The sequence below is a fragment of the Uranotaenia lowii genome, chromosome 2, assembly GCF_029784155.1.
Source record: "Uranotaenia lowii strain MFRU-FL chromosome 2, ASM2978415v1, whole genome shotgun sequence".
NCBI lineage: Eukaryota > Metazoa > Arthropoda > Insecta > Diptera > Culicidae > Uranotaenia > Uranotaenia lowii.
Window position 1 is genome coordinate 268,395,970 of NC_073692.1, and position 144,179 is coordinate 268,540,148.

The following is a 144,179-nucleotide window of genomic DNA, read 5'->3' on the forward strand; positions in this document are numbered from 1 at the left end:
ATATTTATTCTCAATTCATTCCCTACACCACCCACCCTGTAAGAAAAGTTAGATTTCTCACAAACCCCCTCTCGCCCTCTAGTAAGATCTCATGCTTTAATTTTTTTCAGAAATTTACATTATACAGGTAAAAATTAGAAATCAAAACAACACTTATTATTTCGAAAGCATAACATGAAATTTCAAATGTTAAATCAATAAATTGTATAAAAATCATCAACCCAATAAAATTGCACAGAAATCATGAACAAAATCGCAGTCCCATAACAGAAGGAGAATTTGTTTAGAATATTTTTGAATACAATGATGTTAACAACCGAAATTTGCAGGACACATTTTTTAATCAATCATGTATGTAATTGGACCTACACAATCAATAATAAATTTTTGGAATCGAATAACTTTGGACTTTGATTTTAAACAAATTCTTTGATTCAAAAGAAATTTGTTGAATTGCACATTTCTTTTAAAACAAAGTGAATTTTCTTTCAACCAAAGAAAAAGATTTTCAATGCAAAGGAATAATTTCTTTAAATAAAAATTTCAAGCTTATAAGGTTTTTTGTATTGATCACGAAAAATTTAAAACAGATAATTCGAATAAAGTTTCAAATAAATTTAACTAAAGGGCCGTTCAGATACCACGTGGACAGAAAATTCGATTTATGACCCCCATCCCCCTCGGGGATAAGCGTGGACATTTGGAAAACCTCTACCTCTTACCCTGATTGCCCACGTTGATGCTTATAAAAAAAGGATTTCGAAAAAAATGACAAACCTTACATGTGCTTACATGGTTTTTGATTCTTTTTTTTTTGCTATTTTTATAGAATGTTAATAATCCCCGGATACAACTCTAAAACAGTATGATAAATTTCGCTAAATTATTTGCGCGTTGATATAACAAAAGAAAATCTTTTTGGCTATTATTTTGAATTATAAATCTTAAACGAGTACCTATAGGTTTCTCTTTTCCACTTATTGGACAAATATCTCTCATGAATCGATATATGCCATGATCATTCAATGAGTAACCGAGAATATCAATCAACACCCCTTTTTGAATTTAAACATTTAAAGCAGGTTTATTTGTATAATGTTTCCTGTAATGGTTTAAATACAGATGCAGTTTAAGATAATTCCAACAATTCTTGTATACTCACGTTGAATAAATATTTCAAAAATAATGCAAAATTCGAAAACATCAAAGAATTTCAAGAATTAAAGAAATATTGTTATACAAAATAATACATATAAAATGTCCACGTGAACATTGAAAAAATCCATCCTCTCTCTATATGGACAAGCGTGGATAGTTTAAAAAAAAATCCACCTGGTATGTGAACGGCCCCTAAAAACTGATCATTTGATGAAAAGCGCTGCTTTTCTGGGCGAAATTGTAACGTATATCAGGAAATCTAGAACACTACAACAGCATCCAATAATTTTCGATATAAATGTCGGTATAAAATCGATATTTTCTCTCTGTTTATGTTTTGATTCGCTCTTTAAAATGACATGACCGCGAGAGAACCGAGCACTAGAGAGTGAATTTCAGCCAATCAGTGCGAGAAAAACATTTGCAGCAGCAGTGATGGAACTAAACTGTCAAAATCTCCTCACAAATCGTTCGTCGTTGCGAAAAAATGGTGGACGTGGCCGAAGTTGACTAAGAAAAGTGTAGAATTTAATTGAGTTTTCTTGCCTTGCTGCGGAAGAAATTGTTCGCGTTACGTGATTTTCCCTATTCCTAAGCGATTTCCGGATGATAAGTTCCGTTTAAGCGTTGCGGGAGTGAAATATTTACAAATTATTTTGGTTTTGTTTTCTCCCAAAAATTTTCTGGTGACTGGTAGTGATTGATGAAAAATATTTTCTCGGTGAAAGTGATTCAATTTGTAAACGTTAACGAACGGGGGGGACCCGTAAGCAAGATTTCGTTTTCCAAAGTGGATTAAATCATTGGATAAGGGATAATGTCCGAGGGAAAAGGAACCCTTCCGCCGTCTTCGGCCAACTCTACGGCCGCAGGAGGGGCTGGGGGCGCAGCAACTGTGTCCTCCCAATCTGAACCTGACATGAAAGGGTGGTTACTCAAGTGGACAAATTACCTCAAGGGCTACCAAAAACGGTGGTTCGTCTTGTCCAAAGGTGTTCTTTCCTATTACAGGTAAGACAGATTTCTTTTTTTCCCCTAGTCAATCGATAAAATACTGCATTTTCTCATTCCAATCGTTATCTTTACCAACATCATACCATCCCATACGAGGAAAAAAAGATCGAAATTTGTCTGTTTAGTCATTCCGATACAGTTCAATACAGCAATGGCTCTATTTTACCAACGACCTTTCTAAAACGCGTAACATTGGACTTCTTATCATCAAGATAGATTTAGAGACGATACCTTAATATAGTAAAATTGAAGAAAAAATACACAAATACGATAAAATCGAGCCGTTGCTGTGTTTTTCTTTATCGTCGATTATCTTTGAGCATTCTTTCATTCATGACCTGTATTTCATTATTTTCGTATCACGAGACATTTCCATCATCCAGCCAAAATCTATATCTCCTTATCCTGGTTTCAATTCTTAGTCAAACTGATATCAGAAACGCCAGCACACGAACACGCGTTGTTGTTTTCTTAAAAAAAAACTATATAGAGTTGGAAATGTGTTTAGACGTGTTTAATTTCAAAATTTGCTCCTATTAGCGCTATTAGCTCGTTAGCAACCAAGTTGCCCTCGTGGATTCACATTACGGTCCAACAGTATTTGTGTTTTCCTCTACAAAGTGCAACAAGGTTGTTAAATGCTTAATACAATCAACGTTTTTTTAATATTTGTTAATATGTTATCTAAAATAAACATAAAAACTAAAGACGACTGTTTGAAATCATTAAATTTCACTGATAAAAATTCTCAAATTTGTAAAATCTTTCATCGATTTGAAATGTCCTTAAAAAGCATTCAACACCAAAACATTAAAACTTGCTGCTGCATTTGCTTGTTTGGATAGCTAAAATGTCACAAAGTACCAATCTCATGACGAAATCGATCGTCTTCTCAATGTCGCAATCGGAATTAAATGACTGTCGTCTTTGAAGCCAGTACGTATTTCTCATTTGCGTACATACCTATGTCCCTGTGGAAAAGCTATAATCATCGCCACCGGACTGGGTTCATTTTTCTATCAAGTATGTACTTAGCTTGAGCCTTGAACGTTAACTGTTGAACCGAAATTTCGTAGCTGTGCATTACTTGTACTTTTTACATTTTTTAACATGGATGCTGTTAGGGTGGTCAAAGGCATTTTGGGAGCTCAACCTTTGAATAATAGCTGATGATGTGAAAAAAACAATCTTCTATAGCTGCAACTATGGAAAATGGCTGTTAAGTTTTAATGTTCTATGCTGCCGTATGATATTTGGGTCATTTTCTTTTTTTTTTTTTTCAAAAAACTGCATTTTTGTAAACTTTGGAATAAAAACATTATACTTGTTTTGTTCTGAACTGCAAACTGTTGATATTTCTACGCAAGAAGGTCATAACAAACAACGTTTTGTGAAAAAAAATTTTTTTTTAACATTCGCTCCTGAAACTCCGTTTATTTAACCTGTTAAATAAAATTTTATTCAATGTTAATGACTCGGAAAATTAGATGCGGTAAAAGGGAGGAGCCTTTAATGCGTCATTAGACAAAAATACGTTTAAAGAAACTATGAAGCTCTTATTTGGTTAAATAACTCAAGGGAGTGTTTGGGAAACTTCACTAAAATCTTCAAAGCAGACATTTTAAAGAAAGAAAAAGCATAGCCATGTGAAAGTTTTGTGTGGAAACTCGTATTCATACGCGTTCAGATTCTACGCAAAAAAGTCTCACTAAGCATTTTTCGAATGCCAGCTTGTTGTAAAAAAAATTCTTTTTTTGGCAGATTACAATGTAAATTTATCAATTATAACTATTTACTAGGATTAAACTGTCGGTGGGATATAAATTTATGCGAAAAACTGAAAGTAGGGGAGATAAGGGCATGACGAGCATCCTGGGCATAATAAGCACTCCTCTTTTCTTCAAAAGTACTTATTTTCTTAAATAAATTTTCATGAGGATTTATTTCGTACTAAAGCATGGATCATCTAAAATCTAGAAGCATTTAAAAGGGTCTATTCCGAAGCTTTGTAAACGTAATAAAAATATTTTGTACTCAAAATGTAAAGTTTTTATTGCACTTTAAAGGAAAAATAATAATAAATTATTCCGATGTTGTTTTGATGAAATTTCGAACTTTTGTCGAGTTCCGCTCATCATAGTTTGGACACCCTATTCGCTGACCTTAGCGGCCATTTTGTTCCACAATCTCTTTATCTCTGTTGCATCCCGAGTCGTGCTACCATTCTTCTTCATCTTCTGTTTGAGAATTGCCCAAAATTTTTCGATAGGGCGGAATTGAAGGCAGTTGGGTAGGTTGATGTCCTTTTCGACAAAATCCAATCGTTGTCCCGATACCACTGTACTACCTCTTTGTTGTAGTAGCAGCTTGCCAAATCTAGCGAAAACTTTACTGGTCATTTGTGAGATCTAATGAAAGGAAAAAAACGTTTTTCAGGCACTCCTCCTTATACATTTCGAAGTCTATGGTCTTGTTTTTCACAAAAACTGGGGTTTTCGTCCGCAGCTGCAAATACCTTGCCAGATCAAACACTTTCTTGCATACTTATCGGCAAAAACTAATTTAAACTTGGCGGGGACATCACCCCGACCAGTGGCTTTGTAAAATTTTTGGCCAGGAAGCTGCCCATCTATCTTCACGTACGTTTCGTCATCCATGAGGATGCATTCGTCGTACTTCGTTAGAACCTTGTTGTTTAACTTCCAGGCACGTCCTTTGGCTACTACATTCTGCTTCAATGTTCGTATTGGTTGCTTGCTGGCCCGATAAGATCGTTTTCCTTCGTGCAGACGAATCCTTCTGACGGTGCACCGGTCGGCATTGAATTTCCTGGCGATGTGATAGTCCGACTGCCCTGGGTTTACCTTGATCGTTCTCAACACCTTCGAATGCAGTTTCCGATCCTTAATTCCATAATATGACGCTTGGTATCAACCTGCCGATCGAGAGTATGCATCTCACGGAAACGTTTAAGAACGCTGCACACGGTCGATTTGACCATTTTTAACGATTTCGCGATTTTTTAACCCGATCATGTCGGATTTTTGTCGTGGGTGTCCAAAATTAATTTTCGTCTCACGGCTTCTATAACTTTTTTGAAACAAAACGAATCGTAATGAAATTATCAGCACTGATAGACGAAACATCCCAAAACAAAGTACTGTCAAAACATTCCAGATCCGACAACTATTTAGGAGCGTCCAGATTTTGGATGATCCATGCTTTACCTACAGTATTAATTTTTCACCAAAATAGAAATATCCTTATCATCTTTAAAGAAATATTACAAAAAACCAGCTAGGTTCTCAAGTGACGAAAATATTATAATTTTTGAGCACCACCAAGTAAGCTTTTATGACCTTTAAATCATCTTGATCTAAAATGTACGCACTGCAACATGATTTTCACATTGTTTCTCAATTTTCACCATCATATTTTTTTTTTATTTTTCACTTTGATCAATTTGAAAACACGTTTTCACTTAAATTTGTTGAATCGGAGTGAACAGAGCACTATCAATCAGGGCACGATGAGCGTTTTCTGCCGTATAATCTAGCAGCGAAATCAACTCGATGAAGTCAACTGAATAATAGAGCCACATCTTGACCTTTTCATCTGATGATTTGGCCTATTGGTAAGATGTCGGAGAGGTAATCAAAAGACTCGAGTTCGATTCCTGTTCTTGGTGATTATGTGTTTATTTTCAAACACCATTCATGATTGATTTTTTTTATTGTTACATTATACGACTAGTAGCATCATCCGCCAAACAAAACACCAGAACATAATGTATGAGCGTGTGAGGATTGTTTAAATTCTACAAACAGACCTACAGTACCGTTCATAATTGTATAGAAATTGAAAACACGCGAACTGTCACATCGACTTTGAACTTCCATAACTTTTCACTCTGATTATATTTTTCGATCAAATTTTTTGCGTTACATAGATCAACTATCACACTATTTTACATCAAAATTTGAGCTCTCTGGAGTTTATGTGGTCTGAGATACAGTAATTCTACGAAAACTTTTTATCCCATCGATAGAACCTTTCAAAAACTTCAGACAGTTAATATTTCAACAGTGACTCTGCAAAATTTCAGTAAAAAATGCAGCGTAGTTTCTGAGATATTGCAGTTTGAATGGTTAAAGTCCAAAAAGACCGATTTTCGTAGAATTACTGAAGCGCAGGCCACACAAACTCAAGAGAGCTCAAATTTTGTGGTAAAATAGTATGATAGTTGATCTATGTAACGCAGAAAGTTTGATCGAAAAACATAATCAGAGCAAAAAGTTATGGAAGTTCAAATTCGAAGTGACAGTGCGCGTGTTTTCAATTTCTATACAATTATGAACGGTACTGTAGATTATTATGTTATTGCTTTATTTGATGGATCTACGCCTCACCGTTTAGTGCAAAATGCTTCGATCATGAATGATAAATGAAAAAAAATTCACCTCGACCAGGAATCGAACTTAAGTCTACTGATTATCTCTCTTACCAATAGTCCAAATAGTCAGATGAAACAAGTCAAGTTGAAGCTCTATAATTCAGTTGACTCCATCGAGTTGAATTCGCTGCTCGATTCCCCGGCTGAAAACGCTTATCGTGTCCCGATTAATGGAGCTTATACTGCCCCCTGGGGGGGTTCTTATTATTCCCCTACAGTGATTGGTTTTCAGCTATCGGCAAAAAATTTTGAAATGCATTTTTAAACGTTTCTATCTACTTTTTCAAGTATCAGCCAGTTAGGAAAAAGTCTCTTTTAAAGTCTGCTTCATTTAATATTGGAACAAATTCTTTTGCTCATTGTGGCGCTCCTAGTGGACGGATTTGGAAACTTTTTTCCCCCACATGTCGGGAAATTCATTACCTTTCACCATGTATTTATGTCATAACACCAAACGATAGCATTTTGTAAACAACCGCCATGGAAGCCGAACAGAGAGATCAAATTGTGCACAGTTTTCTTGAAAATCCATTGTTGTCGGCATCAAAGCTAGCTAAACAGCTTAAAATGCCCAGAAATACCATATGGCGTGTTATCAAGCAGTACAAGGAAACATTGACGACGGCTCGGAAGCCGCATTTGAAGCGTCGGAGTGGAACTGTCGACCGGAAACTGCGTGGGAAAGTCATCAAGGCCGTCAAGAGGAATCCCAATCTTTCAGACCGCGATTTGGCCAATAAGTTCAGGGTTGCTAGCGAACCGGGAAAACAGGGAAAAACTTTGGAATTTCATCACGTCACCGGGAAACCGGGAAAAAACCGGGAATTTCGGCACCTCACCGGGAAAATTGACATGTTTGAAATTTTTCCACGGGGTTTCAAAAATATTTTTAAAATTATTTCAAAATTCGGGAGTATTTTTTTAAGAGTCTCGATATAGAATTATCTCATAAATGCTTATTTTCGTTCATTAGTAATCAATCGAAGTTTGAATCGCTTTTTTAACAAATTGCGGAGAAATATGAGTTATCTCTTTTTTTCGGACTCCGCAAGTGTGCTACACTTACAAGCATAACTCAAATGTTATAAATTCAACAATGAAACTATTATAGACAAAACTTAACACAAAACTTACTACAGTCGATCCTAGATAAGTTAGAGCTCAAAGGACTGAACTTTTTTCCTCGCTTAAAGAGGTTTCTTACTTAACCAGGGGCGGGATTATGGAACTCGAAACAATCGAGTTTCGTTCGATTCGACCAACTTTGGCATTACCGATCTCGATTCGAATGGAATGTTTCGCGATGATCTACTACCCGATTTACTCGAAATCTAGTACATTAAAATTTAGAACTCGAACGAGATTCGTAATACTGATTTTAATTCGATTCGAGTTCAACTCGAAACGGGTAACTCGAATCGAATAGGATTCATAATTTCACCCCAGGTTCTATTTTATAGAGGGTCAGCAACATACAAATGCTTTAAAGTGATCTAGAAATGCAACTATTCAATGTGTATTTTATAAAAATGCACCTGACACCAGTTGATGCATCAGTTCGAAGGTTTCTGAGTAAGTTTCAATATGGTACAAAAGTGTTATTTTCTCTAATTTCCTTGGTCTAGTCGGGAAAACGACTCTAGCTTATAGAGGTTTTACACTCTCATTTGAAGAGGTTTTGTGTTTTGCAAAGCTTGAGACTTGATGTTTTCTCTCACTATAGAGGTTTCTCGCACATCCACAGTGTTCGATATACAAATTTCATAAAATTATTTTATGCAAAAGGCAAATAATTTGGCAGCGTAAGACGTTTTTGAGCAGAGTTATACCTCTTTTTCACCAGAAAAAGATATTGGTTTTCCAATGTTATTGTTGTTGTGTATTTCTTTGAATTGGCCTGAGGAACGAAGCATTACATCGCCAAGTGTTAAATTTTGAATTCATTCTACGTTAAGCTGTTGCTTAAAGTTTCCGAAATCTAAGGTCTTAATCCTGATAAAAAAAATAATATCCTACACTCAAACAATTTAAGCTCAGCCCTGTCTTATACACGAATTTTCGCATGAGCTTTCATTACGTCGTATGAAAAAAATGTAAACAAAGAGTAGTCGCAACTTCTTCCATTTAGAATATTTGTAGCCTGGACAACATATTCTATTTGTAAAATACAAATTTTAAAGTTGTTTTGATAACTTTTTCAGCAGTGAATTCTTAAGATGTTTCAAACGACGTAATGAAAGCTCAGGCGAGATTTCTATATTTTCACGAACCTTTAGTTCAAATGACTATTACTAAAGATATTCATTGTTCATTTCAGTTAAACATTTTGTTCAAAAACATGTCTTCGAGTTTGTACAAAAAAAACTGTATTTGGAAAATAATGATTTTATAGTTTTATAGATTCTTGAAAAACTATATTGCCTGTAAGTACTACATTATAGTTTCAAGATCAATTAATCGGACTTATTTTTGCAAAATTAATGAAATTGCGGAGCAAAACAACTAATTGATGCCCCGTTCGTAAGATTTGTAAAAAAAATCATGAAAACCTGTCAATTCATACGAAAAGACTACGTGTTAGAAGACGCCGAAGTATTTGTCATGATTTCTAACCGGTTTACATGTTTTGGGATACATTTATTAGCAATTTGAAGCTTTGTATATTGATTTTTTTATTCACCATGATTTTATATGAAAAACTAGTTGACCCGGTAAACTTGTTTTACCTGTTACTTGATAAATCGTTAGAAAATGTTTCATCAACACATCTTTAATTTCTTCGTGCTCGTGAATCAGTTTTCATGAAAATCGTCTTCAAGTTGTTCGAGTTGTGGCCCAATTCTAGTTGGTTTTGTATGGGAGCCCCCCTTCCATAAAATGTGACATTCTCAAAACTAAAATACAAACCATCTCTGGCCCGAAAAACCCTCGGATACCAAATTTCACTTAATTCCGACCGACCTTTCATACGTGATGGTGTTACAAAGAAAACGCGTCCATTTTTATATATATAAAACGAGTATAATAACTATCGAGAAGATCATCATTTATAACCGGGAAAAAACCTGGGAAAAACCGGGAAAAACTTTGGAATTTCAAAACGGAAAATCGCTAGCAACCCTGTAAGTTCCAGGCCGCTCACAGTACGGTGCGACGAATTCGTCTCCGGGAAGGAATAAGGTCATTCCGAGCCAGCAAACAGCCAAATCGGACGCTGAAGCAGAACAATGTGGCCAGAATCCGTGCTCGAAAGCTGTACGACCAAGTGCTGACCAAGTTCGACGGATGTATTCTGATGGACGATGAGACCTACGTGAAGGCGGACTTTGGGCAAATCCCAGGTCAAAAATTTTATTTGGCGACGGCTCGGGGGGATGTACCTGCAAAATTTAAGTTCGTGTTTGCGGATAAATTCGCCCGCAAGTACATGATTTGGCAGGGGATATGCAGTTGTGGACAGAAAACCAAAGTCGTTCTCACTGACAAGACAATGACATCAGAAGTCTACAAAAAAGGGTGCCTACAGAAACGGATTCTGCCGTTTATTCGTGCACACGACCGTCCAGTAATGTTTTGGCCGGACCTCGCAAGCTGCCATTACAGCAAAACGGTTATGGAATGGTACGTAACGAACGGGGTCAGCGTAATACCGAAGGACCTCAACCCCCCAAACTGCCCCCAGTTCCGGGCGATAGAGAAATACTGGGCAATCACGAAGCGGAGGCTTAAGGCAAAGGGGAAACTTGTTAGGAACATGACTCAAATGAAGAACTGGTGGAATCAAATCGCCAAAACGGTGGACGAAAAGGGTGTGCGCCGCCTAATGTGCCGTATTACGGGAAAAGTACGAGAATTTCTTCGAAACAGCAATGAATAATTTTTTTAATTTTTTTTTATGAAAGAGTAAAGAAAATGCTACATTTGTATGAAAAACAAATTATGAATTCGTTAATAAATGACTGAACTACACGCAATTGTTTGTGTTCCAATATTAAATGAAGCAGACTTTAGTGTCTGACATGAAATAATGATATAAGTCACATATCATGGCTGTTTTCTATAGTTAAATAAGCGTCTTCTTTGAGGTGGCCATTATGCCCTTAATTATCTTCCCTACGAATTATTTTATTAAACTTTTTTACTGCTTAAGTAAAACTAACTAGAATTGTAAATTGTGAATGTCTGTGTATCATACAGACGTATTCGTTTAGTAATCAGAAAAAGTTCTATTCATTCGTCAGTTGTAAATATTCAAATTCGTATAACTAAGCTGAGGTTCGCAAAATCATTTTCCCGCAGCTCAGAAGTCAGGCACCGAAACAATTTTAAGTTTAGAATCATTAACGAATCTTAAGGTCGGGTTAGCAACATGAACCAGAGACAAGATAAGACTGATTGGACATCACTTGGAAAAAAAACCCGGTAGAGCTAATATCAGTGCCATTCACACTTTTGACATGCACCTAGAAAGTGCAAATTTTGTCATTGAATCTCAACTAGCTGCATAGAGCTGCTTGCTCATCATAATCTAACTCTGTGCAATAGTTTTAGATCTACAAGGGGAAGTGTGAAACTGAGGTGATTTACGCTTGAACTTTCCTTCCGCTTAGTTGTTACGTTAAGCCGATAATGGGGGTGCGAAAAAATGGGGTTTAGACTCATTCTTCAGAATCTTACGTTTGTTATTTAAATGAAAAGCAAAATGCTTTGTTTATTTGCTGATGAGAAAGGAACAAACACAAACATATGACACTGAAGTATTTTTTGTGGTTGAAACCTTATTTCGAATTAAAGCTATTACCGTCTAAATCACATTTCCGACTCTGTATAAGAATTATTATAAATATAAATATTTTATAAACCCAAAAATATTGTTAATAACATGTTTCTTTTACGTGCTTGAAAGCTGTAGAAATGCATGCGTTCAGAACACTCAGCTCACTAACTGTGTAAATAAACATTAAAAAAAAACCACAATAAATTGTACATTATTGTAAGTAATTCTAAGTTTTTTGAATAAATTAGGAGGGCATTGTGTAACCAAGAAATGTTTAAGCGATTCGTTTAAAAAATTGTTATAATTTACCATTCCAATTTGCATGTATTCTTAACAGATTCCCGAACCATCTTCGTTTATCCAAATTCAAACCCTTTGTAACTTTTTTTTTAACGAATTATTGATGTTGAAAAAAAAAATCAAACGAATCAATACAATTTCACGCATATCTATACAAACGGCGCGTTCGTAAATAGATTTTTTTTTTGGGTGATGCATCAGTCGATCGATTTGTTTGGTAGATATCAAATCACTTTCCAATGCCTTGCATACGGTTTTTAATAATTTACGAACGCCAGCATCGATAAAAAAACCCTTCGCTAGAAAAAATTAATTAACGAATACGCTGTAAAAAATTTCTATTTTTTTCGAATAAAAAACGTTTTTGGAATATACTTTGTGACCAACTTTAATCAGTTTGTTTTTCAAAAGATCAATGAAACTTCCAGTAATAGAATTTAAGTCCGAAAAACATTTAATAAAACCCTCGCCTACATTTTGCCAATTTTGTTAAACCTTGTTAGAGCCAAGTTGGTCGAGCCTTATGATAATATTTATTAAAACCATTCTGCTACAGGAAGGTATTGACCAAAATAACCAATGGTTACCAAATATATGAAAAAGTATGTGATTTAAGTCATATTCACTGAAAAAGGCTTCTTTTTATTCGAAAAATTACTACAATTTGGATTTTTTTCGATTTTGGAAGACAAAATGTCATTGGTGATATTGGTGTTTTTTTGAAATATTCACTCATTTAACTGTTTAACTATTATGTTCAGTTTTTTTTTCAACATTTCTCCTCTCTTAAAAATGTACAATTAAGTTTATTTTAAAAGTTTTTTTTAAGTTCAAATTTCCCATCACAAAACTATTATTTCAACAAATATTTTAAACGAATTTTTACTAGGCACTAATTGATCTGTTAATGGAAAATATTTAAGTCAAATATGAGCAACAAACTACGTGTCCATCCAAGTTATTGTTTGCTAGCCTGAGTCTATTTTGGATTATTTTTGAATTTCTCAAACCCTGGCCATAAAGCTTCGTTTTCTTTCAAAACTTACCCATGATTTTTGCAGAATTTTTTAATAACGTTTACATGATTATATTCTAATGTTTGGGTTTCTATGAGAAAATTCAATATTTTTTTAAATGAAAAATCAATAACATTTTTTTTTGTGGCTTGTGATATTGCTCAGTTGGCAAGTCAGTTGCCTCCTGAACCGATGTCCGCGAGGTCGAGCCCAAGAGTAAACATTGAACACAGTTGTACCGGATAAGTTTTTCAATAACAGCCCGCCAACTACAACGTTGATAATAAAACAACTATAATCGAAACAAAAACGATTTTTTATTTGTTATTGTGCCTATTCATAAATAAGTCGAAGGAAATTTTACGCGAAGCAACTTTGTCGAAGACCGTATCTTCGTATCTTATTAGCTTTTGAAAAAAGGTTTGTCTTTTGGTATTGAAAAACGATCAATTCAACTGACAATTGTACAGGGTTAGGCTTAATTGAGGCACGTTTCAATTCAACTGACATCACTGTTGTTGCCTAACGAGGTATTGATTGCAAAGTAGTAAAAAAATCGTGGATGAATCAAAACGATGCTGTTTAGACCCCATAGTTTGAAAAATTCCAAAATGTCCCCAAGTCGACTCTGTCTATTGTTTACATATGAGCCCAGCAAACATTTTTAAAACTATATTCCAACGCTGTTTTGATATACGTTCCATTTACATTATACATAGAATGATCGTATGAAAGTTGAAAAACAGCTTTTACCTACCAATGTAAACATACATAAATTTCATTCCTTTCTAAATCGCCGAAAACTACACCAATTGGGCGTTATCCGATATTTTATTGGTACCTATCGAAAAAATGCAAGAGAGCGTAAGATTTTGCTCTCGTAGCCTTAAAATCGTTGCCAGCAGAGATGCCAATGTGCCTGATTTTTTAGGATTTGCCTGATTTTGAAGGTCTATCCTGATAACCTGATAATCTTCGTTTTTTCCCTGATTTTTGGAAATAATGATTTTGCCGATTTTTTTATTGTTCATAGAAAATTTGTACAAATCCGTTCAAAACTCAATAGAAATTCAATGCTTTCTCGTCGTTATTCCAACATTGAACTCAATAACTTCACACTTTGTTGGATTCAAATTCTATTAATCAATGTTTTATAACTGGTTTTAAAATATTTTGTCTATCGCATCCAGTTTTACTGATACGGCGTTTAAAAAAAACAGTTCTATGATAAATCAACCATTGATATGTTTTTATTATTTTTTACTTCTTTGTTGAAGACTGCAAAGCGTTTTAACTTATGCTTTGAAAAATATCTATATTTCATTTTGGATTGAAATTTTATCCGAATTTCGTTACAATAGAAAGAAATAAAAATACAATTTCTTTAATTTCAAAGTCAAAATTACTTGCAGTCTTTAGGAAAGCTGATTATTGCGTAAAACTTTAATTTTTAAAATCATGTTTTATTCTATAGTTACTATTTTCCTTAGATATTGCGAATTTTCTTATAAAAAGCTAGACGCTTTACGGTTAAACGTTTCATGTTTTCGCCCAACAATCAGCCAATTGCATAATGTTCAAAATAATAAGTATGGAAACTAAATGAATGATTGATTTATGTTTCAAAGTCTTAGACAAATGTACTTTTTATCAAAATTAATTGCCTAGAGGATTAAAATGAACAACATGAACATTTCTATAGAAATCAGAATTTTTGTTTCAAGTTTCAAAAAATTGTTCTTGCGTATCTTTCGCTACGAAAACTTTTGAAATTTGCATTTTGCATTTTGTAAAAGGCTTTGATAAGTGTCTCATATATCAAAGTTTGAATAAAACAAATCCAAAAAGGTAGATTTTCAAACAGCTGCCGAATCACATATTAAAAAAAAACGCTATATTCCGTCAGTTCAACGTGTGAAAGCTGGTCAATCTTTGATTAAAAATATGAATAAAAGGCATGAAATCAAAAAACATCGCGTTTTAAGGTTTAAGTGACAGGGAGCATGTAGCTAATTTGAAAGAATTATGAACGGTATATCATCTCCATAACATTTTACAACGTTGAGCAGAAAAGGCACGGAAAACGGCCTCTTTAGCGGGTACCTGGCAGGTTTCCACCCAGAAACTTTTCGTTGACAAGTCTCGCCTGGATGTTCCGGAAATAAACAAAGAAAGTGTTCTTGATCATGAATGGTAAATTAAAAAAAAATTCCTCGACCAGGAATCGAACTCGAGTCTAATGATTATCTCCCCGACACCTAACCAATAGGCTAAATTGTCAGATGTAAACTAGTCAAGCTGTAGCTCTATAATTCAGTTGACTTCATCGAGTTGAATTCGCTGCTAGATTCTAAGCACACAATGCTCATCGTGCCCCGATCAAATGAGCTCTATACGCCCCGAGTCAAAATAAAAAAGTCGAGTCGAAATAAAAAATTTAATGATGGTGAAAATTGGGGAACAATGTATACATCATGTTGCAGTGCGTATCTTATAGATCAAGATGACTTACTGCTTATTTACTGGTGCTCAAAAATTATAATATTTTCGTCACTTGGTTTTTTTTAATATTTCTGTAAAGATGATAAAAAGATTTCTCTTTTGCTGAAAAATTGATACTATAGGAACTACAAAACTGTTCCCTAAAGAAATTTATTAGAAAAAACTCGTACTTTCGTGAAAATGAGGAGTGCTTACTATGCCCCGGGTACTCGTTATGCCCTTATCTCCCCTATTTAAAAGTAATTCGCAATACAAAGTGATGCAGTTTTTTTCGAATACACTCCCTATTTAATTTCAGTGAAATTTCGCAAAAAGGTCCATGGTTTTCAAGAGCTAGCACATTTTTTTAAATGTCACATTTTATGTGACACTGTTTAGTATGATCTTGTCTACTAGTTTTTATATTTCCTCTTTAGTTTTGACCTCCGCACATTCCTATGGTCTTTTCTAATTCATATTTTTCAATGATTTATGTTGTTTATGAAATTTGGATAATATTTCATGCTCAACCAAAACCAACTTAAAAATCCAGGAATTAACATAGGCGTATGTTTTTTTTATAAACTTGGTGGTGTAAAACCGTACTTTTCAATCGTTGAACCGTTAAAGTCTCACCAGTTAAATTTGGAAAAAAAAACACTGAAAAGTTGACGTAATTGTGCACATTTTTGCATTTTTAGATTTTCAAAATACGGAACACAGATTTTTGACGAATTTTTAAAGGTAGTTGTTAAAGTTACAAGCCGTCAAACTTCCAATAGTGTCATATTGACACTCAAGATCGGATTATGGTTAAGGTGATTTCTAAAAAGCAGACAACCATAAAAAAAAACTTTTATTTTTTTTAAAAACATAGATATTCAAATCTTTGAATAATCTATGGAATTGAAAAAGGTATAGGTATGTACTTACAACCGTTTTGTCGGATACTTCTTTTTTTTCGATTTACCATCACATTCGAAAGACCATTTCATGGCAAGGCCATGGATACCTTTATTGTCGTTTAATATTCTAAAACCTTTACACCCAAAATAATCTGCACGTAGCGGCTACGTGAAAAACTACATAATTTTTATCCAAATGATTTCCACGTAAATGCTACGAAAAAAATGCCTAAACGCGTCCCTATAAGAATTCGTGCTTCATGGAATTCACCCACAATTTACGTGAATTTTTAGTACGTTCTACGCCGAGTATTTGTAAAAGCTACTGAGAATATTTTTAGTATAGGAATGAAATTAATATTGTTTTTACTTTGTATTTTCATTTTGTTTATTATGATTAAAAATAAAACCAAATTTAATTGAGAATAAACTTTATTTTTACACCAATTTTATCACTTTTCCTTCAATTCTTACAGCTCGCTTGGTTTTTGGAATCCTGCAAAAATTTAAAAGTATGATTTAATTAAAAAAAACTATTATTGAAATAAAAAATAAATCACCTTTGTTGCGTTCATATGTTCTATTGAACATCTTTTCCGTACAGTCCAACTAAAAACGAGCGATCGTCACCAGGTTCAACGAAAGATGAGTTGTGTCAATTGCTAAAAGGGGATGAAAAACGAAAATAAATTCGTGATTATCATATAAGCATCATTAATGATCATATCACTTACCAAAAAGACAAAGCTGAATCCACAGTTCCATTAGACACAAAAATTTTACAACAGCTAACGAAATCAGTTGGCTGACAATAATTCCCTTTTCTAATAAGAATTTACAACCACACGCTTAAGACAAACGCACAAAACGGATTTAAATCATTCACTTAGATTTTACGTAAAATTCATGCAACAATTATGTAGAAGTAAAGTCGTTACTACCAGGGCTTCCGTTTCACACTGTGTTTACAAAAACACACGTAGAATCGATATTATGCACCAAAATCATAGTTTACGTGAAAAATCCCGTAGAAAAAATTTCTTTATTCTTTTGGGTGTATGATTTCCAAGAAGACCTTCGGAATTCACCCGTAGGATCAAAGTTCAGATTGATAACAGAGAGATTAGGCCTTTTTCGAATAACTATGTATGTACGAATCAACAATTCAAATCGAAATATATGGATAAGATTTTTGCACCTGGCTATTTGATTGAGATTGCTCGAGCGATTTAATGTGTCATAATCGCGCCATCAATCGTGCGATACCTACTTGACTCTCGCTGTTGTTGGTCGATGGCTTAGAAACTAAAACTGCAAACACGTGTGTAGAGAAGGTTGTCATTGATATTGATGAGGATGATGACTTTACAAAAAGTAAACGAATGTTATCAAATTCCTTAGTAAATAGGGAGGGGGGACATTGAACTATGGAAAACCGTGGGAGACTTGGGTAAAAAAATTGGTTGAGTATTTTTAAGGCATTTACGTTATGTCTAGCTTATTTGGAGAAAATCCGTTATCGAACCTGTGAAGTTCTAGGAAGTTCGATAAACGGTATGCGTGAATTTGGCTGAATCCTATGATAATCCTATACGATTGCATCACTATCCCAAGGCTTTGTTTTATATTCATACTCGTATATTCAATACCTAATTCAAATATAGGTGAGAACAATCCTATTAAACGTGCCATTTCCATCGGCTGTTAACCGATAGGTACGCGATAAATCAAAAGACTGGCGGCTTGTCGCGAACTAAGCCCCATGCCAAGGTGTAGGACACAAAGAAAAAGATTTTTGTCCCTTGCAGCGAGGAAATGTTCGTCACTCTTAACCTTGTGCACTACACGTCCATTTTACGTCCTGATATTGTAGCGTGATTTGGATAAATGGATTCCTTCTACGACGGACTCGGTGGTCTCGAAATTTCGCCGGCTCGCATTAACCTCTCATTCTTTTTTTCTTTCGCGTTCTTTCCCTCGCGTTCGGTTGCAGAATGTAATTGGCGTTTTTTAAGTGCTGTTTATATCGTTGACATTAAAATTGTGCTACCCCTCTAGTTACAGTACAGCACACATCAGAAGCAAAACAGCAAACTCATTTTTGTTTCATCCAATCATGATTCTTAGGTTCACGAGCTTGCCCGTTATATTATCGTGTAGGGTACCTGTATATGATTGGTTTTGCGGTTGTGATCTCGGCGTTCAAGAGTTCAGCCCATCGGATGGACGATCAATATTTGAACCTGTTTCATGTTCACTGAGTGTCAACAACTGCATACTCATGCACATAAGAGGTTTCCGTTTCACACCGGCTTTTGGTTTTGTTTTTTTTTGTGTGCGCTTGGTAGTATATCGATATGTATTTATCCAATTTGCCACAAACCCGTGATGTGATTTATTCTACACGTTTGATATAGTTTCACTGTGCATCTCTTGAGTACTGATATAAAAATGATTTTGAGTGAGAATCTAACTGAACAGTGAAATCCATTTTAACTCCTCAATACTCTACGCGTTGTGAAAAAACTTATCTGATTTCTCAGAACAGATTAAAGTGCTAATCACTTCACTGAGAAAAATGAACATTTCAATTATTTTTCATGGATTCATTCATTTCGAGCGCTATCTAATGGATCATTAGCTCTAATAACATTGTTAATATTAGTGATGTAGAGTTATTACCCTTCAGTTGACCCATAATCACCGGAGGAATTTGCAAACCATACGGTAGAAAAATATTCGGCTCTAGTCATCTGCATGTTCAAACCTATTTCGGTATCATTACTCGTTATAGTTACAGCGCCGATAGCTATTATTCGTTTTCTTATCGAAACTCGATCAAAATATAAGAGGGCTCATTATCATAGTCTAAATTTTCAAAAGAAACAGCATCGAATGTTTATGTTTTTGTTAATAAATCTTACCATTTTGTTAAAAAAAACATTTTTATCTTAAATAGCTACTGCGTTCATCTTCCCGGGTAACTCAGTCTGCTCTTCTATATTTTCAGTACAAAAAAAAATCACAAACGATAAATAAATACACACGTATGTATGTGCAATAGGGTGGCAGCCAAATGAGTTATGTCTAATTTCGCAAACCGATCATAACTATACATTTTGTAGATTGACCTTAAAAACTGACCTGTGCAACTCAATCGGACTTGATAAGGGGGTGCCTCAAAGCCCTTTAAATTTGGTTTTTTTTTCGAAAAAATCAAAATTTTAATTCTTCTGTTGTTATCTCTAAAAAAATGGTCAAAATGGACTTTAAAATTTTAAAAATCACGTACGAAGGATCAAAGGAAAACGACGGAATCAAAATTATAATTTTGATACCAAATAACTTGAAAATGCATGAAATGTCGAGATCTGGTGTTAACTCGAAAATAATTTTTTTTTTCCAAAATACGACTTTCTGGGACTTAAAAAACGGCCGGCTTTCATAAAAACGACTAAGTTACAAAACTTATATTTTTGGCAAAACAAAATGTTCGACCAGATCTCAACGTTTCTTGACTTCTAAGTGATTTGACATCAGAATAAATATTTCGATTTTTTCCGATTTCCTTTGGTCCTTTGATGATTTTTGAGGGTAGAAAACCCCAAACTTCGAGCGCTTTGAGGAACCCATGAATCAAGTCCGTTTGAGCTGAAATTTTGCATAGGTAATTTTTTAGGGTCGATCTACAGAGTGTACATTAGCGTTTTTTTTTAGTTCGACCAATAATTTTGTTTTCTCATGCATCCATTGCCACCCCAATGTGCAACCCCTCTATAGGTACAACTCTAGGTTTTAAATAAGCAAACAATCATTGTGAATCGAATCTCTGAACAAGCGTTGTTTCCTGTTGTTACACAGTAATTAACCTAATCGATTATACCGTTTTTTAATTTCATTCAGCGCAATGCATGGCACTTTTTTCATCAGTGATGCCGTAATACACACTCGAAAAAACATACCAGGCGACCTACTAATGAACACGAGTTATCACTAACAGACTGTACAGTATGACACATAAAAATACGAAAATCTGTCATCAAGGTTAAAAATACTTTTCTTGACGTTAACATGATTTTTTATTCATTCAGGCATGTATGTAGATAAACAATTTAAAAAAAAATCAATCGATGTGTCCACTTTCGTTCTCAACTAAAGCTTACTTAACATACTTAACAATTGCCTGTATTTCAGATATTGGATTCCGAAACTTTTTTCATACAAATGTAGCATTTTCTTCATATTTTTAAGAAAAGAAATGAGGATAAAATTATTTTTCATAGTTTTGGAGAAACTCTCGATTTTTTTCCTGTAACACGGCTCATTAGGCGGTGCACACCTTCTTAGTCCATCGTTTTAGCTATCGTATTTTTTTTTCCTTGTTGGGTTCCTACCACTGCGACCAGATGTTAAATCTTTTGTAGTTTGTCTCGTGTTTAAGGTGGCTAATCAAGATAGATCACTCTGATTAATTTTAACAGTGTCACTTTCTTGTTGTTTAGCATTTTCCCAATCTGAAAGAACTACACGAATGAAGTTGACAACCTTCTTGGGACTTATAGAATATATTTCGGAAGGATCCAATATACCTTTTCCGAGTACATAGTTTTGTTCTTTTTGATGTAAGACAAGGGCAGTCACATAGAAGATGCTCAGATGATTCCTTCTCAACCCTGCGAAATCGGCATACGTCAGATTGACTCTTGCCTATTAATTTTAAATGATGAAGACATTCACAGTGTCCTGTTATTAGTCCTGTAAATGTTTTTATGTCTTTTTTAGATAATGCTAGAAATTTTTTCGATTTGTAAACATTTGAAACAATCAAACGTTTTGATTGTCTTGCTCCTAAAATGTTCTTCCAGTTTGTTTCAACCATTCATTTTCAATGTTTTTGAATTTCTATTTTTAGACAGCAGCGAGAGACGCCGCAAAAGGGTTCAGGACCTAAAAGCGGTGTTGAAGAGCCCTGTCTAGATAGCATGTCAGCTTTTTCATTACCCTCAACTCCACAGTGTCCTGGTACCCAATATAAAGTAACTGAATTATTTTGAGCAAGTTTTTCAAGTGCCTCAATACATTCCCAAACTAATATTTATGAACATTTCATTGACTTTAAAGATTTAAGTGCTGCTTAACTATCTGAAAAAAATGCTATATTTGCATACCTGTAGTTTCTTTCCAAACATAGGTTTGAACATATGAGAATGGCGAAAATTTCGGCTTAAAAAACTTTCACCCACTTTCCCATTGGTATAGCAATGTTTGCACCTAGACCTGTTATTCCTGCGCCAGCTGCATTATCCATTTTTGATCCATCAGTATAGAATAAAAGGGATCCAGCTCGCAATTCGGGACCACCTGAGTGCCATGTACTACGATTAGGTTCTAAAACACTAAATGAATGATTGAAGATTGGTTTAACTAATGTCCAATCCTGATTACGGCAAATGATTGGATTTTGTTGGTGTACTACGCATAGCACCTGTTATGCATAAGAGTATACTGCCGTTCTAAGCAAGATTGTCCCATGTGGAAAAACGTGCAAACGAGAAAAACGCGATTGAAATATCAGCTATATTTCCAATTTTTCTCTCAAACTAAAAATTCACCGACAGTTTTTTCGTAGTGAACAGTTCAAGTTAATCATTTTACAATGTTTTCTGCCGAAAAAATTACATTTCATACAAAAAAAAACAACAAATTAGAGCCAAAAATGCTCCGTGTGATACTTTTGCGTAGAATCAGAACGCATGCTGATGCTAGTTCTACGAAAAACTGTCACACGGCTACAATTTTTCTATCATTTTAAAAGCTTGCGTAGTTTATTTTCTTCCCAAAAACTAATGCTAAACCGTAATTTGAGAAATACGTTCCTCTTTGTTTATAAAAATGTATAGTTGAGTATGGATCCTGTAAGTAGTGCCTACTGAAAAGTGTTTAGTGAAAATTTCTCTGAATAAAACACTCAAGGCTTCTCGTTCCTCCTCTGCCCTCTATTTTAGTGTTTTTTTCAGTGAATAACATTAAATTCAACAGTTTGAACTCATCTTAAGACAATTTTTTGATAAAATTTGCATTTTTCATAGAATTTTCTCTAGTGTGACATTCTTGCGTAGAACTATCAACATAGAGACAACCACCTTGATGAAAATTTCGTATAAGTTCAGAAAAAAGTATACTTGTTTGTGTTTTTATTCAAAAGTTAACACTAAAAGAAACCGTTTCCAGCAAAAAAGTGAAAATGACCCAAAAGTCACATGGGACATTCTTGCTTAGAACGGCAGTATAGTTCTGTGAAGTTTGTCAAAAAGTTTTTGTGTGGTTTTTTCTTCTGTTTTAGGGCACCACACCAGAGCTGCATAAGTAATTTTTGGTTTCGCAATAGCCGAGTATATCCAATGTATCATCCTCGGTTTTAATCCCCAATTTTTACCAAAAGTTGGTTTGCTGATCCGTAAGGCCTTAAAGGATTTTTTTTATTAAGCACAATAGCTTTTTTCAAGCACAATAGCTATCGTATTCCACCAGGTCTTCATCTGATAAATGCCTTTGACAACCTTTCCCTTTGCCTTGAGTCTCCTCTTCATGAGTGCCCAGTATTTCTCAATAAGGCGGAGCTGGAGGCATTCCCCCGAGCCGTTGCCAAGTGAATTTTTTGACCTGGGATTTTCCCGAAGTCAGCCTTGACATAGGTTTCATCGTCTATCAGAAGACACCCGTCGAACTTAATCAGCACCTGGTAGTATAGCATCCGAGCACGGATTTTTGCCATACTATTCTGTTTTGGTTGTTTGCCAGCTCGATACGACTTGATTCCTTCCCGGAGTCGAATTCTCCTTACGGTACTATGGGCAGCACCGGATTTTCTGGCCAAATCTCGGTCTGACAGATTGGAATGCCTCTTAATCGTCTTCAAAATCTTACCACGCAGTTTTTGGTCGATAGTTTCACTCCGACGATTGGCTTGAGGCTTCCGAATCGTCGTCAATGTTTCCTTATACCGTTTGATAACGCGCCATACGATATTTCTAGGCAATTTCCAGAATTTTCTAGGATTGCAGGATTCTCCAAAAAACTGTGCAGATTCGGCTTCCATGTTGATTGTTTGTCGGTTTGCGGAATGTCGAAAATACATACGTGAAACTGACAAAATTCCCGACACGTGGGTGCCAAGAACTTCCAAATCCGTTCACAGGGAGCGCCACAATATGAGCAAAAGTTTGTTCCAATTTTAAATTGAGCAAGCTTTACAGTCTCCAGGCTAGATCTGAATCGGGAGCATACTTTCGCAATATTTATAAGCCTCTGGCATTGAAGCCCACTCTTCAGAGATGGAAACTTACAGAGAAATGACACTTAGTAGGAAGGATCAACAGGCCTTCGCTTGAAACACTAGCCCATATCAAATAGTCGAGGGGGGGCTCAAATCCGGACTGCTCGGAGGCCAAAGATCCTCTGGTCAAAATTTCATATTCTTCTCCAGCCAGGTATGGATCCGTTTCGAGGTATGGCATGCTTACCATATTATGGGAAAATAACGTTCCTGAGTTCACCAAAGTTGTTTTCTCAGATTTAAGCTTTCATTTCCAATGCTCTCAAGGCCAATAAGCTTGAATCTGAGGAAAAAAAAGCTTAGAACCCGAGATTCACTAACATTTAGCAAATATGTATATGTTGGTCACGGACGACAGTATTGGCGAAAAATTGGCCTCAGCCATAACCTCAAATATTGATTCGCTGGTGGCCTCACCAGTAATGCTAGGTGCGTTTCTAGAATCAGTATCTGCTTGTTTTAAACTCATAATATTTCTGAATTGAATAAAGTGTTTAACTAGAAACAGCTAAACGTTGGAATTCATTACGGGTCGTCCCTAAATGGATGAAGATAAGCCATCTTTTGCAAATGTATTTTCAAAGTTAATTCAAAACATCTGAAACACATATGGCCTGCCTTCGACCAGACCGAACTGAACGCCATGAGAAAATTTTTAGACTGCATATTTTGAAACTCATGTTATTTTTATGCGAAGCCGAAAAATCTGAAATAATTCACTGGAATGCATTCCTTGGATTATAAATTATTGATTCTGGTTTTACGTTCTACTGACTATGTCTATAGTTGAAAATATTTGTACATTAAACTTGAGTGACTCGGAAAAATGCTGATGGCGTTCAGTTCGGTCTGGTCGAATCCCGACCATATATTTTCATGTACTGCTTGGTAGATTCAAAAAGAGTTGTTTCCAACTTCTAAACGAATGCAAAATCATACACAGTTACAAACAAGTAAATTTATGAAAGCCCCGTCTATGTTGACTTTGGAAATAATCGCCTACTTGCTCTTATTATTTTGAACATATCCACATTATTGGCTACATCATTTATGTGTGCGACACATACAGTTGTTATTTCGTTCAGATAAAGGATGCGTTGAATTTCACATTTGAATAGAAATCTACGGGAAAGTTGCAAATTCTCAGTACTCATGAGAAGATTTTCAAATAACAATGCAATTAAAAAAATAAAATCATTTTCCAAATATCAATGCACTTGGCACCCCTGAACACCCAAAAAAATCAAAACACGAATACAGGGGCGGGATTTTGGAACTCGAAACAATCGAGTTTCGTTCGATTCGACCAACTTTGGCATTACCGATCTTGAACGAGCTCGATTCGAATGGAAAGTTTCGAGATGATCTACTACCCGGTTTACTCGAAATCTAGTATGTTAAAATTTAGATCTCGAACGAGATACGTAATACCGATTCTAATTCGATTAGAGTTAAACTCGAAACGAGTATCTCGAATCGAATAGGATTCATAATTTTACCCCAGATGTTCGCTTTTCCACAGGGCGAATTTGTTGATATTAGTACCGGAAAATCGCGTTTATTATGCCCCCTTCTCAGAAACCGATTCTGTTCTCCCATGGTTTGAGGTTAGGGCTGAGGCCTCCTGCTAAGGTTGTGTTCGTGTAGAACTGTCAATATATCCTTATACCTGGCTAGGCACCCAGCAGTGATGTCAATTTAATTTATTGTTTTTCAATGCCACAATGCCCCATTCATCACCAGTAACTCATTTATCTAATAAGACCAATTAGCAGGCTGGGTTCCACAGAAGAAACGAAAAAGGTGTTGATTTTCCAATACAAAATATTCAATTTTCCGAACAAACCTATAAGTTAAAATTTACTCGTGTAAACTTTACTTAAAAATTCTGCAAAAAATCATGGATGAGCTTTGAACCAAAACGAACCTTTCTAGACCTCAGGGTTTAAGAAATTCTAAAATAACCCCAAATCGACACAGTCTTATACTGCATATCGTATTGGAGCAACGAAGAAAGTATGCTATAATTAATTGAGTTTTAATTCTGTCAAAGACAAAGTATACGAGAATCGGTAAATAGAATGTATTTCTGATGCGGGAAAAAAAAACTTAACTAAATAATAGTATACATGGAGAATGATACAATAGATGCTTAGTTTTTATTTTCATATGCACTGTAAATTTATTTCAGAAGTTAAAGAATTTTTTATCAAATATTTAATTTGAGCACTAATATCTTTGCACATCATAAAAACAACGCACTTTTGTGTTTATGTTTACAATAGAAAAAACATTAGTCCTTGGAGTGTTCATAAAAATAATTAAATTAATGTGGGTGCGTGTGTTAGTGTCTCTGGCAACTCTAAACATTCATAGTTTGAAATAGTGAATCTTTCGCTTTCCACCTATAATTCCGCTTCTTATGTCAAACTGTTCCCTCATTGTTCATCAAATTCAACCTTATCATTTTCATCTTATTTTCTAGTTTTTATTTAACCACGTCCTTTTTTTTTGTTATGTCAAAAATTTTGATTCCTCACGCGATGCGTTCTCAACCCTTGATGAGAAATTAACCAAAACCAACAAAATTGATTTGACTCTGGGGTTTGCTATTGATTGAACAGGGCTGAGCATGGAACCGGACCGATTGCAGGGGGTCGCAGTGCCGGGGGCAAATTATCGATACGACGTCGCAGGAAAGGCCCCCGAGCGGAGTGAGTAGAGTCCCGATATTTTGTTGCCGAAAAGCATCGGAACCGAACCGTTTAACCTGGCAGTGTTTCTTTTCCAAAATTATCAGTTATAATATTCACAGTTTATTTTATTTCGTTCCATCGATCAGTTATCGCAAGTATCGCTAAAAATCCGCCATCATTCGAAGTATAGGAACTTAAAATTGCTCAATGCCAAGTTGTTGCTCCATTGCTCCATTACTTATCGTAACTGTCGTAACGCTATCGAAATCTATGTCGCTCAAGTCTAGAAAAAGATTCCATTTATCGTACATTCTAATAAAAAGTTCGAAAAATCTAAACGAATCGTGAGCTTTTTTCACAATCGAACCGATTCTCTATGCAACCCCAGACTTACATCATTTTCCGCATCCTTAATTCTTATGTTTATTTCTTACCGAAACGTTCTGTTTTGTCCACGCTGTTCTCCATATCCTATGATTTACTTATGATAGTTTTTAATTAAATACAAAATCTAGTATCACATTTTTGTTCAACTTTTTTCAACACCCTATTACTACTCGATCACTGATTTTGTTTCTAATATTTACTAATAGACGCAGCAATTTTCTGTGTAGCCTTTCTGTATTTCTGCATGTTTCAATCTACCTTATTTTAAATTGTTTCTCTGCCTGGCTGGACACTAACCAATAATTCCGATATTCGGAATCAATCGCTTTCAGAGGTTTCGCCAGCATCTAAAGATAGCACCTTGTGCATATGTATACAAAACAGTCTAGCTAAATTAATGTTCGTACGTCAGCAGACCGTGCATTCGGCTGCTTAGGAGGAAAACTGAAATCAAACTCTTGATGCTCATTTAGACTAAATAAAGCCCCATTAACGCGGTGAAAATTCTCGATATTCAAGTACGGGCACAGCGGAACAATTTTAGTTTAAACATTTATCGACTGGAAGTTGAAGGTCCCCGTAAGAGAAAAAAAACTGACAGTAGCAGTATACTATAGTTACCTTGTACAATGAGCGTGCTGATGAAAGATAATCATTTTGTTTTGCTTGAACACAAGTCTAGGTACTGCATCTGGGGAAAGTGAAATGGCTCCATGTTTCAGGGTGTCAAATTTGACGGTCATGTCGGGGAAAAAGTGGTGTAAAACCGTACTTTTCAATCAATGAACCGACAAAATTATTTAACCTTCCTTTGCGGTTAAAAAAAGGACAATTAGTCGGTTAGGGTCATATAGACCCGGAGTACTTTCTTGGCTGTATCTTCAAAACTACTGAACCAATTTTCAAAACTATACCATTTTTTAATTGTCCACATGTTCAGTATCTATTTATGAGGAAAAAAATTACTATAATTTTTTTGGTGTCTGCAAATTGAGCCGAAAGACAAAATGGTCAAGAAAGATGGCGCTTTGAACAAAGGTCATGACCACCCCAGTTGAAATAATGAAATTCTACTTTGTCAGCTAAACTTTGGCTGATTTAAAGATTCATTTAAAGTTAAGAAAGTTTTTAGTTCCCGATGTCATATGTAATGAACGGAAATATAAAGAAAACGAAAAATCTTTGATTTTCTTCTTGAAAACCATTATTTTTTCTACTGAATAATAAGCTTATATTTATAAAACTGGGCTGGTAAATCATTTTATCTACATGAAAAAACATGAAAACTAATGGACTAATTAAACTTTGTTTGTGATATTTCTATCTCATTAAGAACTGCGAAAAACATACAACGAGAAATTTCAGAAATTCGCTGAGCCGTTTTTCAACATAAAATGGACTGAATGTGGAGATTTCAAATTCTTGAATTTATTGAAGTGTATTATTTGATTTCTTATATAATATTATTCAAAGTTCAAACTTAACATTTCAGATTAGTTGTGCTCAGGGTAACAAAAAGCGTAAAGTAAAAGTCGATATACCTCAGATTTGGTCCTCAATATGTTGAAAATCTTCGATTTAATAATGAAATTGGTCACCACTTACGGTTGTCGTCTGTAAATCCAAGAACTTTTTTTATTTCTATATGAGCTTTCAATCTTTCTGAGTTCATATCAATCAAGAGTTTTTCATTACGACTTCAATAAAATCAGTTATCTTTGATGCAAAACACTTGTTTTTTAAGGACTTTTTGGCTTTGAGGTCGTTTTATGAAGACCATAAAAATCAAGACTCAAATTTTTAAGAAGCATCTGATAGCTGACATTTGGACGATTTCAAAATGGTATTATGAAAATCGGTTCAGAAGTTTTGATTTTATAACGAAACAATAATCCGGGTCTATACGACCCTAACCGGCTAATTGTCCTTTTTTTTTTTGCTGGGTTACTCTGAAAACCCTATTCAAAAATCTAAAAGTGAGAAATTCTCATTTCACGAAAAGTCAGAAGAAAGTACAGTTCGGGCCATATAGACCCTAAGGAAGGTTAAGTAACAGTAGATAATTTTTGAAGAGTGGATTGGAATGTTGACGTAATTTGACAAGTATCGCAGCACTTATGTAATAACTTCACTTCACTAGAACCGGTGAATTCAGGTGAATTTAATTTTATTACGAAATCCTTGCGTTAGTATACTCGAAATCCAGTGCAAAGTTGATTTTAAGTGTTAAAAAATCTAGGAAATTTCAAATGAACAAAAAGTTTGTAATAAAGCTGCCTTTGAAAATTCATCAAAATTTCTTGATTTCGTATTTTGAGAATCAAAATCTGTCAAATTAAGTAAACTTTCCAATCCACCTTTCAAAATTTATATATGTACTCAAATGTACTGTGACTAAAACAATTTTGAGGGTGCATTGATTAAATAGTACGGTTTTAACACAACTTTTTAACATTTTTTGTGATAATGATCATACAAAATCCAAAAAAGGATATCCTTGTGCGCAACGTATAGCTTCTAATTTCAGCTTTTTTTAACCCTGAGAGAAAAAAATGCGCATTTCGTAGCTGATCTACAGATTTTTTCTGAAGCATGTTTTTTTCGTATTTTTTCCTTAGACTTTGAATAACGGAAAACTGAAGTGTTGTAGCTGAATATTGTCTGAGAAACATATTTGAATTACATTTCTTAAACTATAAATTTTATACAAAAACCGTTGGGAAACAAAAGAGATAAGGCGGTTTTTGTTAGGAGTGCTTAATTGACACTCCGGGGACAGTGAGGGGTAAAAATTTCTGGGCGGACGAGGGTTAACTGATGACAACCTTTATGATATTTTATGTAGACTTCAGCGACTTCAGCAAACTCCGGAATTTTGTTGACCATAGCTTCTGCATGGTTATATTAATTTAATTTGTTCACAGAATCCTATTCACAATTGTCTTCACAAAATTCCTTTTCAATTTTTCTCTATTGAAGATTAATTTTTTCCTTACCATGAACTTTTTCAGAAGTTTCTTGTACAATTCCGACTTGTAACTTTCCCATAAACGGTTTCATTCGAGAACTCTTTATTTTATTTTTATTAAAATGGTTTTCCGTCTCACGACGTAACCTGATGAACTTTATTCCTCCAAGTCACTAGGTCCATGGCAACCGTTCTCCAATTTCTCGGGCATCCTACATTTGCTCCGCTTGGTCTAACCAAATCCATTCTTTTAACTTAAAATATTTACGGCTTATGTTCTTTCTTCGCTTTCTCATGTTTATCAAATACTTTCCTTCACCTTTGAAAATTTTATAATTTTTCGATACGAAGATTAACACAGACCAACTCAAAACATTAGATTTGAACTTTTTCTATGTCGATGAGTCAAAAAATGCAAAATATGGGCATTTGATTTCGAAATTAACGACCAAAAATCCGGGCAATATCCGGGCAAATTTAGTCAAAACTTTAAAATTATGCAACAAAAATCAAGAAAAAAAAATTTAAAAAAAACTTTTTCATCAAAACTTATCGACAGACTTTAAATCGTATTTTAGGCTTTCAAAAAAACCTGTTAAAAAAATTCGTTTTGGAGGCATAAATTAAAAAAAAAATCAACACAATTTGTTTTTTTTTTGTTTAGTATGAAGTAGTATGAAGAAGTATGAAGTTATGAAACTGAATAATTTAAATGATATTTCATCATGGGTGCACGGAATGGCTGCAAATTCGCCGTAGTAAATTATAAAGGGTGAAATAGTTCTCAACTTACTTTAGAATACAAAATGTTTTTGAGTGAGATGTTTGGTAAAGAGAATATTTTAGTCAGTTTAAATGTCACTTAATATACACGGAAATAAACAGTACCAAAAAAATAATACTTAAATATTGTTTTCAAAATGCTGAAGGAAAGTTTTGTTTGTAGACTTTGTGGTGAATGATTGTGACCAGAGGTTATCGTTCAGTCCTAAATCTGATTTGCTTACAAATCAGATACATATGATAGGTATTTGAAATGCATATTAACCAATTGAAAAACTTTTTAGGAGAAACAAATCAACATATGGATTAAACAATGTTGATTGATAATTTTTGATTTCACAGTTTTCCGTCGCACGACATAACTTGATGCACATAATTCCTAAAACTCACTCAGTCAATGGCAACCGTTTTCCAATTTCTTTGATGTTGATTCAATTACCATCTTAACAGATAAATGGTAAATACCTGAATTATAATAATAAATAAGTAAATATATAATTTTAAGATATGATTGAATCTTTTTTTTACCAGAAATGAATAAAACGGAACTATAAGTAAAATTTGTTGATTTAAAATTCATGTTGAGACATGGTTTAGAGTTTGGTATTTATTTTATTTTCATAGTAATCCGTCTCACGATATAACTTGCTAAACATAATTCCTTAAATTCAACCGTTCTCCAATTTCTCTTCTTTTTTTCTAAAGTTGAGCAATTTATCATGGGTGCACGGTTTCACTGCCAATCATCCAAAATCAAGTTTTTTGCAAGCTAAAGGTAAAGAATACTCACTGAGGAAGATAGTAAGTTGCTATCGAAGTACCGGTATTTGAACTTTTCATTTACCGTGGTTGAATTAAAATGAATCTTTCGATTGCTTTGATTCAGTTGATTCATTCAACCAAGTAGGCTCACAACACCCTAGAGAAAGGATAACGGCATTTATAGACTTGAAAGGAAATTTGTGTTATAGCATACTATAATTTTTTTCGAATCCATTAATGCCGTTATTTTTTACCTTTAGTATGCAAAAAGTTGATTTTGGCAGAATTGCAGTAAATCCGCGCACCCATGGTAAATTGCTCTTCTTATAGAAAAATTATGCTTTAAACCCTACAATATTAGGTATAATTTATAAGCAACATGTTGAAAAACTTCAGAGCGGTAGGTGCTAGAAAATATCTGCTACGCCAAAATTTAGGTGAACCCGTACACCCATGGTCAAAACTCATAACCATTTAAAATTAATTTCTAATAAAATTGAAAATGTATTTCATTTTTTTAATCATGCAACACAACCTACAGATTTCAATCAAAACTTCTGCATTTTTTATATACTACTGAGCTGAAGAAGACAAAATAAGAGCTCCTAGCGAGCTGAAATCCGATGATCGATAGATTTGAATTTAAAGCTTTAAATTTCTTCAATTTCAGTGAACTAGGGTCCTAGAGAAAATACAGTTTTCTGTGAAATAAATACCGTTAAATGCATTGATATGGATGAATATTTGGTCAAACCCAAAAATATATGAAAAATCATACTTCGCAGTAGATATTTTGGTTTGGTGATATTCTGTTTTTGGCTTTCAATAGGTGTGAAAGTGTGAAATTTTTTTTATCTTATACACGTGCATATTGGATTCACGGAGTAAATTATGACTTTTTTTTTTCGAGGATGTTCATCCTATGGGATGATTCATCCCATCACAGTACATTAAGACCTTATGTTCACATTCTTCATGAAATAATGAAATGAACTAATACAAACTAGTGTTTTTATAAGAAATATCTCGTCAGTGACGTTAAAATATCTTTCCATTACAAACTACCATGAATTGATCTAGATAGATCAGAATTATCAGTAGGCTCAAATGTAGTTCAAACATATTTTATAAACTTTGTTTATGGTTTTCCCTTAATGCAATTTATGCTATGAATCTGCAATTTCAGCTTCAAATTAGTATCGTTTCACGTAAGTTTTATTAGATTTAATAATCCTTTAAAACAGAATAAACTTATGTCTTGATTATTAAATTAAATAAAAAAAACCTTTAAAAAACCTGAAACCTGTCATATTACCTATTATGCTGCTTCAGTATTTAATAATAAAAAACAATACACCGAATAATTTACTATTCATGTAAACTTATTTGAATATTTAAATGCGTTCGAATAGACATGTTTGTGAATGATAGATAAAATTTAAGTTGTTTTTGTTGTGACTAATTACTTTTGTGACGTGAATTCACGCTAGAATTAACCATTTCGGACTTTAGTACATAAATCTATGAATTCCTGTTCTCTCTGTGGAAATAGAATATCAGTGTCTTCGAATGAGTTGTAAAGAAAACAATTACCCACAATTTGATGTACGGAACTTCTCTATTGAACAACAACGAACGAAGTTATGCTGATTTGAAGTTGTGACGTGAATTCACTCAGTTCAAACAGAACAGGGTAGTTGACTGAATTCACGTCACGGAATATAAAGTTATACTGTGGTTATACTGAACCATTCTTTGGAGTCTTCAAATTTTATGTAGACTTTCAAAAACGATATTTTGTTGTTCCGACTTTAGTTCCGAATTTTTAGTATCTGCACCTAACTTTTTCCTTATTTTGATTGGCACTTGAATAGCGACATATTTAGGGATCATATGTTAAAATAACTACTGTCTTTATTTAAAAATTCACAGAAAATTTTTTTTTTTATTTTTTTTTTAATCTTTTTGTATTTTTATTTGACAATAATGAACTTATTAAAAAATCAACTAAATTATGCTCGATTTGTCAAAATCCGACCATTTGGAGGGTCAAAACAGCTTTCAGAGCACATTTTCATATAAAATTTAACGAAAAATCAAATTTTGTGACGTGAATTCACTCATTCGCGCTGTTGTAACTCAGCTAGATTCCAACCGATTTCTATAAATTTTAGTTTTCCAGAATCGTCTTATCATTTTTAAAGAAAATCTAATTTTTTTATTTAAAAAAATATCAGTTTTCTCGTTAAATTAAAAACTTCCCTTTTTTTGTGACGTGAATTCACTCATTTGCGACTGTTTTTGTTCGCTTTTCAAACCAACTATATTGGTTATAAACAAATTTTTTTTTCTACAAATTAAAGCCGTGTTTTTTGGCTTCTGAACATACTAAAAATATTTCCGAAAAAAAATCATCCATATATTAAAATTAATGATTTTGTAAAAGTTATCAAAAATACCACTTTTTTCAACAAAAAAACTGATTTTCAAATCATCTAACACATGTGTTAAAAAACTTTTTTCTCTTTTTTCCGTTGGTTTTGTGTGATTTGAATTATCAAAATTATATACAATTTTGAGATTTTTTGATACGCGAACGGATAAAAATCACTTTTGAGCGGTACAAGCGCGTGGAATGTGTCATCAGCAGCACACTTTAATAAGTGTGTTGTGAACATTATTACGCCTCAAGTAGTTGCGGAACAGTTCGTCGAATTCCTCGTAGAAAATCAGCCTGAATTCTTTTGCTGGATTTCACGCTACAGCAGTCTTTCGGTGCTTATAGCACTATCTGTACAAAGTTAACGCGACAAAACTATTGTAAATTTAACGACCTATTTTCTTATCGCTTCCTCTCCTATCGACTGAACATTTTGGCATTGAACCCGAGAGCAAAAAGCATGTTCGGAATAGTTTCATATTTTCCAGTATACTTTGCTTCTCCGAATCAATGACAGGAGTCAATAGGCGACCCAAAATTGAGCAATTTTAGGTTGTAGTGCTTAACGTAGAACCGAAATAGAATTCCCTAATCAGCTTGCATACCTTAGCATACTATCAACCGCCAGTATCTTTCCCAAAAATAAATCTCGCCCTATCCCATCTTACAGTAATACTCTCTCTGATTGTTTTCTAAAACCTAGCATTAACCAATTTTCAGGAGCAAAGGATCCATGATGCAATGTATTCGACCGCCTCATTCACCTACTAGACTGAGTTCCGTCCCACCGTCAGAATCGAAAAAAGATAAAAAGAAAAGAAAGAAGTAATAGTATAACAAACAACCCCTTCCTAAATGTTGATTAATTTTATTGGGTTTCCGATCGGATAAACCACAAACACTGACTCACACTCACACATTCCATAACTAAACCAGATTAGCGAATTAATGTTCCCATTTGGGCTGTAGAAAATTAATAATGAAGCATTTGTACACTAATAAAAATGTCCATGATCCTTGGATGAAGCTATCAATCGGCGCGCGGTGGCAGTTTCGTTTGTAATCAAATCAAATTAGTAAGCTAATATGGATTGTGGGTGGTGTGGATTTTGTTTTTTTTTGGTGGTGGGCGCGTTTCGTGTTCTAGTGCAATAGCATAGTCTTGCATAGTTTATAGTTTTGGCAATCCTTGAGTCAATTCGATCCAACCTACATATATTGTGTTATGTCCTGGAAAAGTAGAGAGATATACTTCGATGCTTTGTTACAAATATCTATTTGATAAATTAAGTTATCCAGGAATCAGCTAGAAGAAATCTTTGCAGTATTTTTGGATAATTTGAATTTCATATGCAAAAAACAGAATCGTGTCATAACTTGTTTCGATAAAATCGTATGTTTGATACACCGCATTTTGGTGATTTACTTGTTCTGGATTTTTTTTTTTAAACTGTGATTCCGAACTTCTAAATTTAAATTTAAACTCTTTATTTGACTCCAAAATCTTAAAACTATAATACCGAAATAAAATTTATATTTTTTTAAATGAATTTCGTTTTGAAATAATAAATTTAGAGGAATATACTATCTTTATTTTAGAGCCAAGATTGTCAAATTATTATCTGCTTCCATACTGTTATTTCCAAATATTATTCCTTATCTTAAATTGTGTTATTTATACATTCAATCATAAGTTATTTCATTCTTTGATTTTTGAAGTTTTTATTTGTTAGATTTATTTCTTTAAGGAAGTATATTCCACTATATGAACATTTCATACCGACTGAAGAAATAAAAAAATCTTACTTTCTAAGCTCAATTCTAAGGGAATTGCTATTTTTTTTTGTTTCTATTATAGTTGTTTTACCATCTTTATGGCATTCGCGACTTTATCAACGTTGCAGTTGGCGGATCGTTATTGAAAAACTTATCCGGTATAACTGTGTTCGATGTTTACTCTTGGGGCTCGAACTCGCGGACATCGACTCAGGAGACAACAGACTTGCCAACTGAGCTATATCACAAGCCCTATGGAATTGCTATCGAATACTCTTGATACAAAGGTACTCAATAAGTCAATACTGAACATGGAAGATTCAAATTGGACTTTCAAGTGTCTTTTACGTGAGTTGTCTAACGTTTCCATGTCATAAATTAAAATATTAGAAGGGCGTCATAAATGAAAATAATAGATATTTTAAAATCGTTAGATTGTATGATTTCTACAGAATTTTGAAGTCTTTAATTTTATTCAAGAAATTTTTCAATATTTTATTTTTAAGCATTGCCATACGACCTTCTACATACATTCGAAATATTTGAGGTTAAAATTACCTCATTATATTAGGTTACTTGTAATTTATTATCCCAAAATTGAGTAATATTTTGGCTTTAAACTTAGAAAGAATTGAAAGAAAAGTACTATTCACGAAGAGGGTTTCCCTTTACACCCTTTCGTAATGGTGCCAAGAAATCTAAAAGACGTACCAGCTACGAAAACTTTCCCAACTTTGAGGTTGAGAAGCGAATTATCCGACTCCACTATGTGTGGCATAGTGTGGCACGTTCTGGATTGTCATCAGGAAGGTCGAGATTCAAATCTCGAAGAAAGCCGTTTTTTCCCGAAAGATAATTTGTTTCCTGTGATGATAAATTTTGATGATAGGCAAATTTTTTTGGAAGCTGAATTGCTGTCCGTTCAACTTTGGTTTGAAACTTAAAAACATCGTTATGAACTTAAATTTCTCAGAGGCGAACCAACCTGTGGCTGACAACCTCTCAAATAAAGATATAAAAAAAATAAAATAAAAAGTAAAAATTAAAAAAAAAATAATTTTCAGGCTAAATAAAATGAATTTCGGAAATTTTGTTGAATTGATAAGGTTTTTTAGATTTGCTTTTCATTCTCATTGTTTAAATTGTTTTGGTCACTTACTATGTGTACTTACGATTTTTATAAATTTGATTGAATACTTTGTTCGACTAGACTGCCGTTCCAAGCAAAACTGTCCCATGCAGTGTTCAAAACTTTCACAGTCAAAGCTCAATCTTCACTCAACTGACAGCATCCTCTCTGTCAAAGTCAAAGCTTTGAAATAGCTTTCGTATTTGTATCTTTCAAAGTAAAGGAGCTTTCTACCGTATTCATTTCCTGTCAAAATGCTTTCAAATTCATTTGAAAGCCGGTCCAGTCATATTCAATTGAAAATGATTGATGTTTTTGTTCATGAATATTTTTGTAGGTACTTGATGAAAATTTTCGCTTCCTGTATATTTTTTTCTTTCATATTCAGAATGAATAGGCACTACGAGATGTTTTAAATGATAGCTGTAATCGAAATCGCGTAGTCCGTCGCCTACTGAAGACATAGTTTGAAGATCATTATTTTTTAAAACGAAAAATAACCAAAACATTTTTTAATGTTTTTTGTTTATATTTTGAATTGCTATTTCATATAACTATAATTGGAAAGATAAACGTATGTGTATACCAAAACCAGACGGCGGCAACGCTATTCAAACCGTATGGAGCACATCTCTCAGATTTCCCCTTTGTTTCCCCTCGTTTTGACAGATTTAAGCTTTTTTCCTCAGATTTAAACTTTCGTCTCCTATGCTCTCAAGGCAAAAAAAGCTTAAATCTGAGGGAAAAAAGCTTAAAAACGAGATTCACGACCACTTATTTAAAAGATGTTGGTCACACGATACATAGACAAATCGTGTAACGTTGCAGCCATCTGACCAAAACAATCTCTTATTCCGAGATAATCACTGAAAGCAACGCACATCAAAACAATCTTGTGTGCAATCAAATTTGCATACCGCATCATGTCATCTACACCGCCGCACGCAGTAGTGTTTGTTGTTGTTGCTGTATTCAAGCGTTCCTTGGCGCTCTTTCATTCCTTCATGACTGAAAATGTCTGCCTTTCAAATGAATATGAATATGAACAGCGCACACAGTCATCGAAAATTGAAAGGCTGTTTCCAGCTTTCATTCCTATTGGACTGAAAGTCGTACAAGTATTTGTTCAATTGGAAAAGACTGACGGCAATGCTGGCTTCATGTGAGCTTGAAAGTCGAAAAGCTTCATTGTTACAGGAATAGGTGGTGCACGACTTTGAGCTTGTGTTGCGTCCGGCTTTCAATAATTGAAACGAATATGGCGGCATCCATAAATTACGTAACGCAAAAAATGCAGTTTTTTGACCCCCTCCCCCCGTATGTCACAAATCGTAACGCTACGTTGCACCCCCCTTCGAAAATTACGTAACGCTGATAATTACCCCCCCCCCCCCCCTTCTATCTTCTAATGTTTTTAAATACCGATTATCGAAGATAAAAAAAAGATTTTAACATAATTTTTTAAACGTTTTAGAAAACGAAATTTATATCTATCCAAATCGCTTCTTAGTACTTAATGATGATAACTTTTTGATAAAATAAATTGATTGTCTTAATCCGAGTTGCTCTATGCTTTTTCACTGATGATATACTTTGTTTACTTTAGTTTGTTTAAGGAGTATAACTTGTGATGCAAAATATATTCCACTTGGTAGTATTCGTCGGAATAATCAAAATTGTATTTTTTTTAAATCAATTAAGAAAAAAATAGTAAAATTTCTGTCTTAAGGTTGAACTGAGTTCTTGCGGGTGAATGAACCTAATATTCGGTTTTTCCAACGGTTATTTCAAGGATATTCAATCCGCATTTGTCGAAGTCTATCTCAGAATCTTTAAAGGGGAAAGGTTACAGACCAGTTTCAATCATGTTGAAGCCTACAAATTTAAAGCAGATTTTGGTATGTTTATCATTCTGCGAAAATGGCATGACATAAAAATAGCTGCGATTAAGTAAACTGAAATTTTTAAGGAAAAAAATCGTTACGTAAAGATGAGCATACCTCCCCCCCTCCCCTATGTCACAATTCGTAACGCTCGAGCTTACTCCCTCCCCCCCCCTAGGAGCGTTACGTAATTTCTGGATGCCCCCTATTTTGCACACTGGTCCCATGTGACTTTTGGGTCATTTTCACTTTTTGCTGGAAACGTTCTCTTTTATTGTTTACTTTCGAGCAAAAACACAAAAAAGTATACTTTGTTCTGAACTTATAAAAAACATTTCATCAAGGTAGTTGTTTTCTTTGCCTGTTGATATTTCTACGCAAAAATGTCACACTGGAGAAGATTCTATGAAAAATGCAAATTTTATCAAAAAATTCTCTTAATATGAATTTAAACGGTTGAATTAACATTAAATAACATATATACATATAATTAACATTAAATAACATTATATTATTCACCGAAAAAACACTGAAATACAGGGTGGAGGAAAAACGAGGAGCCTTGAGTGATTTATTCAGAGAAATTTTTCTCAACACTTTTCCGTATGCACTATGTACTTTATTATTATTACCTATTATTTCATAGTTTCATTGTAAAATGATTAACTCACAGTTTCATTGTAAAATGATTAACCTGAACTGTTCACTATGAAAAAACTGTCGGTGAATTTTTAGTTTAAGAGAGAAAGTTGAAAATAAAGCTGAAATTTCAATCGCGTTTGTTTTTCGTTTTCACTTTTTTTCACATGGGACAATTTTGCTTTGAACGGTTGTAGAAGTCTGAAAACTAATGATTTTGAATAGAAAAATTAGGACTGATTAAAAGCCGATAGTTATAACATATTTTTTGTGATCTTTTGCTCGGCCTTTAACATTCAAAATTCTTAAATACTAAAATTCAATTCACATTAACAGATGACTTATTTCGATCGAACCTTTCTAAATTTTGATCGATTTTCGATTGATTTTTACTTACAATAATAACTTCTTAACCATTCTTCGGGATTATGAAGTAATAATTCAATTTAAGTTCGTTTCCGTTGATTATTTTATTTCTAATTCTGAATTCTACATATGTATCTTGATTACCAAATTCATATTTTATTACTGAGTCTTAATTTTAATTTCTTGTTCTGAATTTTTAATTTTTTTACTTCAATCTGATTACCGAGTCTAAATTGTAGTTTCTAGTCCTGATTTTTTTCCGCTCTGAATCTGTGTTCCAATGATGAAGTATTTTTGGCGACGAGGAATGAATCCCTGCTTTTCAGCCTTCAACCACGTAAAAATAAACCCAGTTCGTAACGTAACATTGGAATAAAAACATTCTGCATTCTAAATCTGAATATAACTTGACTCTGTAAACTGAATCCGACTTCTAAACCTGAATTCTGAATGTTTCCAAAGCTGTTCGCAAAAATATTGGTTTTGGGGAAATTTTACCTGTAGTTTGTTGGCTTACCCACAAATTTTGACCGAATTTGATGATTTTTGATTCAATGTAAAGGTAATTTATTCTAGTTTCTTTATATTTTAAAATTAAGTTATGTTTCACGATATTATTTGTAGTTAGATCCTAATAAAAAAAAAATCAAAAAAAAGTTCATGCTTCATAATTTCTGACAGCTTTGTTTTATTTAAGTGTTTTTTTTTTAGGTGTCCAATGAAAGTTTTTACCGCTATCCTAGATCTTCCGGTAGAATTGAATCTCACCAAAAAAAAGTTCAAATTTTGGCTTTGATTTATACTGAATCAGAAGTCAGTGAATGATAAGATTTGAAGTGTTCTTTAACATGTATGTAAACTCTTTCTGAATACTGAATTTTTATTTAACACTTTTTTTACTAAATTCTTTTTACGCCATGATTCTGAAAAGCATTCGTGAACTTTTCTCATAATTCTTTTTTTATGTCTAAAGAAAAAAAAAAAAGAAGAAAAACAGAATTGACTGTTACTTTGATTAAAAAGACTTTAGTAAGAAAAAGAAGATTCTCACATTTGTTTGTTTGATTTTGGACTTCGAGTTAAATCCACAAAATTGATTTTTATCCCTGTATCAAAATATAATTATTTTTTTTTTATTATAGTCGTTTTAATACCAGGCATTCGCGACTTTACCTCAACGTTGCAGTTGGCGGACAAAACTTATCCGGTATAACTGTGTTCGACTTGATGTTAATCTTGGGCTCGAATTCGTGGCTCAAGAGTGAACACTGAACACAGTTGTACCATAAGGAATATTAAAAAAGTATGTTTTGGTATTGGGATTCTGTGGTGCTTTACTCTAGATATCTCAGAAAAGCTGATGTCAAATTTTTAATCTGAAACATCGAAACAATTTTGAAAATATGACCAATCCTGACAAGTATCATAAGATAAAAGTGATAGAATCTGACGAAGAATCAGATGTTCAATTGTACGGTGATGGACATACGCGGGATTAAGACGACATAAGTCGTACAGAAAAAAAAATTTAGGTAAAATAAAATTATCCTAAGGATAAATTGTTCCTCCCACTTCGAAAGAAGCGTATGAGGTGGAGGAAGGTCCCAAATTGGCCTAAGGAACAATCTAAAAAAAAAACAATGTCATTCACAGACTTCAGGTTTTCAAAACCTTGTTCCAACTTCAGATTTCATTTTTTTTTATCAAAAAGCTTTCACACACGCTTCCAACTTTATATTGAATATATTTTAAGCTTACTGATAGATTAGAAAGTGATTGAAGATTTCGTCGATAATCGAGCAATAGTTTTTGGGACTTGTGTTGAATATATTGTTTGTTATCTTATATACATATAGCCTAGAAAAGTTAGAAACATTTGACAAGTTGTGCATATTTGTTTTAACTCAATATCAGCAATAGGTGAGGTGATGGTTTGTTTTTTTTTCTTCTGATTAAAAAAATGCGGTGGTGGTTCAGCTAGTGCTTTCGTTTCAATGTTAATAAAGCTAGTAGTTCCTGCTTGTATTCGTCATCTCCCGGTCTTCTGATACTATTCCAACTAAACTTATGTGCGCTTAAATACTCTCTTTCTCGTTCTGTAATAAAGAAAAGTGATTTTTCCTCGCTGGACATCACGCACTAATGGCGGAAACGCAATATTATTTTCTTTTTCCCCTTTTCCGTCTTACGACGATTTCCACAGAAACCAGGCGGAGATGACACACACCTGCCGCGGCACAATTTCCCTTCACGGAGCTTTAATCCACACGGTTGACTCCTGTACTTTTGTGATATCAAACGGGGGAACGCAGCAATTCCACATAAAGGCTGCCAACGAGGTAGAACGACAGTCCTGGGTGACGGCTCTGGAACTGGCCAAGGCGAAGGCAATGTAAGTATCCTCGTTTTCATTTCCTTCTACGAATAAATGCCTAGTGACCGGTCATCAGCCAGGTTATTTTCAGCGATTGTAATGTTGTTTTTCTCTCTATTTTACCATCCCTTTACAGACGGGCTATGGAAAGTGACGAGGAAGAAGAAGACACGGCAGCCAATACGATACCAAGTGAAGAACTCAACCTAGTAGTAAGAGAGTTGACTGTTAGACTAGAAAATTTGAAAACGTGCTATGATCTGATAACGAAGCATGGCATGGCTCTACAGCGTGCCCTATCGGAGCTGGAATCCGGTGAAGATCTAGCAAATAAATCGAAAATTGTTAGCGAACGTGCGACGCTGTTTCGAATATCCTCCAATGCCATGATAAATGTAAGTGTGCCCAAATTATTCACTGTTGTCTTCATAGTAACAACCGACTTTTTCTCTCCATCCTTCCTCCTATAGGCTTGCTCCGATTATCTCCAGACGGCACAGACACAGGGCCACAAATGGTCCAAGATGTTGCAGCACGAACGTGACCAGAGGCTCAACTTGGAGGAGATGGTCGAACAGCTTGCCAGACAGCATTCACATCTGGAGCAGGCTGCCAACCGTCACAGGCCAAGTGAGTACCTATTTTCACATGAATTTAGTCAATTGTCTATGATGCCACACCACACATTCTAAGGGATTAATTTGTGATGACTTCATATGTCGCTATCGAATTGCTGTGGCACACAGTATCACAACGATGTTTTTCCTGTTGGAAATTTATCATAATAAGTAATGTCAACCCGAATTTCTGGAAAGAAACAACGAGAAATCTAATATTCAAGTCCATAAGATGAATGAATATTCAATTTCAACTGCCAAAATAACCTTAAGACGAATCATTCAAGTAAAACAATACATATTTCTGCTTTATTAAGTTCGATGTTTGGACTAAAAAAGTTTAAAATGTTCTGTAATGGATCATTTCTGTGATTTGAGACATAAGGTGACTGGTCTACTTATAGGGGCCGCTCATTATCGCTCAAGTTTTATTTTAAAAATTACTTTTGACTCTAATTTTTATGTCTCGTGGTATCGTCCTTGAATTTCGCATGACGATTCTTAACAGGTCAAGTAACAATTTCACATCACTATATCGTGTACCTCTTACAAATCTGTAAAATTGATTTTCAAAAATCTTTTAAAAAAATGTACGAACAGAAGTTTTTGACGTGTGATTGGAAAATACGAATGAGGCAGGAACGTAGATACTTATACATCATGACTATCGGCACATGAAAATTGAAAACGTTTCTAAAAGTTACTGCAATCTGACCTCTGAGCGTGCTTCTAGCTATGTGTATAAGTTAAAACAAACTTTTCTATAGACCAAACCAAATGTTTCTAATGATTATTTCAACTAATATTATTCACTCATATTAGATTCGACCATATGTTGATGGGTACCTACACTTATTCTGCATGTTACGTCTTTAAGAAATGTCCAACGGATCGAAGAATTGGAAATTAAATCAGACTTTGCATTCGAATCTACCCTTTATACCAGGAATGAGCGAAACGCGGCCCGCGAGCCGCATGTGGCCCTCGAGACATGCTTGTGCGGCCCGCGAAGCCTTTCTCAAATTGAATTCACTCCACGATTTTTTTCTATGAGAGTTGTCGATAATCATAGAATACCAGTTCGTACTCAAAAAAACTATATGTCACCAAGTTGAACAAATGTGTACTTTACTAGTTTGCATTTGCTTCGAAAAAACTCAGAATTCACGACAAACGACATTTGTGACGATCATCTGCGATACTATTTTCAATAATTTCATAGAAATGTCATGCCAAATATTGACAAATTGAGTTATTTTACTTGAAAATATGCAAAGTCATAAGTATTTCATAATCTGCTTCGTTTAAAGGGTGATACGGTGGGGTGGGGTGGGGTGAAAGGGTGAAATTTGGTTGAGGGAAAACGCGTGTAAATCGGTGAAATCGTTTATTTAAAAAATCAAATTAAATTTCTTTTTCAAGTTTAATTAGTATAAAATTCAGGAAAAATATTCAGTTAGGCTTCCGCTTTTCCAAATCCGAATTGCCGGGCCTTACACTTAACCCCTGCCATCAGATTTTGTACAGCCACCTTGTCCACCTTCTTCGCCGCAGAAAGTCAGTTTGCCTTGAACTGCTGCTCGTCTTTAGCAGTTTTTTGGCCTTCTTTAGGTTCCGCTAGACAATAGCCCAGTATTTCTCAATTGGGCGGAGCTCTGGCGTGTTGGGAGGGTTCTTGTCTTTGGGAACCACCTGCACGTTGTTGGTGGCGTACCACTCCATGGCCTTCAAATTGAAAAACTGTTTTTTCGCAGTTGCTAGAGAAGAAAACGGGTCTGCGAATACAAAAATTAAATTGAAAATAAACTTTTCGAAAGTATGCACAGGGAAAAAGATTTAAGTCAATCTTTTTCGATAACGATGCTACTACGTTGAACCCTGAGAAGGCAGTGATTTTCTTCAAATATATTTATCTAACTGTTAGTATCGCTGTGGATTAACTTTAGTAGACTTTTAAATGGAAGTGATGATCATTTGGAACAAAAATTGGGGTTTCTCAGAAAACGGTTAAAACTGAACTTTAACTATATGAATGATGTTTCTACGAATATTCGTGAAAAATTACAAAGCGATTAAAATGATCATGATTTACCTATTAACTTCGGCTGATATTATTCGCCTTGTATTATAAAAAAATGGTGTTTAATTTCTGTGTTTTCGAACAAATGAATTCGCTTTATTTTTCCTTTCAAGTTTTGTTTTTGTCAAATATTTTAAGTTTAAAAAAATAACGTAAAGTTCTGCATACTATAAATCAATGTTATTTAGAGTGCGGCCCATCGAAAACATTTTTAATTAAAATTGGCCCGTTTGGCTCAAAGGGTTACTCACCCCTCCTGACTTTAAACTATTTTCACAAAGTGATTGATAAGCTCCTAATCCAAAACAAATCGACAAGGTCGCTGCAGTCAAAACAATCAAGCGGGAGTTTCTGCTGAATTATGAAAAATCTGGAAGAACTTTACATTTATTTATATTCATCATATTTTTGTTAAACATCGTAGCGCTTATATGATTCGCGGGAAGTGTTCCTAAATGCGCATATTGGGTAATATGAGCATGAGACTGACTCGATTTGGGGTCATTTTTGAATTTCTTAGACCCTAAGGTTTAAGCAATTTGTACCAAAACATATACGTCCTTTTGTAGAATTTTCAAGTAACGTTCAAGTAACATGAGTGAATTTCAACTACATGTAAGGTTTGTATGGATAAAATAACATTTTGTTCGCAAAATACGATCACGATTTTCTTTTAAATCTGGAATCGAAACATCTAATCGTTTTGTACCAATTTATAAATTCTTTGCTGAACCAGTCAACTTGTGCAAACCGTAACTCAGTATCTCTTCAGATAACCAAGTTCTAACCTGTTGAATGGAGGTATGTCTTTTTAAATTGAATGTTGTACTGTAGGTACGACTGTCTGCTCATGCGCATTCAGTTCGCCTCTTCCCTCCCTTCCCCTGAAGGGCGAACACAAAATTATTGCGACATCGAAAATATCATGCCTAATGTTTTGAATCAAACCAAAATTTTAGGGTAGTTTTATACATATATCTATTTACTTCAAAAATCAAAAGCAAAGCTAATCGATGGTGCCTTGAGTGTAAAATTGAACGCATTTTCGCTTGATACCCTCCATCAAAGTCTTTACAGTGTCATCCGGTACCAGTTTCTCATTTTCTTAACACGTTCTTTCTGTCTTTGACTGTCTTCTTGCTCTTCCGAAGTTCCTGCTTCATTATTGCCCAGTATTGTTCCACCGGGCACAGCTTCGGACAGTTTGGTGGGTTCATGTCCTTTGGAACAAAATGGACAGAATTGGCCTCACACCACTCCAGGACACTTTTAGAAAAGTGGCATGATGCTAAATCTGGCTAAAATAGCGGAGCTTCATCGTGCTGCTACAAGAACGGAAAAAGGCGCTTCTCGAGGCACTCAGATTTGCAGATCTCACCATTAACTGTGCCGTTTGTCACTCAAAGGCTCACTCCAAGAGCAGATGGCATGCCAAACGAGATATTTGGAGGCGAACTTCGACATTTTCTACTTCTTAAATTTGTCGTCCACATCGAACTTACTCTTGCCGGTGAAAAACTCCAACCCCGGAATTAGCTTAAAATCGGCTTTTATATACGTTTCGTCGTCCATCACACAGCAGCCATATTTTGTCAGCATCTTCTCGTAGAGTTTGGTGCCCGATATTTAGCCGTCGATTGTTGCCGCTCATCGCGGTTTGGAAAGTTATGAAGTATGTATGAAGTCCAGCTCTCTTATTTGCATTCTGGACGTAGCTCTGCGACATGCCGATCTTTTTAGCCAAATCACGGCTTAAGACGTTGGGGTTTGCTTTAATCATAGGCTTCACCTTTCCCTCCGTCTTTTTGTTATCCGGTCCTGGTTTTCTTCCAGCTCATTTGCCGTGGTCCAACGTCAACAGCTTCTGGAACCGCTTCATTACTCTGGAGACGGTTGAATGGTGAATTTTCAACATTTTTCACAACTGCGGGTGCGACAAGACATGAAATTCCAGGTGTTTGGAAAGAATTTGTTCTCTCGACTCGCGTCGATTCATCTCCTTTTTCGTTGAATCGAAAAACACGACTTTGATTTTGACAGCTTGTAAACAATACACCCCAATGAGAAAGTGTGCAAAATTTGGTTGATTTTTACCCAATGGTAAAAAAGTTATGTCCTGTTGAATGTGTCGCAATAATTTATTGAGTTTTTTATTGCGATTTCATGAATTCATTGAGGGTCCCAATACATTTTTTTATGTGGTTGTGTCTAAATAAAGTTACAAGCCACCAAACTTTTGATAGTGTCATATTGACTCGAAAGTGGATGAAGGATAATGTTCAAGGACAACTTTCGGGGCTTTTATTGTAGTAACGAATATCTTTGAAGGTTGCATTCTTTGAACAATCACACCGATGTATTTATCATCATTAAAAATTGCATTACCCACTTATTCCCTTCTTCCTGCATCACGGCTAGGGTGAATGCTCAACACTTTGTTTCTTCATATGTATGACACGCGTTAACAAAGGGACTGATAACAAACCACTGACCAACCTAGAGTAGTAACACGTTTCAACTGGACCGCGCACGTCTTACCAGTTTGGAACGCGTCATTGTCGTCTTCTATTTCAATAACTAGAAAGAAGGTTGATAGCCTATAAAGCCTATATTCCGAAATAGTGAATCAACACCGCTACTAATCCCATTGACAAAGTTTCCTCACATGAGGAACTGATAGCTAAACAAAGGGTATTCACCTCCACGACGAGTTGGTTTGTTTTACGAAGACATCTATGAACAAAATGAAAAAAAAATCCAATTGCGACTAATCACTTTTCAAATGTTGTGGCAGGTGACCAATTTGTTATCAAACAATTATATGAAAGTATGAATCCATATTGCAGTTTTTCCTTGATAATAAAAAAATTATTGTTTTTTTTTTCTTCTAATTGGCTATGCTTTTGGCACTGGTATAAGTTTTCAAGCGTTATATCGAATAAACAAAATAAGAAAAACTTTTAAAACAAACTAAAGTACCTACCAAAAATTACATACTGGTAAATTGGTAAAGGGACCATAACACAAATTGAAACGAGCCGAAATCTTCTAAAGGTTCATTCCACAATTAACTAACCTCAAAGTTTCAGTTCAAGACTCCAATTAGTAAACACAAATGCAGTCACCCATCTGCTTAGTAAACAACCTGACCAATGCGTGATTCAAAATTGCCCCGACCCGATCGATACCTTCCCACCACATAGGGCTAGGTACGTACACATTGTTTTGATTCTTCCGCACGTGAAAAAAGTGGTCGACCTTGAAGGGGCAATCTACGATACAAAAGCAATTTCCAGAACCAGCATAAACACTTCCTCATAACTTCCAACAAACGCTACCCCAAGCGTCAGTCGTCACAGTGTGTATCCACAGCCATCCAGAAATCACCACAAGCTCAATTTTATATTGTAGGTACCTACCAATGTCGCGCGTCCGCCTAATATCGGTGCGGTGAGCATAGTCGAAGGTAACCCTGTGTGCTACTGCTAGTCATTCCTGGAACGGGGATCACATTTCGTTTCCTTTGTGTGAAGGAAGGGAGTTTGTTTATTTGTTCATCGCGTAAACGCTGACAATGGTTCTGAACAATCAGCGACGAAATCACGCGTAGACGATATTCCTAGAAGCTTTAAGAGCTGACCTAGTTATTTTTTTTTTCATTTTGCATGTATCCATATGGTTAGATTTATTGTTTTCTCTTCTCATATGGTGAAGAATGATTTTATCTAGATTTTTAAAATGACGTCATGGCTTATTACTTAATATTGTCGATAATCTTTGGCTTCACAAATTATACATATATACCTTCTTTGTTCAACTTTCTTAAAGCTTTTCTCTCAACCCCAATGTTGATTCAATCGATGATACAACGACACTGGCAATATTTCAGCTTATTTTGATGACTGTTAGGCGATCTTTAAAAACTTTAAAAAATCATTTTGTCAACAGCACTGCTGAACCAAATTATTTTTGTTGAGTAAATTATTTGTTGTACATTACAAAGCATTTTTTGCAGTTTTTACTTCTTCGTGCATTTCCATACAAATGGAATATCAAAATTAGAATCTAGTTAATTCTATGTCTACTTCTCTCAATTGTTATCTATCTCAAATACTTTCCTCAATAAAATATATTCATCTTCGGAAAAGAAATGTAAGTTCATTTTTGTGCTGGATCATATCGTTAAGATTTGTTTCGGCATACAACAAGCAGGTATCATCAGCAAATAATCGTGGTTTTCCGTAGAGCTGCAAGTTAGGCAAGCAATTGACGTAGATGAGGAACAACAAGGGGCCCAAGTTACTTCCGTGAGGCACTCCTACTTTAAGGGGTGAAGATGACTTTTAAATCCGTTCAGCATTACATACTGATTTCTGTTAGACAGTCTTCGGGAGAGCTCCATCCTATCGTTTTTCTACAAGCTAACAATCTTTCTAGCAAAAATAGATTAGAACAAGCGAGTATGCTTATGTATGAAGTTATGCTTATGAAATAACGTGTTTGACACAGGGTGAATGCAATAGAGAGAAAATTCTTTGCACTTGGAATGTTAATGACAGGGGACTGAGATAAACGGAGAATTATCGTCAATGATCAAACAAATTTTGCAGCCAATGATTGAATTTGTGGTAAATTTGTTGCAATTTGTTAGAGAGAATTAGAAGGTTTAAGTTGAAATGAGAGAAACCGGTGCTCAGAGAGAGTGAAAATGTGCTAATTGTTACAAATTGTTGCAATTTGTTAAGCAGTTGTGGAATTTTGATCATTACCATTCCAAATGCAAAGAATTCTCCCTCCACTGCAATCCCTCGGTTAATGATAAAAAATTCACAACTGCTTCACAATTTACAACAATTTGCACGCTTTTCTCTCTCTCTCTCTCTCTCTCTCTCTCTCTCTCTCTCTCTCTCTCTCTCTCTCTCTCTGAGCACTGATTTCTCTCATTTTCACTCAAATTTACTCATTTTACAATTGGCCACGATTCAGAGAATTTACCAAAATTTCAATCATCGGCCGCATAATTTGTGTAATCATTGATGTGTCTTCTCTGTCTCCCGTGATATTTATATCCTGCAGAGATGCCAATGTTCCTGATTTTTCAGGATTTGCCTGATTTTTTAAGGTCCAGCCTGATAACCTGATAAGCCTCTTTTTTTCCCTGATTTTTTGAAATAAGCCTGATTCTGCCTGATTTTTTGGTTTTTAGTGAAAATTGAATGTTTCAGTAAGCAGAACAGATCCTCTAAAAACTCAATAGCAATTCAGTGCTTGCTCGTCGTTACTCCAACCTTGAAATCCATAACTTCACATTTTGTTGGATTAAAATCTTTTATCAATGTTTTTAAAACTGATTTTGGCATCCTGAGCTCGATTTTTCGTCAGATTTTGACTATCGCATCCAGTTTTACTGATAAGGCGTTTGAAACATTAGTTTTAAGATAAATCAATCATTGCTGTCTTTTTTTTACTTCTTTGTTGAAGACTGCAAAGCATTTTAACTTATACTTTGAAAAATATCTAAACTTCATTTTGGTTTGAAATTCCATTTGAATTCCGTTTTAACTGAAGAAGGAAAAATAAAAAGTGAAAAAAAATTCTATATCTTCTAAGTCAAAATTACTAGCGGTCTTCGGGAAAGTTGATTATTGCGTAAAAACTTCAACTTCAAAATTATTTTTTACTCTACAGTTTTACCGAAAAAGTGAGCTAATTTTTTAAATAAATTTCAAAAGTTAATTCGAAAACCAGAGCTGGTAGAAAAACATACATAATTGCATATTTTGATTGCGCCTCCAAAGTAGTCAAAACCTATTTTCAAATTTTTGGCATCTCGGGAAAATTTTAATTTTTTTTGCCTTATGTTATCGCACCTTTATCTGAGGTAATTTGACATTTCTGAAATATATGTGGCTTTATATGTAACAGTACTTGTAAGTAAATACAAACTACAACATTCAATTTCGATATTGCGAAACTCCTTATAAACAGTTGGACGTTTTACGGAAAAACATATCACGTTTTCGCCAAACAATCAGTCGATTTCATAATTTTCAAAATAATAAGTAAAGAAACGGAATGGATGATTGATTTGTATTTCAAAGTCAAAAACTTAGGCAAATGTACTTTTTATCATAATTAATTGACTAGAGGAAATTATGATTGTCGTATGTAAACATTCGTTCACATTTTTATAGACATCGGAATTTTTCTTTCAAGTTTACAATACTGTTCTTGCGTATCTTTTTCTACGAAAACATTTGAAATCTGCCACATTTAAACATAACTTTGCGAAAACTGCTATGAAGAATTTTTGCAAAAGGCATTAATTAGTACTTCAAATATTACAGTTTGGATGAAAGTTCAAAAAGGTAATTTTTCAAACAACTGCTAAATCACATATCATATATCTGAAAAACTCTGTATTTCATCAGTTAAACTGGTCTATCTTTGACAGAAAATATGAATAAAAGGCATAAAATTAAAAAAAAATATCGCGTTTAAAAGTTAAAGTGACAGTGAAAGAATTATGAAAGGTAATGTGTATCAGTATACTGATATATATATACACCCAAAATTCAGCCTCTGTGCCAATGGCGTGTAGTCAATTACATAGCATCATTGGTACAAGAAGATAACGCGATTGGTGCTGATTCGATTTGCTCCCACCGGCATTAATCTCCCAAGTTAACCGAATTGCGTATGTCTGAAAGAAACAAAATAAAAACGCTTTCACGTCCCTCCCTATCGCATCACAAGACGAAGAAGGATGGAAATAAATACCGGCCAACACCAGGCAGCCGACGAACCGAGCGCTGTGCGTGTGAATGTAGCAAAAGCAACAACAAAAACATCCTTCTAATTCAATCCATTCAATCTACCGGCAAACAACCACGGCCGAGCTGTGCGTGTGTATGCAGTAAAAGCAACAACAAAAAAAACATTCCTTCAATTCAATCAACCGGCAAACAACCACGGCTAAGCTGTGCGTTTGTATGTAGCAAAAGCAACAACAAAAACATTCCTTCAATTTACCGGCAAAGCTGCCCGGCTTTAGCAGCTGTGTATATGTAGCGTGTGTATGTAATAGCAGGCAGTAAGCAAAGCACAGTTCTCATTCAATGGGTTTCCCGTTTCCTCCACTCCCGTTCCCTTTCCCGTTTCCATCGCAAGACAAATGAATACCTTGAAAGGAGGCCAAACGCCGGGAAGCCACTGTCGTGCGTTTCTTTTGTGATTGATCGGTGGCAGAATGCCTATGACAAATATCCCTCTTCCTGCATGAAGCTCAAATAGTACACTGGTTAAGATGTCAGTCTGGCAAGACCATTTGGTTAGTGATTAGAGTTCGATTCTCCCTACGGGCGCTGTGGTTTATAATTTTATTTTCTTGTTTCTGGGATGAATTATCCAATAGGAACGAAATCCCATAAAATTTTTTTCTTGTTTTGCTTGAATGTAGTGGTCATGCATCATTTTAGTTGGGAGGCGAGTCCTTATGCCAGTTACGGTTTTTCAAACATATCATCTTCGGCACAGTGCACATTTCAGCGCATTATCGGCACAGAGATGTGCTAAATAGGCATTGGATTTTTGCAACCTCTTCTATGGGTGTATATATACAGTATACTGGTATACCACATTTTACAACGGTGACCAAAAAAAGCACTCAGCTTGATCATTTTATAGTAGCCTGATTTTTATCTTTAAGCTCCTTCATTTTGGGAAAAAAAAACATGCTGGCAACACTGGTCATGATCATTAGTATTAATGTTAACAATGTTTATTGTGTGAAATTAACCAGTTGCTTACTTAGTCATAGTTCAAAGCATTCATCACTTTCGGTTTTATGTTATTCCAGAATCAACTACCAGCAATGCTTTTGTTTGTTTCTCGCCTTTGTCATCCACTGCCTTTAGCATTACATTTTCAGTCTCCTTACTTACTACTTACTCACTGCTGTGCTGTACTGTAGCCACTGACAATCGCGCGAAGTTGTATGATTTGGTGCAAAATTCATATTACCATCAGCAGTATCGCACACCACCAGCACTCAGCAGCGAGTAGTACGTAATATAGGTATATAGAGGCAACATCATCCAACAAGTGTATTAGGATATATTGACAGTTCTACACGAACACCACCTTAGCAGAAGGCCTCAGCCCTAACCTCAAACCATGAGAGAACAGGATCGATTTTTGAGAAGGGCGCACGATAAACGCGATGTTGTGGTACTAATATCGACAAATTCGTCCTGTGGAAAAGTGATACACAGATGTTCGTGTTTTGATTTTTTTAGGTGTTCAGGGTTGCCAAGTGCATTAATATTTGGAAAATGATTATATTTTTTTTTATTGCATTTTAAATGAAACCCCTTTTCATGAGTAATGAGAATTTGCAACTTTTCGTAGATTTCAATTCAAATGTGGAATTAAACGCACCATTAATCTGAACGAAATAGCAACTTACTGTATCGCACATTTAAACGATGTAGCGAATTATGATGATATTTTTAAAATAATCAGAGCATATTTTCAAAGTCAACATAAACGGGGCTTTCATTAATTAACTTGTTAGTAACAGTGAATGATATTGCATTCGTTAGAAGTTAGAAACAATTTTTTTTAATCTACCAAGCAGTACATGAGAATATATTTCAGATGATTTGAATTCACCTTGAAAATTCATTAGCAAAAGAAAGCTTATCTTTATCCATTTAGGGACGTCCCGTAATGAATTCAAACGTTAAGCCACGTTAAGCTGTTGATAGTTTAAAAAAAATTAATTAATTCAGAAATATTATAATTAGTTTGAATTTCAAACTAATTAAATTAACTAATTTCAATGAAACATGTAAATACTGATTCAAGTAACGAACCTAGCATCACTGGTGAGGCCGCTAGCAAATCAAAATATGAGGTTATGGCTGAGGCCAATTTTTCGCCAATACTATCGTCCGTATATACCCTTATAGGATGAATCAACAGCATGCAAAACCCATACCGATATCGCCGAAAGCAGCGAACAGACTTTGCAAACAAACAGTGAAACGCACGATATCCAGATCCCTGCAACGTTACACGATTTGTCTATGTATCGTGTGACCAACATCTTTTAAATATGTGCTCGTGAATCTCGTTTTTAAGCTTTTTTTCCTCAGATTTAAGCTTTTTTTGCCTTGAGAGCATAGAAGACGAAAGTTTAAAACTGAGGAAAAAAGCTTAAATCTGTCAAAACGAGGGGAAAAAAGGGGAAATCTGAGAGATGTGCTCCACACGGTTTGAATAACATTGCCGGGAAGTGACGATATCACGCGTCCACCATGCGCTGCAAAAGTGTAGAAATTTGTTGTGATTGTTCAGGTGGTTGTTAATTCCTAAATTAGCAAACCAGCGATATGTTACTGAAATCTACATTGTATGAACTTCAAACTTCAAGTGTATTGACTTACGAAGAATTCATAGGATATTTGAATGAATATTACACATTTAATTCATGTTAATATATTAATATTTAACTTTCCATTCATAAATTTATTCAGATTGGTTGCAGACTTGTGTTGTACACGTTATGCACATTTTTTATTTGTAGAAATTATACAAATATTTAATCCTTTTTCTTCAAATATCAAAAAGATCAAAATAGGTCTTAGTTTACTGCCCTATGAAGCACTTATTGTCGCATACGTTTATACGTTTATACGTACGCATACGGTTTATCAACGTTCACTCATAGTTTATAAGTGAAACGCGAAGTAAAAAAAATGATTTTCATAAAAAAAGGATTCAAATGCATGTTGATCATACAATGGTGCAACTAAGTTTACCTATTAACATCAAAGAAACAAGTTGAAAAAAATCGTTCTAAATTGGTTCTCAAAATAATTACAGTAAACCGCAAAACTGATGTACACTAGACTGCCCCAAATTTGTATGTGAAATTTTATGCGCTGCAGGCTAAAATTGATCCTAGGCCTAGTACAAGATCTCATGCCAAATTTTGGCCAGATCGGAGCACGGGAAGGGGTTCGCTCAACGAGCCTGAAGTTTGTATGGAATTTTGAGACATTTTTTTTCGTAAGAAACATGAAAATACAGTTTTTCATCAATAGAATTGGTCCCCTTTATGTTGAATAAAGTGTCAAATCTTTTAACACATAAAAAGGATCTATCTCCATATATGGCGCATCGAGAAAAACGCGTTTGAACAAAATACAACCTACCTTAAATCGCTTATTAAAAATCACTTGAATTTTTTGCTTTTTATGAAAGACAAACGATTTTTAGAAGCATCTCCTATATGTTAAAATAGAGGAATATCAATTTTCACGAAGAAAAACGCGCTATCGTAGATAGAACCTAGTTCACGTAACATTTTGTCTAACCTGTTTATACACCCTTTGCTATTTTCTTATTTTTAGCTTTATTTATAAGCTCGCATTTATTTGCAACTATGTTTTTATGTTGAATAAAGAGTCAAATTGATTGTTATGAGTTTGTTTGCGGAGTAGTAGCGAAAAATTGTTCCGGAGTAAAGCGTATATATCAATGTGATGCCAGTTCTGGTTTTAGAATGTTTATTACCCAACAAACATTTTTTTTGCTGAAAAAGGGCTGAAAAAATATCGTGGTTAAGTTTTTAATCAACAACCTGGCTGAAAGAAGGCCACCAAAATTCACTGAGAAGCATGCTTTCAGCCCTTTATAATCTGGATTTGTACACCCAAAATTCAGCCTCTGTGCCAATGGCGTGTAGTCAATTTCATAGCATCATTGGTACAAGAAGATAACGCGACCGGCACTGATTCGATTTGCGCCCACCGGCATTAACCTCCCAGCGCAACCGAATTGCGTATGTCTGAATGAAACAAAATAAAAACGTTTTCGCGTCCCTCCCCATCGCATCACAAGCCGAAGAAGGATGGAAATAAATACCGGCCAACACCAGGCAGCCAGCGAACCGAGCACTGTGCGTGTGAATGTAGCAAAAGCAACAACAAAAACATCCTTCTCAACCGGCAAACACGGCTAAGCTGTGCGTGTGTATGTAGCAAAAGCAACAACAAAAACATTCCTTCAATTTACCGGCAAACAACACCGGCCAAGCTGCCCGGCTTTAGCAGCTGTGTATATGTAGCGTGTGTATGTAATAGCAGGCAGTAAGCAAAGCACAGTTCTCATTCAATGGGTTTCCCGTTCCTTCACTCCCGTTCCCTTTCCCGTTTCCATCTTAAGACAAAGGAATGCATTGAAAGGAGGCCAAACGCCGGGAAGCCGCCGTTGTACGTTTTTTTGTGATTGATCGGTAACAGAAAGCCTTTGACAAATATCCCTCGTCCTGCATGAAGCTCGAATAGTACACTGGTTAAGATGTCGGACTGGTAAGACGATTGGAATTGTGATTTGAATTCGAATCTCCCCACGTGGTGTGGTTATTATTTTTATTTTCTTGTTTCTGGGATGTATTATCCAATAGGAACGAAATCCCATAAAATGTTTTTCTTGTTTCGCTTGAATGTAGTGGAGTAGTGGTCATGCATAATTTTGGTTGGAAGCCGAGTCCTTATGCCAGTTACGGTTTTTCAAACATACCGTCTTCGGCACAGTGCACATTTCAGAGCATTATCGGCACAGAGATTTGCTAAAAAGGCATTGGATTTCTGTTACCTCTTCTATGGGTGTAGAAATTTTCCAGCCAAAATGTCACTAAACGTCAATTGACTTCCCCTCACTTTTTCCCCTCTATGTTGTTTTTTTTTTTTTGTTTTAAACCTGTCCCGAACTTTAATCCTCCAGCTTACTGCGGCGCGACGTAAATTTTTCGTTCTTAAACGACCAAAATTCCACTCTGCAGAAAGGAATTGTTAATGTGGGAATGGTATGTTTTCATCTTTTCGAACCGAACATGAAATCCTTCCAGTAAACCATTTTACCCTTTACAATTAGGGTAGACAGGAATTATGAAAAATGGCTGTCTATAAGAAAAACAAAAATAATTTTAGGCCAAAATATCCGTTATTATGCATTGCAGCTTTACCACAGTTCATATCAGTCTGTCAAATTCCAAAAGTAAGCAGGAATGGTTGAACAAAGCTCAAAAAAAGATAAGTAAACTACTCTTCAACTTCTCTCTTTAGCTGCGCTAAAACTTCTTTACACACTGGAACAGTTTGTCTATATACAGCCAGCAAGCTGAAACAGCAACTACGCTTTACCTCAGCTTTTGTTCAGAGAGTTGGCATTTTTAATCAGCCAAAATGTATGTTGGGTAGTAAGTATTTAGTCGGCCCATGGTGAGCCATGGCGATCAAAGCCCTTTCTTATGGTATTTATGGAATATTGCATCTATGTAGGAAGCACATGGATCTTGTCACAATCGGTATATAATCAAATTGCAGCTGACGAATTATTTCCGTTGCATCTTTTAGTAACAAGCGTTTTTACTAAATTATGTAGTAAAATTGATATTTATAGAAAGCATAGCCGCTCACACCCACCGGACAGCTTTCTCGTTTTCCAGCTGTTACTGAATCAGCGGAACGCTGAAAATCATCAATTTGCCGTCTTGAATCAATTTCGCGTACACGCCTCGATATTCGCAACACTCTGTTGTAGTTATCCGAGAGCAACATGCATGTGGTGCGCTTTACTGTGCCTTCGTTGAACTCAAACAACCAAACGCGCGCATCGCCGCCGTTCCATCAGGTTTGGTTGTGAATGTGCAGAATCGGTTCAGCACCACACCGCACATCCTTCCTCCTTGTCGACGACGGTGTGGCCTAGCGAATCACCCCATCCATCCAACCCAACCAACCAAACCAACCCCTATCAACACCGTAAATATTCGATTGTGAACTGTCATCATCATCGTCAGTCAGCAGCACGAAAAACCGCACATATCAAGAACAAGAAGGTACTGGTGTGTCAGTAACACGCCATCATCATCGGAAGGCAGTCAGTCGCGTTTAAGTTTTAGTTATAGTCTCAGTCACTGTCCTCAGGATTTTCAGTACTATTAAAAGTTGAACCGCGCTTGAACACTATCATCCGGAACAGAATATTGTAACATCACGAACCACCGATAAACTTAGGATTGCATTGGATAACATCGTGTGTGCAAATGGGAAACGATTTCGATTTCATTTGTTTCGGATTTCGCTAGGAAAAAAACTCTGGCTAAAAGTTTGCATATGTATGACTGCTGGTTTATCCATTTTGTTCGGATTCTGTTCCGCCGAGAACCTGTCGACGTTCGGTGACGTCATAACACATTCGACCAGCTGTTCTCGGATACTTTGGGTGGTGTGATTTTATTTTCCCCAACGGAGTCCCACCGGTGATTTACGGTCTTTTGTTATAAAAAAATCTGAATAAGGTGTGCAAATGTGTGTAATATCTGCTAAGTGCGTGAAAAGTGTTTTAGAGAATCATCAGTATTAACGGGCACATTATTTTACATTGTTCCACAGTGCTACCTCCATCAGCTACATTGAATCGCTCTAATATCTGTGATTAGTTTTAATTTGTTCGCGAATAGCGGTAGTGCTTTGATTCTACCAATTTATGCATGCAGTAGTTCACTAAGCGGCCTTTGAGTAACGAAACAATTACCCCTAGTGTTCGAGGAAGCCGTGCTGTGGCTGAATAGGAATACCGATAGCTTCACTAGATTCAACATACCACACCATGCAGTAGAGGAAATAGTTCTGAATGCAGTGTCATGAAGCTAACCCTGAAAGTGTCCTTCTAGGTAAATAAAAAACAACTCACTTATTAATAATGTACATCATAATGCATTTTTGACATGGTGCCTAATTTTGCAATATATTACCTTGAAGTTCGATTGTTTCGATAATAAAAGCCTGCAAAATTGTAATTCAAATACGGTATTGTCGGCCTGCAGTTACCGAAATTTATTTCTGTACATCGCACTACAATTAAATTTTATGTGGGAAACAGTAGAAAGGGGACATTTTACTTACGTCACAATTTGTTGGCGGGCTATTACAATTCCGTATACGTGATCTGCCGTTTGTTCTGGGGAAGCAAAACTCTGAAACCATCGCGAACAAATTTGTGGATAACTGCATGAAAGTACATTAGACACGGGCATACCGACCGAAAATCGACAACTAACAGTGCTGTCGCAGTACAAGGAAAGACTCGACTGTGACGTGACAGCCACCATCATCAAGCTTCTGAAATGGTAAAATGTGGAGAAATTTTAGAGTTAGAAAGTATAGAAATATTTTTTTGGTGCAACGCGAGAGGAAAATCTTGACAATCTATATTTTTTATAATTTGAAAAACATGTTACAAATTACACAGTAATCATATGCCTTGGAATCTGTAGATCCCACCTTGACGAATGAAAAAAATTCTTGTTAAAATTTATGTACTCTAGGCGGGCATGCATGATTATTTTGTGTTCATTAACTGATGGAAATTCAAGATTAATGGTACGATCCAAAAGTTGGAAAAACGTCACACCCATAATTTTTATTTCACATTTTTATGATGATGTTAGCAAAGCAAAACAAGGCTAAGTAATAGTTACTTTTTTTATAAGTTACCTCTACTATCTCAAAATGCAAAGTGAAACCAAATTTTAGAAACTAAAACTACACACTTCGAATAACTAAACAAGGCTAAATTTGTGAAAAACTTAGTAAAGGGGAATTTACGAGTCCGATAATTTATTTTACCGAACAGGTTCTGGTTATCGAGTTTTTCTCCACCGAACTTCGTAAATCGTTGATTCAGTGATCCAAATTCTGAGGTTCCTCACCTAAAATTTCCAAGTTTTAATTTAAAAAAAATGCGCCGAATCAACTTTAACTAGGTGAATAGATTATTTGTACAGATTCGCACACTTGTATCCCTAATCCCACACTCCCACACGGAGTTTTTGTAAGGAAACAGAGGTAACATTGGTCCTAAACTGCCTCTATGCATATGAGTTCCATGTATAAAAATTGCAAACTGTGAAAAACGCATTCGAAGTTTTGTTTTGCGGATACTTTGACACTTTGAGTGGCATTTGCTTAAAAACATTCTGGAAACAAAGTTTGAACCCATCTGATTTTTATGTAATACTAGCTGCCCCGGTGTGCTTTGCTACTCCTTCTAAAATTGATGGAAATTTACAAAAAAGATTAATTCTTGTTTTCTGAAGAATCTTTTTTTAAGGCTCTGTATTTATTTTTTCATAAGTTCCTAAATTCTGCCACAATAAATGTTTTACTTGTATAAACTTTCTCTCCCGAGCCAAATTTGGTTCCATTTGCTTGATCACTTTCTAAGTCATTAAAATAAAATAATGACGAGTCCCCCTGTTTAATAATCAAGCAAACGTTTTTCATACCACAATCCCTTCATTTCTCGAGTTAATGAAAATAAAGTATGGGTGCACCCCTCTCCCTTTACAAGCTCCCCACTGAAAAGAAAAGAGGCGTCTTATTTCCATATATTTCCTATGACAAATTTGACCCCGTGAACCTCACATTTTATCGAGTTAGGTAAAAATGTATGAAAGCCCCTCTCTTCCGTATTCACCTTACCACTGGAGGGTTCCCGAATAAACATAGAAACATTTCTGCATTCCAAAAAAAATCATAGAGTCCTTTTCCGTATCCAAATATCCTCCCATGCCAAATTTAGTTCCATTTGCTCAATTATTTCCCCAGTCATTCCAAAAAAATTGTATGGGAGCCCCCTCCCTCTTTATGTTTCTCTTATGGAACATTCGTTCGCCAAAATATCCTTGCATGCCACATCTGATTCCCTTTGCTTGATCAGTTATCGAGTTTTGCAAAAAATTGTATGGGCCCCCTCTCTTCTTCTTATCGTCCCAATGCAAATCGGAAGGAGTTTCAAACAATCATAGAATATATTCCCATATCCAAATATCCTCCAGCTAATTTGGTTGAATTTGCTAGAATCGTTATCGAATTTTGCAATAAAAATTGTATGGAAGACCCCCTCCCCCATTGGAAGAAAGGAAGGGTCTCAACTAATCATTGAAACATTTCTCGTATCCAAACACCCTCACATGCCAAATCTGGTTCCATTTGCTTGACTAATTCTCGAGTTATGTTAAAAATTGTTAGAGAACCCCCCTCCTCTCTTTCTATTTCTCCTTTAGAAAAAAGGAGTGGTACCAAACATTCATATAAATATTTCTCGTAACCAAATCCCCTTCCATGCCAAATTTGGACCATTTGCTTGAATGGTTCTCAAGTTATACAAACATTTCATTTTTGCTTTGGAGACCCCCTCCCCCCTTCCAGTAAGAGGGAGGGATCTCAAACTGTTATAGGAAACTTTCAGGCCTCAAAAGCACCCAGCTGCCAAGTTTCAGAAAATCAGTTAAGTAGTTTTCGATTCTACAGGGAACAGACAGACAGAAATCCATTTTTATACATGGTCGGGATTTGAACAGACCGAACTGAACGCCAAATTAAAAAAAAAGTAATCTATTGCAGCGGATATACAACATGTTAAACTACCTTCTCTTTGAAGATAAGGACATTTATCCAATTTTTAAAGATTTTTTTTGAAAAAAAAATCAGTATTGCAGGCAGTGGAAATGGCAAAAATGCGTTGCGCCCAAGTGAACTGAAAGCCACCTTAAAGGAAAAAAATGAGAAGCACGGTTTGCTTAAGAAAATTGATTTTGTACAGAATAATCTAAAGTTTGTACGGTTTTCCGAATCGAAACTGTCCTTCGGCTCGGTAAGAACTGAAAAATGATTATTTTAACGAGGAATTAGCTCTCGTGGCCAAAAACTTCATGTTGCGGATCGTCAGCATTTGTTTAAATTAGGGTTTGTTAATTTTGTATGGGAGCCCCCCTTTTTGAATTCGGAGAAGTTTGAAAGTATTATAGAAACCATTCCCAGTCTTGAAAACAGCACAGCTACACACCAAATTTCACGTTTATCAATTCAGTAGTTTCCAGAAATTGTTCGAATTGTGTCATATTTTTATTAATTCTTCATGGGTGCCCCCCCCCCCTTGTTTAAGTCGGAGCGGTTTGAAAGTATTTTAGAAACCACCTCTGACCCCAAAAAAATCATACATACAAAATTTCACATTGATCGGTTCAGTACTGTTCGAGTCTAGAAAACAGACGGACAGACAAACATTTTTTATGTATATATGTAGATAGATTGCGATAGGATGAAAGCGAACGTTTTCCATGGATACTCAAAATGATAAAAAGGCACACGGGACTCATATGCGTAAATATAAAAGAGTAGAAAAACACAAATTTCTTTTTTTTCTACGTCTCTTTGGGCAACAAGGACCTGGTCGGCGCCGTTATTGTCTTAAAAGAGAGACCACCAGTTTTGTGCATTGCGAGTCCAAATCATCATTCTTCTGACCTTTGCACAAAATTGACGGACTCGATAAATCTCGATGGAGATGTGGAATTCTTACTGCTGATCCAAACCTGCGATCGTCAAGTTGAAAATGTTATAATTCTTAAAAGGTTCCATTAAGCCTTCATTGTAATACTCAAGTCAATTGAATCCAATAGATTGGAAACAAAATTTATAGTTTTGGACAGAGCTGCATGTAGTGATGTTCCGTAAATCGAGAACGGAGTTCGTTTGTCGAGGGTAATTCAGCTGCCTTTGAAAATTCGTCGAAAATTCTTTGCTATGTATTATGAGAACTGAGAACCTAAAGATTCCAAAATGTGTCAAATTACAGTCAAGCGTGACGGGTGAATTCTCGCATCTCCGGCTACAACTATAAATTTCTACATTATTCAAAGTCTAAGAAAAATCCGAAAAAACATTCGGACCAGCTAGCAAATGCTTAAAATAAATTTCACTTATTGCCTAAGAAAGCTGAAGTTAGAAGCTACACAGCAAAAATTATTTCCTGTAAAATTACGCAAATGTCCTGTAACAAAAAGGAGCAGGACATTTACCGTAAATTTACAGGTCGAAAACATGATTACGTGACATTTAATTTTTTGTGTACAACTTTTTTACAGGACATTTGCTGTAATTATAAATGAATCTTCGTTAACTTTCAAAGAAAACAATTTAAAATTACAGGTTTTGTTAATTACAGGTGATTTATTTTAAAGGTTGCAGTTTTCAGTGACACGTGATAGTCAAAAAAAATTGCTGTGTATATGTTGTGCATAGGCATATTTTTTTTGAATTTTTTTAAGATCATGACTACAAAAAAAATGTAAAAACCGTACTTTTCAATCAATGACTGGTCAAAATTGTTTCAGTCACTGTAGAAAAATTTCGAAAAGTGGATTGGAAAGTTGATGTAATTTGACACATTTTGGCATCGTTAGGTTCTCAAAGTAAATAGCAAAGAATTTTCGACGAATTTTCAAAGGCAGCTGTTTTTCTAACTTTTTACGTAATAGAAGATACTTTCCTCAAAATTCGAGCTGCTCAAGTGACTTTTGTCGTCATTGTCGGGGTCTGACTGACCCCGATTTCGCATAACTATTCAAACTCCTAAATTGCGAACCAACCAACCAACACAGCTCAGCGACAACAGTGTTGTCCGCTTGAGTGTAATCAGTGTCGTCTACAGCGCTCGATCCACTTATCCAGAACAAGTGCCTATAGCTAAGCGAGTAATCATCACGCTGCCCGGTCCTGATGTGCAACAACAGCAATGCTCAGTAACACGATAATCCACCATTAGTCGGTTTAATGCTACCGCTGCTGGCTGGCTGGAAATGTGAATGGTGGTGTGATATTTCCAGAGTCATATCATCACCGCATAACCAACCACATGTGCACGCGACGAGAAATACAAAGAGGAATCATTCTTATCCGTTTTTTAAATTCATTTTTCTGTCAGCTTCATCCTTAACAATATACTATATGTACCTTCTTCTACCTAGCATCGTGTTGTTGGCAATGGGAGTAAATATGCAGATAAAAACAACAAACAAGTGCTCGGCACGCGGTCTTCATAGAGGTAAACCGACCCAACTGCACGCCAGTATCGATTCCTAATAATTGTGTTTAAGAAGTCATCACCATCGATCAAGCGTATAGTGCTGAATGAATTCATTTCTTTTGAAATAATTTGTCATAAAGCTTAGTTCTTTTAGAAATGGGACACTTTCTTTTGCTAATAGCTCGTTTACTAGTTATCGGACATTCAAAATTTTAGCAGCATTTTGTTGCCTGTAAAATGTACTATCCGACCTATTATTTTCAAAATTTAAAAATTACGCGTTTTTGAGATATTTACGATGCAAGAGAAAAAGGAAAAAATAATTTTGCACAGTTTCGTTCAAAATCCATCATAATCAAATTGATAGCTGACAAAACCGTCGAATATTCGAAAAATTACTGTATGTGAGAGGTGGAAAAGTTGCAAATACTGTCAAAAATGTCCACAAAGTTCAAATCAAGCATTGGAGTGAAGCATATGATCGGCAACTTCGGCTAAGGGTCATCAGGGAATCAAGTCTCATACCAGCATTTTTAATTTTCAAAAAGCGAAAAACTAAGAGTAGATCGCTGAAATTCGAAAAAAAATATTCTCCGATAAGCTGAAAGTGCTGCATGGTAATGAGTCATTCAAACCACACCTCAAACACTAAATTTTTGCTAGTTCCAGCCCTCGTAAGCTGTATAGCCGGTACCGAGGCTATGCGACAGATGATTTCTGATGAACGAAAAAACTTATGAAAAACCCTATTTTAAACAAATTCTAGCGTTTGAATCCTATACCATGTCTGCTCGTGGCAAGGCCCCGAGTATATTAAAGTATGTATTTGCCGGTTTTTTTTTGTATAAAATATTATGATTTGCCAAAATTCTGCTCCTGTGGAAAGAAATATCAATATTCAAAACGAAAACCATTGTTTTTGTTGTTTTTTTTTTTAAGCCTAAAAAGAGTAATCTACCCTTCCCTTCGCAAACTTCGATCCATACTAACCGATTATACATTTAAGTTTAATCTCATGATGGTTTTACTTCGTTATTGCCAGATTTTGCCAGCAGAAATTCCATTAAAAACGCTCAAAAAGTGGCTCAAAGATAATCAAATTTGTTAATTTCGAAACATCTGTATCCACTAAATTTCTCTCAGTTTCTTTTAAAAGAGAAGTATTGGTCCGAAAAGTAGCAGAATTTGAAGGAAGAGGATTAAACCACCTAAAATACAGAATAGACGCAGTATTAGTTAAAAAACTGATCAATATCATGACAGAAAAAAGTGTGCGCTAGCTGATGGGAGGTACCAAGAATAAAGTAGTATTTATTCTTACAAAAAAACGATAAATAATTTTTTTCAAATTTTTTTATGAATTATCATAAAATAACCTTCATTCGCTTCATACAAAGTTTTTAGATCAAACGAAAGGTTTTTAAGATACACGCATTCGTAACTGTCCCATTTCTAAAAGAACTAAGCTTTAGTTATCAAGAAATGACCCGCAATTAACACGTTTTAATGGTTGAGGGAACATTTAAGAGAGGCTTCAGGTGATGTTCCTTTACCTACTCCAGGGCAACAAGGGTGCGATAGTTCTTATTATGCGTGTCTATTTCTTGCCAACAAACAAAGCAAAATAAACAGCACGCAATGTATGATTTATCGAAATTCAATACATAATATTGAACCCTACCGCAGGACCTTTCAGTGATGGATCTCAGAAACGCAATACAGCTGTATGTTAGTCTCTTAGTCTCTTGAATATCCAATTAAAAAAACCGCAATATACGAGCCAATCTGAGTAAAATCTAAGCATATTTAAAAAAAAAAGTCAAGGAAAAACATGAAGAAATCACTCTAAAATTCATGTTTTAATCCAAGCGCATCAGTAGCGTTCAAATCATATTAAAAGCTGAAGAAAGAAAAAAAAAAGTTCTACGAAATTAAATATGTTTCACGAAACACTACCCAAGTATCCGTGTTCATAGTGTACATATACAATTTTCGTTTGTAAAATATTTCAAGGTTCTGTAGATATCATGTTTTACCAATCAGCATATTTCAACAGTTTCCCCCCCATTTGCCTTATAGCATAAGATTTGATCAAATGATAAGAAAAAAAAGATCTGATCACGTTAAAAACAGATTTCATGTTCGAATGATGATTTCAGACATAAGTGACCCAGACAACCAGAAGTCGTATTTCATTTTACAGATGTTAGCGTATAGAATGTTATTTGAACTCATTTTCGTATATCTGCACCAACAATGTGCGGCCCATGCATATTCTTTATCGTATTGATTTTATCGTAGCATGATTTTATTACGACAATCCGTATATCTGCACCTACAATGTGCGGCCCATCCATATTCTTTATCGTATTTAAATACATTGCATGATTTTATTACGATAATACAACCCAAATCCAGAATATGTGTGCTTATGTACCTACATGTCTCGAGCTCGAGCTCGAGCTAGATCGGGAAAATTAATCTATTCTACAAACACGGTTTTTGAATTATCAGTGAACTAAACAACTTTGAGTATATACTTTATACTTTATGATTAAAACGGATAGTGATAAAATCGAAAAACTACTGTAATATGAATAAATCCGAACAATATCCAGGCAGTTTTCCACAAAAACCGGACATCCGGGGCGGATTCGAATTTTTCATTGATTATCCGATCAAGCCCGGGCAATCTGGAATGCTTAGTCTAGCTATAAACAAGTCTGGAATAGTTATGTCAAGTATTAATGTATTGTTGATTTTATTTTTAAAAAGATATTGTTCGGATTTATTCATATTACAGTAGTTTTTCGATTTTATCACTATCCGTTTTTATCATAAAGTATAAAGTATATACTCAAAGTTGTTTAGTTTACTGATAATTCAAAAACATGACTCTCGTTCTACAATTGAACACTTATGTCCAAAGTTCAAGCTGATAGATTGGGATTTTCTGGTAGTGTCATAGAAAAATGTCTAAGCAATTATTGTTTTTGACTATTTATAATAGTTGAAAACATTTATTTATAATTGAATGAATATTTAAAAATGTTATCAATCAATAAAATATTTCAATAATTTTCCATGCATAACTTTGTTGGCATCCTACGATGTGTGGGAGTTTTTTTTTATCAACTAATTTCCTTAAGCATAATCTGAAATTATTATTCTGATCTGACAAGTATGACGTGTCTGTCACATCTCCATCAGCCCAATTTCATCAATCAATGTGAATTTCTATTAGTTACTGGCCATAATCAATACTCATTCATCCCGGCAAACTGCTTAATAACAACGGACCCATCTCTCTTTATCTAGCCTAGTCCTATGATGTATTAAATTAATGCCTTCAGCTCTCGAGCCAGACGGTGTGATGATGCGGTGTATGAAATCGACAAGGTTGTGACAGTGGCATTGGCGGCCTCTAGCGTTTGCCTAGCTGTGCGGTCTGTTTTGTCTACGAGAGGGCCTGTTGTGGCTGTGGCTCGCTTTGCTCTACCCTCTAGCTGGCAGCACACTTAGTATTAGTAGACAGTTTAGTAGTTCGATGGGTACAAGTGTATAAACAGCTGAACGCGGTTGCTGCAGCAGTAGTAGAGCAGCAGACATTTGGCCAACCAACATGTTCGGTAAACATTCGGATACCCATCTATATACAACTACTGAGTATTTAACTATAGGTAGACGCAAACAGGAAATATGCTCGAATTAAGCCACTGTGAAGCAATGTCGAGTAGTAAATCATTTAGACGAGAGTGCGGAAAATTGTGAGCAAAATAGTTAAACCATGTTTACCAGTTTAGAGCACCAACTTGAATTATCAGCAATCAGCTTAAAGATGAAGAACTGCAGTAGCAACTCAGCACGTTTGCAAATTTAGTATTATAAATTAAAGGAAACTGTTAGTATCAATTATCACGAGTTGAATTGTGTTCGAATTTTTCTTGATGGAATTCTGAGAATGACGCTTTTGGATTCGATACGATCGGATAATTGTCATCTATCCGCGACTAGATTGTATCGAAAGAAGAAATGAGACGAATCACATTGAGTTTCATCGATGAAAAAGATGAAACTGACATATGATGAAATAGAAAAGTCAATTCATTTGTTAACCTTTAACAATTTTAAATAATTATAACAATCTTCTGTATTCATTTTTCGCTTTGACCGGAGCTCATGTTGAATGTTGGAAATATCCCAACAATCGAATTGCTTTCATTCATCAGACTGGTAACAATGTAATGTAAAAAGGGTGGCTGTTGGACAAAAAATAGATTGTTTTGGCCATTAGTAGGTAGTAGGTACATATGCACATACATATGTATATTAGGGTGGCAATGAATGTATGGAAAAAAAATCGCAAACCGACCATATATCACAGTTTGTAGATTAGCTCAGAATCCTGACTTGTGCAAAATTTCAGCCCAACCGATTTAGGGGTTCCTCAAACAGCTTAAAGTTTCTATTTTTGAACCCTCAAAAATAGAAACTTTTGCGGAGAGGAGACCAAAGGAAATTGGGTTAACCTGTTAATGGTTGCTAGGTAATATAACTGAAAATAGAAGGATTTCAAAGTTATCCACAAAAAAAAATTCTATACTTTTTTCAAACACTCCTTTAACACTCATTTTGGCTCGTTTTTAAACTTGGCGTTTAAAACAATTCAGCTGCAGAGGAAATAAGGGATATGAAGTGTATCGAAATTTTTTTAAATATAGCATTTGAAAGTTTTATTATGGTTTTATTTTGGCATTTTAAATGCAGCTTGTTTCATAACTGTTTTATTATGATCATGAAAAACGCTTTAATTATTGATTCAACCATTTGATTTGATTTCAGGTAGTTCTGGAAACGCTAATACAGCTTTTACAAAATGTTTAGAATGAGTTTTGAATGCTCTATTAAAACTCCACAAAACATAAACTAAGAAGTATGTTCCAAGCTTTTTCTGAATGTTTTATAAAGACACGCAGTGCTTGATTTTAAAACCGTAATAAAATTAGATGATAGTTCTTGATCAAGATGTCAAAACAGGACACGTTCAGGTTAGATGCACATATTTGAAATGGAATTCCCATTTTGATACATTTTTGATAATTCATGTGTGGTGTTTTTGAGTTAAAAAAAATATCTACTATATATATAAAAATGAATGTTTGTGTGTCTGTCTGTTCCCTATAGACTCAAAAACTACTGAACCGATCAATGTGGAATTTGGGATGTAAAAGTTTTTGGGGTCGCAGATGGTTTCTAAAACACTTTCAAACCGCTCCGACTTAAAGGAGGGGGGCCCCATACAAAATTAATAAAAATATGACACAATTCGAAAACTACTGTACCGATCCACAAAAAATTTGGTGTGTAGTTGTTTTCAAGACCAGGAACGGTTGTTGTAATACTTTCAAACCACTGTAAATCGAAAAAGGGGGCTCACATACAAAATGAACCAAAAATTTACAAAATTCAATTATTTTCAAAACTACTGGAACGATTGACGTGAAAATTAGCGTGTAGCCGTTTTTAAGACCGAGAATGGTTTTTGTAATACTTTCCAACCTCTCCGTATCCAAAAAATTGGGCGCCCATACAAAATTACCAAAAATTTTACACGATTCGAAAATTTTTCGGAAACTACTGAACCGACCAACTGATTTTTTTGTGTAGCCGTTTTGAAGACCGGGAATAGTTTCTATAACACTTTCAAACCCTCCAAATTAAGAGAGGGGGGGGGGGGTTGCTCCCATTCAAAATTAATACAAATTTGACAGAATTCGAAATATTTTCGGAAACTTCTGAAACCATCAACGTGAATTTTTGTGTAAAGCCATTTTCAAGACCGGGATGGTTTCTATAATACTTTCCAACCCTTCCAAATCCAAAAAGGGGAGGCTACAAAATTTAAAAAAATTGATAAAATTTTACCAATCCTCGAAGATTTTGTTTAAAATTGATAAAGCGTTTCCACAAAATGAGATGGTTTATTTAGTTGACAAATAAGTTTCAACAAAATTTGATGATATATTGTATTGACAGACGATTCCCATTTTCAGGAATGAAGATTCTCATATTCAATTTTATTTTTTTTTTTGTAAAAACGTTTTTATTTGTACATAATATTATAATTTAAGAACAGTTACATTCAAAAACAAAATCAAGATTATCAGTAGTATACAAATTTTTAGCATCTAACACAAAGTTTACATAGGTAATAAACAATTTTAGAGCTTTATTTTTTGATACTCGACTTATTAATTTTAGTTCCGGGAACGCAAACGTGTTGAAAGAAATATTTCTGCCTAAAAACGGTTCCAATTGTAGCTTCAGGTGATTCCATAGGTGGTTAACTCGGGTACATGATGAAAATTTATGTTCCAACGTTTCTACCGCATTCTGACAATTATCGCAATTGGGACTGTTTGCTCTACCAGTTCTAGCCATAAGAGCAGCATGTGGAATTTTTTGATGTATGAGGAGGTACATTTGGGATTTTTCATCGGAGTTTAAAGTTGATTTTCGTAAGTTTTTCCATACAAGTCTCCATGCCACATGTGGATGTTCTTCGACGATTTTCAACTTATTTGTGTTTTTTCTGAAATTCATGTAGAGAGTTGAGCCTGAAGGATGTTCAATTAATGTAACATACATACCATTTTCAAAACCAATGTCTTAGTGTTTTCATAAAAATTTTGCACATTTTTTGATTATTTACAAGTTTGCCTGTATTTAAACACTCCCCCCGCATCAAAAAGGCGATTGTTTTTGTTTAAATGGTTTATTTATTGTACTGAAGATCGCTCCTATTTTTTTTCTAAAGGGTGGCTCCTTCAACCTACAAACCTTCAAATTACGTCGGGACTCAAGATAATCTAGAAAGCTCAGATGCTTTGGAAAATAGTTCGCTTTAGAATTATGTTGAAATTTTATTTGAAAGGATGTTTATTTTGATTTCAATTATTTAAACAAAAATACTTTTTTCTTTCAAAGAGGTAGCAAAGTCGGCTAGTATGTATATAAAAAAAATCTTTGCAATACTTCAAATCACCGGAAGTAGTATGAAAGTCTCTACAATATGAGTATTGAGTGAAAGGGCCCAACTAGTAAGAGAAAAAAAAATCTGTTGCTTGACGCCATCATTAATCCAAGATGGCAGCTTCCACTTTTCTTTTCAAAGCTTTAAATGACTGAAAATGTCTTGAAACATCCACAATAAGCCCTTTCACCCGATACCAATATTGTGGGAATTTTATGCGATTTTCAGTGATTAACAGCATTTTGAAGTTAAGCGGAAAACGCTATCTTGAATTTCAAGATGACGTCAAAAAGAGAAATTCTACTTCTACTAGTTTCAGTCCTTTCACCCAAATACCCCGCATTGTGCGGCACTCATGCTATTTTAAGTTATTAACAGCATTTTCAAGGTCGCTGGAAGCTGCCATTTTGGATTTCAAGATAGCGAAATTCGACTTCTTCTAGTTTAGCCCTTTCATCCCATTGCCCATATTTTGAAGATTTTATGCGATTTTTAGTCATTTTCAGCATTTTACAATTCAGCGGAAACCGCCATCTTGGATTTCAAGATGATGTCAATAGCGAAATTGAACTTTTAGAACATTTTTTAAGGGGTTCAATAGTTCTGGTGAAAGCGCTTTAGCGTTTCATGAGGGTTAACGAAGTTGTGCTGACCATAATAAAGCTAAAATGCTTATTTGGGATGGCCATTAACAGGTTAATCGAAATTCTTCCATCTTCAATTGGTTTTCGATAACCAATTTACATTTAATTGGAACCAACAAATGTCTTCAAAGCCTTCTTTTTTAAAAAGGGTTATATAAAGGTTCTGTTAGAGTCATTCTTTATTTTTAATACATATAAAGTATTATAATTTCTTGAACTCTAGAAAACCCTGATAAACAATCTCAAGAATTCTGTGTACATCGTTACCCTGATTTAAATATTGCTTTTTTTATACATCCCAAATTTAAGTTGGGATTACAAAATTTCGTTCAATAGTTTCTCGTTTCAATTAAAACTTGTTTTGAAAATTGTTTTTAATTGATTTATTAATCAGTTATACATGAATAATTTACTGAATGACTGTGTACTATCTAGGCTGACTGTGAAAGGCTGGTGATGACGTTCCTCAGAACTTTAATTAATTTGTAATCACACTCGATTGACCGCTCATGTCTAGCCATCGACATAGTAGCAGCAGAAATAATGTGAAAGAAAATGGAAAGGCAGCAGCATGCCTCCAAAGGCAGAAATAGGTAGATGCCTACAGAGAGCCCGAGCTTCATTCATAGGATGTAATCTAATCACTTTCCGGCCATATGCATATCTAGGTATAGTGGCACCGACCGGTCAGGAAATGCCGCCGAGCTCGTGAATAATATAGTAAGTTCAGTTGAGGTTGGAAACCCTTTTGACATGTTTAACTAATGGTGCCTCCTGTTGAAATGTCTTCATCGACATTGAGTGATCTTCATTCTAACCCCAGGTAGAACAGCTACTAATAGAAGGAAAAGAATAATCTGAAACGGACTTTCGAATTTGATCCTATAATCTTGGTAATGAATTGAGCTATAAAACCGAACAACAAACTTTGGACTATTTGATTAAAGCGTAAAAATCGTAACGCTAATGGATGTTTTAGGTGATGCTTAGTTTAGAGATTCCAACTACTTGCATATTTATTCGTTGTTATAATTTTATTGAAAAGATAGGTTGAAGGTTGTATGATGCTAGGTACATTTTTTTTTTTGATAATTTTCAAAGGAATATCATCCAACCCAACAGCGTTCGTATCAATTTCAGACAAACTAATAATGACGTTTTATTGAATCGGATCAAATGAAAAATAATTCCAACTTGATTGCACGCCCATCAAATCAATGTTGTCTTTAGGAGTAAAGGATTTAAAAAAAGTTTCATTGATCTCTTCGGCTGAAAAATTGTTAGAAGGTTTTTCAGTAGACTTGCTTATTTTAGATTTTCTTATCTGTGCCACAGAATTTTTAAGGAGAGTTTGGAATCAAGGAATCTTTCATAGCATCTTTTCTTTGCAGTTTTTACAAGAGAAGAACTCTATTGCGAATGATTTTGTAAAGATTAAAATGCTCATTGCTACGAGATGTTTTAACTGTTTGAAGGTTCAATTTCTGTTTACAATAGCTTGGGCAAAAGAAACGTCAAACCATGGGTTATGACATTGAACTGATTGAACATTCTTATTATATAGTCCAGTTATAGGGAGAAACATCTTACCTGTCAGCCACTTATGGGATTCGAACCCAAAAGTTTTCTTGCCGATATCGGAAATCGAACCCAGTACGCCTGGCATACCAAAACCAAACTCGCGCCAGCCTATCCGCTAGACCACATCGGCGCATTATGTTGGGAATATCCATTACTACACCCAAAATTCAACCTTTATGCCAATCAAGCGTAATCAATATCTTACCGGAATTGGCATAAGAATAGAACGCAATCGGGGATGATTCGATTTGCGACCATCGGCATCAGCCTCCCAATGGGCGATGGAAGCGAAAAGTTATTCTTTCTCTCCTTAAGAAAAACGCCTTTAGAACTGTCAAAAGTTGGGTGAAATTATAGCTGCATCCCCCTTGCACTAATGAAAAACCATCACCCAAATTCGTCAGCGCTTCCATCGCCTATTGCAACCGCATTGCGTATAACTGAAAGAAACAAAAAAATCGTTTTCACGTGCCTCCCTATCCCATCACAAGACGAAGGAGGATAGAAATAGATACCGGCCAACATCAGGCAGCCAGCTGTGCGTGTGTATGTAGCAAAAGCAAAAGGATTATTTCAATCCACCGGCACCGGCAAACAACGACCGGCCAAGCTGCCCGACTTTAGCAGTGGTGCGTGTGTATGTGAGACAGGCAGTAATCATAACAAAATTCCCATTCAATGGGAATCCATTCCCTTTCCCGTTTTCTTCACAAGACAAAGGTCTACCTTGAAAGGAGGCCAAACGCCAGGAAGCCACCGTTGTCCGTTTTTGGTGATTGATTGGTGGCAGATAGCCTATGACCAGGGTTGGCATAATTTAGTCAAATGACTGTGACTGTTGAGCCTCTTGGTCCGTCAAACTCATTTGACTGTTCCTTAACGACCAGTCACTTCGTTTGCCGGTCATTCATTCCCCAGTCATTTGAAGCTAAAATATTAACCTAGTCAAGCAATCGCATTCAACCGACCGATGACGAAAAAGAAACGCATTTATTATTATTGTTGCTCCTGCCAGCAAGCCGAAGACGACCGAAGAGGAACAAGAAAAGCATTTATTATTATTGTTGCTCCTGCCAGCAAGCTCGTTTTCAGTTTTTTATTGCTATTGTTGCTCTCTGCCAGCAAGTCGTTCAATTAGTTGTACCTGCCGTCCGCAGCCGATCGAAGTGTGAAGAGATTTGCCAGTCACTGTCAGGAGAAATTTTGACCATGTGTAGGAGCTTCGCCAGTCGATGATGTAGAAATGTTGATTGTTGTCGTGCTTTATCCGTCATGCGAGTAGTGAGGCTCCGTCAATTGAGAACAGTGCCAGTCGTTTGATGAAACAAAACTAGTCGGGTCAAGCGTGACGGGCGAAATTTACCATCACTGCCTATGACAAATACCCCTCCCCTTCATCCGACTCAGGTACACTTGTTAAGATGTCGGATTGCAAGACGATATAAAAATGGTGTTTTGAGTTCGATTCTCACTTCCATACGGCACTTTGTTTTTTTTTTTTTTTAATTTTCTTATTTCTAGGATAAATTATGCAACAGGATGAAGATCCTATTAATGTGTTTCTTGTTTCGCTTAAATGTAATGATTATGCATCATTTAGCCAGTAGTGCTTTTTCAATCATATCATTTTTGGCACAGTACACTTTTCAGCGCATTTTCGGCACAGAGTTTACTAAATGGGCATTGGATTTTTGCAACCTCTTCTATGGGTGTATGAAATAATGTGGGTTCTAGTGAACCTTCATATAAGAGAAGCGACATCTGATCCCTCTTAAAATAAAATATGTGGCAACATCGCCGAAATCTTGGACAAAAAAATCCCCAGCACTGTTTTCTGGCTCAATGTTCAACCTCTAAAGTGAACGCTCCTTCAATCCAACAAAACAACATTGAACTCGATGCCCGAAGGATCGCGATAAACGGTATGAATAACTTGAATTTCGTTAATAATCAGTTAGTTTTCTAACTAGAAACATGATTCACCAAAGCATTAAAAAAATTGCACCTAATCATAAATTCATATGACCAGCTAAAAAATTATCTGTTTGAACTATAACAACAATCGCAATACCTTCCTTGGTTGAGTTTTCAATAAGAAAGGTAAAAACTCTGCGACAAAATGCTCGGATCGTTTGGAATCGATTTTGACAGTTGTTTTGCTCGATTGGAATTTTGTGTTTCAGATGTCACTTCTCTTATATACAGGTTCACTAGTGGGTTCGTTTTCCAAACTGGTGACATTATTGTGGCAAACGTTGGAGTATTAAATTTTATGTATAATGCTTCATCAGTTGTCACTGCTGCCAGCTTAAATAAACGAGGCTGGGTCATTTGGCCGAAAGTCATGAGGCCGAAAGCCATTCGGCCGAAGGTCATTCGGCCGAAGGTCATTCGGCCGATGGACGTTGGGTTATGGGCCGACGGTTATCCAGCCGAAGGCTGTTAAGCCGAAAGGATGTTCGGCCGAATGGTCACTAGGCCGAATGGTCCTTTGGCCGAATAGTCATTTGGCCGAACGGTCATTAGGCCGAATTGTCATTTGGCCGAATGGTCATTTGGCCGAATGGTCATAAGGCCGTATAGTCATTAGGCCGAATCATCGTAAGGCCGAGTGGTCGTTAGGCTGAATATATGCCAGACTTATAAGACATATTAACGCATGTTTGCATGCTGGAGCGAATGGCAGCTAGGCCGAATGGTCATAGGGCTGAATGATCAGAATGAATGGTTGCTAGGTCAGTAACAAATCTTTTACACTTGTCTGCATGTTAAGCCGAATGGTCATCAGGCCGAATGGCTTAGGCCGAATAGACATTAGGCCGAATGGTCATCAGACCGAATGGCAAGGCCATTGCCAGATTCAACCATTCGGCTTTGCGACCATTCGGCCTATCGTCCATTTGGCCTTACGACCATTCGGCCTAATGACCATTTGGCCTAATGATCATTCGGCCTAACATGCAAACAAGTGTAAAAGATTTGTTATTGGCCTAGCAACCGTTCATTACAATCATTCAGTCTTGAAAATTTACGACCATTTGGCCTTACGACCATTCGGCCTATCATCCATTCGGCCTGACGACCATTCGGCCTAATGACCATTCGGCCTAACATCCATTCGGCCTAACATCCATTCGGCCTAACATCCATTCGGCCAAATAATATTCGGCTTAATAACCTTCGGCCGAATGTCCCATTCGGCCTATTGTCCTATTCGGCCGAATATGGTTACTTGAAGTCAGGTCGGCCGTTCTTAAAAATGGTTACTTGAAGTCAGTATAAATCGTATATGATAAGAAGTCCGCCATGTTTGCGTTTTTTTTTTGTCCTGAGCAGGATTCAAAAGAGAAAACAACCTGCACCCAGATTGCTATCCTTTGGAAAAATTGTCCAATAAGAGAAGCAGCGAATATTGTTTCTGACAACGGTTTACATGCATTGAGAGCAAAACTTGCACTCTCTCGCATGTTTTGAGGTTATATAAGGAACAAGGTGTTGAATATCGTCTAGTTTGTATAATTCGTATCGCTTAAGCCAGAAGTTAACTATATGTATGTAGGGGGAAGTCGTCTACCACCGGACACTTAAGGTTTTTAAGCAATAACTTCAATAATAGATTTTTGTAAATATTGGTTCCTCTACTGATTTTAAGAGTATCAATATTATGATCACTTAAGTATATTAGAAGAAAATTAATTTACAACAACAATGTGGTGAGAGAAATTATTTCATGTTAGTTTTCACTCATTTCCAAGAGTGTTGTCTATGGCCGGACACTACGAATTACTTCACCAAAGTTGTCACTTGCACTTGTTTTTTCCAATACTGAACTTTCTATGAAGCCAGTCATAAAAGTTTTTTTGACAAACCAGAATGAAACATTTGTTTCGAAAAAACTAGAGAAAAATTGTCTATGACCGGACAGCAAAATCTTAAGTTTCTCAGAGGACCAAAATAGATTCGTTATTGAATCCTTTTCTTCTGCAAACCATTTGAGGGTGCTATAGAGATGAAAAAATGAAAGTTTCAAATTGAAATCATCTATAATTTTTAATATTTTCTTGTCCGGTCATAGACAACAACTTGGTGTCCGGTCATAGACAAATCGCATTGTTTTTTTTTAATTTCCCTAATATTTCGTTTCAACTTTCGTTTTATTACACGCAGCGAAAAGATTTTTTATTTCAAAGCAAAGTGCCGCAAAAACAAAGGATTTTTTCCTTTGATTTTGGAATAAATAAAAAAATCCTTTGATTCAAAGGCATTTTTCTTTTTTTTCAAAGTATTTTTCTTTTGAAAAATCTTTGAATCAAAATATTAATGCTTTGAAACAAAAAACAGTTTCATTTGATGCAAAGTTGTTCTCGTTTGCTACAATGTAATTTAGATTTAGATTTAAAAGGATTGGTTTATTGAACTATTTTCCTTTTATTCCAATTGGAAGAAATATTTTCTGTTGTCCCGAAGTTCCTATTAGGAATTTTGAATAATAAAAAGAAAAAAATTACATTTAAAATTCATTTTTATTCACAAAATTAACACTGGTTCACTATAATTTTGAACCTTATTTTGGCCTGAGGGCATACTTCTTGGGCCGGTCGGAAGTCTATTCCAAAAGCAGCTCCGGTTGCTAGCTTTAGTGGTCATCCAACTGGTGATTACCGCTGAAGATCGGGCCGAAGATAATCAGACCGCTGGATTTGGGGCGGAATCTGTCGTGGTCCTGTAATGCAAGAGTTTATATAAAATCTTAAACATTCACTTTTTGATTAATAGATTAACACACACTTACCATTCTTCATCCTGAATCCTCCTAAAGTTATCTCTGATTCACTAGTTTTGATTTTCAACACAACTGGACCAACTTTATTCAAAATTCGGTTCTTGCTCAATCCAAAATATCTTCTAAGTTTAAAATTTTAATTTAAAGAAATTATTCCTATCTGTTGAAAACAATTTTCTTTGGTTGAAAGAAAATTTACTTTGTTTTTAACGAAATGTGCAATTGAACAAATTTCTTTTGAATCAAAGAATGTGTTTAAAATCAAAGTCCAAAATTATTCGGTTCAAAATATTAATTCTTTCTTTCAAAAATTATTCATTTGAATCAGAACGATAATTCATTGATTCAAAGAAAACAGGAGTTTGATTAAAAAAACTGAATGTTTTGAATCAAAGTCAGTTTTGTTTTGTATCAAAATCCAAAATCTCTGCGTGTATCTTATATCTACTGTAGCCGAAAGATAACCAATCAACGATGTCGTTCATGTGTAGTTCAAATTTACAAGCCGAAAAAACTGACCACAATACAAATGCAAAGTTTAGGCGATCTTCTCCGCACTACTAGGCAAAAGCTTTAGATACTTATCATTGTTTTACCTTTTCAGATTGGATTACCATATTTCTACCACTATATCAGGCTACTATTTACTTTATTTTCATGGCGTTAAAACATTATTAGGATATTCAAGCGTGAGTTTTCAAAAGGACGTATGTAACATCAGACAAAATCTGAGAAAAAGGAGGGACAAAATTATGTTAATATAAATAAATGCTATTTAAAGCTGTTTGATCTAGAATCAAGCTTTATCATGGCAGCTGTAGGAAAAACAATAATGTTTTAATTATAGGTTTGAGCATACTGGATTTTTTGCTGTTTCCTAGTGAATTTGTAAAAAAAATATTTTACACCGTATTGTTGAGTTTTTTTTTCACATACGCCATAATGATTCGTCGTTGTGACAGTTTAATATTTACATACACCCTTTATGATACGTCGCTTGGACAAATTGTTTTCATTATGCGTCAAATCAGATACGTCGGTTTTTTCACATCATTGCAGATGCGTCAGTTTTAAAATAATAATTATTTTAAAACTGACGCATCTGCAATGATGTGAAAAAACCGACGTATCTGATTTGACGCATACGACGGTTTGCTGCGATCCTATCTGCTGTGTGTGCGATATTATTTGTTTTGACAGATGCGTCGTTTTACCAAAAAGAGGTGTAAAGAAGAATTTCGAAAACACTGAGAAAAGATGACATAGGTCGTTTGTATATTTTTTTAGCTAACGGCATATTATTATTTTTTTTGTACAAACAGTTAATTCATACAGAAGAAAATAAAATTTACTATACCGTGCAAACAGTAACTCAATTTGTTTACTTTTGCGACATACGTCCTTTTGAAAACTCACGCTTGATATTGTGTTTTCGAAAAATCTTTGTTGTCCGGCCATAGGCGATGTCCGGCCATAGACGACTTCCCCCTATGTTGCTTACACTTTGGTAGGTAAATGCTGTTTTTTTGAGTTTTATACGATAATTCTATTATGTATATAAAACGTTTAACAAAGTTTGTTGAGTAATTTATGTACCTACAAAAATATTTGTTGGGGAGATCCGAGGTCAGGGTCCAGGATCAGGTTCGTGGATTCTGGATCAGAATCCTGGATAAAGATCCAAATTAAGAATCAGAACCCGTGATCGGTATCCAGCAAGGTTACCAAAAAATTTCTTCGTTGACAAAAATCTCTCGAATCCTGATATTAAGAAATGAATTGTAAATCATGTGTAACGATTTTACAGTTTTATTTAAAAAATAAATTTTCATTCCCAATTTTTTTAAATTTTCGAAAAAATTATCTCAACGAATGTTTCCTCGCAGATTCGAAAAATATGCATCCGTTGAAAAAGTTAACAAGTAACTAAGTGATGACAATCGATTGTGTTTTATTCACTTAACGGTACCGGTAGAATCTCGTAGCTACAGATTGGCAGTTCCACACAGCAAAATAAACAAAAAAAAAGTGAAATCGATTAAGTCAATGGAACCTGTATATTATAGCTACCTATAGTGGTAGTTTTTTTTTTGTTATTTTCTTACTCCACCAAGTGACTTTGACCCTGACTGGAGGACTGGTCTGCTGATCGACCGACAATAATAATTGGGCAACTCATGGACCAACGACACTGTGCACACTGATGCTCTGCGCTCTTCGCGCCTAATGTATTCAATCCATTATACCATTTGTCGGGTTCAGCCGCAGTTCGTATCTGAAAGAAAACCCTTTTCATTAGCACTATGTGCGGTTTGATATCTATGGAGAAGTCATAACAATAAATACAGGAGCACGAATTTAGGAGGGCCTAAATGGAATATGGTGGTTGAAAAATAAAATCATTTTAAATTTCAATTGAATAGATCGATATGAAAAATAAATAATTTTCAAAGATTCGTTCAAAATACCATGGTTAGAACCAAGTCGCACTTAGTTTCAAAATATCAAAAAACTTTATCGACAGTCTTCCGTGAGCAAGTGACAAACGACAGTCCTAATTTGATTATTACCCGCAGTCTTCAAATTGTTGTCACGCTCTAGCTGGTTTCCATAATTCATTCAACCGGTTTTCTAGTGCTCAGAAAATACTATCAGGAAGAAGTGCGTGTGCAAAGTGTGTTGTGTTTGTTTTCTTTTTTTCAATCGATATTGTGAATTTATGGATGATTGGAAAATATAATGACGATCTGAAAAGATTAAGACTCATTTTGAAATAGTTATTTCGTTGTCCACATTAAGTGACCTACATATTTAAATCTAATGAATCTCAGTAAGACCCTTTTCTTCTATATCTCTGTCTTAAGGCATAAATATGACCTTAATCTGTACCTTTCTTTAAACTAAAAGTGCATTCACTATTATCCTTTTTTTTTTTGTTTTCCACAGACGCTGCAACTTCCGCTTCTGATGACGAGGACAACGAGTTCTATGATGCACAAGAAGAGGGTGGTTCGGTCGCTTCACAGGAGGAAAGTTCGTTCATTCTGAAAATTCCAGTGGCCCATCATCACAATCGTCGCAATTCGAACGACGCCACTGGCAGTTCCTCTGAGGGCGAGGAAGGAAACAGTGAAACACAGCAAGTAAGTTCGGCCTCAAGTTCAAATTACTAAGGCGTGAGTATAATTTTCTCTTTTCGAACCATTTTAGGTATTAGTAGTTACCAACAGTTTGGACAATATGGACGTAACGGATAGGATATCCGTGAACAGCAGCCAAGCGCTGACACCGACCTTCTCCAATAACAACCAGTCCGCCAAAATAGCACGAAAGCGCCGCACGCGAGTCACCGACAAACCAAACTATCCATTGAATCTTTGGTCCATCATCAAGAACTGCATCGGCAAAGACCTGTCCAAAATTCCTATGCCAGTCAATTTTAACGAACCCCTTTCGATGCTACAGAGGTAAGAAAATTACCAGTTTGATTTAATTCTAAATTTCTAATGCAAAACAAAAAAAAAACCTTCCAGATTGACGGAGGACTTTGAATACTCGGAAATCCTAGATAAAGCCGCCCAATGTAAAGATACCTGTGAGCAATTAGCATACGTAACCGCATTTACCGTATCAAGCTACTCGACGACAAGCAATCGAACAGGCAAACCCTTCAACCCACTGCTTGGCGAAACCTACGAATGTGATCGGACAGACGACCTCGGATGGAGATGCATCAACGAACAGGTGAATGTTCAACTGGTTTTCCTTAAGTTGCATGTTAATAAATTTTAACCATTTTTAAAGGTATCCCATCATCCTCCGATGGCAGCCCAGTACTGCGAAGGACGCGGCTGGCGATGCTGGCAGGAGTTTACGATGACCTCCAAGTTCCGTGGCAAATACATTCAGATTGTTCCGCTCGGGTATGCGCATGTTGAGTTCCCTGCGACCGGTAACAAGTTCACATGGCGCAAGGTAACGACCACGGTGCACAACATCATTGTCGGGAAGCTGTGGGTAGATAACCATGGGGATATGGAGATCTTTGGCGAGAAGAGCGCCAAGGGCGTCAAGTGTCATCTGAAGTATCTACCGTACTCGTACTTTACCCGGGATACACAGCGTCGCGTCAAAGGTGTCGTAATGGACAACTCCAGCCAGGTCAAGTGGGTCATCAACGGTACCTGGGATAGCAAAATCGAAATAGCTCCGGTCATTTCCACCAGTGGCTCGGTGGAAAATCCGGTGTACAAAACGGGTAACTACAAGACGGCCTGGAACCGCCGGTTGCCGCCCAACGACTCGGATAAATACTACAACTTCACGTTACTTGCCTGCCAACTGAACGAGCCGGAACCAGACGTAGCTCCCACGGATTGCCGGCTGCGGCCCGACCAGCGCCTGATGGAGGAAGGCAAGTGGGACGACAGTAACGGACAAAAATTAAGGTAAGTGGTTTACAGTGATTTCTACACCCAAAATTCAGCCTTTACTTCAATCATGAGTTCTCAATATTTCAACGTTATTGGCATAAGATATGAACGCCAGCGGCGATGATTCGATTTGAGCAAGTAGCAAGTTTATTTGGGCAAATGATACCAAATTTTGCTATCAAACCATCAGCAGTGGTAAAATTTCATCATTCAATGTTTGTTTTCAGTTCGATTGAAATTCAAACATCTCAAGAAAACCTGATTTTTCATCACAGAAAATTGGATACCAAATCACTTTGATCTAACTTTTTTATCAGCTGGGAATGATTGAAATCTTAATAATGCCTTAGTAAAATCAACAACTTATCGTGCTGTCATTTAGCTATTAATGCTTTCTTTTGGTATTGGGTTGCCATCACATTACAGCGCATTGATACTTTAATGAAACCTAATTTTGGCATTCGGATCAATACAACACAACTTCCCATATTATAGATTTCTCTTAAAACTTCGGGAATCTCTCCTCCCAAAACATCAAACTTGTGCTGGACGATGAAGAACATTAGCCTCATAAGCATAAGCTGACGGAAGACCGCCTTGACAAGATTTCATCATCAATAAATCAAATAAACATCTGGGTATCTAGGTAGTCTCCCACTTGAGACTTGGACAGATTCATCTTTTTAGTCACATATCTGACCAAAGCATTGGGATTCCGCTTGCATGTTTTTACAACATTTTTATGATTCTGGTCACTGATAGAACGTCCGTTTTTACCTTAATTCTCCTTCTGTCAGATAACCTTAGTTTCCTAAAAAAACCTTTGATCACACGACTTACCGAGAGAATTGAAGATTATCCACAAGCAAAATGAATCCGTTTCATTGCTTTTCGGAAAACGATTTTTTTTTTTAGAAAACTGAGCGATAAAAAAGCAGTGTTAACAAAACAATCGAAACTTCAAGAGAAATTATTAAAATTAAATGTGATGAGTGAAATTGTTACACGAAATAAATGTTTAAACCACTGTAAAAAACGTACCATTTCACACATAAATATGGTTTCCTGGTTCTGGCCCATAAACTCAGTTAATTCAGGCAGAAGGTAATGTTTGGAACGAAAAAAAAATGCATAGCTGATTTAGCGTTGCAGTTAACTATTTCAACTTTAACTGGCTGATTCAACCCTGTTCAAAGAAAGTTAAGTATGGAGTTTCTCAACTCAACGATGTACCAAATACCACAGAACAAAATTTAGTGGATTATTAAAGAGGGGTCAGTCGTTCAGAACAAACCACAATATGCAATATGAGTAAGATCATCACATTTTAACCGGAGTTAATTTTCTAAATAGAAATATACTAATTTAAGTAAATCAAGCACGAAATTTGGTGGAACACCAAGTTATAATGTTCGAATTATAGAAGTAGGTGTTAACAACTTGTTTGTATTTCAAACCACCCCAGACTGGAAGAGAAACAACGAGCCCGGAGGCGTGAGCGTGAGGCCGAAGCAGAACGAGCCGCCGCGGAAGGACGTCCCTATCCACCATACGAGCCGGTTTGGTTCAGCAAGCAGAAAGAGGAGGGCACCGACAATCTGGTGCACGTGTACAAAGGTACCTACTGGGACTGCAAAGCCAAGCAGGAGTGGTCTCGCTGTCCCGATATTTTCTAATGAGGCTCAGCCCAGTCCAGTCAGTCCAGATAAGCACACAAACAAACACCATCAGCTTTCTTCGGTTGTTGTTTGGTTCTTCTATTAGTGACAAATGTTTGGTTTTTGAATGGGTTGGAATGGGTCTATTATCTTATTTGATTTTCATTGGATCATGCGCCAAATCTTTTTTGACTGCGTGAGAGATGAGAAAGAGTGAAAGTGTAATAGAGGTTTTATCATTAATTGTTCAATTTCAGTTTAGTATAAAACACAAGCAAACGCGAAACTCTAACTAGAACAGTTTATGTCTTCTAGATTATAAAAAGCTAATTGTTTACTAAAATCATTAAAAATAATCAATTAAAAACAAATGCTGTCTCATACATATTTTGAGGTATTCTTGTTATGTTGTTCTTTACTTTTACCAAAAAAAAACTATTTAAAACAGACATAGTTATTGATACAATCAATTGCTGAACGAAGTGTAATATCACAGATAAAAATAGTAAATCAATCGACAAGGATATGCTTCCTCGAACGATTTTTCGAATTGAAATGATAGCGTTCAAATGATACCTTTAAATTGCTAAACTCTTATTGAGAACGGAAGAAGCATGAACTTTTTGGGAAACCTTTACCTAAATATTAAACAAACAAACAAAATACTGTAAACTATAAAAATACACTATGGCTAGCGAAAATTCATTACTACTATGGTTATACAAAAAAGCAAACAAGGTAAATTACGAATTAGATCGGTATTTGCTAGAAAACACGCTATGAATATTTTCTAAACTTTCGAGGGAAGGTGCATATGAACTATACACACACACATTTTCCTGGTGGAACTCAAAGGTATTTGAATTGGTTTATGGATTCGTAGGAAAATAATTCTACAATGTGATTTTGTGACATAAGTTTTTTTAAAGGTTCGTCTAGTAAACTTTAATTAATTCGTTTCCTTCCATTATTTCAACTGTTCAAAACTTGCAAAAACACACAAATATAACCTACTCCAGCAAAGTTAGCGTACAGGTCAGCCATACAAAGTATCGAATTATACACCAAGATTTTCAACCTTAACTAAAAATTTCGTGAGTCAAAAGCAAACCTGAAATAGCAATCCGTCGATCATTTGGAACCGGAAAAACGAAGATTAAACACTCAAACTTGGGTATAAAACAAATACAGTAAATAAACTCATGTGAAATAGATAAAAACAAAGTTTCAGCCTAAATAAAATAAAGCGAGTAAATTAAAAAAAAACAGGTGAATAAAAAAAAAACGAAGTCGTTCATGAGCACTAGGAAGGTGTCGAGTAACTACGCTGATAATATATTAGGAAAAACGATTTGTTGAAGCGGTAATCAAACCGCTGAATACCTGGTTGTCGTTTCTGAACATTGTTACTACATTGGAAACAGTTTTTATATTTGAGGTGCAATCGGTGTATCAACAGGGTTCAGAAGAGATAACCTTTTTGTGTTCAAAAATATAGTTTTGGCATGACCCGCAGCAAAAAAAGAATCCCTATAATGATTACACTAACCCCGAAAGAGACACGAAAACAGATGATTTAGAGAGATAAAACACATACACACACAAACACACCTAAGGACAGACATTACTAGTTGTTATGCTTATGAAGCTATTGAATAAAAGTAAAAAATATATGATCCGAAACGAACTACAGCGTATCTCATTATTTTTAACAAATATATCACAGCATTAGGTTTTTCCGATTCTTTCCGGTTTTTTTTTTAAATATGTTTCAAGTTTCTTCTATTCTCAATTTGACACTGTTGGAAATTTTGTAGCTTGCAACTTTATTCGGGTGCATTCCAATATAAAAAAAACTTCTAGGAACCCCAATAATCTCATGAAATCTTCAATTTTGCATCATTACTTTTTTATGGACACTTTCTCAAAGACAATTTAATTTGGAGACATTTTGGGGGATTTTGTTATTTCCCTTTGATTCGGCCTACCGGGATCAAAGTGTGCGCTTGCAACATAAATATGTGTCCAAGCGGATGAATCTGAAACTGAATACAACTAATAGACACTATAATTTCATATAGTCTGGCAAAGAGAATGACGGGAGCCAATCGAACTGTCATTCGCGGGAGCCAATCGAGCAAACTTTCTAAATATTGGAAAGTTATGGTTGAAGTATTGCGGTTACTGGGAAAATTTCTAATCGCGCGACGGTAGCCTTCCGTGCGGTAGGCTAGCCGGAGCAGTAAACACAGTTAAAAAATTCACTCTTACTCACTAATTTCATTGAAAAGTTAAGAAGTAAATTCTTGAATCAATCTTCAAATCATTATTTTGCAAGAGAGGACAAAACATGAAGTCATCGGAATGAAATATTATTATTCTTAATATTTATTGAGATTGAATTAATTACGAGCGTTAAAATCCCAGACAAAACAAAAAACAATCTACATTATTGAAAACACATTTTTCCATAGCCTGAGAATTAACTAATTTGGCATGACGAAGATTTTTGATGCGATAAATGCGTCTTTGATACTTTATATGCTGGTCGAATTCAATTATGTTGTCGTTAAAATGTAACAAATCGTATATGAGAAGTTAAAAAAAGGAGTTGTGTACGGTGAATAGTCTATTATAGGAAATAATACCATTCGCATCGCAAAAAATAGAACTGCGCACTCATAACTGCGAAATTTGTGCGATCTGTCAAATCAGTATAAAATCTGACAGTTTTATACACGCTAACCGCTTTTCAGTTAAACTTTATACGGATAACTCCGACTGCAAAACATAGCACGAAATCCAATATTCAATGAATGATCGCTACCGTGTCGTTGAACTCTAAACTTATTTAAACAACTACAGGTTTTCATTTTTTTTTTCATGAATTTGTCCGCTGGTTGACCCCATCGCAAACAGGTTTTTTTTATTATTCATTTTTCCGTGATTTTGACCGCTGATTGACCAAGCTCAAGGCAAACACAATTTTTTGTTTTATAAACAATAGATAATCCGATAATAATATTTGGTATACATGTTTGTTTGACAACTTTTTATTAAATCATCTTTCAATGTTTTCCGCTTGTTCATCCGATTTAATTTCAGTCGATAAATAATCCTTATGTAGAACAGTGCTCATTTTTTTCTTGAATACTGTAATTTTTTTTACAGTGGTACCCTACGGGAGCCTAAATCAGCTATCGCAGAAATAGAAAAAAAGAGTGGATCAGCAATATTGTGATTCACAAAGCTTTTCTGGCATTTTGTTATTATAAACTAAAGTTATTTAGCATAATTTTCATTATTTTTTCACCTATAAATAATAATATATTTTTCAAAAGCGATTTCTAGTTGAAGTGATAAAAATAGCATGTTATTAACGAATTTGAAAAACTTTTTTTTATTTTGCAACTGGAGAGAGTTAGAAGAGGCTGAACATTACACCCATAGAAGAGGTTGCAAAAATCCAATGCCTATTTAGCACATCTCTGTGCCGATAATGCGCTGAAATGTGCACTGTGCCGAAGATGATATGTTTGAAAAACCGTAACTGGCATAAGGACTCGGCTCCCAACTAAAATGATGCATGACCACTACATTCAAGCAAAACAAGAAAAACATTTTATGGGATTTCGTTCCTATTGGATAATTCATCCCAGAAACAAGAAAATAAAAATATAAACCACAGCGCCCGTAGGGAGAATCGAACTCAAATCACTAACCAATTGGTCTTGCCAGACCGACATCTTAACCAGTGTACTATTTGAGCTTCATGCAGGAAGAGGGATATTTGTCATAGGCATTCTGCCACCGATCAATCACAAAAGAAACGCACGACAGTGGCTTCCCGGCGTTTGGCCTCCTTTCAAGGTATTCATTTGTCTTGCGATGGAAACGGGAAAGGAAACGGGAGTGGAGGAAACGGGAAACCCATTGAATGAGAACTGTGCTTTGCTTACTGCCTGCTATTACATACACACGCTACATATCCACAGCTGCTAAAGCCGGGCAGCTTGGCCGGTGCTTGTTTGCCGGTGAATTGAAGGAATATATTCTTGTTGCTTTTGCTACATACACACGCACAGCTTAGCCGTGGTTGTTTGCCGGCGAATTGAATTGAACGAATGTTTTTTTTGTTGTTGCTTTTACTGCATACACACGCACAGCTCGGCCGTGTTTGTTTGCCGGTGGATTGAAGGGATTGAATTAGAAGGATGTTTTTGTTGTTGCTTTTGCTACAATCACACGCACAGTGCTCGGTTCGCTGGCTGCCTGGTGTTGGCCGGTATTTATTTCCATCCTTCTTCGTCTTGTAATGCGATAGGGAGGGACGTGAAAGCGTTTTTATTTTGTTTCTTTCAGACATACGCAATTCGGTTAACTTGGGAGATTAATGCCGGTGGGAGCAAATCGAATCAGCACCGATCGCTTTATCTTCTTGTACCAATGATGCTATGTATTTGACTACACGCCATTGGCACAGAGGCTGAATTTTGGGTGTATCGTTGAATGCTCGATTGGCTCCGCGCAAATGACAGTTCGATTGGCTCCCGTCATCCTTTTTGCCAGACTATATGAAATTATAGTGTCTATAAATAGAACTGTACTGTAAGTAAAACAAATCAACTTACACAACAAATTAAACTTACATTTTCGCTTTCTGAAATGTGTTCTCCAAAAAATAACCTTCACCATCTTCTATTTTTGTAACATTCTGAAACCTAATTTTAGAATCTTTAAGTTGACCTGAATTAAATAGCCAAATCCGCCATATATTAGTTTATATTGGCGATGAGCAGATGAGAAATCCTCGATAGCAACCCCAATTCGAACCCAAAAGTTTTCTTGCCGATACCGGGAATCGAACCCAGTACGCCTGACATGTCAAAACCAGACTAGCGCTAGCCTATCCGCTAGACCACACCGACGCTTGATTTAGCAACAAGCTCTCATTTTTCCAAAATCACCAAACTTCGGTTTTCTTATGACCTGATGACCTTCGATAGGTTTCCAAAGGTAAGATATATCGAAGATCTCTAAGTAATGATATACTCAACAGGCTGTTTGAATTTCCCGAAAAAAATCAGCTCGTTTGTTTTTAAAGGTTTGTAAATAACATAGTTTCACTTTACTTTATCCAGAACCAACGTCTTCAAGAGAAACAAGTTTCTCTTGGATCGGTTCTATTTTTGTGGCTAGGCTTTACCACCATCAATTTTTGGGCCAGACTTTTCGTCGATGTCCATGTAGTTCACGTCTCCAGTTACGTCAACGAGTCTGAGATACCTATATCTGCATCAGTTGTTCTACAAATTTGGTTTTCTTAACCCTCCAAAGCTGTACGCAAATGTTCGTTCCGAGGAAATTTGAAATGTAGTTAGTTGTCGGGCCCGCGCCCGCAAATGTTAGCCGATTTTAATGATATTACATTTATTGTGTAGGTTATTTATTCTAGTTTCTCAATATTTGAAAGTTAAGTTGATTTGTTTAACCAGGTTTTTTTAGTTGGTTCCGAACGAAAATAAGTCCCAAAAAACATTTTTTAATTGCTTATAATTTCTGACAAATTTGCAGTATTTTAAAGACATACACCGTCTTAGCCGATTTAGGCTTTACAGACTGAATAAATGACGTGGACAACTTAAGCTTAACATTTAAACACCCAGTACCGAGATGGGAATCGAACCCATGCCATCAGTGGACCAGCGATTACCGTCTTACCACGCTAACCACTCGACCACCGAGGACGTACTTATTTAAGTGTGTATTTAATTTTTGAAATTGTCAAGAATTCATCTATCTAAGTATAAAAATGAGGGAGTCCGATAAAAATTTTGACCTTTATAGCGGATTTTTCGAAAAAAGAAATTTTTACGTGCTTTTACTTTTAAGACAAATAAGACATTTTTTTTAAATATATTCGTACCATTACATTTATTATTTTATTTACATAGTATTCCGTCTCACGACACAACTTGACGAACATAATTCCTAAAATTCACTCGGTCCATGGTAACCGTTCTCCAATTTCTCGGACCGTTCGCCAGATCACGCTCCACTTGGTCTAACCACCTTGCTCGTTGCGCCCCCGCTCGTCTTGTTCCTACCGGATTCGTAGCGAACACCTGTTTTGCAGGACAGTCGTCCGGCATTCTCGCAACATGTCCCGCCCAGCGTATCCGGCCAGCCTTCACCACCTTCTGGATACTGGGTTCGCCGTAGATTCGCGCGAGCTCGTGGTTCATCCAGTGTTCCGAAAATCACTCATTTTCAATTAATGTTTCTGATTGCGCTTCGCAACTGAACGTACAGCTATCGGGTTTTGTTATTGATTGATTTTGGATCTATCCGATCATCGTTCGTTCTATTCATCGCTAAAATACAGATCACCTCGCACGATGCTTTCTGTCAAAACAGTGCAGGACCATCATCAAATTAGAATCTCACCAAAGAGCGATGCATACGGCGAATCATGTTCATCTAGGATCAGGAGTGAATGGTTCAGGCAGTGAGTGAGTGATACATATAACCGATCATTAGCAAATGTTGTTTGATTTTTAACATAGCCAATTAATTTTTTTTTTATTTTACAGCGTTTTTTTACATCAGTAAGAAAAAAATCCAGTTGTAGTTGTGTTTGTGGGGGAAAGATGGTCACTTCCGCCGTTTTTTCAATTTCCAATAAACTAGGCGGATACTGAGTGAGTGACTTCAGAATGGATCAGTTTGTATCTCACTCAGCTCCGATATGCGATGTTTGCAAAACCGATGATTCTGAATGATGCGACTCGGTTGGCATTGCTGAATGGAACGCTGATCGAGATTGCATACCAATCGGGCGAAGCAGTTGCGAGAGGCGTTTTCCTATTATACTATCAGAATATTTCAAATAAGAAACCTATCCTGAGTGTTTGTTTTGATTGATTTTCGGAACACTGGGTTCATCCTTCGCCTCCACACACCGTTTTCCTGTACGCCGCCAAAGATGGTTCTTAACACTCGTCGCTCGAATACTCCGAGTGTACGCAGGTCCTCCTCGAGCAATATCCATGTTTCGTTCCCGTAGAGAACAACCGGTCTAATGAGCGTCATATACAGGTTACACTTCGTGCGAGGGCTAAGTCTTCTCGACCGCAGTTGCTTGTGGAGTCCATAGTAGGCCCGACTTCCGCTGATAATTCGCCGCCGGATCTCACGGCTGGTGTCATTGTCTGCCGTCACCAGTGAGCCGAGATAGACAAAGGCTTCGACTATATCCAGCTCGTCGCCATTGACTGTGACCTTGTTATTGCTGGACAAGCGGGTTCGGTCGGTCTCGGATCCGCAGGCCAGCATGTACTTCGTCTTGGACGTATTAATCATCAGCTCAATCCTTCCTGCTTTGCGTTTTAGTTTGCGGTAGATCTCATCCACCGCCGCAGATGATCTGCCGACTATATCAATGTCATCCGCAAAGAAGATAAGTTGACTGGATCTGTAGAAAATCGTTCCCCGCATTTCGCCCACCGCTCGTCGAATAACACCTTCTAGCGCCACGTTGAACATCATGCAGGATAGACCATCACTTTGTCGAAGCCCCCTGCGCGATTCATGAACTCGACAATTCACCGGAAATCCGCACACAGCACTGCGTTCCATCCATCGTCGCCTTGATCAGTCTGATCAGCTTCCCGGAAAAACCGTTCCCGTCCATGATTTTCCATAGCTCGTTACGGTCGATCGTGTCGTATGCGGCTTTGAAGTCGATGAATAGATGGTGCGTAGGGACTTGGCGGCACTTTTTTTCCTGGAAAATTCTGACTTCTTCCGCTGTCGGTGATTTTCCACATTTCGACGGGTGCCTCTTTGCACTACAGCCGACCGCGCCGCCTTCTCTTCCTCCATCACCCTCCTACACTCCTCGTCGAACCAGTCGTACTTCCGAGGTGAGGGCTGTGCACGTTGATGATGCTGATGTTGAAGAACCGGCCCTTGATTCTCAACCGGCACATTCGTGAGTTGATCGGTCACCACCCGATCACGCGCTTTTGCATCTTTCCCATCACTATAAAAGCTGTTCCAAGCTCGTTGCTTAGGTTTTCTGTTGTCACGGGCTCGCAAGGCCCGCAGCTAGCTCCACTATCTCGCAGGAGGACCGTCGTGATGTTGCTGTTTAGGCACAATTTTCCCGTATGTTTGGATAACGTGCCGCTATTAAGCCTACCCCCCCCCCCCCCCCCTTATTCTGAAAACATGGAGAACAGACGCGTACGAAGCCCCCTAACTCTGTCTGCATGCGACCAAAGCATCCACCGGGGTTTGGTACCCGATCTCCGCTAAGATTGCTTGCACCCCAGCTAGCACCACGGGGAGGTAGAGAATCGGAGTTGCAGACAAGAGGTGATATGACCACTACCCGAAGGTTGGGTGTATGGGGTCTCGAGTTGCACATTGTCTACCGTTCGCTAGCCATTACCATTACATTTATATTACATTATTACATTAAATTAGGTGTTCAGTTCAATAATGAACTGTTCAGAGCCCTATAGATCACTGATCACTAAACGTTATTTATTCGACATAAATTTGCTAAACGCATTCAAGTATTTTTATGTAGGAGGACATCCTGTAATGTCAAAAATATTTTAAACTTACAACTACAAACTAAAACTATCCTAAAATTAAACTAATTATAGAGAGAACGAATCTCTGCGATGGAAGACTGCATCGATTTGCTTCTGAAGTTGGAGATGATTTTGTGGCCATCTCTTCGATCGATTCAATGTCCGCAATCCGATGAAGAGCTTCGGTGCTGTGCCAAGGAGGAAGTCGCAAAATCTTTTCAGAACCTTGTTCGGAACTGCATACATTATCGCTGGTCGGAACACCTGTTTGTACATAAACATCTTATTCCTCAGGCACAATCGGGATTTCCTGTGGATTCATTCAATTAAGATTGAATATCTTCAATGTGATTTTCAAAAGTAAAATTCCGATCAAGTGTGAGTTCTACGTACTTCACGTGATCAGACAATTCTAATGAAACCCCATTAAAAGTTATAGAATGATTTTCATTAGGTTTTAAAAATTCAGCTCTTGACTTATGGGGAAATAAAATAAGTTGAGTTTTAAAAGCGTTAGGAGAAATTTTCCACATTTTCAAGTAATTCACAAAGGAATTTAAATTTTGTTGCAATCTACTGCGTACCACCCGTAAATTCCGACCTTTGCTGAAAGCAAAGTATCATCAGCAAATAATCTTCTACCTTTTCCTTCTGCTACATCAGGAAGATCAGAAGTTAAATCTATTCTATAAAATTCTCTTGTAACGGTGTTTGTAGTACTACTCCTCCGAAATTACCCAAACGATCCAAAAGAAATTATTTTTAGAATCAATACTTATGTTAAATATGAAATCGCTTGGTACATCTTTTTACCTGAAAATGATCACATTTTCGTAGGTGATGGAAAGAATTAGAGAAACATGAGCTATCACAGAACGAAAGAACATAAGCCGTAAATATCATGAAATTTTCGAAAAGGATACAACGGCTCACCGGCAGGACTTGAACCTGCAATCTCCGCTTCAGTACAACGGCGCGTTAGCCAATTTCACCAGGGTGAACATGATAAAACCGGCGAACACGAGCAATCGAGCTCTGCCGATCAACTGCTGGACCTTCTATCGAAACACCATGTATATCCTGCATGTGATCTTTCCCGCTATTGAAAAAAACAAGAGAGATCAATTTGTTCACTGAAGGTTGCCTCTGGTTTGCCTCCAGGTGAAAAAAATACGGTATTAGGCAAACATTTTCCCATTATAACCTAGACGTATGCCAAACATTGTAACTTTTGAAATATTGAAAGTGTCCGCTTTACCCGCTATGTTCGTTTTACCCGACTTTCCCCTACAGATTTTGGCCCTTATTTGGAACGTCACGCGCGTCGCAGAATAAGGCCGACGACATAGTGAGTGCGATGCGATGCGAACCGGCGAATGCGATTCAATGCGGCGAACCACATTTGATGAAAATGTATGTGAATCGCTTAAACCTGACATATTCAACGCCGCGTCAAGCAAATGTCAATTTGTTCCGCCGCACACAGGGGAAAACGATGTAAAAAGGTGATCAAAATTGTTTACGCCAAAACGGAGCGTTTTAGACCCATAGTGTATTCGGGACATTTTACCTACATTTAAAGCACTTTAAAATGAGCTTTTGATAAAAATGATTAAATCACCTAGCAGTGAGATAGAAAAATAATTTTTTGTATTTTTCATTTTAGAGCACTTATGTCTTTAGCAAGTTTTTAGATTGTAAAAAATGTAGCAATTTTGTTGAAGACGTCAACATCGTAGAAGCAAACCAAAAAAAGTTAGAAGGGTTCAAAATAAAAAAATATTTTTTTATCAAAATTTTCAGTATTTTAACGATATCTTTTCAGGCCAAGCTTATTCAAGCAAGATATGTTTGAAAGAGTTTTGAGTCACTTATAATTGAACAGTTTTGTGGAACACACATAATAAAAATATTCAGACTGAAACGAGTTAGATTGGAAAAACTTAGAAAAATAGCTGTTTTCGAACACCTGTATCTTTCTAGTTCGGTTGAGTTCGGTTCATTTTTTGGTTGCATTAGAATCAAGCAGGTTTCAACGTTATAAAAACATGGAGTTTACAATGTTAAGTTGTTTATTTTGTAGTTTTATAAATGATAAAAGTTAGCTATTTTCAAGGAATCTAGAGGAAACTTTTTGTTTGTATTTAAAATTACTTTACTTACTTAATGATCCCGCGCCGATCCTCCGGTGCATAGGGCCGTGGTAAAAGACCTCCACTGTTGACGATCCGGAGCCAGCGTCTTCACCTGGTCCCAGTCAAGATTCTCGTCGACAGTTCGGATTTCAGCGGCTAGGCTTCGCCGCCACGAATTTCTGGGTCTGCCTCTTCTTCGATGACCTTCTGGATTCCAATCTAGCGCCTCTCTGCAAATCTCGTTTTGTGTTAACAGTTTATCACCGCTGGTTTATGATTTTTAATTTAATGATTAATGGCATTTCGGTGAATTATACATTCTGATAGGAAGAATTTCAAATGAAAGTAATGAAAATTATAGACGGATAGATTAGATTAGGAAGCATGAAAGGTGTTGAAAATGAGCCAAGAGCGTGATTTGAGAAAACTTCTTGCCGCACAAGACCATTTGTCCCACATCGTATTACTGTCTAGACAGTAATACGATGTGGGACAAATGGTCTTGTGCGGCAAGAAGTTTTCTCAAATCACGCTCTTGGCTCATTTTCAACACCTTTCATGCTTCCTAATCTAATCTATCCGTCTATAATTTTCATTACTTTCATTTGAAATTCTTCCTATCAGAATGTATAATTCACCGAAATGCCATTAATCATTAAATTAAAAATCTCGTTTTCATCTCTTCGCAGCGTGTGCCCAATCCATCTCCACTTACGTTCCCGAATCTCGATTTCTAGCGCCTTTTGATGACACCGGCGATGTATTTCCTCATTCGAGATCCAGTTGCCAGGCCACCAAGCGCGGATGATATTCCGCAGGCAGCGGTTTACAAATACTTGCAGTTTTCGCGTCGTTACCGCATATGTGCACCAAGTTTCGCACCCGTACAGCAATACGGATTTGACGTTTGAGTTGAAGATTCGGATTTTTGTTCGTAGAGAGATCTGGCGTGACCGCCAGATGTTTCGGAGACTCGCAAACGCAAATCGGGCCTTTCTGATCCGTGTTTCGATGTCTTTTCTGGTACCACCATCAGGCGTAATCTGGCTACCAAGATACTGGAAGCACTCCACTTTCTCAACTTGTTGCCCAGCTACCATGAAACTGGAGGGATTTCCTGTGTTGATCTCCATCGACTTGGTCTTTCCGACATTGACTTTGAGACCTGCTCCCTTGGAACTTTCGGTGAGGTCGTCGAGTTTGCTCTGCATATCTGGTTGTGTTTGGGCGAGCAAATAATATCGTCAGCCAGGTCAAGGTCGTTCAGTTGCTCCATTGTTGAGGGATTCCACGGCAATCCTCGGTTCGGTGCACAGTCAATCGATCCAATCAGAATCTCATCCATTACGATTAGAAAAAGTAGCGGTGATAGAATACATCCTTGTCTCACTCCAGCAGTTACCGGGTTTGGTTGGGACAAGACACCGTCGTGCAAGACCTTGCACGAAAATGCCTCATACTGTGCTTCGATGAGATGGATTAGTTTCTCTGGGACCCCTCGTCGCCTTAGAGCCGCCCAGATGTTTTCATGGTTAAGTCGGTCGAATGCTTTTTCGAAATCAACGAACACCAGCAGAAGAGAGTCCTGGAATTCGTTGATTTGTTCCAGTATGATTCGTAGCGTTGTGATGTGGTCCACACATGATCGTCGAGATCGGAATCCAGCTTGTTGCCGTCGGAGTGTAGCGTCTATTTTCTCCTGGATCCTGTTCAGAATCACTTTGCAGCGTACTTTGAGGGTTGTACAGATCAACGTTATGCCTCGCCAGTTACCGCACTCTGTCAGGTCTCCTTTCTTCGGGACCTTAACGAGGATACCCTGCATCCAGTCGGCCGGGAATGTTGCAGTATCCCAGATGTCAGCGAAAAGACGGTGCAACATTTGTGCTGATAGGGCAGGGTCGGCTTTCAGCATTTCAGCAGGGATGCAATCGATCCCAGGTGCTTTGTTGGATTTCATGTTTTTGATTGCCGCTTCTTTTTTCAACCAGCGAAGGCGCTTCCGAGTTGACGCCATTTATGCGACTTACTGTTGGCGCTTCGAGCTGCAGATTCTGTTGGCCATCGCTATTCGTGACTCGGAAGAGTTGTTCGAAGTGCTCAGTCCATCGTTTGAGCTGATCTGTTCGATCGGTCAATAACTGACCTGCTCGGTCTTTTAGCGGCATTCTTGCATTAGTCCTTGCACCACTGAGGCGGCGAGAAATGTCATAAAGTAATCGGATATCTCCATTGGCGGCGGCTCTTTCTCCCTCTTCGGCTAGGGAGTTTGTCCAGGCTCTCTTGTCTCGTCTACAAGCTCGTTTAACTGCCTTTTCCAGCTCCGCATATCGTAAGCGGGCGGCTGCTTTGGCTGACCCGGTACATGCCTGCTCAATTCCGACTTTCGCCTTTCTCCGATCATCGACCATCCTCCAAGTTTCATCCGACATCCATTCACTCCTTCTTCCACAAACTTTACCGAGAGTACCATGGCTCGTCGTGATAAAGGCATTCTTGATTCCACACCACTGTTCTTCGACTGTTCCGTCTGTCGGCAGCTCCGAGGCTCGGGATTCTAGCTGTTCGACGTATGCCCTTTTCACCTCTGGATTCTCCAACCGGCGGACGTCGTATCGACACCCGACTTTCTCCTCGCGCCGTTGGACACGTGCAACTCTCAGTCGTATCTCGCCAAGGACGAGGTGATGGTCAGCTGCAATGTCTGCGCTTCGCTTGTTGCGGACATCCAGAAGGCTCCTTCTCCATTTTCGGCTGATGCAGATGTGGTCAATTTGATTTTCTGTTCGGCCATCTCGGGATACCCAAGTGACCTTATGTGCTGGTCGATGGGGGAAGAGCGATCCTCCGATCACCATGTTGTTGTTGCCACAAAATTCTACAAACAGCTCTCCGTTTTCGCTCATCTGTCCTAGGCCATGGCGCCCCATGATGCGCTCAAGGTCCTGATTGTCGGAGCCAATTTTTGCGTTGAAGTCGCCCAAATGGATTTGAATGTCACCATTCGGAATTCTCTCAACCACGCTGTTCAGTTGACTGTAAAACTGCTCTTTCTCCTGCAAGTCGGCAACGTCAGTTGGCGCATAGTACCGGACCATTGTAAGGTTTCTAACCCGTGTTCTGATTCTGGCTACGATTATTCTTTCGTTTATAGGTTCCCATCTAATGAGGGCCGCGTAAGCCTGCGGGCTTAACAGGAAACCAACTCCTCGTTCCCGAGTAGCATGTTCTCCTCGTATGCCAGAGTAAAGCAGGACTTGCCCGGATTGTGTCTTGTGTTCTCCAGTATTAGGCCAACGGACTTCGCTCAGTCCCAGAATTTCAAGCTTGAGGCGGCTAGTCTCTCTAGCAAGTTGTTCCAGTTTGCCTTGTTGGGCAAGGGTTAAAACATTCCAAGTTCCAATTCGTGTCCGTGTTTTCATGCTAAAAGTCGTCGCCAAAGTTCCAGGTCGGTCATTTCTTTCGGATTCCGTATCAATTTCTGAATCGGGAGCAGTAGGTTGTTAGCCTAAAGTCCCTATCCCGCGATGGGGCTGCCATCTTGGACTTAGCTGGCGGGAGCCGCATTTCATAAATTCAGCCGCTCGCTGCGAGACAGACGCTGCTTGAGCCGCCCCTGACCTGGAGAACAGACGCTCGGTTGTTGTTGCACGCCGCCCCTGACCTGGGGAACAGACACGTGTGGCCACCTTCTCAGTCTGCATGCGACCAAAGCATCCACCGGGGTTGGGTACCCGATCTCCGCTTAGGTTACTCGCACCCCAGCCGGCACCGCGGGGAGGTAGAGATAGGAGTTGTGAATAAGAGGTGATATGACCACTATGGGGTCTCGTGTTGCACATTATCCACCGTTTACCAGCCAATTTAAAATTAGCTAACCGTTAAACAAACTCGTCAAGTATATTGTATTCTAAGCGAAAAGGTAGATGGTAAGGTTCGTCAATGGAGGCTTTAAAACATCATACGCGAGCGAGAGAATGATTTGGCTAAAGTTTCACCAAAATAAAAACGGTTGCTAATTGTCAGTATAAATAAACTTGGAATTTGTCCTCTAGATTCCGTGAAAGTAGCTAACTTTAATCATTTATAAAGCTACAAAATAAACAACTTAACATTGTAAACTCCATGTTTTTATAACGTTGAAACCTGCTTGATTCAAATACAACCAAAAAATTAACCGAACTCAACCGAACTAGAAAGATACAGCTGTTCGAAAACAGCTAATTTTTCTTAGTTTTTCCGATCTAACCCGTTTCAGTCTGAATATTTTTATTATGTGTGTTTCACAAACCTGTTCGATTTCAAGTGACTCAAAACTCTTTCAAACATACCTTGCTTGAATAAGCTTGGCCTGAAAAGATATCGTTAAAGTACTGAAAATTTTGATAAAAAAATATTTTTTTATTTTGAACCCTTCTAACTTTTTTGGGTTAGCTTCTACGATGTTGACGTCTTCAACAAAATTGCTACATTTTTTACAATCTAAAAACTTGCTAAAGACATAAGTGCTCTAAAATGAAAAATACAAAAAATTATTTTTCTATCTCACTGCTAGGTGATTTAATCATTTTTATCAAAAGCTCATTTTAAAGTGCTTTAAATGTAGGTAAAATGTCCCGAATACACTATGGGTCTAAAACGCTCCGTTTTGGCGTAAACAATTTTGATCACCTTTTTACATCGTTTTCCCCTGTGTGCGCCGCTCGAGTTCGCATTGGCCGCGATCGCCAGTTCTCATCGCATCGCTCTCACTATGTCATCGGCCTAAGGTCGAATTCACAGTGAGCGCGAAGCGAAGTGCGAAGCGAATTTCCAATTCGCGCGGCAAACCGCTTCTCATTGAAACACGTTGAAAAAAACATCGACCGGCCACAGTGCAAGCGAATTTTCATGCGAAGACCCGGCTGGATCGCGCGAGTTCATCCTGTTCATCCGGACATACACTGAAAATATTATCTCGGATATTTTTTATCGTAAAATGATTTATCTAAAAAATCTTTTTAAACAGTTTATTTATTTAATTATCATAGCCGTTTCTGTGTTGGTAATGAAAAATGCACGGTTTTTTAGCGCGGAATTTCGAAAAAAACGCGGTTTCAGTCTTTTTCAATTGAAACAAATTCTAACTGGCAATAAACGACCGGTGGCATGAAAGTCCCACAATATGTGTATAGAGTGAAGGGGCTGAACGGATAGAAGTTGGAGTTTGCTATACGACGCCATCTTGAAATCCAATATGGCCGCTTCCACTCAACTTTAAAATGCTGGAAGTGTCTGAAAAGCACATGAAACTCCCACAATATGGGTATTGGATGAAAGTACTCAATAAGTAAGAAGTCGAATTTGGCTGTCCGACGCCATTTTGAAATAAAAGATGGCGGTTTCCGCTCTATTCAAAATGCAGTTAATAAGTGAAAATCGCATGATCCATCCAAAATATAAGAAATGAGTAAAAGGGATCAAAAAATAGATAAAAAATGACTGACAAAAATTTAACAACAATTTTGAGAAAACTGCAAAAAAGCACTGAAACAAATAAACAAAAATATGACAAGTGTTATAAAAAGAAAGTTATATTGTCAAAAATATAACAAAACTGTGGAAAAATATTAAAAATATTACTAAAATTAAAAATATGACAAAAATATGACAAACAAAAAAGAGATAAATGACAAAATTTTGAATAAAACACGACAAATGTAGTAAAAAAAATTATGCCAAAAATATGACAGATATAACACAATTAGACAAAAATATAAGAAAAAAATCACAAAAACTGCAAAACTATGACAAGACAAATGAGAAAAAATATATGACAAAATTATAATCAAAATTTGACCATAAAATGACCTGACAGAACTTATATAAGGACAAATATTTGACAACAAATTTACAAAAATGACAAAATAATAACAAAAAATTTACAATAAAATCAGAAACATCTGACAAACATATATAAAACTATAAAAAAAATTATTACAAAGGTGGTAAAAATATGGAAAAATTTGACAAAATAATGGCAAAAATCTGACAAAATTATGAAGAATGAAATATGAAATGAATTTGCGGCTTTATCGGTGAGGGTTAAAGAGTTGAAATGAAAGACGGATAGAAGATCAGAAGAAAATTCTAAGGTGGTGAAAAGAGCGAAGAGCGTACCCTAAGGGTACGAACACAGTGAGCGCGAAGCGAACTGCGAAGCGAAATATTCATTCACCGGATGAATTTCGCAAGTTCGCTTTTGAAGGCCGGCCACAGTGCACGCGAATTGCGAAGCGGTTCAACACTGAAAAAAACCTTCGGTGTTGCAAAAATTAATCACACGTGAAAAAATCTTTGCAAATTAACAAAACTGTGAGCGAGGGATACGCACCGCGCAAAAAAAAAACTAATCCGCGTTAATTCCGAAAAACTCAATCAATTAGTAACAGTCGAATTTTGCAGTCTGACGCTATGAAACGCCATCTTAAAATCCAATACGGCGGCTTCCGTTCAACTTTAAAATAATTTAAATGACTGAAAATAGCAAAAAAAATCTACTAAAACTATGACATAAATATAACAAAATTTTGAAAAACAAATACAATATAATAATAACAAATATTACGAAACGCTGACAAAACTTTAATAAAAATATGGCAATGGTGATAAAAATATTACAAAAATATTAGAAAAATATACCAAATCTATGATAAATTTGACATTGAAATGGCAAAGCCATGACCAAATTAAAAAAAAAATTGACAAAAATTAATAAAAGTTGACTAAATAATAACAACAAATTAGTAATAATGCCAAAACTCGAAATTAAAAACTTTGACAAATATTTGACAACATTATGGAAAATATGAAAAATGGAATAAAAATATGACAAATATAATAACTAATCAAAAATTACAAATACAGACCCCGTTCGTTTTGGCAACACGCCCGAAAATTTTATGTTGCCAAAATCGAATGTTGCCAAAATCGAACGGTTTTTTTGTCACTTTTTTATTTTTGATTTTTAATTCAAATATTAGTCAAAATTTATGTAAAACCTTATATTAGCATACAATTTTTCAATTTGACTTAATTATATTAGTTATGTGCAATAAACATGGAAAAATTCATGTTTTTACTGTTTAAAACTATCATAATTAAGCCGAATGAAAAAATTTCATGCTAATATTACGTTTTACATTAATTTTTATTTGTTTGAAATGAAAATAAAAAATAAAAAAAAGACAAAAAAACGTCTTTTTTGGATGTTGCCAAAAACGAACGGTTTTTGCTCGGATGTTGCCAAAATCAAGCGGGGTCTGTATGACAAAATTTTGAAATAAAATAACATAAATCTGGCAATACTATGACCAAAATCTTATAAATGTGATAAAAATATATGCAACAAAAGTATGAAACAATGTTACAAAACTATGATAAAACAAAACTATGACAATTGACAAAGGTTGTCATAGTACTGTAAGATTTTTGTCATTTTATTTTAATTTTTGTCATAATTTTGTCATGTTTTCGTTTGTCATATTTTTGTCATAGTTCTGTCAGATTTTTTGTTCATTTGATTGTAAGTTTTTTTTATAGTTTTGTCCTTCTCTTCATACTGAAAGTCTTTTCCAGTACAAATGCATTCGATGATTAGTCTTGTATTTGAACTCACGGACATTGGCTTAGGAGGGAACTAACATGCCAACTGAGTTACACATATCACAAGCCCATAGATTTGTATAGATTGTGTCATTTTTTCGTCGTATTTGCGATATATTTTTTACATATTCATCATTAATAAATTATTATTATTATTATTATTATTATTATTTTTATTATATGTTTGGATTTGTCTTTTTTTTTTAAATGTTGTGATTTTTATGTCGTATTTGTCATCATTTTGTCATTTTTCTTACATATATTTGAAAGTATTTTGTTATATTTTTATCTCATTTTTCATAATTTTGTTAGATTATTGTCATTATTTTTGACAAATTTTTGTCATATTTTTTTCAGAACTTTGTCATATTCTAGCCATTTTGCCTTATTTTTTGTCAGATTTTTGTGATTTTATTGTAAATTTGTTGTTATTATTTTGTCATTTTTGTAAATTTATTGTCAAATATTGGTCCTTATATTAGTTCTGTCAGGTAATTTTATTATCAAATTTTGATTATAATTTTATCATAATTTTTTTTTCTCATTTGTCATAGTTTTGCCATTTCTGTGATTTTTTTCTCATATTTTTGTCTAATTTTGTAATATTTTTCATATTTTTCGGCTTAATTATTTAACCACATTTGGCGTGTTTTATTCAAAGTTTTGTCATTTGTCACTACTTTTTTAGTCATATTTTTTAATTTTAGTAATAGTTATTCATATTTTCCCACAGTTTTGTATTATTTTTGTCAATATTACTTTAGTTTTATAACACTTGTTATATTTTTGTTTATTCTTTTCAGTGCTTTTTTGCAGTTCTCTCAAAATTTTTGTTAAATTTTTGTCAGTAATTTTTCATCTACTTTTTTATCCCTTTTACTCATTTCTTATATTGTGGATGGACCTTACGATTTTCAGTTATTTATTGCATTTTGAATTAAGCGGAAACCGCCATCTTGTATTTCAAAATGGCGTCGGACAGCCAAATTCTACTTCTACTTATTGAGTACTTTCATCCAATACCCATATTGTGGGAGTTTCATGTGCTTTTCAGTCACTTCCAGCATTTTAAAGTTGAGTGAAAGGGGCCATATTGGATTTCAAGGTGGCGTCGGATAACAAATTCCAACTTCTATCCGTTCAGCCCCTTCACCCTATACACATATTGTGGGGCTTTCATGCCACCGGTCGTTTATTGCCAGTTATAACTTGTTTCAATAGAAAAAGACTGAAACCGCGTTTGTTTCGAAAATCCTTGCTAAAAAACCGTGCATTTTTCATTACCAAAACAGAAACGGCAATGATAATTAAATAAATCAACTTTTAAAAAATTTTTTTTTGATAAATCATTTTTTTTTTTTTTTTTGTAAATTATTTATTTGAAACGGCTCATACCTTTAGGCTTTAAGGAGCCAAACTCGTTTTGTTTGATTACAATTGTGTACTTAGATCTAGTTCACTTTTTTTTTTTTGAAGAAAAAGAAAGATAGAAAGGGAAATATGAAAATAAAGAGAATTATAGTCGAAGATCGATAGCTTTTAGGAAAAGGTATATCTCGAACATATAGTCCAAGTCCATCATACCTAATACATCCCTCACTGGAACGTCGGGTGGTTTTCCTCGGGCCCGAAGGGAATCTATAAAGTTCGCTCTGGCGAATAGGTGGTCCTCACACGACCAAACAATATGCTCGATGTCATGGTAACCTAGACCACATCCGCATAAATTGCTGCCAGCAATATTTAAACGATAGAGTACCGCATTCATGGAATAATGATTGGACATGAGACGGGAAAATATACGAATAAAATCCCGAGACAGGTTCAATCTATTAAACCAGGGTTTAAGGCTTACCTTTGGGATAATCGAGTGGAACCACCGACCCAACTCATCCTCGTCCCATCTACGCTGCCAGTTGACAAGAGAGTTTCTTCGAGCCAAGAAGTAAAATTCGTTGAATACGATTTCACGCTGGTAAATGTTGCCTTCCATCGCACCCACTTTTGCAAGGGAATCTGCCCTCTCATTGCCTGCTATTGAGCAATGTGAGGGGACCCAGATAAAGGTGATAGAAAAGCAACGTCTTGATAAAGTGGTCAATATATCTCGTATCATTTCGAGGAAGTACGGGGTGAATTTTCCTGGTTTTATAGAGCGGATTGCTTCAACAGAGCTGAGACTATCAGTTATAATATAGTAGTGTTCAATAGGTCGTGTGGCGATACTATTCAAAGCCCAGTGAATAGCTGCTAACTCTGCAACATATACAGAGCATGGTGACTGGAGACTGTGAGATGCGCTGGATATTTCGTTGAACACTCCAAATCCTGTTGTTTCCTCTATAAGTGATCCATCGGTAAAGTACATTTTATCAGCATCGACGTGTCTATATTTAGCTTCGAAAATTCTTGGAATCAGAAGAGGACGATGCGGATCCGGGATTCCACGAATTTCCTGCTGCATAGACAAATCAAACTGGACAGAAGAATGATCGTAGTCTGGGCTACAAACACGAGTTGGAGAATACGAAGAAGGGTTTACCTGCATTGACATGAGGATATGGTATATAGACATAAATCTGGTTTGAACATTTTGCTCAAGTAACCTTTCGAAATTTACAATCACCAATGGGTTCATGACCTCACACCTGATGAGGAACCGAAGTGATAGTAAATTGAATCGATCTTTCAAAGGGAGTATTCCTGCCAAAACTTCAAGACTCATGTTGTGTGTTGAGGGCATACAGCCCAAAGCGATACGGAGACAACGGTATTGGATACGCTCTAGTTTGATGAGGTGAGTTTTGGCAGCTGACTGGAAACAGAAGCTACCATATTCCATAACGGATAGAATAGTTGTTCGATACAATTTGATAAGATCTTCTGGATGGGCTCCCCACCAGGTGCCAGTAATTGATCGGAGAAAATTGATTCTTTGTTGGCATTTTCCTTTCAGATACTCAATGTGGGCTCTCCAGGTACACTTGGAATCAAACCAAACCCCAAGATACTTGAAACTCCTCGATTGAGTGATCGTTCTGCCTAGGAGTTGAAGCTTAGGTTGAGCAGGTCTACGTTTCTTAGAGAAAACAACCATTTCCGTTTTCTGAGGGGAAAACTCAATCCCAAGCCCCAAAGCCCAGGAAGACAATCTGTCTAAAGTATCTTGTAAAGGCCTGTGCAGATGAGACTCAGTAGATCCTGTGACAGACACTACTCCGTCATCTGCAAGTTGTCTTAGAGTGCAGCCTTCAGAGAGACAGCTGTCGATGTCACTCACATAAAAGTTGTACAAAAGTGGACTCAAACATGAACCCTGTGGGAGGCCCATGTAAGATGTTCTTCTAACTGCAAAATCTCCGTGAGCAAAGTTCAAATGTTTCTCACAAAGTAAGCTGTATAAGATGTTGTTCAATAGAGGAGGCAGACCCCGGGAGTGCAACTTGTCTGACAAAACCTCTATTGAGACTGCATCAAAAGCTCCCTTTATGTCTAGAAACACTGAAGCCATTTGCTCACGTTTTGCGTACGCCATTTGTATCTCTGAAGACAGCAAAGCAAGTCAATCGTTTGTCCCTTTGCCCCTTCGAAACCCAAATTGAGTATCTGAAAGGAGACCATTTGTTTCTACCCATTTGTCCAAACGAAACAATATCATTTTCTCCATCAATTTGCGTATACAAGACAACATCGCTATTGGACGGTAAGAGTTGGGATCAGACGCTGGTTTTCCGGGCTTTTGGATAGCAATGACTCTCACTTGTCTCCAATCTTGGGGAACAATGTTATGCTCCAAGAATTGGTTAAATAAATTTAACAAGCGAAATTTTGCAGCATCCGGAAGGTTTTTCAACAAGTTAAATTTGATTTCATCAATTCCCGGAGCTGAATTGTTGCAAGAGAGGAGGGCAAGTGAGAATTCGACCATCGAAAAGCTTGAGTCTAGACCACTATCAGACCTATCAGGAGGCACGTTCCGGATTATTTTTTGCACAGGTGTAGAATCTGGACAGACTTTCCGTGCGAATTTAAATATCCACCTATGTGAATATTCCTCACTTTCATTTGTAGATGATCGATTACGCATGCTTCGTGCCACTTTCCACAAAGTACTTAAGGATGTTTCACGCGATAACCCACTAACAAAATTCCTCCAATACGCCTTTTTCTTCCCCTTGGTTAACTTTTTAAACTGATTTTCAAGGGAAACGTAAGCTTCAAAATGGACAAGAGTTCCATGTTTTCGAAATTCTTTAAATGCTGTTGATTTGTCCTTATAAAGCTTAGAACACTGAGGGTCCCACCATGGATTAGGAGGCCTTCGATGAATAGATGATTCTGGGATGGGTTTTGTTTGAGCGTCAACTGCACTATCGTGTATCAGACAAGAAAGAAAGTGGTACTCCTCCAAAGGAGGTAAAACGTGCATAGAGTCGATGGCGGTTTTAATTGTGTCCGAGTACTTTTTCCAGTCGATGTGTCTTGTAAGGTCATATGTCATATTTATTGTGTTCGAAGAGCTGACCCCATTGGTGATAGTAATTTCGATAGGTAAGTGATCACTACCATTCGGATCATGGACTACCTTCCACTGGCAATCAAATGATAGTGAATTTGAGCAGAGTGAGAGGTCAATTGCACTTTGTCTTGCAGGAGGTTTAGGTACCCGTGTTTTTTCACCCGTGTTCAATACTGTTAAATTGAAACTGTCGCAAATGTCATAGATAAGAGTAGAACGACTATCGTCAATTTGTTCTCCCCAGACAGTTCCATGTGAATTGAAGTCACCCAGGATCAACCTTGGCTCAGGGAGCACTGAGCACAGGTCCTCTAGGTGATTTCGATCCACTGCAACTCTCTGAGGCCAGTACAAACTGACAACACATAAGTCCTTACCTCTTATTGTTGTATGACATGCAACAGCTTCAATTCCGCCTGATAATGGAAGGTGAATTCTATAAAAAGAGTGGCACTTATTGATCCCCAAAAGCACCCCTCCATAAGAATCGTCACGATCCAGACGGATAATATTAAAATTGTGGAATGAGATGTTAGATTGAGAAGATAGCCAAGTTTCGGACAATGCAAAGATATCACAGTTTGTTTTATGAAGTAAATAATTCAATGAATCCAATTTTGGAATAAGACTACGACAATTCCACTGTAGTACAGTGATATCTCCGACCTCTCGGCGTAAATTAGCCATCGAGAGATACAAACACTGAAAGGAGGGGCCAAGTTTGCATCAATTGCTTTAAAAATGTCTTTAATACAGGAAGCATTGCAAATACAATGTCTTTCACGGGTTCTGATACATTAAAACACGAAAAAAATCCGTTCAAAATGTCAGTCAACTTAAAGAGCCCAGACTGAGTCGTTGATTCTGGCATCACGTTTGGGGTTTGGGTTTGCGAAGCTCCCGCAGCTGTTGGTTTATTCTGCAGTGGTGCATTTCCGCGGAAACCTGGAGGAACTTGTTTTTCCTTTTCAGCAGCAGTCGACTTTTTCTCGTTTCTATTTGAAGAGACAACCGTAGCTATTTTAGCTGGTATTTTCGGAGAAGGCGCCTTTGTTCGCTTCCGAGAGCCTCCTGCAACGAAGACTGGCTGAACTTCATCAGCCGTATCTGTGTCTTCATTGTCAACTGACAGCACAGAAAAAATGTTACAGGTCTGAGGTTGGACCGGTGGAGAGGCGCTCTTTAATATGGCGGCATAAGAACGCTTGGAGCGTTCTTTTAAAGAGCGCCTCTGTTTATCCCAGCTTGCCTGAAATGCCTCGCAGGAGGAGATATCATGGGGTGAGCCCCCGCAATAGACGCATTTTTGCTCAACTGCTGAGCATGCTCCTTCCCCATGATTCTCCCCACAATGCAAGCATCGCTTCTTGTTGCAGCAATGCGAAGCAGTATGCCCCAACTTGATGCAATTCTTGCATTGCATTGGGCGAGGCACATAAAGGCGTACTGGAAGCCTTAAAATTCCGTCAATCAAGACGTAATGAGGGAGGGCTGTTCCTGCAAATGTAACCCGAATCGAGGCTGAAGGCGAATACTTGGTAACGCCATCAACGACGGAGGCAGTCATGAGTTGGCGACAATCCAAGATTCCGACCGAAGTCGAATCAAGGCTCTTGAACTTACCTACGCCGTGAGACTTAACGTATTCAGCCTCCAAACTCGATTCGGTGATCACACCCTCGATCTCTACGTCTCGAGATGGAATATAGAGCTGATACTCTAAATTAAAAAAATTACTGGCAAGAATTCCGTTTGCGGCCTTCCGGTCGGCCACAACAACGCGCAATTTGTTCGGACGTACTTTGGAAACACTGGTAACGGAGGGCCACCTAGCCAGATCTTTCGTGATCTGCACTAAATTTAATGGTTTTCCGTTAGTTTTGGGCCGGATGAAAACCACCCCCGGCCCAGAAGAGGATGAATTATCAGGATAAACTCGGAGTCGGGTTGTTTTTCCCGCAGCTGCAGATGGAGTAGCAATATCAACTGGCGGAGAAGGATGAGCATTCGAAGAACCAGCTACAGCTGAATCCTCCAGATGCTCCTCATCCTCATAGATGATTTGCTCACCATCCACCTCTGGCGGGTCCGACCCCCCGCCTTCGCTCATATTTCATGAAAATAAAAGCGAAGCTCAATTTGATCGAAATATATAATAGAGAAAAAATAGAATTAGAAATAGAGAAAAGTAAGAAAAGTATAACAAACTTGATTTTTGTTTTGATTGGCTCCTTCAGTGGTGATCCCAACCACGTGGTCCTTCTTCGAAGATGGCTGCCACGTCAAGTCTCGGCTCGAGCAAGAACGACCAGATTGATGATGATGATGAGTCAAACAATGGCGGCGGCCCTCGTGGTGACCAGTTGAGGGCAGTCAGCTATCCAGAAAAAAACCTTTTTCTTTGTCGACCAACACCACAATAGCACCACTTTGGCGAGCTGGGGTCTGCCTTTGGCAGAAAAACGTATAGCGCGGTACAAAACACCGTATTAAACGCCCGAACGGAACGAAACACCCGGATATATTGGACGAAATCTCGAAACGCGACTGTTCACTATGAGCGATACGAGACGAATGATAAATCATTTTACGATAAAAAATATCCGAGAGAATATTTTCAGTGTATGTCCGGATGAACAGGATGAATTCGCGCGATCCAGCCGGGTCTTCGCACGAAAATTCGCTTGCACTGTGGCCGGTCCATGTTTTTTTCAACGTGTTTCAATGAGAAGCGGTTTTTCGCGCGAATTGGAAATTCGCTTCGCACTTCGCACCGCGCTCACTGTGATTGTAATTGTAATTGTAATTTTATTGAGTAACGATAGCCTTCTTTGGTAATACATAAGGTTAAGGAGAGTACAGGGAAAGTATTACACAGGAGAATCAACGTAATCACAACACATTTAGACTGGAATAATAACTTTTAACAGTTCTCTTAAAACTGGTCCTGGTAGGTTTAAGTTTTGTTTCTAGGGGGATGCTGTTCCAGCATGACGCACCGTGCACCATGATACTTTTCCCGCTCGACGTGGTGTGCCTGGGGATTATGAAGCTTCGGGACCTCTCTAGCTGCCCTCTTTGCAGATGTTGTTGGAGATAGTCGGGTAATAGGCCTTGGTATCCTTGCCACATGAAATCTAGGATCCTGATTTCAAAGTTATACAATAAGTCATGTCCTAAGATCGTTTTGCGTACGTTAGCTGTTGTTTCTCGTCTTCTGAGGTTGAAAACAAATCTCACTGAAGATTTGAAGCATCGATGAAGTTGCTCTCGTAGAGCTCCAGATAGTCCGGGATAGAAGACAACATCGCAGTAGGTGAATATCGGTACAATTACAGATTGTACCAATTTCAGTTTGGTAAGTTGTGGTAGGACCGGTGCAAAACGTCGAAAGGTGCGAAGCGTGTTGAACACTTTCATGGCAATTTGGTTCACGTGAGGTGCCCAGTTCAAATTGCAGTCCATTGTTAAACCTAAGTTTACTACCTTGCTAGATAGGGGGATAGTTTCCCCACAGAATAGGATGGAACTGTTTGGGCTTATTTGTCCGGTTTTGCAGAAGATAATTGCTTGGGTTTTTTTCGGGTTGGGATACAACTTGTTCGTATTTGCCCATACCTTAATTGATTGTAGGTCTTCGTTAATAGTATTTACCAGTCTATCTATATCAGTTACTGGTCCGGAAATGTAGATTTGAAGATCATCAGCATACAGTTGGTAGTGGCATTTCAAAGACGAAGGCAGACTGTTGATGTAGAGACTGAACAGAAGAGCGCTTAGACATGACCCTTGTGGAGTACCATCGTTAAGTTGGCATTCGGTGGATAAACTACCATTGCAGTGTACCACCTGACTTCGTTGGCCAAGAAAAGACTGGATGAGGTCACAGGCAGGTTGTGAGAAAAGAAATTCGTTCATCAGCTTCTGCTCTAGTTTATGATGGTCTACACAGTTGAATGCTAGCGAAAAGTCCACTAGAACCATCACTGTGCAGTTGTTATCATCGAACTTGCTATATATGTCGTGAGTAACTTTACATAGGGCCGTGGTTGTACTGTAGTTCTTACGGTAGCCTGATTGACAGGAAGCAAGCAAGGAGTGTTCGTTGTTGCACAGATGTTGCGTGATTTGTGACATCATAATCTTTTCTAACACCTTTGAAACGGCAGGTAGGACGCTTATTGGTCTAAAATCTTTCGGCTGTGTTGGGTTGGGAACCTTGGCAATTGGTGTGACAATAGCTTTTTTCCATGACGCTGGAAAAGTATTGGCCTCAATTATGCTGTTGAAAATGTGATGCAGTATGCTGAGTATGAACGGACAGAGCATCTTAATAAATGAGATAGGTATTCTGTCGCAACCAGTGGCATTCGAATCAATTTCGAATATTTTTTTGCAGATTTCATCCACAGAAGTGGGTGAAAAATTGAAGAGGGGAAGGTTGTTGAGCCTTATGTCTCCCTCAGTATGCTGTTGCAATGGTAGAGGATCGTTAGAAGTATTGGAGAGTTGTTGATGACCATGTGCAAAGAATGTGTTGAGTTGGTTGGCATGCAGTTCATTGCTGTTACAGGTATTCTTAGCGGTGTTATGAATACCCTCTCGTTTGAGATTGCTCCATAGTTTTTTCGCTGGGAGGCTTGGGTCGAAAAATTGTTCTGAATACCTTTTTTTGGCTGCTGTTATGAGAGATTTGGCTTTGTCGCGTTTCCTTACAAAGTCGGCCCATTCTGCATTTCCTCGTATACGATTTGGATTCCTCGAGTAAAGTGAGTATGCCATGTCACGGATTTTGACTGCTCTTAAAATTTCATGTGTTATCCACGGCGTACGCTTGTCGCGAACAACCATGGTTCTTTCCGGTGCGTGACGATCCAAAAGTGCTTGAAGATAGGAGGTTAATGACGAAGTTTTGGTATCCGGATCAGGTGCAGCTATTATTGGGGCCAAATCTAACATTTCAAAGTCTGCTTGGAGGCGGGACTGGTCGATGTTATGGAAGTTTCTCACACGTATCACTTGCGGCTCGAGTTGCGGCATTCTTATGTCTGACAGAAGATAAACTATATTGTGATCGGAGACAGTGCAAACGATTGTCTTCGATTTGAAGACATGTTGTGGTGTATCAGTTATTAGCAAGTCGATGGTGGTTGAAGAAGTGTCAGTCACTCTGGTGGGTTCTGTCGGAAGTATAGTAAGGTTGAAGCACGAATTGATCCGATTTAGAGCAGACAGATTGGTGGAAGGCTGGAGTGATTCGACATTGATGTTAAAATCTCCTGCAATGTAGAGACGATCAAAGCCAAAATCTGCTGTCTTCAAAAGTAGCTCTTCGTAGCATTTGCCGAAATGTTGATTGCAGCTCGATGGGTTATAGAAAACTACTACTCCGATCTGGATGGTATTGATTTGAGCGCGTACTACGAGGAATTCTATTCTTGATGCAATAGGAAGGTTGGGATCGAATTCAGATTTAAGTACTGGGGACGCTTTCAATCCTTTTTTCACATATAAGCCGACTCCGCCACATGTTCTGCTTCTACGGCTTCTCTCTGCAGGCAAAGAGTGCTTTATAAAATCGTATGATGGGATCCTCAAAGGTCCAGAGGGGGACGATTGCTTCAATTTAGTTTCGGTCACAGCAAAAAAATGGTATTGGGTTTTTTCTAGAATCAGTTTAACGCCGTCTATGTTATGTTCCAGTCCTCTTACATTAAGGTGACCTATACGTAGGTTATTTTGTACTTGTGGCATTGTATTATGGGAAACGTCAGTAGTAGTAGTGCAGCAGGATTATTAAACAAACGAAGATGTAGACTCATTGGATGATCTTGCGTCGTAGAATATGGATTCGTCCAAGCAGGTGTCGTTCCTAACGAGTTCTAAGAGAGATGGTATATTTTCCACAGGTGTATACTTGGTGTGGTTTGGAAGTAGAACAGATACTTTGTCGTCTCTAACAAAAACTGAGCGTAGGCTTTTCTGTTGCTTTAGTCGTAGCGCTAGGTTTCTAATACGAAAGGTACCGACAGAGAGCATCTCATTTAAGGTGAAACGATACTCTAGTGGTATGCCTACTTTGAGTTGACTGAGGCGAGCACTGTGGAATTTTTCAAAGTATTTCCGTAACACATTTTTCCTCGACTCTCGGCTGTTGAACACGATAACTATCGTCGGTGTCAGAGTTCTGTCAGACCATTTGGATGTATTTGCTTTTATTCGGAAGCAGCTAGTTACGTGAGACGCCTCTTGCGTGGCGCCTAGGAAGTTTAGGACTTGTCCAACGATGGTGTGCACATTTTCTCCCTGTTGGTAAGGGATTTTGTTGAGTGCCAGTCTGTGCGAGTTGATGTCATGCGAATAAGTGTTAAGCAGTTTGGCTCCGACCTCGATCATTTCGATTTTGTTGCCTATATCGTTAACATATTTTCGATGTTCGTTCAGCTGTTCGTCGATTTGCTTCACTTTGTTGACTTTGTTTCTGAGAGAGTCCACTTGTTTTATGTTGTTCAGTTTAGTGGTTTCAACCTCAGTCTGGAGCTTCGCCAAACTAACGGTAATTTCGTCGATTTTAGTTTGGAGGTGCTTGATGTCATCAGATGAACAGTCGGTCTGGGTAACGATATCGACAGAAGGCTTGGCAATCAAGTTTCCTTGAATCGAACATGGTTTGCAGAAGAACCAGAAATTTTGAATTGCATCAACCATGGATTCTTTGATTCCAACACATTGGTAGTGGAACCACTTCAAGCAACTATCACAACAGATCCAATTGACTTTGCTTGTTTTAGATGAACGTTTTCCTTTTGAGGGTGGATTTGTCTGACTGCAGACTTGGCAGATATCTTCGTTACTCATGATACATATACGTAGCTACACTAACTGACGTTGTATAATTAGTGAATGGTCATAGAAAGTATAACCAGTTTGCTAGGGAACAACTCTTCAGCCACCAACGGTGCTGGGTGATTTGCGCTTTGACCTGGGCCCACACTGCAGTTAAAGGCGCTAAGGTACTAAACTGAGTGCTTGTGAAATTGGTGCTTTTACCTCGGGCCAGATCGTCTGCCAATGCACCAAGGTACAACAGACGATCCAAGTTGTTTTTAGTTAAGTAAGATAGTCTGGCAAACTGGGACCACTGCCGACTGCGTTACTGAAGCTTGAAGAAGCAGGAAAGAAGAAGCAGGAGATTTGTTTGCACCAAACAGGAAAATTCCGCAGAGATCTCTGATATACGGCTGGAAATCCGCCTTCCACGGTCGCGCCACAGCTCGACGGTTCGGGTAGTACAAATAACGAATGTATTGTCCCAAGAGAAACGCGTATAAAACATAAATTATTTTGTGGCTTGATCGGGTGACACAAAAATCGACTACACGCAGTCTCGTTTGAACTACGGTACGTTGCACATCGTGTGTGTGAGCTGAATCGAAATCTAATTTATTTTTCTTCTCTCCTTCCACACGCTATTGTCGAGCGGTGCAATGACCCACAACGATACACCAAGGTCATCGAAAAATGAAGTTCGAGTGCGGAAATATCACGAAAATTATGCTGGGCCATATCTCGTTATGGCTGAAACAAATGTCGGAAATATATCTGCTGCGAAGATTGCTAAAAGTCTGGTGAAGAAATTTGGTGACGATTTTATACGTGCTATGCCGGTTTCTAAAACCAAAATGAAAATTTTGATGCGATCGAGGGATGCTGCTAATGAAATAGCAGGCATCGGTACCTCAAATGAAGTGCGTTTTTTTATCCCCCAACGGCTGGTGGAGTGCCTTGGGGTAGCCTATATTGAGCCCGATATTTGTGATGAAGAATTGAAGTTTGCTAATGCGTACGATAAACGCAAGTCGAATCAAGTTGATAACCCGGAGATAGTTCATGCTCGTCGTGTGCTTAGAAAATTAGCTGATGATAAAGAGGAAGCCCTGTTTACGGTGATTTTTACTTTCGCTGGGCAGAGTTTACCTACTCACATCGAGTTGAATAGAGTGCTTTATTCTGTTAAGCAGTACATTTATCCTGTCCGCCAGTGTGGTAACTGCTGGCGCTTGGGACATGATAAAAAAGGATGCAAGAGTGCTAAACGCTGTAACCAATGCTTGGAGCAAGTGGGCGGCGAAGATCATGCATGTGAAAATAGTGAGCCCCAGTGCGTTAACTGTTTGGGCTCCCATCGGGCCAATGATCACAAGCTTTGTCCGAAAATAATTCAAAAAAAGAAAACCGATAAAGAGCGGCGCGACACTTTTTCACAAGGACGTGTCGATTGGTTTTGTGGAACAACTTCAAATGAATCATCAAACTCACTAACTATCATCTCCCAACCAACAACAAAATCCACCGTGGCAGTTGCTTGCCAAACAAGTAATGTTGACAAGAATGGGTCTAATCCTTCCAGCAAACGTCGTCATAATGTCGATTCGGACGATGAGCTTCCCCAACTTGAAGTTAACATTTCTGACGGGGTTTGCGATTCGATCCGATCGACGATTGAATCTACTGAGGTCATCGATATCGTTGCAGAGGCTCTGGAAGTTCCTGAGGAAGATGTTGAAACTCGACAAAAAATTCAACAAATGGTTTTGGAGAGAATTTCGGATGTTGTAAGTGATAAAATGAAAGGATATTTTGCTAATCTCAGATTATGAAAAACACCACACCGAGCACTTTAACAGCCACCGTTCCTCTGCAATGTCTACAATGGAATTGTAGAGGGATAAATAGTAAACGCTCATCTTTAATCCAGCTCATAAATACACACAATATCAATATTTCGCTTTTGAGTGAAACACATCTCGACAATCACACAAACTTTAGTCTACCGCAGCACACCATTTTTCGTAAAGATCACAGACGAAACTCGATGGGCGTAGCCATCGCGATTCGTTCAGAACTGAATCCCGTAGCATTTCCTATTGCACTGTCAGCGGATATTCAAGCCGTTGCCTGCCAGATCAAATACATCTCCGGGTTGATCACTATTGTATCTGTGTACATACACCCGCAAGCCAACATATCGCAGACTCAGTTTGATAATTTTTTATCAACCGTTCCGAAACCGTGCATCATTGGAGGAGACTTTAACGCAAAACATCACCTATGGGGAAGCGATCATGGAAACACACGTGGAGACCGTCTTCATCAAGCCATCGAAACATCTCATCTCGTCATTCTCAACAATGGTCAGCCAACTAGGTTTGATGTAAACCGGTCGTGGGGCGCAATTGATATCACGCTGGTTTCTTCGAGCCTTAGTTTGTGCTTCGACTGGGAGGTTTTGGATTCACCAAATGGAAGCGATCATTTTCCGATAGTTTTTCATTCGAGTACTACATGCGCGATGAAATTCTACTCTGGAATCAATGTTCGGAAAATCGACTGGGAACGTTTTACCGGAAGCCTCGAGGAATCATTCGTCGAAAATGGAGAACCGGATAGCTTTGATGTCTTCTTTGAGCTGATTTGGCAAGCACTGCGCAGATCCTGTCCATCAGTAAACTCGAACCACACTCGCCGAATACCGCAACCCTATTGGGACGAAGAGCTAACAGAAGCGAAGAAAGCCACCAGAGTTGCTTTCCGCGCTTGGAAACGAGAGCTGTCAACCGAAGCTTACGAAGGGTACGCTAATACAGAACGAAGGTTCAGAAATTTGGTACGCGAGAAGAAGAGGAAAAGTTGGCAACATTTTTGTGATAGTTGTGATAGTTCTACGTCCCTCACAACCTTATGGAGGATGGCTAGAAGATTCAAAGGGCGCGGAGAGCCATCAAAAAACCTTAGAATTTCGGACAATTTGGCCAACGATGTTTTGGACAAGTTGGCTCCCTCATCTGCCAAAAATCCACCCCCGGCTTTTCTACAATGTTCGTGTTGCCCTCAAACTGGTTTACCATTCTCAGTATCGGATATTCAAGCAGTTTTAAAAATCGGTAAAGATTCGGCTCCTGGTTTGGATGGTGTTCCATATTCCGTCATAAATCATCTCCCATGGGCGGCGCTTAGTCAGTTGCGAAAAATCTATTGCCAAATTTTTGCTTCTGGAAGAATTCCGGAAAGCTGGAAAACCTTTAAAATTGTACCGATTCCTAAAAGTGGTCATGATCCGATTTCTCCTTCTGCTGTTCGCCCAATCGCGTTAGCTTCATGTTTTCGCAAAGTGTATGAACTCATAATCAAAGATCGACTAGAACATTTCATCGAAAACAACAACTTATTCCCTTCAGCTATCAACGGTTTTAGGAAAGGACGAGGAACAATGGATGCGTTGTTTCCCCTGATTAATGAAGCTTCTTTAGCTTTGAAAAGAAGAGAGCATGTGGTGATATGTAGCCTCGATATCAAAGCCGCCTACGACAACGTGGAAATTAATGTTCTGGTCCGCGAATTACGCTCATTAACAGTCCCTGAATGTCTAGTAAAAAGTATCTTCCATCTGTTTGAAGAAAGGCATTTGTGCATTTCGAGTGGATTAGATTCAATATCTAGGACAACGTGGAAAGGCCTTCCTCAGGGATCTCCACTAAGTCCGTTATGCTTTAATGTTGTGATCAGTGGATTGATCAACAGTGTCCCTCCTGATGTGATAACCGTAAATTACGCCGATGACACAACAATTGCTGTAAGAGGAACCTCACTGGAGCATAGTTGCGAATCTCTCCAAAGGGCAGTGGATATAGTTGTGGAAAATATTTTCGACCTTGGGTTAGAACTTTCGCCGACGAAATGTAAGTGCCTCCTGATCTCGACACAACAATGCGATAATCCTCCAGAAATAAACATCGGCGGTTGCACTTTGGAATACGTCAGATCCCTGAGGTTACTCGGCATGTACCTCACACGAAATCTGTCGTGGTCGTGTCATATTAGAGAGGTACAGAAACGTACAGCTCCGTATCTTAACTTTTTACGAAGCATATCGGGCCAGTTATGGGGAGCACATCCAGCAGCAATGTTAGTTATTTTTAAGTCATGTGTGAGATCAATATTGGAATACGGTTCCATATTTATGACGGAGTTAACACAAAAAGAAGCCATTATTTTGGATAGACTACAATGGGCAGGAATTCGAATCTGTTTGGGCTCCACAAAAACCACCCACACAGGTTCACTCGAAGTGATGGCTGGTATTATTCCGCTGCAACAAAGAAGAGAACTTGCGGTCATGCGTTTTGTAAATAAAAGAGCATCACTCCTTTCTTGGCATCGACAATATTCCAGACCGATCTTGGACGGTGGCTTAGTGGCTACGGGAATACACCGCGCAACAAGAATGCTAAACGAATTCATTCCACTTGAACAGCCTCTAAATAATCTCCCATGCTACATGTTCAACCGTGAAGTTGTAAGAACAAAAATATCCATTGATCTCACTGTTAAACGGTTATGTTTAGAACACCAGAACTCATCGGCAGCTGATTTGGTGTCAAACTATCTCTTGGAAGTGTATGCCAACGCGAAAATCTTGGCAACTGACGGGTCGAAAGATATACACGGCACAGGTTATGCTGTGGTAAATAACTTTGGAACACCTGCAGAAGGAATCAAACTCGACAGTAAAGCATCCGTTTATATGGCAGAGCTTCTGGCAATCAGGCATGCTGCGAAAATGATCGTAAGTCTTCCTGTTGCTCAGTATATTATTCTAACCGATAGTTTGAGTTGTCTCACGAGCCTGCAAAAAATCAACATCAATCAAAAATATCCCGTTGCTTGGTACGATGTAAAAGAATCCATTCTTGAAGGTCAAAGAATGGGGTACGAGATCCATCTGATATGGGTTCCGTCTCACAGAGGTATTCCAATGAACGAGTTGGCAGATCAAGAGGCGAAAAGTGCGTGCATCAATGGTGGTACAGCAGATTATATTTTAACATCATTCGACATCCAGTTTCCGATTCGGCGTACAACAATGCACAAATGGCAAGCAAAATGGAATTCAGGAACTAAAGGACGTTTCTGTCACAGCATCATCTCTAACGTTTCGCTCCAACCATGGTTTAGTAGCTTGGATCTCAACCGCAGACAAATTGTAATCCTTTCCAAATTAATATCAAATCATTCACGACTCCCTGCTCATCTCACTAGGAATGGTATCCTATTGGATGCAACGTGCAGTTGTGGCGAATCCATCGCAGATCCTGATCACATTATCTTCGCATGCAGCAGATTTGAAAATATTCGTAGACCTATTTGGCGAATTTTAATGAAAAAAGGAATTCCACCCGATATACATTTGATACTGAAAAAGAAAGACATTGAATTATATAAAACGATAGCTAATTTTGTAATTGAATGTGAATTAGACATGTAAGTAGAACAGTAATCAACACTTGGCCGGTTATGTAATAGAGGTAAAGCCAATAAAAAATTAAAAAAAAAAAAAATCGACTACACGCTTAATCCTTGATGAATTCGACCTAAGGGTCTTTATCTAGTAAGTACAGATATATTAGAATTACTATTTTCGGAAAGGTTTCTTTTCGAACAGATGACGGATTTTAGAAATTTGGCGCAGATTTTCACCATGAAACATGAAGATTACTAAAATTGAATTTGAGATATGATCAATCAAGTTACCAGATACCAAACGCTTGAAAAAGCATTTTTTTTGTTCTTTTTATGATAAGTCATATGTGGTTCAAAAACACATAATGGTACAGGATAGCTAGATTCTTTAGGTATGCTACTCCGTTGCTTGCATGTGTATTAGTAGGCCAACCAAAAAATAGTTATAGAAATTCCACAAAAATGTATGGAATTTTTTTAAACTATTGGTTTTCTAGAAAAACTACTTATTTTAAAATTCTACAAAAAATATAAAAATGTTAACCAATGTATTTACAATTCATTAAGCACTTATGCGGTTGAAAAACATAATTTTAACGTAAATTTTTTATTGAGTTAAAAAAATTGCTTTTTGCTAAATTCCTAATAACTGATTGTTTTTAAATTTTGTTTTACTTAAAATAAAGTAGCATTCATTACACGTTGCAACAAGTCATTTTTTAGCATATCTTTATAACTATATTTGCAAAAATGCTTTCCGAAATTCGAATGTTTTGCACAAATACTGCTAAATTTCCAAAAAAAAACTGTCTCGTAGTCAGAATATTGAAAGCATTAGAACATAAATTTTACTAATTTCAACACATGTTATTTCAAAGAATGCGACTGTATACTTATTTGAACAATAAGACCTCGCAATTTTCCATAAATTGTAATTTTGTTTCAAATCCCATACATATCGTTCGAAATTCCATAACTATTTTTGACCCTGCGTTTACACGGCTCCGTCGATTGAGGTTAAGCGCAATGTTTTACCTTATTCTCTACCTATCTTGATAATGGTAATGGTACAACATTCAGAATACACGTTGCTTGAGTTCCCCATAATAAACTTCAGTGTCGTTGGTACAGATTTTTGTCCAAATGGTACAGATGAAAAAGATTTTTTTTTGTTAAAACCGACGAAACAAGCAATAGATCGAATAGATCTAAAAAAGAGAAGGTGGTGCAAATTTCTCTCAGTTCCTCGTTCTCGAACACGTGCATGAGTAAACGCACATGAAGCCTCGTTATCTTCATTTTTTCCCTTGCTTACAAGAAAACGTCCCTAGAAAATCATTCCTTTGAGAACCGCAACCCTTAAAATCAGCTTGTGTGAATTAAAATGAATAACGTATCATCAGAAATAGAAAAAAAAACAACAAACAGTTCCGTTGTAAAAACATATCCTTCTTTAATTCAGATTAGCTTCCCACTTGCCATGTCTGTATCTACAATTAACTGGTTGAGTTTTCATATAAGTAACAAAAAATAAACTGCCACAATCTAGAGACAACATAACAATGCAAAATAGGCATATTGATAGAGAAGTGCAGACATCCATTAACAAAAAAGAATGAGTAATATACATCGATATTTGACATAAAGTTCTTGAAAAATTGGACCATAGATTCCTGTTGAAGAGAAGTAGGTAGGTATATGAAATGTGAGGTTTAACGTATCATCCAACGTTGTTAGGCAGCTAAATGTGTTTTCAATTTGTGTTGCTCCACTTGCTTGACTAGTTGGAATGAACTATACATTTTACGGTGGTGTATTTCGAATTTGTTTGCTGTTATATCAAATAGCTATCAAGGGAATGCAAAAACTTGAGGTGGAAGATGCTAAAGTTTCTACTAAAGATTGAATGCAACACTATTTTTGGATGTTGAAATACAATCGTTTTACTTCATCAACGCATGAACTACGGCTTTGGCGTTGAGTTTTTTCAAATCCGTGTAGGTCTGTCCGGTTCCAACGAAAACAATCGGCTGTCCAGTAATATAAGTCATAGAAATAGCGGCTCCCACCTGTGGGTGAAAATAGAAAAAGAAGTTTAAATATTGATGACAGGTTTTCGATAGATTTCAAATTTACTTTATCGTCAATGGTGTCAAATTTCGTCAAAACGATTCCGTCGATAATATGAGGATTTTCATTGGAAGAGTAATCCGCCAAAGCCTGGTTAAATTTAACCAGCTGATCAACTGCTTCATTGCCGACCAGAGCTTCTCCGACAAACAGCACCAGATCGGGTTCATTGACCTAAAATAACCGTATTTTTTAAATAATTTTTGGAAAGCTTACGCTGATTCGTGCAAACTTACTTTTATCAACTTGGCCAAAGCTCGCATCAGTGGTTCGTTATCCTGCATACGGCCAGCCGTGTCGATGAGAACTACATCGATCGCAGAATCGTGAGCATGTCGAATAGCCTCCATGGCTATACCAGCAGCATCTTTACCGTACCCTTTTTCGTAGAGCTGAACCATATTTCGGCCAGCGTGTTTTTCCGGTGGATGGAGCGCATTCAAATGCCTCATATGGGTGCGGAGCTGCTCAACAGCACCCGCACGGAATGTATCGCAAGCAGCAATAAGCACATTCAAATTGTTCTCAATCAACCAGAAGCAGATCTTTGCCAAGTTGGTAGATTTTCCAACACCATTCACCCCGCAGAAGCTCATCACGTATGGTCGCTTGTTTTTCTTGGCCTCCAAACAATCTCGGAGAATGTCGACACGACGCTTTGGCGACAGAATTTGAACCAAAGCTTCGGTAAGGGTATTTTTAACCGTTGCTGCGATCGTATCGAAGGTTCCGAGGACTTTTCCTTCCAGCTTAACAGCTACAGATTCGCACAATTTTTGAGAAATGTCAGCTGCCACATTTTTAGAGATGAGATGGTCCTTCAGTTTGTCCAAAGCTGGTTGCATGTCCTCCCGAGTAAGATTCTTTGAACCAACCAATCCCTTGAACAGAGAAAACATTCCACCAGATTTTTTGGCAACAGGAGCCGCCTGCCGACTAGCGTATTGTTGAACTTCTTGCTCGTCCTCCTCTTCTGAATAATCGCTATCGCTATCAACCTCAAGATCTTGTATACCACCTTTCATGCTACCGATCATTTGATTATTCGGAGTAAAGTCACTGCGCACATCATCGGGCTTATCCTTTGAGCGATCCAAATCAGCCAAATCTTTCGAGTTACCGCCCAACTCCCACTTTCGCATCTGCTTGCCCTTCTGTGGTGGAGGACTTTTCGGCGATTTTGGTTTATCGCCCTTATTTTTCGGCTTGTTCATTTTCTCCATCATTTTTTTACGATTTTCCATAATCAAATCGTCATTCCCTCCGTTCTGTTGAACAGGAGCCACAAATTCTACACTTTCCGTCTTATTTTCTACTATCTTAACAGACTTTTTCGCACTGGTAGCTGGTTTCTCTTCACCCTTCCTTTCAATCATCGAAGCCACCGTCTTCTTAGATTTGTGGGACTCCTCATAGCTACGCATAGCCTTCGGCAACTTTGCCTGAAGTCGACCCCACTTTTCCGCCTGCTCAAGAATCCTGGTAAAATCACCCTGGAACTCAAAGTTTGTATAGTTTCGATTTTCCGATCTCAAATCATTCTTGTATTTGTCGCGAAACTCCAGATGAACATCGCTAAGAAATTTGTCGATGTAGGAAAGTTGTAGAATTTTCTGGAAAGCTACAACGAAAACCAACTCGAACTCATTGTCCAGCTTGTACTGCAGCGAGAGCCCGTTGTGATCATAGACACCGGAACGTTCCTGGAAAGAAGTACACATTTATATAAAAGTTTTGAATTTTCAAGATTCAAACTGAACAAAATTCTAAAAAAATGCTGGCCTACCAAATATGTAGGTATTATTTTATCAAAACTAATTAACTAAAAACTAAATTAATTAATCTAGCATAGTTATGCTTAATGAGTGATTCCGTTTGGCGTTGTAAAATGCATTTTTTTAAATTGAACTGAACTTTATATTTTTCAAACATTCAACAGTATTTGTGTACTTATTTTTCATTTAATAGGTCAACTATTTTAAAATTAGCCCCTATATCTTATTCATAACTCGAAGAAAAATATTAAAGCTGAAAATAAGCATCTTCTCTTATGCTCAAATGTTAGCAAAGTGAAAAGGTTTATATTAATCTAATTAACATCATGTTTAGAAAAGCAATCTCAACGACTCATTTTTGAAGCGAACCCTATTACAAATTATGATATTACTATTTTGTTGCCATAGTCTGACGTTAGACTGATGAATTACAACTATACAAATTAGAACTTGACAGTAAGTATGGCTTTTTTGTTCAAGGTCTTCCAGAAAGCGAAATCGTAAGTTAGTAAAACCTTAACGCCCATTTACCTGTAATATCACACTTCGAATCAAGGCATTGACCGACGGGGCGAACATTTGCTCGGTTCCCCGAAAGCACCAGAGGACAATTCCACCTTTGGTGAAGATTGTGAACAAATCCAACATTGCGTCGTGATCTGACTGTAAACCGCTCGCCTAAATATAGTTTAGAAGCTCTGGTTTGTTGAACTAACTCCTCCTAAATATGTGTGTACTGAAGGAAAGATAAAATGGAATTATTCGAAAAGGATTTAAAGCTTATCAATAGATATTATTGAAAAAATTCTACGCACCTTTCTTCTAGATGGTTTTTTCGCTGTACGAGTAAACTGATATGAGCTGCGACGATAGATTTTTTTCAGATTCTCCTGACAACTCAGCACAATGAATGTAAACACGTAGTACGATAAATGTCACTTGCGACATTTATGCTCGAAAGCAAGTTTTCCGCCATTTTAATAAGCACGCAGCCAGTTTACACGCAACGTATGACGTAACAATAATTTGAGTGAATATAAAATTTACTCTATGTAAATTCATAACAATAATAATTGATAATAAATTTATGAATCGAAATTACGGTTGCCTTAAATTGACATGTAACTGTTGTACAAGGTATTACATGTACTCAATTTCGGGTTACAAAAACCCTCGCATTACGCAAAAAAGCAGACAACTGCTATTAATGAATATTACACCCTGGCGCTGAGATCTCGTGCAGGGCGTGTACAGCTTCGGGTGTGTTCTTATACCAATGCACGGAATGGTCCATCTTGTGACAGGCAATCGTAATCGAGGGCATGGTAGGCGAACAATTTGCTGTCAAAAAGCGCTCCGTCTCCACCAGCACCCCCCCTCCCCCCCTATGAGAAACTTTTGGTACCCCTTGCCTACTCTTCCTCAATATGCATCCACCCGTAGCTGGAGGCACTCTGATCTCGTGTGGAGCTGTCAAATTGGAAAAGCGCACGAGAAAAGTACAGTCGACACGTGAGAGGAAAGAAGCATCCAAATAAGGTAATACTTATTTCACGTTAAATAAATCACAAAAAACGATAATAATTTAATAGTTTCTTTCGCAGAAAAAAAAAACGAAAAGGTGCCGGAGCAAACCGAACCGCTCGAAGAAAGGATACCAGCAGCTGTCCAAAGGCCAGGTTGTAGCAAAGGCGAACCAGCCTGCTTCCGGTGGCCGTGTGATTCATCTTCGTTTTTGTTCGTCATGAAAATGCCGATCATCATTGTCCAGATGGGCTGGGAGATCAAAGAAAAGGATCCAGCCGCTATAGTGACGCGTTTTATGGTTAGGGCTACCAGAAAGCCAATATAGTTTGACATTTCGCACGCCTAGGATTTTCGGCCACAAGAGCTGGGCTGATATTGTTTTGAAGAACGAGCTGAAGAAGGTTGTCTGAATAAACGTACGTCTTATAGGAAAAGATTTCCCGGCAGCGTAAGAAGAAAAATTTTTCGGCTACGAGAGCCGCAGTGGTATTGTTTGTTTGTAAAAGAGTTGAAGGAGTTGTGCTTGAAGGAAGAGGAACATTCCCGGCGGGGCGAAACATTGTTATTATTTGGCCATCAGAGCCGCACAGATGATGCGTTGCTGTTAACATGTTTCGAAGGAGTTATATACACCCTTATTCTTGTTTACGGCGTATCTGTCGTTCGTTCGAACGGATTCTTTCGATCGAATTCGAAAAAGCTATTCTTGTTTTCGTTCGAATGCGATACGTTCGATGTTGGTATTACCAGATGAACTTCAAAATTTCTAAGCAGCCCTGCTGTATCAAAATGACATTTCTCGTGTGAAACAAAAGTAAACAACCTGTCTGATTGTGAATTTCTGAAGTTTTTATTATCGAATCGGGAAACAGGAACCTCGTAAACGGCCCAGAGACAAGGAAAAAAATAGCAAATCATGCTCGAGCGGATCAGGCCCACCCAGAAAACCTCCGGCAGCAGCATCAGCAGGCTATTTCGTGATTTCCAGAAGATTGACAAATCGGAGCCGATAACAGCCGGCGGGGTTATTGCTATCGCTGTTGCTGCTGGAAAGTAGCCCCGTCGTAGGAGATCGGAACTCGCGTAGAAAAAATCGACAAAAATTGAAAATTATTTAAATAAAAATGAGTTTGTATTCTAAAAAATTTTGTTATTTTTTAATTAAAGATATCAATTTGTAACATTGATCTCGAAAAAATTGAAATTTTTAAACACCTTTCGACTCTACAACCGGTCATATTCATTGGCAGAGGTTTCCCTGTCAGTTTGCTCAATTAGGCCTGGATCTATTTTTACGTTTAGTTTAAGTATCATATTTTTCTCATTTCTTCTCAAATTTGCACAAAATATGTTATTTTGAACCACTTTTGTATTTTAAAACCTGCATTAAATTCCACCAATTGCTTTAAACAGTTATCATTCGCAGCATTAGACTCGCGTTTGTCAGTCCATAGAAAAAATACTTTCGATCGAAAACGGGAATGCAGTTTTTTGTTCGTACGAACGATGTTCGAAAGATCGAACGGTTCTCATTCGTTCGAACGAAAACAAGAATGCAAAATTGCAAAACTTTCGAACGAATGCCATTCGATCGAAAACAAGAATAAGGGTGATAGGCTCAATTAACCCGCGCCTATGATAATTCCCTGCTTCGAGATACATCATTATTTCCGGCTACAAGAGCCGAATTGGTGTTATTAGCTGTTATCATATAAGCGTTGATTTTCTAAGAGAAGAGCCCATTTCGCGTGCGAGGGAAACAGTTTCCCGGTTGCGCGAATACCCACTGAAGTGTTGCTCGGTTATACAAGCCGAAAGTAGAAGTGTTTGTTCATGTGCTGGCTGGCAATGCCGAACGAAACTTAAATAACGACTCTGTGTCGAAGGAATAGTTGTGATCCGAGGTGACACTATCACAGGACAAAAAACAGGTGAGCTTTAGATAAGGGGGACTGGCGAGTGGATACATTTTGATCCTCTTCACATACATTTGCGCATTTTCTTATCATTGCCTTTAGCCGATTTCTACCAGGTCGAAACGAATCCTGCTGCCGAGCTGGATTGGTTTCGACTAGTTTCTACTTGCTTCATTGAACAACTACCGGACTAGTTTCGACCAAAACATTGGCTCGTTGAACATATATCAGTTGACAGAAACCAGTTGAAACCGATTTTTACCAACTTTTGAATGAAGCTTATGTATTTTTTTAATTCTTTACTTGAAACGACTCATACCTTCAGGTTTTAAGGAACCAAACTCGTTTTTGTTTTTACAATTGTTTGCTTAAAGCTCAACCCTTTTTGTTTAAAGAAAAAGAAGATAGAAAGGATAAATGAAAATAAAAAAGATTAGAGGCGAAGACCAATAGCTTTTAGAAAAAGGTAGATTTCAAACATGCCCTATAGATTATTTCACATAAATAATTTTTGCAGTGCGGCTTTCAGTATGTCAGTTCAAAGCGATTGCAATGGTTAGTAAATTTGAAACGAAATCAGTCGCTATTGAACAGAGCTACTAAATAGAATCAAAACATAAAAAATCAGGTACCCCTCGTTGAGTTTTATGCTTTCAGTATGCAGCCAATTGCGCAAAATCTGTCAACCATGCTCTCTCGCTCCCTCCAGCTAGGCCCGTCTCTTTCAAACGTCCAGCTAGCGGCCTCCAACAGAATCGAAAAGCGCAGCCAGGTTCTGTCCGAAAGCGAGCGTAGTCGAGTGAAGATGGTTGTCGTAGTCGCGGTCGCGCTGTGAAATTTGTGTGAAGTTTTATTGGTGAAAATTGTCCATTTGGTGAGAGAAGATTTTTGAAGCCGGAAAATCCACCTGAAAAGAGCCTATTTCCGGCAGAATTGTTTCGTAAAAGTTACATCGGAGTGTTGTGCACAGTTTGCGGCTGCCAAGGCGGTTCGAAAGTACAATTTAATTCACAAAAAATCGATTATTGAAATAGTGAGTAAAAATTTTCATCTTCCCCCTTTTCTTGCGCCTACTGCAGTTATAAAAGGAGCCAGACGGCGAATAGAAAATGCTACCTTTCTCGCTTGCACCTTCCTGTTGGATTTTATATTTTGGGCTAAATGCGTGAGCAAGAAGGAAAAACTTCATTGCGAAGCCTCTACTGTGATTCGAGTTCGAAGTGTGTGTAAGCCGCAGGAAAAGCGCTGTGAAAAAGTCGAAAAAGTGTTACGCGAGAGACGAAGAAAAGCGGCGACGACAACGCCCATAGCATCCATCCATTTCCATTTGGAAAGCCATTAGTCAAAAGAGTACCGCACGATTTGGGAGAGCGAGCGGACGGCGATTTTAATTGAATCGATGACATCATCTCTGGTCATCCTCAAGCGATTCCTCAAATATTTTCCCATTGAAGGTTTTATTATGAAAACATACTTCAGCATTTATCGAACCAAAACCGATATTCAAAATTGAAATAAAAATTAGATTAAAAATGAAATTAAAAGAGTTTTGAAAATTCCATTAAATGCAATTTTATAATAGAATTTTCACTTTGCTCACGACAAACATTTTTTTTTTATTAATTTGACCTCCCAACCACGGTTAGCAAGTTAAATAATGTGAGTGGAGCAGGTTCAATTCCAAAAGTCTACTTACTCGAAGAGAGTAAATTCACATTTTCGACTTTCTATACCTACATACATTCAATTTAAAAAAAAAAAAAGAGAGCGCCTCGCTGTTTTGGCTTTTTCGGTTTACCTTTTTTGCTTCTATTTCGCTCGATGGTTTGGAAGTTCGGAGAAAGGAACAGTTAAGTGTAATGTTTGCATGCAGCATCGGACCCCATCGGTTCCCCTTCACGAAACATGCATACATACGTCTCAAGGCTGGGTCGCCGATGAATGAACCTTCAAGCTCGTTTTTAGTTGACGGCTTCATACTTTTTGTTAGGTATTTTGTTTGCTCTCGCACCAACACGCACAACAGGGGATGGCGATCAACCGAAAGATAACCCCATCGTTCCAAGTCAAGTCACTTGTGGTCACTTGGATGCTAGAGCGCCTATCATGAAGTGCAGATCAATTTGGTAGTTTTTCCTTAGGTTGGATTTATCCTTTCGAGAAAATCGTTCGCTTTTCGAAACAACCGGCTTAACGTAAGTACAAATACATTTTTTATTTGATCAATCTGTGGGTTGTGCAATTGCTTTAAAAATAACTAAATGAATTATGAAATTACAGTTTTACTCATAAACTTAGCATTTTGGATTTGGGGGCCCACAACTTTTCAAAATCTAAAAATACACTTTTTGGAACAGTCAGAATTTGGGTAAATAAATTTATTGAAAAATAAATAAATTTGCATGATGGTACGTTAGAAATATTGGAAACTCTAACATTTATCTTTTTCATTTTATCTTTTTTAATAAAGAAGTTACGGAGCAAAGAAAAATATGATACCTCACTCTCCCCTTCGTATTTTGCAAATTTATATCAAACATTCTATCTTCAGTGCAAAAAGAATGTTCATGATTGAATGAGACCGACACAATTTTCAATTGTGAAAAAAAAATCAGCACAAACATTTGAAAAGGGTATAGAAGCCAAAGTCAACAAAACCCATTTTTAGTGGATTCAAGTTACCCGATATAAGTTATTATATGTTTATCACAAACACCATTTAAAGTTTATCAGTTTCCATGAGAATTAAAATTGCATTTGAGCAAAGGATAGTTGGTGAACATTTTCAATGGCTGGGCTAAATTTTAGAAAAGAGAATTGCTAGCGGGCCACGCAACATTTTTTTCTGTTAAAGAAAACAAAAAAATACAGATTTTGAAATGCCTCATACTTCCGTTGTACGACAAAGTGTTCCAATTGTGGGGCATTTTCATTTTTAACTTTCGAAATTTTTATCGAGGTGGTTGTCTCTATGTGGATGTTTCTACGCAAGAATGTAACACCAGGTAAAGTTCAATAAAAATGCAGATTTTATCAAAAACCGCTTCTTTAAGGTCATTTTTCCACCAAGAAGAATATTTAGGTGGGTGGGGAAGAAAGTACGAGCCTTTAGTGAGTGTTTTATAATGTGTGTTTATAATAAATTTCTACATATTTCTCCGATACCTAGATTTATCTAAAGTAATTTTAGTTGCACTTGCACTTATTTTCCATTTGATCAAGAAATGTTAAAAAACTGGACAATTTGAAAGTTTTTCATTTTCACTTTCATGTACGAACTTCGATTTGCTTTCAATCATCAATACGCCAAGATGAGTTTAGAATATTGAATCCGATGCATTTTTCGACAATATTGGGTGAAACATTCAACAGTGTTTTAAGTCATCACTTTTTCTTGTCTTGTCAACATGAAATTCAAATTAAGAGGTTTGATTGGATTTTTTATGAAATTAATTAGAGAGTGTTTTCTTCTCGTTCGGTTGCAAAATCACGACATTATGACAGAAACATGTACTATTTGACTACGACTCCTCTGGTGACCTTCACACTAAAGTTGGATACAAAGTATCAATTGACTACTTCCCACAAAATTATTCCACAAAACACTGAGCGTCCCATGGCCCGAAATCCGATAATTGAAACCAATTTTCTATTCAGTTTTCTAAACAGTGAACAGTTAACCCCTTTCGCCGACTCGCGACCTCTTGCTTGGATTGCTTCTTGGAATCAATTGCTCATATCTTCATAACCCGCATCTACAGATTTTCATCTCAATCCGATACATAATTAATTACGACAATATCGCGAAAACAGTGAACAACAAACATAGACGACCCTTTTTTGGATCACGATCCAAAAATTGTCACCTAAAATCAATTACCTTTACTGTAAAACTCCCATGTGCCATCACAATCCTATGCATAATCAAGACAATATATCAAAAACAGTGAACAGATAATATGGACGACCCCTTTTTCCGATCCCTGATCCAAAATTTAAAACTTGAACGCAATAGAGCGTTCCTCAAAACTGCTATTTGGAAATTTGCATCTGATCCCGAATTTAATACCTGGAATTGAATGCTCACCACGCAAAATTCCTATGGGGAAATTTTTATCTCAATCCCATGTAAAATAACGTCAATATCAATATCGCAAAACATTAAACGGTTGATATGAAGGACCCTTTTGGCCGAATTGCTCGTCCCTCAAAACACTCATGTGCGAATTTTCATCACAATCACAATAATCAGTTATACCGTATTTTTTTTCACCTGGAGGCAAACTAGAGGCAACCTAGGTTCGCTCTAACTGCTGTCATCGTGCTCATTTATTGCTCGAGAGGCAACCTAGGTTCGCTCGAAAAAGGGACGGAGTCGCCCTGAGAAAAAAGTCAGTTTTGCAAGAAGTTCACCAATACTCTCAACGTTGTTGTCAAAACATTAAACAGCTGTTTGGCTGAAAACAAAACAGTTGAAATAATGAACGGGCAAATCTGTACCAATACGTGAAAAGGATCTATCTCCAAAAGTAAACAAAAACCATTTTCAGTACCTCATGATAGGCCAACAGTTGCACTACTTAACGGTAAAACCCTTTTGAGAAAATAATATTCCGTTACATTGAAAACTCAATTTGAGTAAAGGATCTATAAACATTCTAAAACCAGAACTGCCATCACATGGATATACACCCTTTACTCCGGAACATTTTTTCGCTACTACTCCGCAAACAAACTCAAAATAATCAAATCGACTCTTTATTCAACATAAAAACATAGTTACAAATGAATGCGAGCTTATAACTAAAGCTAAAAATAAGAAAATAGCAAAGGGTGTATAAACAGGTTAGACAAAATACTACGTTAGCTAGGTTCTATCTACGATAGCGAGTTGTTTTTTGATGAAAATTGATATTACTCCATTCTAACATATAGAGAATGCTTCTAAAAATTGTTTGTCTTTCATAAAAACTAAAAATTTGAAGTGATTTTTAATTAGGAATTTAAAATAGGTTTATTTTTTTCAAACGCGTTTTTCTTGATACGCTATATATGGAGATAGATGCTTTTTATGTGTTGGTAAAGATTTGACACTTTATTCAACATAAAACATAGTTACAAATGAACACGAGCTTAGAACTAAAGCTAGAAATGAGAAAATAGCAAAGGGTGTATAAACAAGGGAGACAAAATATTAAGTGAGCTAGGTTCTATCTACGATAGCGCGTTGATTTTTCTTTAAAATTGATATTCCTCTATTCTAACATATAGGGGATGCTTCTAAACATCGTTTGTCTTTCATAAAATGCAAACATTTCTAATGATTTTTAATTAGCGATTTAAAATAGGTTGTATTTTCTTCAAACGCGTTTTTCTCGATTCGCCATATATGGAGATACATCCTTTTCACGTGTTGGTACAGAAATGATTATTGCCGCGATTTTGAACCTCTCAGCCAAGCAAAATCGTACTATCTGCAGTCCAGTGCAATCCGGACACGAAAAACGGCAATCCGGACACGAAAAACGGCAATCCGGTATGAAGAACCGAATGAAGGAATCCAGAAGGGAGAACAAAATGACAGCTGCATGTAAACATTGCACACCTACGTATGAAATAACTCGAAACCCGAAACTTGCTTTTTTATTCTGACGGTTCGAGAGCCAAATCCGGAATCAAAAAAAAAAAATACGCCATTAGTATAGATCGTAGTAGTGAACCTGTATATAAGAGAAGTGACATCTGAAACACAAAATTCCAATCGAGCAAAAGAACTGTCAAAATCGATTCCAATCGATCCAAGCATTTTGTCCCAGAGCTTTTACCTTTCTTAAATTGAAAACTCAACCAAGGAAGGTATTGTGATTGTTGTTGTAGTTCAAACAGATAATTTTTTTAGCTGGTCATATGAATTTATGATTAGGTGCAATTTATTTCAATGCTTTGGTGAATCGTGTTTCTAGTTAGAAAACTAACTAATTATTAACGAAATTCAAGTCATTCATACCGTTTATCGCGATCCTTCGGGAATCGAGTTCAATGTTGTTTTGTTGGATTGAAGGAGCGTTCACTTTAGAGCTTGAACATTGAGCCAGAAAACAGTGCTGGGGATTTTTTTCGTCCAAGATTTCGGCGACGTTGCCACATATTTTATTTTAAGAGGGATCAGATGTCGCTTCTCTTATATGAAGGTTCACTAGATCGTAGGTTGCGAAGGATACATAACACGATTACTCTTTTAAGGCTTTTAAAAACAGCGTAAACCAAAGTTTTCGTTTTGAAAATTGTTGTTTCTTTTCCACAGGAGCAGAATTCGGGCAAATCAAAATATTTTGTACAAAACAACCAGCAAATACATACTTTAATATGCTAGGGACCTTGTCACGAGCAGACATGTTATAGGATTCAACCGCTGATTTTTTTTTAAATAGGATTTTTCATAAGTTTTGTCGTCCACCAGAAATCAGCTGCCTGATTGCCTCAGTACCGGCTTTACAGCTTACGAGCTCTGGAACTAGCGAACTAGCAAAAATTGGTTTTTTGAGCCTCATAGCTAGGCAACTCATAGCACAGGCAGCGACTCATAGCTAGGCAACACTTTTAGTTTATCAGAGAAAAATTCGTGGGACATTTCAGCGATCCACACTAAAGTTTTCGCTTATTAAAAATTTAAAATTCTGGCATAAGCTTTAACTTCCCTGATGACCTGCTATACAGTATTGTTCCGATTTCGTCAGCCCCATCTTGAATTTAGGGCTGACAAAACAGGGTACCTGACAAAATCGGGAAAAAAAAATTTCTTGAAAATAATTTCAATTTTGATTTGATAACTGTCCTTTTACTTGTTATTTCGATATTTCATGTCAATACCGTGATAAGGGGTGACATTGCACCCTTTTCTTTATTTTTTACCCTTCTTACAAAGAAGGATATAAATGTCGCTTGAAAAACCAACTTTCGATCCGAGGCCCGGAGGGCCAAGTGTCATATACCATTCGACTCAGTTCGTCGAGATCGGAACATGTCTGTATGTGTGTATGTATGTGTGCATGTTACAAAATAATGTCACACACGTTTCTCGATGACCGCTTAACCGATTTGAGTTCTTGAGGCGTCAAATGAATGGTCCTGCAAATAGCAAAATGGAGGACCTGTTCAAAAACTCAACCCTAAGTGATTGTTTACAAACACCCTTCATACAATGGATTGTGTACATGCCATTTGAAAAACCGTTGGTGCGTAGCTGCAGGATTGATATGCAATTGCAAAACAGCTAAATTTGTTGATCACATAAGTTAGATCACTTTAAACTTACACTCTAAGCCGCTACAACCCAAAACCAAGTTGAAATGCCGCAAAATCGGATGAAACTGGCTCCCGACGAAAATAAGTTCGGAGGGGTTTTCCCAAACTTGAGAATCGGGCTCTTTCTCACACCCCAAAATTGAGAAAGCCATTCTGACGAGAAAACGATATTTATTTGCTGCTCATAGCATTTCAAATGGACATATATTCATTAAAAAAAGACAAATGCGTTGTTTGAAGTTTTTTTTTATTATGACTGTAAGTAGTTTTCTGTTCATTGTTTTTTATTGGGGTCTTATTTATAATTTCCATGGTGATTTTTTTCGAGCTCTGTAATGAGAATGGAAAATAAAGAAGAAAAATATTAGAATCAATGTGCAATAAAAACAAAAGTAACGTCATATTTATTGGGTTGTTGATGATATAAAATATAGAAATAATCTATTGTCGATTCAACTGCATGTTGAAGCTTACTCACAAATCTTCTGTTAACAAATTTTTTTACACTCACCTAGCTTTCTATATTTCTGTGGTATCCCCGTTCAATTTGTTGATCCGTTCCTGCAATTTCTTCCAATCCTTCCAAAATTTCAACAACTGATGTATCTGGAAATTAAAATAAATGGTTTTGAATTACACTTTTTACTATAATAAAATGTTTGTACTAATTGTTTAATAGCTTACCAACGATTTTTCGCTCCTTTTTCATTGGAAAAAAAAGTTTTTAACAAAAGTAAACAGCATGGCGACAAGAAACGAAACAAATTCCTAACGATAAGTTTTTGGGGCAGTCAGTTCAAGCTGTGAACTTTTATTTTGGGGTGTTGACAGCAGCCCAAAATTAAGAACAGCACCTAAACTTTGTTTTGATGCCCGGGCGTTCTTAATTTTGGGTTGTTTTTATTCTGAGTGTAATTCATCTTGAACCTAACAGCACGTGTTGACAGCTCACTGCTGCCAACATTACAGAAATGCTTCATGATTAGGTGTCAATATTCAACAACCTCTTTCTGCTTCCAACCGCCGAGGTAAGGTGAGGTAAGTTCTGAACTCCAAATAAAATCTGAAAATACTGTTTCCTAATGCATACGTTTACCAAATTTTCCGCAGTAATATCGGAAACACCATCAGAACCTTCGTTATAACTTACTTTAAAAAGAGTCACTATTAATAGCTAAGCACTGTGCAGAGCAAGGTTTGTACTATCCTAAGTGCTTCAAATTGTACGGGTTTTAAAACAGATGGCTTTTTTTTTTAACAATTTACAGATGTCTCCAAAAATAGTGGCTACTGAGAAAAAAAACGAAACTCGCTCAGCCTTAAGGAAAAAAATCAAAATCCTTCGGAATCTTGAGGACAAGGCTGCGAAGAAAGTAGACATCGCGAAGAAGTTCAACATCCATCCAACAACCGTCAGAAAAATTCAAAAGAATGCTGACTCCATACTTCGTGCGGCATCCAACACCTCGTGTCGTCTTGGTAAGACTTTCAAATACGTTTCCACAGGTGCGTATAAAAATTTGGAGGATGTTTTGTTTCTTTGGTTTCTTAACCAACGACGCCTGAACAAAACAGTTTCTTCGACCATGCTCATAGTCAAAGCTCAAACGTTTGCTGGAAGTTGCAACGTCCCACCTACCTACCTACCTAAGGGTCCAGCGCCGATTGACCGGCGCATAGGGCTAAAATAAAAGATCTCCACTGCTGGCGATCCGTAGCCAGCGTCTTCACTTGCTGCCAGCCAAGGTTCTCGTCAACTGTGCGGATTTCAGCGATTTGCAACGTCCCAGATTCATTTAAATTTTCACTGCACTGGATACATATCTTCAAAAAGCGCTATGGTATCCGCAAGCTTAAGATATGTGGCGAAGCGTTGTCGAGCGATATAGGAAGTGTTGAGGGTTTTTTGGAGAACTTTCACGAGGAAATACTTCATCGAGAGCTTACTGCTCAGATGGTGTATAATGCGGACGATCGGAATTGTTTTTTAAAATGTTGCCAACAGAATCACTTGTTGGTTCGAAAGAGACTAGTGCTCCAGGGCGTAAAATTATTAAAGAGCGCATCACTTTCATGCCATGCGCCAATGTCACAGCAGACCATAAGCTCCCTCTGGTCGTAATCGGAACATCTCGGAATCCCAGAGCCTTTAAGAACGTCAAACTTCCCGTAACGTACCTTGCGTCCAAAAATGCATGGATGAGAAGCAGAAAATTTCAACTAAATTTAAAGGTAGACAAAATCGGGAGCTGATAAAATCGGAACAATACTGTATTATAAAAGTTATGGTCCATCAAAGATGAAAAAATATTTTTGAAATTCTTAGTTCTTTACATTACGGTTTTGCTTATTTCTTCAAAACTTTATTAATTGGGTACAGGAAGGTGTTTGTGATTGATTGAAATTTTAAAAAAATTTAGAATTTGCAAATCTGAAGAAATAAGAGCAATTTTCCAAAAACAACTTTTTTCAAAAAAATTAATAAATTTGATTTTAGCAATTTTTTTGCATACATTGTTCGATATCTCACACATGCATTGAAAAATCGTGATAAGAATACCATAAGCTAATTTCTTTCAATCTCTAGAATATTTTTTGTATATACATCACTCAAAAATATCCACGCGTTTTCGAGATATTTGGATTTTGATTAGTTTTGTTTTAAAACAACACTATGCATTAAAGGGATAAATACCAACCCTTTAAATACCAAGTGGTAAATGGGTAGTCCTCTACGTGGGTCAGGATAACCCCCAAAAAAACATACAGTGTTAAATGACTGGGAATTTTCGCTCAAAAGCAGAAAATTTCAACTAAATTTAAAGGCTGACAAAATCGGGATAAAATGCTGACAAAATCGGGGATAGACAAAATCGGGGGTAGACGAAATCGGGAGCTGACAAAATCGGAACAATACTGTACTCCAATGCTTGATTTGAACTTTGTGGACATTTTTGTCATTGTTTGCATACTTTTTCACACACTGTAACTGTCGTTCTAAGCAAGATTGTCCCATGTGGAAAAACGTGCAAACGAGAAAAACGCGATTGAAATATCAGGTATATTTCCAATTTTTCTCTCAAACTAAAAATTCATCGACAGTTTTTTCGAAGTGAACAGTTCAAGTTAATTATTTTACAATGTTTTCTACCAAAAAAATACATTTCCTACAAAAAAAAAAACAGCAAATTAGAGCCAAAAATGCTCCGTGTGACACTTTTACATAGAATCAGAACGCATGCCGATGCTAGTTCTACGAAAAACTGTCACACGGCTACAATTTTTCTATCATTTTAAAAGCTTGCGTAGTTTATTTTTTTCCCAAAAACTCATGCTAAACCGTAATTTGAGAAATGCGTTCCTTTTTGTTTATAAAAATGTATAGTTGAGTATGGATCCTGTAAGTAGTGCCTACCGAAAAGTGTTTAGTGAAAATTTATCTGAATAAAACACTCAAGGCTTGAGTAGGTTAAGAATACACGGAAAATAAAAAAAAGGTAAAATTTACCATTTTGCTAGGTGAATTTTTTCCACCCCTCTTTCGAGGTAAATTTTACCTTTTTGTCATTCACCTAGCAAAAAGGTAAATTTACCTAGCAAAAAGGTAGATTTTACCATTTTCTCATTCACCTAGCAAAATAGTAAATAATACCGTTTTCCCATTCACTGATTTAAAAGGTAAATGCTTGTTTGTTTGATTGGTTTCTTCAATAATAATTAATTTAAAAAAAAAACACAATTCATGAAAAAATTGGTATTTATTTGAAATAAATAGGGAGTTACCTAATATTTATTTTTGAAATATATCACCGTGTTCTTTAAAAATTGTTGAGGCAAGTCCTTTGTTCGCCAAGCTTGTCAGGTCCGGCTTGTCCGGAATAATATCTGAAGGCTGACGGGAATACAACACGAACCTCTGTGGGCCGATCTGAAACAAAAGCAAAGTATTATTAAGTATATTGTTCCGATTTTCACATATTGTGCACGAAGCAGAACTTGTTCCTCAACGGCAAAACAGCTTAACCTCAATAAACGGATTCGTCAAATAGTTACTTTTTTTCGAGATGATTTGTACCGTTTTGTTGAGCTCAATCCAGGTCAACTTCACCTCGCTACGAGGTAAGTTTTACCTTATTTGGATTTACCTTTCTTTCTAGGTGAATTATACTTTTTGATTCAGCTCAATTCAGGTGAACTTCACCTCGCTACGAGGTGAAATTTACCTTTTTTGGATTCACATTTTTTCTCGGTGAATTGTACCTTTTTTCATTCTTCGTTTCAGGTATATTTTACCTCAATGTGAGGTGAGTTTTACCTCGAATAGGTAGAAGTTACCTTTTTGGCTTTTGCGAGCATTCACCTTTGCTGTCTCGGTAAATTTTACCTTTTTATTATTTTCCGTGATAGGACATACTCGATTAACTCATTCATTCCTTTTTAAGAAAGACTCGCCATCTGTATGTCAATTCTGTGGAGTACGGACTACTGTTCAACATATTCTCGTTGATTGCAATGGATATGACCAAGCCAGACGAGATCATGGAATAACCGGAGATATCAGTGGAATTCTACATAACGATTCATCGAAAGAAAAAGCAATTATAAGCTTCATGAAAGCTATTGAAATGTTCGATAAGATTAAAGTTAGGATATCATTATGTAAATTAGCTTTTAAGAAACTTTAAGACACGAATGCCATGAAAATGGTAAAATGTCTTTAATAAAATAATAATAATAATAATAAAACACTCAAGGCTTCTCGCTCCTCCTCTGCCCTCTATTTTAGTGTTCTTTTCAGTGAATAGCATTAAATTCAACAGTTTGAACTCATTTTAAAATAAAATTTACATTTTTCATAGAATTTTCTCTAGTGTGACATTCTTGCGTAGAACTATCAACATAGAGACAACCACCTTGATGAAAATTTCGTTTCAGAACAAAGTATACTTGTTTGTGTTTTTATTCGAAAGTTAACACTAAAAGAAACCGTTTCCAGCAAAAAAGTGAAAATGACCCAAAAGTCACATGGGACATTCTTGCTTAGAACGGCAGTGTAGTTCTTTGAATAATCAACGGTTTTATCAGCTATCAATTTAATAATGACGGATTTTGAAGGAAACTGTGCAAAATTATTTTTTTCTTTTTCTCTTGCATCGTAAAATATCTTAAAAACGCGTGAATTTTAAATTTTAACAATAATAGGTCTGATAGTACTTTCAAAGGGCAGCAAAATGCTGTCAAAATTTCGAATGTCCGATTATAAATGAACGAGCTATTAGTAAAAGAAAGTTTCCCATATCTAAATAAACTAAGATTTATAACCAGATGATGTATTATTACAAGATATTTTTCAAGTAGGGGTCTCTCGTATTAAAAAAATTTCACCAATAACTGAAAGGACATCAGCTGATTTGTCGCTTCAAGGGCGTTTATCACCAAAGAGATGGGTTCCTTTGAAATCTGTAATAAACACGTCGAAACTGGTGTCAAATAATTTGAAATTGCTTATTTGATATCGATTAAGATGAAAGTCGAAATTGAGCAAGATAATAATCGTTTTTGAACACAAAATCTCGAAATTTTCAAAGAAAAATAAGAGTTTTTAATTTGATTTAGCAAATTATTTGAATAAAGCCGGGCAAAATCCGGGAAGTTTTGAACAATATCTGGGCATCCCGACTAGATTTGACTCATCTCGAATTCTTTATTGGATTTATGGGCAAGCCTGGATATTTCAAGAAAATCTGGAATAAACTACAGTCAAAGTATAAAGCGATATTCGTCAGCACTCTCCTGTACGATTTACAGTGAAAGATACACAGATACAACTAAGATGTTTAACTGAAACCATAAGTTTTCATTAAAAAGGTACATCTTTTGCTAAAATATACTCACTTATATCTACTGCAATTTTTTTAAATAATGCCGAATATAAATGAGTTGAAATAGCATGGAGTCCGAGCGGCTAGCACTCATTGCTTGACAGATAAAAAATATCTACTTATCAGCTATCAGATAAGAAATATCTATTTTCAGCTTCAGTTAAACAGGTTTTCAGAGTCCGTACACCTCCCGGCTTTTACATTATCATGTGTTTAGCAAACATATTACCTACATATGTGTCACGATTAAGAGATTGCATTGAATGATGTCATTGAAAAAGAATTTTTCAATTTCCTTGATCAGATTGGTTTCTGGGGAAAATAATGTTAATAAAATAATATTGATCTTGTTATTTCAATAGACAAAACATTTAAGTGCACTTCGATAAGGTAGCGTGCAGTTGATTTTTCTCCTCTTATCGAAACGTTATCTGATCAAACACGATAGCGCGGCTCTTAGCCCAGGCTAGGCTCCAGGACAGCTGGAGCCAGAGCTCTGGAAAGTTGCCACAGGTTCTTTTTTTTTTACTGTCCCGTCAAAACCCGTGGTGCAAAAATAAAATTTACCTTCGATGTTTGCGTGCGAGCTCACAATCAATGCATGTCTCTCTCGTCGATATACAGCGCTAGTAGTCAGCTTTCAGCAAAGAGTTCAATCTGTTAGACATCAACATTATCACACACCAAAGCACCACGGCCGTCATCATCCATGAAGGAATATATCTCTAGCGGCACTTCTCGGCAACAAACAAATATTAAAAGCGGGGGAAAAATCCAACAAAAAGTGAAAATAAGAACTGTCCCGGCTGCCGCCTCAAAATTGCTAACGTTCGACAGCGTTCGTTTCGTTGTGGTTTGGTTGGTCTGATTCTAGAAGAATGGAATGGGAGCCATGCTTCGAACGAGACGCATCAATTGCGCAATCGCACCCCGTGGCCACTTGACTCATCGTCCATCGTCAACCTTCCGTCCGAATGGGGAAGAGCAGAACAGTACGCTCTTTCTCGTGCCTGCTGTCGTGTCGTAATTTTGCTGTTATTGAGCATTTTTGAGAAAAAAAAAAACAGGAAGAACACTCCGTAATACGCTGCAGGACACAGCAGCGTCAGTTTCCAAGAGGGGGAAATTTTTTCTGGAAAAAATGGTTAAGTAAAGTTTAAAGGTTTTCTTTAAAATGGATGTTTTTTGACTTGCTTAAAAAATAAGCCAACGTCAAATTTTTTTGATATTTTTATTCATCAGTCTACGATTTACCTATTTGATACACATGCCTAAGGCACTGATACTTCGATACGTGTTGCGCTATTTTCCATGAATTTTCGATAAATTGTAGTTTTCGTTTAAACCTAACTTAAAATTTATCATTTTGGCACTTAAACGTTTTTGCTCTTAGGATCTCAAATATAAACAAGAAATCAGAAATCTGATAAGAAGGATTGGGCATCTTATCAAAGTTGCAAATGGGTACTTTACACCTGATTCAGGGTGGCCACCCTTTCGGGAAAGTCGGGAAATGCGGGAAAAAGTCGGGATTTAAAATCCATCGGAAAAAAATCGGGAATTACTCCAAGATATCGAGAATTTTGGGCTTAGCTGCTCTATGCATATATATTTAAATGAACAAATTGCTCCAAATTAACTGAAAATTTTTGAAATTAACACCCAAATCGTGTTCTGAAAAATTAAAACAGAAACTTCGAGCAACTTAAAAATGATAAAACTGTAGACTTCAATTTCCAGTTGTTACCGAGAAATAGCTGGTGGAAATATGATATTTTTCGGTTTGAATTTCTTTGTCGTCTTTAACCCTTTTAATACCACGCCAAATCGCCGCATTTGCGGAGGTTTACAAAAAATCAAATAAAACGAAAATAATAAAACAAATAACAGGGTTAATAGTGTTAACACGTCGACTCCCTTTGAACTTGCATCTTCTATTTGGTTAAAGTAATACAATGCCTTAACCAAAATTCTGAACATCAACAAATTATGCACATAATTGAAACTATCAGTTATCCATGTGTCATTGAAATTGCATTATAAATTAGAACTTCGATTATGGGTCGATATCTGCTTATGAAGTGAAGTCAGAGATTCGTCGTTTACTTTAGAATTTTTCCAGCTCGTATCCGGTTCGAGCAAATCCTGGCTATTTTATCTGAAAACCTGCCAAAATCCTGACATTTGTTTTCAAAATTTTTGCCCGTACGGACACAATCTCATGTGTCCGACCCGTCCGTGTTTCAATGTGGGTAAGAATGCGATGGGTTTCTTCAGCGCTTCCTATCAACATTGAAACGGCGAGCGGCAAAGAATCACGCAAGTAGTTCAAAAGCTGTTCACAAAACAAAAGCCCTGCTCACATTTTCACCGACTATTCAATTTCTTCTACCCCTTTCCACCTATAATACTTTCATGTTCTTTCTAAATATTCTACCTTGAATTTTCACAGAAGAATATATCCCAGCGGCGATTAAAATAAGATAACCAAATTTTCAACCCAAAATCTGAGCAATCTCAGGCAAGTTTGGTTAAAACCTAGATATTATTCAACATGAAACGAGAGAAGAAAAAAACACTCAAATTGGTGTTTTAATTGAAACATTTCAACAGATTTCAAATCGTATTTAAAGATTTTAGAAAATCGTACATGATTATTTTAATGAAATTTGCTCTAAAAAATCGTTTTTGGACACAAAAACATAAGAATTTTAATAACTATATTCGAGCCTTTGTTTTTTAGCAAATAAAGTGAATCCAATCTTTCCTAAATTTTGTTTCAAATATCTAGGCAAGTCCGGCTAGAACCGGTCAGCCTGCAACATTTCTTTCGAGAGATTTCTTGAAGCGTTGAATATTTAAATAGAAAAACGGTTCAGCAAAATAAAAGTACATACTAAAGAAGAATAAACTTTCAATAAATGCCTAGCATAGTTACGAACTTTGGGGCCTATATTCTAAGTAATGTTAGAATTTAACATTTCAAACCTCTATTGACCTTATTAACGAATATTTTGTATGATTTGACCAGTCCGAACTTAGCGGCATCGCCATGAGAAAATTTTGAAACAACAGAATTTAAATCTTATTTATCAGATTGAAATAGCGTATATGATTGACGGAAATCAGTTCCTTGGATTAAAAACTACTGATTGTTTCTTTAGGGTCTAATGGGTAAAAAAAACACAATTTTCACGAGTTTTTTTAGAGCTATCGTTCAAACAAATGTATTCAAATTTTTTGCATTATACAAAGCATTGTTAAAAGAACATTTAGTAATTTTTTCGTAGAAAAATATTGAAAAATGAGCCGGTGACGGAGCACTTTCGAGGATGCCTTTTAGAAAACAGGATTTGCGTTGGACACTGTATCTCAGCACAGAATCATCTGAAGTCAAAAAAAATTAGAGCAAAATATTTTTAATAGATGTTTTGCTCGACCCCAACGATTTTATTTAACTTAAAAAAAACTTATGAAATTTTTGTGGCTGTTTGAAGTAAAAACTACGATTTTTCACGAAAAAATCCGCCATTTTTTATCTGTGAAATCTCCCCAAAGTAAAAACAAGAAAATCGTTGGAGTTTGGTATTTTATATGTAGAAAATATGTTCCAAATTCGAAAAGAATCGGTGTAGTAAATGACGATGTCCACTGACTTTAAAAATGTGAAAAACGGTCGAGCGTCTTTCCGGAGAAAAACAAACTCGAAAAAAATGAAAAAGTCACTACAAACGCGTTTGAAGTTTCTGCTCTAGAACTCTTGCAGTATTAGATAAGAGGAGATAAAGGTCTATAATTTCTACAGTTTTGCTTCGATTGACTTGAAAATTTGACACAACATTCTTGAAATGTTTTACAATAAGAAAATAAAAAATATAAAAATCGATTTTTTGAAAGTCTACTCCCCCCTTAAAGGATTGATTTTTAAATTCAACTGAAGTTTCTCGAAAAAAATACTGATGGCGTTTTGTTCGGTCTGGTCGAATTCCGACCATATGTCCTCCAGTGTAAAATAAAAATTCAGGAAAAATATTCAAATGAATTACACTAGTTTACAAAATTAAAGAAAAATCGTGAACTCTATTACACGACCTATATTTTTAATGTGAAATCGGGCGCTGGATCCGAAAATGAAATTCAATAAAATCTCTGTAGAACAGTTTTTGAGTTATGCTCCAAATGTGAAAATTCGGAAAAATAAAAAAAAGTACTTGTACTTAGATTACAATATCTCGGACTACATAACAGTAATTTGAAATCCTTTTTTGCATATTAAAGGTGAATAAACTTTCTATCGATCACGGGAACACTATTTTTGCGTCTGATCAACAGTATTGTTATTATTAGTGACTGTATGATAAAAAAAAATATAAAAAAACGAAGAAACAATTTTTGTTTCAGTGAAAGTTTAAGACTCGATGGTAACATTTATCATTTTAAAATCTGATTTTCTATAGCTCTTCAATGTCAATTCAAAACAAAGATTCCAAGTGGTTATTTATCAAAATTGGTTAAAATTTGAAGAAGTTATGGTTACTTTACCATAACAGTTTATTTTTGCATTTTTGAATAATTTAACGAACCGCGGTGTACTTATCATAGTAATAGGAAGAATTAAACATGGTAAATCTCATTCGCTCCATGTCAAAATTATTTATTAGTTTACCAGAAGATCACATGACAAATTTAAGAAAGAAATGACCATAGGGAGGGGTCGCTTGAGTCTCAAATGTGAATAGGATTCTACGGAATTTTGCTCGGGAGAAACAAAAAATACTGATTTTTCATCTATAACTAGTCGATTGTTCTTTATGGTTATTTTTTTTAAGGCTTAAGTTGAGACAAATATTTCACCCGAAGACTGCAACACGATTTTAAGACTTAAAACTTAAAAACATAAGACTTAAAAATTACCTTCTTTGTGATTTGAATTTACTTATTAGTCGCTCTATTCAATAAGTTTTTAAAATTTAAAATTATCTTAAATATGCCTTTATTTTTGGATTTAATTCCAAAAATTATGATG

At 36.7% G+C, this 144,179-nt stretch overlaps 2 protein-coding genes and 1 long non-coding RNA gene across 5 annotated transcripts; 2 read left to right on the plus strand and 1 right to left on the minus strand.

Annotated features, from left to right (window-relative positions):
• The first annotated feature begins 1,597 nt into the window (after window positions 1-1,597).
• On the plus strand, window positions 1,598-85,104 carry LOC129747816 (oxysterol-binding protein 1). Of its 3 annotated transcripts, XM_055742173.1 has the most exons (11): window positions 1,598-2,169; window positions 26,065-26,154; window positions 34,197-34,301; window positions 41,473-41,661; window positions 41,780-42,038; window positions 42,114-42,273; window positions 80,273-80,469; window positions 80,537-80,793; window positions 80,860-81,070; window positions 81,131-81,774; window positions 83,225-85,104. In XM_055742173.1, exons 1-11 carry the CDS (start codon window positions 1,976-1,978, stop codon window positions 83,433-83,435), a joined length of 2,517 nt encoding a protein of 838 aa, XP_055598148.1. In that variant the 5' UTR covers window positions 1,598-1,975; the 3' UTR covers window positions 83,436-85,104. The 3 variants fall into 3 exon arrangements, with proteins under 3 accessions (XP_055598148.1, XP_055598149.1, XP_055598150.1); XM_055742174.1 differs by lacking the exon at window positions 34,197-34,301 and having other exon boundaries at window positions 1,599-2,169; XM_055742175.1 differs by lacking the exons at window positions 26,065-26,154; window positions 34,197-34,301 and having other exon boundaries at window positions 1,600-2,169.
• Window positions 85,105-120,046: 34,942 nt separating this feature from the next.
• Window positions 120,047-123,470, minus strand: LOC129745060 (signal recognition particle receptor subunit alpha homolog). The gene is made up of 5 exons (XM_055737886.1): window positions 123,339-123,470; window positions 123,055-123,259; window positions 120,985-122,451; window positions 120,755-120,922; window positions 120,047-120,687 (listed from the first exon to the last, which is right to left on the minus strand). The coding sequence occupies exons 2-5, from the start codon at window positions 123,169-123,171 to the stop codon at window positions 120,562-120,564; spliced, it is 1,878 nt and encodes a 625-aa protein (XP_055593861.1). The 5' UTR covers window positions 123,172-123,259; window positions 123,339-123,470; the 3' UTR covers window positions 120,047-120,561.
• Window positions 123,471-133,723: 10,253 nt separating this feature from the next.
• On the plus strand, window positions 133,724-134,848 carry LOC129750111 (uncharacterized). Its single transcript, XR_008738292.1, has 3 exons — window positions 133,724-134,309; window positions 134,382-134,466; window positions 134,540-134,848. It is a non-coding gene; the product is annotated as an uncharacterized LOC129750111 (long non-coding RNA).
• The last annotated feature ends 9,331 nt before the right edge of the window (window positions 134,849-144,179 follow it).

Bases quoted from the DNA above. Each gene is read 5' to 3' on its own strand.
- LOC129747816 (XM_055742173.1), top strand. From the start codon at position 1,976: ATGTCCGAGGGAAAAGGAACCCTTCCGCCGTCTTCGGCCAACTCTACG. The intron at 42,039-42,113 runs GTAAGTGTGCCC...TTCCTCCTATAG, and splicing joins CCTCCAATGCCATGATAAAT to GCTTGCTCCGATTATCTCCA. The intron at 81,071-81,130 runs GTGAATGTTCAA...CCATTTTTAAAG, and splicing joins GGAGATGCATCAACGAACAG to GTATCCCATCATCCTCCGAT.
- LOC129745060 (XM_055737886.1), bottom strand. From the start codon at position 123,171: ATGTTGGATTTGTTCACAATCTTCACCAAAGGTGGAATTGTCCTCTGG. The intron at 120,923-120,984 runs GTAAGTTTGCAC...CGGTTATTTTAG, and splicing joins CTTTGGCCAAGTTGATAAAA to GTCAATGAACCCGATCTGGT. The intron at 120,688-120,754 runs GTAAATTTGAAA...TTTCACCCACAG, and splicing joins TTGACACCATTGACGATAAA to GTGGGAGCCGCTATTTCTAT.